Source organism: Malurus melanocephalus, unplaced genomic scaffold (genome assembly GCF_030028575.1).
Source record: "Malurus melanocephalus ecotype Western Australia unplaced genomic scaffold, MMel_1.1 scaffold_14, whole genome shotgun sequence".
NCBI lineage: Eukaryota > Metazoa > Chordata > Aves > Passeriformes > Maluridae > Malurus > Malurus melanocephalus.
In genome coordinates this window covers 207,449-329,958 of record NW_026623246.1, presented here as the reverse complement: position 1 = coordinate 329,958, position 122,510 = coordinate 207,449, and the positions used below count along the sequence as shown (strand labels likewise).

Here is a 122,510-nt window from a genome sequence, read left to right as displayed (position 1 = left end):
ATCCCGGGCCGCCTCCCGCCGCAGCGTGCGGGCGTGGGACGGCCCTGCCGCCCGGGCCGGAGCCCGCGCCCTTCTGCCSTGAAGGGACAGGCGGGAGGCCGGGCCCCGGCCCCAGGTGAGGGGGCGGTGGGGCTGGCACTTCCCCGCTGCATACCGGCCTTCAAATGGTACCGTAAAAGCGAGGGTAATTCCTGCCTTGTTGTTGGCGCTTTTAGGGTTTGGGGGCGTTTCTGGGTATTTTTGGCCGTCAGGAAGCCCCCGTAGCGGGGAGATGCCCCGGTGGTTCCGGGTGGTTCCAGCTGAGCGGCTCCCGCGGCAGCCCCGCGCACATCCACATCCACATCCACATCCACATCCACATCCACATCCACATCCACATCCACACCCACCGCCCGCTCCCTCCCGGCCGGGGTCCGGTCCGGCCATCGTCTGTGTCATCCTGTCCTGCTGACATTCCTCCTCGCCGTCACCCATTGTCCGCAAGGAGATGTTACCTCCAGAGCCACACGCCGTGGAGAGCAGAGCGCGTGTTTTAGCACGGCAGTAGCCGGGGCAGACGCTGTTGTCTGGTTGTAGTTCCTTCTCCGCTAATCTCGCGTCTCAGATCTTCCCACGCTGAGGATCAGGCGGTGTCTCCAGTTGCCTGGGGAGCTGATGGGAGAGGCAGCCAGCAGAGCAGCGGCCCCTGGCACCCGACCGGTGCTGGCGGTGTGTTCCGTCCGGGCACGAGGTGCCAAGGGTCTGGTTTGCTCGGCAGGCTTTTGGGGTAGGGGACTAGGAGGAATGTGTTTCAGAAGTCRGCTTCATTTAAATTTACTTTTTTTTTTTCTTTTTTTGAGGGGTTAGAAAACGTGATTGCAGAGAAGGCGCTTTGTTGTCGCAGCTAGGAGTGGCTGGAGTAACCTAAAATAGAACTAGGTTAATCTATACAGTGCTACACAAATATCTTCCTCGTGAATTTGTGATTGATCTGCTTGAGAGCCTTTGTGTAGGTGCTTGGTGTTTGAGGATGTACACTGTTGTCTCCTGCCCCTAGGATTTGCTTGGCAACAATCTTAAATGTGGCAAGAGAAATCYAAAAGACTTTGGAGGACTGACTTGTGTAAAAGGCAGGAAAGGAGAAAACTTTCATGCTTGCTTCTCTGTCATTGAGTTAATGGCATGCACACTAAAATAGTTGCATCAGAAATAATTACAGTAATATAAACCTGAGATATTAAAAGGGACAAAAAAAAGTGTTTTATTGCCTTGGGGCTTTTGTTACATGTGTTTCAGTGAATGTGTCACAGCTGGAGATTCCCAAATGCGTGAAAGTAAACGCTAAGAGCAGAGAGTTGTAACTGGTCTTCGCAGGAACCGACCTGGCATCSTATTCGGGATTGTTTGATAGCCAGGTCTGGAATTCATTTGGACTGTCCTCCTACTTCAGTTTCSTCTCCTGTTTGTTTGTGTGCATGCCCGGGCTGTAGCTGCCCTCACTGCAGCGTAGCTCTGCGTGTGGCTGTGCTCGGGCTGCTCTGACATCGAGCGTAGTGTATCAGAAGCAGCCAGGAAACAAAGAATTGCACTTTGGTGTGTTCTGAATCACAGCTTGCTGCTCTACTCCAGCATGGGTCTCGCTGCGCCCTGAAGGACACCCAGCTGTAGCCTGTCTGGTCTTCTCCCYAAACTTGTTTTTGGTGAATATTCTGAATGTATTTTAATGAGTATATTAAAAAAAAGAAAAGTTGCTTTATTCCTCTTTGAATAAGAAAGTGAATGCTTTCAAGTAATATGAAGTTTAGTTTAATTAGTGGTAGATCAGTAGAAAAAGCCTCTTAAGCATTAGTATCTGCTTCATGAAGTCTAATACTGATTTTTGAATTACTTTATTTTCCTGTAATCTTTAAAAAATCTTGTTTGCTACTCTTTGTCTGCAAGCGGGCTGAAATATTCAAACGAATTCCAGCAAATGAAAGGAAAAATCTCACAGTAGAGCATGCACAAATATCTACTCTTGATCTGGGAGATTAACCCATAGTAATAGGAGCCTGATTAATTATTCCGTTTTCTCCCTGTCATTGTATATTAATTCTTGAGATACCTTTAAAGTTTGCTTTGAGCTTTTAGATTAGGTTTTATATATTTAAGCAATTTATGAGCAGTCCAACTACTTGAGACTATGACTGTGTCAACTGACTTGCTAAATTCTGCGTGGTCTTTATTGCTGTCGATCAGTATTTAATCTCATGCTATTTTAACCCTAAGTTTTTTAGAAGGAGATAGAATATGCATTGTGTGTCAGTATCTATTGAATTGCCACGTAAATAAAGTTACTTTCAAGATGTTTCTTGACATTTGAAAATAGGTCCTTAGAATACTGCCCACAGGAAAACATCATTTTGATATATATATAACTTTTTTTTGTTGGATTTTTTTTTTTAGTTTGCAGCTTTTTATGTGCTTGAGCACTGAATGAGTGCAGCAGAAAATAACTGTTTTATAGCTCTCAACTGTGCAAATGTCTTTGTCCTCTGATTCTGCTCCTGTTTTTTGGATGCAGGATTATGTATGTTGTGTGACTCATTGCTATTTTCCTGTTCTGTAGTTTATTCCTACTGGATGCATTATGCTGTATTTGTTCTGTTTTTTAATAACGTGTGGTTTGCAAAATATCTTTGTTAATGTGTACATAGAAAAAATGTATTTATTGAACCTGGATCCACCCTCCTAAGCCCAGCCTTATAAGGTCTCTCAGTTGWTTCTAAATAGCTCCTTATGATCAATGCCAGAAAGGCCTTGGGCACAAAACATTTAGTAAACAGATGAGRAAAAGGTATGACCTTTAAACAACTCCCCCAGCCCTCACAAATGATTTGCTTTGAATGTTTTAGTAGATATCCCTATGATTGTTGTTTAAAAAGGCCAACTTTATAATGTCTACTACTTTAAGATTTAAAAAAGAAAGCAATATTTTTTAAGATAGTGGAAGCAGTGCTCAGATTTAGCAGGTAAGATTTACATCTTGGAGTACAAGACTTACAGACTTGAAGGGGGAGTCAGAGGAAGCTTGCAGAGCTTTGAGCAATAGCTCTTGGTTAGGGTTTAAGGTATTGCTGCTAGGTTTTCATGCTAAAAACCTTGCATTTTCAAGTATTGAAATGTATACAAATGAAATCTTTGTCCAGAGAGACTTTTTTCTTTTTGTCATGGTACCTTGTTAGCAAGTAGAATTTGAAGGGCATAGACCCTTCTGGTCAGGATCTTTCTATATTGTCTTGGAATGGTTTTGCACAGCAATGATAAAGCCCTTTGCACCTAAACCTCCATTTTCTTTATGAACCAAGGACAGCCCTCGTATAAATAATTCTGCTTTGAAAATTTTTGAAGTCTTGCCCATATACATGAGACCTGATTTTTGTGATCAAAAAGATCTGTGTGACATCTTTAGAAATGTAGCTTTGCAACCTCACTTACTCACAGAGAGAGAAGTACTGTGAAGGCAAGAACCCCACACAGGCCTTTGCAGTTTAAAAATAGATATCTGAAGTACATGTTTGGTTTTAAATTTGAGAAATTGCTAAGTTAAAATTACCATGTAACTCAAAACAGATGTTTGTATTACAAAAGGCTGTTTCTGCTAAAGCGTAATTTCATTTCAAAAAGGAAATTAAAATAATAGTGACAATTAGTGAGTGATAATCTCAAACTAAAGGAGCCAAAACAGTTTGACCACCTGAATAGGGTCATTGTCRTGCTCCTCTTGATTTTTCTATCTCAGCTTTTCATGGATATGCTCTGAGCCTCGTAAAGTAGGTTTCTCCACCTTTTCCACACTTMTCCCCAAATGCAGTAAGTATTCCTATTTTTCAGTTTAAAAAAAGCCAACCCAACCAAAACACCACCACATGCAGGGGGAAGCAAAGGGGTTTTTTTTCCACATCTATGCAAAACACCAGATGTGTGTACATAAGTGGAAAGGTATGTGGGTGGGATCATAGGCTTGCATGTGTGACTTGCAGACARAATCATAAAGCTGTAGGCCTAAGTRACTATCTYGGAGTCCTATCCACAGCCTGTTTCTGGGGCAAGGTTAAGTTTTTTTTGGGGCAGAATGTGGTCTTTTGACCCTTCTTTTACCTCAACTGAATTTTGATTTGTATGTCACTTGTGCTGRCTTCACCTTCTTCTTATTCATCAGACTGAMAAAATCGTCATTGTGAGTGCAGTTAAAAATAGACTGTGCCTGTGCTTAGATATAGCTGAACCTCAGTGTATAGACTTGCCCTCCTGTCAGTAAATTTCTCCTGGTACAAGCATGTCTGTACTAGACTGACACACTCAAATCTTCCCCAAGTCTAACATTGAATGGTTTTCTTGGTATAATCTGCTGTGTTCTATGTGATGGGCTGGACTGGGGCAGGTGTGTTGATCTGATGCATGAAAAGGTCGTGTTTCCTCACCTGCCAACTTGACATGGCAGTACCCTGAGTTCKGTATCATTTTCCTGCTTCCTGCATGGGACGTGTGCTCGGAGTTGTGTCACTTTACAGTAGCAAGGTAGTTTGGAAAAAGAGATTTCACGCTTAAAGATCAACTTTCATAGAAATGGAAAATATTTTCTCCCAACTTCTAAGTGCATGATATACTTCAGTGTGTCATCATACAGGTGTATCTGACCAGATAGAGGAGAACTCAGACCTTAACACACAAGAATGTCAGAGAAAAGCTTTTCATAAGAGCCTTTGGTTTTAATCTTGTTACCTTTGTATATCCTTTGTGCTGTCAAGTTCAACGTAATTACTGCAAGTTGAGCAACAAAGTTCCTCCTTTCTCAGCCATTCTCATTCCCAGATTTAGATCCTTTCAATTCTTTTCGAGGCAGAGCATGAAAAGGACAAAAAGTCCTGGGATATTTTAGTTTACTTCTTCCCCTAATTTGCTTGGTATCTCTGGTTGTAACTTGGGTTGGACAAACCTGTTTACTGAGTGGAAGTTTCTGTGTGCTGCCTCCTGCCAAATATCTGGGTTACAGGCATGCCTAAATAGTAGGATGAGTAGAACTCTATTTAAATCCTCTTTTTACATTGTGTGAACTGTAACGGTGAAAAATAAACCGACCCAAACAGGAGACTGTRCATAAATAACTGCTTGGAATGATCCCTGGATAACCTGTCAGACAAAGATAYCAGTATTTATTTTGCAACAGACAATGTGAAAGATTTAAATCTGAAGGTCATAAACTGAGGACTGGGATTTTGGAAGATTTTAAAAAAAAATTGAAAACTAGTAATTTTAAACGCCACATATATTTTTACAACAATTTACTTCTGTCTTCCTTATTTCCCAGCTGAAGAGTATACATTTCTATATGAAAAAACTTCTGAATGATCAAAGAACAAACTAAGATTTTCCTGGTAAAACTAAAGTTTGACTGGCGATAACATTAGTAAAGCTTGGCAAAGCAGATTTTTCTCCATAGCTACSGAACTTTGTTTTTAGTACAATTGTTCATTATTTCACCAAACTAAATAAAACATTGACCCTCAGGTAATCCTAGTGAGCAAAATTCCCCTGTGGTGTATGTGACGCTGGCTCCTCCTGAAAGACAAGAAGACAACTGAGCTGCACTGGTGCAGCTCAGGGCTTGGTGCCTACTGAGGGTTTCTGTTCAAGAACAGTGTCTGCTGAAACTCCAAAAAGCCTGATGTTCAACGCACAAGCCCTTGGGATCCAGCTCAGGGATGCAGTGGCATCATTTGTTTATTATAGGGGACATGTTAGAGGAAAGAAAAGTTTGTGGRCAGTTGCAGAAAGTAAAAAAACACCTAATTAAATGAATCTCAGCAAATGTGAAATCACTTTCCCTCGTATTTTTTTTCTTGGTTTTGCCAGATAGAGGTGGTCAAGTCCTAGGTCTTGTACACATGTGTGGGGTTTTACTGTTTTGTATTTATGACCTCTTGCCAGGCCTCTGGGTCTGTTCTGCATTTAAATTCTGTACAAAATGTCAGCTTGGTATACAGGCCTTCAGATAGATTTAAATTTTATTATTTTAAATGGAGAGTCAGCACTGTGCCCGTGTGGCCAAGAAAGCCAGTGGCATCCTGGCTTGATGAGACAATGTGGTTAACAGGACCATGATCCTACCCTTGTAGYTGGACTGGTGAAGCTACACCCTGAATCCCGGGTTCAGTTTTGAGCCCTTCATTGGCCTCAAAACCGGTGCTGGAGCATGTCCAGAGAAGGGCAGCAAAGCTGGTGAAGGGTCTGAAGAGTAAGTTTTGTGAGAAGTGGCTGAGCGAACTGGGAAATGTTTGACCTGGAGAAAAGGAGGTTCAGGTACAACCTTAATGCTCTCTACAGTTGTCTGAAAGAAGGTGATAGCTGAGTGAGGGTTGTCCTCTTCTYCCAGGTAACAAGCAATGAGACAAGAGAAAATGGCYTTAACTTGCACCAGATGAAATTTAGATTGGATATGGTGAAAAATCTCTTCACTGAAAGGGTTGTTGAGCATTGATAACGGCTCCACAGTGAAGTGGCTGAGTCACCATCCTTGGGGATATTGAAAAGACATGTAGGTGTGGCCCTGAGGGATATGGTTTAGTGTTAGACTTAGGTTAATGCTGGGTTCAGTGATCTTAAAGGTGTATCCAACCTGAGTGCTGTGATTCAATGAAATTGTGATTCACTGTGGATCATGTAGGTGATCTGGCAGTATTCTCATTCTGCAACCAAAGATTTTCTCCCTGCATCACYAATGCAAGTCCATCTTTTGTGTCTGCAGTCTTCTAGTAAATACTTCAAACTCTCTTACCTCTCCAGTGTGTTTGGTCTTCTCTACTGTTGTCTATTGAATAATGACTTAGTCCTTTTCCAGAGGCTGTGGCATTTACAACTCTTTCTAGGAGCACAACACAGTGAAAGCTTGAATGTTAAGGACTTCCTGAGTTTGATCTTTCACTACAGACTATTCTAAACTACTGTAATGATCTCACAAAAACCAGTCTTTGCTTTGTACTGTTGTTTGGTTAATTGCAGTCTTTGGGCCTCCCAACTGGAGGAAGGGTGTAGCTTTGACAGTATCAGGTCAGACAAGGTATAGATGCTAAGAGTGATCATCATAATCTTGAAAGTGACCATGTTACAGCAAATAACATGTCCCTTGCACATGAGTTGRTCTTAATAACTTTAGTTATGTTCTTCTGAGTTTTCTTGCTTTTTGTTTGTCAGTATGATACCCGAGTTTTTTTTCTCCCTCCAGGATTAAAATAAACAATTGTTTGTTGCACTGACTTTTTTCTTTTCCCATCCAAGCCCCCCAGACTCTATTATCTGTCTTCAGATCCATTATGTGCATATGGTTTTGCTGAGAGATTATAATGTCTCTTGAAGACAATTTACTGTTAACTGACTCATTGCCTCCTTATTTTCGTTCTGTCTGGGAGTTGCCAACACATCCCACACTTTGCAAATTCTGATCTGATCTTGATTCTGTATCTTGATTATTTGTTAAATTAAAATCTCCTTTAAGAATAAAGAACTTCTGTTATCAATAGTCAAAATATATCAGAATCTGCAACTGTGATGTTTACTTTRTTTTTGGAGCTTTTTAATTAAAGTGGATCCCATTGTGATTACTGTTAGTGGTTAGTTCTGAACTGGTTAGTTCTGTGTTGTCTCTTACTGGGATTTTAGCAAGACTTTCATTGCCTTTTAAGCTAGGAACAAATTTCCTGAAAACAGAATGTTTTCATCTGATTCTTCTCAAATTCAGATGTGCCTGATGGTTGAGCATGAAGGAGAAGAAGTATTGGGCTCTGATAGTTACTGAGTTTCCAAGAAGGTTAYTTTCCTCAGTTCCCACACTTTCCTGTGTTCTTCCGAACTGTTRAATTGGTCACTTTGTTTTTAACCTGGGTAACAGCTTTTAGAACAGCACTGGCTTCTATGTAGTGTCACAATTTGACACCACTATATCAAAATGCCTGGTTATGCTGGTGTCAGAGTATAAAACAAATTAGACAGCACTTGCAGGAATTTTTTCATCAATGCTTTTAGTKYCCTCCTTCCTTCCTTTCTTTCCACTGTCTTTTTGTTTTGCATTCAAACTGTTGTTAGATTTTTCATATCAAAATGCTGGGTTTTCCATATTTAACTTTTCTAAAATTTTAGGCTCAGTGGTATTGATTTTTCTCATTGCACATTCTTTGAATCTCTGGCAGAAGTCCTGGAGGGGATTTGGGAGCGAAGAAGAAGAAAAAGAAGCAGAAGAGAAAAAAGGAGAAACCAAATTCTGGAGGCACCAAATCAGATTCTGCATCTGACTCCCAGGAGATTAAAATTCAACAGCCTTCAAAAGTGAGAGCCTGGTTCTGTTTTAATTTGTGCTTGCTTTCTAATTTAATTTTAATTTGCGTGTCGCTTGTTGTGAAAGCGAGTCGGTAGTTCTGCCTTAGTGTGTGAAAATCAAGCAAATGGTTCCTGTCCTGAACAGACAGAAGCAAGGCAGGACCTGGTGTTTTCAGAGCTGTCATCATCACCAYGGTGGTGTACTGTGAGAAAGGCAGAGGAGGAGTTGTTTTGTCTTTCTCTTTGAGCAGTTAGAACTCAGGCTAGTGACTGCCTTGTTGCATGGAATCATAGTCTGCAGTGGTAATGCTTTTAAACAGATTTTGTATTTGATGAATTGCCTTTAGTTTTTAGCCACTGTCTAGTGTGGCTTAGTGCAGTTTTGGTCACTTGTGCAGCATAAAGCTCTCTCAACAGCAGCAGCAGGAGGGAAGGTGGGCCTGCTGTGCTAACCAGAGTTTCACTGGGGCAAGCAAGCAGCATGTCATTGTACATAAAATGCAGTAATCTCAAACATGGACATACAGCCTGAAGAAACTTTGCTGTCGGAAGGGCCTCCACTATAAGAATGCAAAATTACTTGAGGGAATGTGCAGTCCTTGTTGACTTTGTAATAAAATAGTGTTGTKTGTGTGCTTTTGTCTATCATGTTCTGAATGAGCAGTGAACAACATGYGATGAGTTACTAGCATACAGCTTTTATCTCAAGAGAAATCTGAGTCCAAGAGCTAAAGTTGTAAAACTAAGAAAGTTTATAGACCATTGAGCATATATTTGCTTTATCAGGTTGATCTGGAGAATTTTACACCATTGTACCAATAGTAATAATCTTCATAATGTAAGATTTGTCTTTGGGGCTACCAACTAATTTTAGGGGAAGAAAGTTGTGTTCTGGCTCATTAGTATAGTGGTAGATTTTTGTGTTGTTCCTTTAGATTTTTGTGTTGCCCTGATTGCTTTGAATGGTCACATCTGGCACAGGGGACTATGTATAATATGTAGAGAGATCTTAAGCAGTTCTTCGCCACATGTTTTGATTCTGCATTTCTGTAAAACACGYGTCATGAACTGGTAATACAGGAAGACTGTTTACAAATGATCACRAGTAATTTCACACTCTTACAGTAAATGTTCATGTTAACCTAAAGACATAGTTAATTGCTATTTTCTGCTGACCAAGCTTATTGTTCCATATGTTGCCTCTAATTGCGTTAAAAGGAAGCTGCTTCATGGTTTTTTTTGTTTTCGGCGGCAAGATTTCAGTCCACCACCTTGCAGTCTTGCACGCCATTTCTCTGATGTGATGTGTTTTGCAAAAGGAAGCCTATCCTTCTAAGCCTATCCTTCTAAGCCTATCCTTCTAAGCCTATCTAACTTCTAAGTTGTGTACTTAAAGTGGCACTGTTCATGATTATTTTAGTGACACAAGAAGTTTAGTCAGTTAGTTAGCAATGTTATGAAATTTTCTATTTTATTTGCATCAAAAAAGTTCTTATATAAGTCTTTCTTTCAAGCTCTAGGCAGCTAAAACCACTTTACTCGTATAAACTTTCCCCTTTTTCCAGTCACAAATGCATTAGCATTGACTGGGGGGGTATTTTGCTTTCTCTGCTGTGTTCCAGGTCTGTCTTAGACAACTATTCTGTTTYAGGGTTTGTGAAAGCATTTTAGACTGCTAATCTGGATCAGTATAGAAAAGTATATTTACTCTGCTACTCAAGTRATATTTAGGTTTTGTATTCCTTGTRCTATGTGAAATTTATTATAGAAAACAGGCTTCTAGAGTTTGCTTGCACTTGGTTGAAAAGAGCATATTTCAGAGGAATATGACTTTGTACACCCTACTGCTAAGAGAATATATGCAGGATTATCAGGTAGAACTTGCTGGGACTCCTCAACTCATTGAAAATTATTTTGAAATAGGATTTTAAGGTCACATGAGTTTATAAACAGATGTATCAGTCTGGAGATGAGTAAAGCTGGCTTCTCCCTTCCTTACACGTGATAGTAGACTTTTTGAACATTGGTGAGAGTATAATCGTAGCAAGAAGTGCTTGCTAGCATCTTATGCTTACAGTGACCYCCAGACACTTCACTGCCCATCTCACAAGACTTCTACCTCTCCTATTACAAGTGCCTGTGATGCAGGCTGTCCACACTCACACCAACAAAGCTTGCCATATCTGCAATATTATCAGTCATTATTGTAGACAGCAGTGGCCTACTCAACCTAGTCAAAGAGTAACAGATTGGAAGGGACATCTCAAGGCTTTTTGACCAACTTCTTGCTTAGAGCAGATATCCAGCTAGATCAGGTTGCTCAGGCCTAGATCAGGTTGTTTGGTTACCAAGGATGGAGACTCTACAATCTTTGTGGGCAACTTGTTCCAGCATTGGACTATGGTTTTGATTTAAAAAATAGTAATTTCTTCTATCTAAATGGATTTTGCTATTTTGCAACTTGTCTCCTTTGTTTCTTGTCCTATTGTTGTGCTCCTCTGAAAACATTTGGCTCAGCTTTCTTTATACCCTCCCATTAGGCAATAGTAAGATTCTTCCTACTCCCTCATCCTTCTCTTCTTAAGGCTGAACAAACCAAGGTCTCTTGTCTTCTTGTGTGTGATGTGCTTCAGCTCCCCATTTATCTTGGTAACCCTCCAGAGAGCTTGCAACACTGTTAATGTTCTTGTAATGGAGAATCCCAGACTGCAAGATGTGACCTCGGGGGTCCCAAATAAAGGGGAAGACTTCCTGGCCAGTCTTACTGGTACTATCCAGTATGCAGCTGTCCTTTGCTACCCTCTGCCCACCAGGACCTCCAAGTTSTTTTCTGCAAAGCTACTTCCTAGCCAGTCTATTCTGGCCTGGCTTTGCAGGGACTTTTTCTATCCCAGATGGAGGACTTTGCATTTGCCTTTGTCAAACTTGATTTTGTGTTTCCAGCATGTCAAAGTAGCTTTGAATAGCTGCTCTGTGGTTGATATGCTCAGCATATCAACCGTTCTTCCCAAGTAGGTATCATCTGTGCACTTGCAGAGAAAGCACTCTTTGTCAAGTCCAGATCATAAAAACAGTATTGATCCCTGAGTCCTCAAAATCCTCCTCCCTGCTTTCTTGAAAATGGGTATGACATTTCCTTTAATCCATTTATAGGAAACTTATACCAATTGCTATTTTAAACTTAATAGAAGTTAGTTGCACTTACATCAGCCAGYTCCCTCAGCACTTTCACATACATTTGGTCTGTTTTCAAGGACCTGTGCATGATTAGTTTGCTCAACAGCCCCTTACTTTCTCTCCTGCTGTGGTTAATGGGAGTCTCATACTGCTAAAATGCTCAGAGACATCAAAGGCCTGAGATTGTCAACAAAACTGGGGCAAAAAYACCATTGCTTACCTCAGCCCTATTGCATGACAGGGCCATCTTGTGCTGTGAAGAGATATTTGCCCTAAATGGAAATGAAACAAAAGAGCTGGGTTTTGTTTTCTAATTCATGAAGTTCTGTGTAGGTTTTCCTTGCTTTCTGTTAAAGGAAAACAAAAAGTATTGAAAGTAAACTTCTTAGGCCAATCTCTGAATGTTTTGGAATGAAAGGGGATTCCTCCTGATGTCCCCAGCCATGGTCTATTTAGTACCTGAACATTAACTTCTTACTTTACTATTATGCTAGTAAGATCTTTCCTAGGAACTTTTTTTTTTAAGATTTTATAATTTTTTAATGTAGAAAACATATTAAGAGACTTTAAATAAATGTATGAAATAAATGCAAATGTGTCAACATTTATGTATGATTTCAGAATTTGTATAGTGGCATTAGTAWTTTATGTCTAATAAATTATATTTATTATAAATGTATCTTACCRTGATCTAGAAAAAAGGTAGGCTTTTTAGGCTGGAACAGTGTTGCTCTAAAGTGTGTAAATATGTTAATTCACAGTTATTCAGCTGACAGGTGTTTAGGCATGCTTACAAGTGAAATTTGGAATACTTAAAMATTAGGCTTTTTCTTCCATTAATTTAGATAATAAAAGTGTCTATTGTAAATAGTAAATGATGGCTGATAAGCTCCAGGCATAGAATTTTACTTCTTTTGTTATTAAGGGTACCAGAGGCTGATGTCTGTTGAAATTAAGCTTTACTACCATTATTACATTTATTTTATGCTGGTTTTTCAATACATGAATCCTAGAAAGAAAGTGAAATATGGATCCATTACTATTCAGCAAAAAAAAAAAAAAAGTCTGGCTTGAAATTTCTGTGCAGAATTGCTTAAAATTTTCCAATGCATTTGAGACTATTCTTTCAGATGCATTATTGTACTGTAGTTTAGGGAAACTGTAGGACAAGCATGCTGTTGGTATGCCTCCGAATAGGACTTAGCACTTGGAAAATAACAAAACAAACAAACAGATTTAAAGASAAGGGGGAGAAATCCCTTAAGATTTTACCATTATTCCTCTGTACTTTCCTTTGCAGGAGAAATTCTCATTCCAGTAATTACTCAGGGTGATCAAAAGTGAGAGTTTAACAGCACATTTTAAAAACACTTAAGTCTTAGGTTTATGCTTTTCAAATAACTTTCSTATAAAGATTTTTTAACTTCTAAGTGGAAAGTGAGTTTATGTTTGTCTGTCTCAGTTAAAATTGTCTTTAGTTGTCCATATTGGCACGTCCATATTGACGTCAGCGGCAAGATGGTTAATTCCTACATAGACGATGCAGAAAGGTATTACCTGCTCTAATGATTGTAAACTAATACAAGGCAATACAACTAAGATTAAAAAACAGATAGTTGTAGCATATCAGTGTGCCTTCAGGTACTACTGAACCAGAGAGAATTTAAATATTATTTTATATTGTATGTGTAAAGTACAATTTCAGACAATTCCATTTATACCCATGGTACTTTAATTGTTAAACACATAAACTGACCTCTTTTTTGGTATTTTAATGTGTTTTGCTAGGAGAACAGGGAATATAAGAAGCATTTATTATTCCTCTACAGTATCCTGCCATAATGCTGCTGTATTTGTGTTAAAAAAGTTGATGTTTCTTGGTGAAATGAAAGTGCTACTCCAAACTATTAACTGTGTTGTGAAGTTTCTTGCTTGTTGCCCACCTGACTTTTTTTCCACCCTCCTGTCTTCAAACATTGTACCTAAACTAACCATGATGAGATGAGTACATATAAGAATAGGTAACAGTAAAAAAAACGAACATGTTTGTTCAACTATTCAGAAAGTGAATGTACTCAATAAGCTTCCTGTTCTGTTTGTCTATGTGTGCAGAATCCAGCCATTCCAATGCAGAAGCTTCAAGACATCCAGAGAGCAATGGAGCTGCTCTCTGCATGCCAAGGCCCAGCAAAGAATATTGATGAGGCTACCAAACGTAAATACCAGTTTTGGGATACRCAACCTGTACCTAAACTTAGTAAGTTTTATTGGGTCTTTGTGAAAGGTCTGTCTGATGATCACTAAAGAAATGTGTGCCARCTCTGTGGCATGTTCTCTAAAAAGGGTGTAAAACTGCACTGTGTGTGGTAGGGATCTCCCTTTGTCTTATTACGTGGAATTCTTGATGTTTTCTTGGGAAGTGCTTGTCTTGCCCCCAGATAATATGCAACAAGATACAGTGCTAATAAATCTCATTCTGATGTCCTCTGTAAAAATGGGAAATGCTGAAAGTATTGAAAAGAGATGTAGATATGATGCTTAGGAAAATGGTTTARTGGTGGGCTTGGCAGTGTARGGTTRGTGATTGGACTGATCTTAAAGGTCTTTTCCARCCTATGRTTCTGTGATTTAGTAGGTGCCGCTCCTTAGAAGAGGAACAGCTGYAGTTTTTAAGTGTATACTAGGACTGGAGCTGTAAAGTAAGGGAGGAGAGGAAGGCATGCCTTCATGTAGGATTTGAGGAACACATTTCACATACCATCAGTATGTCTTAAATGTCCTGGYTTTGCTATGTTACTGCTCCTGAATAATCCTGTTGAGTTCGGGTCTGTTCAAGTCAGTGATAAACAGGATCTGAGCCACAGCTTGTTAGCTGTGATTACATGTTTCTCATGGGGAGACTGTGGATCTCGTGGCTGGCTAAATGCTGTGCATGTGTTGAGAAGTTGCTGTCCTGTGTTATGAAATACAGGGTATCAGTTGAGATAGAGTGGTTCTGTGCATATCTATAAATATTATGATGAGACAGTCATTAGTCTGAATGTGGTCTGTGAGAAYACGTAGTGTAAACTATTAATACTGATTTTTTTCAGCATTTTTTAAAAGCTTCTTGTTCCATTCACATAGTTATAAGAAAATACATGATGTTAATTAAATGCAGTTTACAGAACTATCAGGAAAGCTAGCACTGTAACAATTTTTTTGGKTTTTTTTTCTTCCTCCTCCCTCAAAAGATGAAGTTATAACTTCACATGGTGCAATTGAACCAGATAAGGACAATGTCCGCCTAGAGCCATATTCTTTGCCACAAGGTTTTATGTGGGACACATTGGATCTTAGCAATGCTGAAGTTGTAAGTAGAACAATTTTTATATATATCTAAAATAATTCAAGTTAATTTTGATTGATATGTGGGTAAGTCTTTGGATTTTTTTGTGTGTGTTTTCAGCTGAAGGAGTTATACACACTGTTAAATGAAAATTACGTAGAAGATGATGATAATATGTTTAGGTTTGATTATTCACCTGAATTTCTTCTGTGGTGAGTAGCAAGTTCCACATTATGTTCTGGCTGGAGTGCAAAGAAGGGTGTTTTTATTACATCTTCTTAGGCAGTAATTTGTAATTATTTCTGTCATCAATTCTAGGGCTTTACGTCCTCCAGGCTGGTTACCCCAGTGGCACTGTGGGGTTAGAGTCTCTTCAAACAAAAAACTAGTAGGATTCATAAGTGCCATCCCTGCAAATATTCGTATTTATGACAGGTAAAATGCACCATTACTTTTGTGTTTGTAAAAGAATAATGCTACAGACCAAATCTTAAACTGGTATCCATTGCTGTAGAGAGTTTAAAAAGAGAGAAGGAGGTTCACTTGATAAAGAGTCAGAAGAATCCTGTGTATATAGCAGAGACTTTTTTTTTTTTTTTAAAAACTCTCCTCACCCCCCCCCCAACCGAAAAAAAAAAAGCTGGTGGTCTTCTTTCAGTGAAGAGCACTAATATTTATTTAAGGAGTTTTCTTAGTGATGGATGATACAGATAATGGCATACAATTTTYTGAGCCTGCTGGAAAGCATTTACAGGATAGTTGACCAGCTGGACTTCTTGGCCAGGTCTTCATACACTGACAAACATAAAGCCTTATCGAGACCACGTAGCATGTACTTGGATGCAGTTCTGCATCTTAAATTAAGGTAGATATTAGTTAAGTCTTGAAAGTGCTTTGGTAAAGGAATGTTGTAAACCCTTTAGGCATAACTTCCATATTGCACCATTTGCCCTTGCAGTCACAGTATCATAGATTAGTATTTGTTGCAGATGTACTTTCTCATAGGCCAGTTTATTTTACATCAAATTCTTCTGTCATTGTATGGAAAACCATAATTATACAAATGGAAACATGCAWTGTGTAACTCTCTTTAATTTTCCACTATTTAATGTCTTTTTAGTATGAAGAAAATGGTAGAAATCAATTTTTTGTGTGTCCATAAGAAACTCAGATCTAAACGGGTGGCACCTGTACTGATTCGGGAAATAACCAGAAGAGTAAACTTGGAAGGAATTTTTCAGGCTGTTTATACTGCTGGAGTGGTACTTCCCAAACCTGTGGCCACTTGCAGGTAACCTAGGTGATGTTCTTAATAATATTGGTTCCTATATCAGTTATTTTTAAGAAAATTTAATGTGATTGTCTAAAAATAGTAAAAGCATAAAATTCAWAGATACAAGCTGAAGGCCCAAGTGTTTGTCCCGGTTGGTTCTTTTGGTGGTTGTGTTTTTTTTCCCCTTCCCTCCCAGTGCCTTGGATAAAACAGCTTTTTGSACTACAATTTAATTTGTGGTTTAATAAGTTAAGCATACTTTAAATAGACTAACAGACGTTTCTGTTGAGCTTCTGGCAGAAGCCATTCTAGCAATGGCAACATTGTATACCTGTGTTTTTCAAGTGGCCTGTGTCCCTGCTGGGACACTTCCCTGTTAACCTGGTTGCTTGCCAGAGATGGCAGAGCATTTCTGGTAATTGTATGATTTGCTTTTATGAAATMCTTTCATTTTTTCCTGGAGATAGGAGAACTTTAGTGGCATTTGATAAATATAGGAAAACTACCATGTGGGAAGAGTTACAGTCTAATATAATTTCATTTGCTTGGAATGGATTTTATTTCTACTAGGAAAAGTTCWGTTCCTGCAGTTTTAGTCCAGCTGTTTAGACTTCTGGAGGACAGAGTACTTTTTGATTTGAAATTCTTTTGTACCTATCAACACCACAGATCCTGTAAGTTTTTGTAAGGAATGATGGGGGTGGCGAAAAAGCTATGCTGTGTTAGAATAACCAGGGATACTGTTGCATAATGACCTCCCAGGAAAGGGAGAGATCTTTCAACAAAATGCTTAGACATGAGCAGAGGGTCCAGATTGCAAAAGAAAATAAATATTATCATGAATGTATGATGAGTTTTTCAGGGCTGTGGCAAATACTAAAATATTCAGCCCTGTGCTTWCTCAATCTGTATCAAAAAGCATTARCTTAGATYGAAAATACTGTGTAGCAGGCTTGTTTAAAAAACTAGTGCCTGTATATAACTTCCCCTCAATTTTTGTTTTGGTAATCAGCCTTCTTATAGACATAGTAGGGGGTTTGCTTTGAAATAAATTTGGAGAGTAGAAAAGGAGCAAGCAAGAAAGCAGGGAAATGGATGCAAATGATGCTGACACTTAAAATAATGTTTAAATTCATTATTTATTTTATTTTCAGGTATTGGCATCGATCACTAAATCCCAGAAAATTGGTGGAGGTGAAATTTTCACATTTGAGTAGAAACATGACTCTACAAAGAACAATGAAGCTCTACAGACTTCCTGATGTAAGCAGTATGACTTCTAGAGAATCCCCACAGTTATTGTGAGGCCCAAAATAACCTTCCATCTGTCTCTGACAGCACAGGCTTTTCTCTGTAAAGGCAGTGCGTGCAGGACATTAAAAAAAATAATCTCTGGTTGATGAAAAAGACCTTAAGGGCTATACTAAACAGAAGAGACTGGAAATCTGGATCTCGATGGAGAAAATATAAATTTTGACCTAAAATCCTTAAACAAACAAAGGAAAAAAAAACCCCAAAACCCAGAAAGCTTGACTTCACAAACATGTGGGATTGAGTTGAAGATTCGTAAGACTATTCTCGGTATGTTTAATCTGATAAGAGATTACTGGAACAGAAAATCAACAGTTCATGTCTTAAAATTCTCAGCGAAGTCCGTCAGCGACTTGGCTCAGTACAATCTTATTGTTGATTCCACTCTAATTCACTTTTTTTTTCTGTTCTGTCAAAGAATGTTGTTCTTCTGCGTTGAGYAGGCTCAGCAAAAGCCACTTCAGTATGTTGTGCCCTGTTTGCTTGCATGGTRAAAAACAAGGGCTCTGGCATAGCTAGGTAGCTAAAAATATTTTTCYCATGTTTGGAGCTAATAGTTAGGCTTGCAAAAAACCTTAAGGTGCATTTCCAAGACAGGGTAAGTCACTGTAAATACTGCGTACTGTTAAAAAATCTCATTGCTGTAATTAATAGCCTKTAGAATTTAGTCTGAGCTTTATGGCTGAAAATCATTCATTTGCWTGTAAAACCTACCTCTTTTGAAGGGATTGCAGAGTATCCTTTACCTGTACCTTATCAGTGAACCCCTTTTTATTTAAACAAATAAACCTTCCTTTAAAGGTTAAAAACAACACATTTTTCCTCATTCATAGTACATCATAATGATTTCTCTGATTTTGGAGAAATGTGTCTGTTGCTCTGTTTAGCTTGATGCTGCAGATTCTCTTAGTGCTCAGTTATTTGAGTAGTAGGCTGAGCACCCTCAGAATAAAGCCCATGCCATGGCTTGATCCATCCTCCTGCTGCTGTCAGGGAGACTCGTTTCCTGCACYGCCTGCTGCCAACTGCCTGCTCATGCAGCTTCTCCCTTGCGTGCAGGACAGCAGTTTGCAGAGCTTAAGAATTAATAACCAAATTAATTAGGTTTTAATCTTGGACGGCTAAATATAGCTTCCATCAAATCTTGAAGACATTTTTAACAGTCTAAAGAGTTCAATATACTATTTCAAGTATAGGTTTTGGTGGCAACTCTAGTAACATTGCTTATGGAAACAACTCAGGAAGTGAATAAAGAATAAGGATCTTATAGTACCAAAAGTGTAATTACAGAGAATCATTAGAAATAGCAGTTGTACCCTGATCATTTCCTATGTTATAAAATCCAGTTTCAACAGGAAAGTGAATTATGGAAAACAAATAATATATCATATCTCATTCATAAAATATAGCTAAGACAAACATATACTGTACACAGAAGTGCAAATACAAAATAGATGCTTTCAAAATCAGGTTTTAGGACTAAGTGATGTAGGAGTCCATATACTTTGGGTTTTTTTTATTTTTAGGTTGGATTTGGGAGCTTCTYCCATGGAAAATGGAGATTTAATCTTTGTTCTGATATTTTCTCTTTAGGTCTTGTGCTTTGGGTTTATTTGGAAAGGCTTTTTTTTTTTTTTCCTCAGAAAGGAATTAAGTGCTGTTGAGGCTCTTTTTTCCTCAGTTCCAGGCTGTTATAAACACTGCTGTCGAACAAATGTGTCCATTCAAGCCATGCTATCCTGTCCCTCAGTACCAAACACTGGTWCTTGTATTTTAACCTCTTTTCTTAGTGTCCTTGGAATATCATTGCCACTAGGATCTCATCTCTCTTTAAGAGAATTAATCATTCCTAATCACTTGAACATCCTGAAYTAAAAAGGTTTTCAGCTATAATAAATACTGTAATTAATAAATACCACCCTCACTAAGGGCTGTGTATGTACCTATAGATACAAACAATAGTTTKTTTAAAACAAACAAGTTTTTTTCTTTCCTAATGTTTAATCTCTTGAGCAAGGAGTTTTCTGAAAGAAGTAAAATTGGTCTTCTTTTAGAGTCAGGACAGGAGCATGTTTATCCCTGTATGTCTTTTCCTGCCCAACTGAGMTCCTGATGCAGGACAGTCACATGAATACGTGCCCAGACCGGCAGAGAAACAAATTTTAGCACAGTTCTGTGCACTTTCCTTTACCTCTGGGATTGCAGATAATCACTTACTGGTGACCATTCTGAGCATTACTGCAGGGAAAAAGATGTTCCAGATGAGCTGCTTTTCCTCCATCCTTCCTGCTCATCAAGTGCACTCCCTTTTGAAATAAGGGCATTTAAAAATATAGGTGATGGGCTGGAGTCAGACCATAGTCCCAGGCTGCCTAGGAAAGCAGGAAGACTGAAATCTAATACACAGGCCAGAGCTGTGGAAAAATGTGCCCTGATTTCTCATMTGGCGGCTGACTCCCAGAGTGTGTGAATAAACACCTCCCCCAGAATCAAGCCTTTTGGGCAAAGCATAATCAGCTACACTAATTTCAGGCTTCCAGTAATCAAGTCTCTACCTGGCTCCTCTTGCAATTGACTTTGCTATGATTAATGTGGTACGTGCCCAAGTATGTAGCTCAGACAGATGAGGCAGGATAAACGAGCTCTGAAGAGAGCAAGCATTAGCTTTCCCAAAAGRAAATATCCAGGAAGGCTAGCAAAATCTGGGAAGAAAACCTCTATCACTTTTGCATATTTAAACAATAATTGCATAGTACTAGAAAGTAATATTTTCCTTTTCTGATGTTTAAAGTCAGTAGAATAACTTTATTTGTTGAAATAGGGTTTTCATTTCAGGCAGCTTTAAGTTACGAGAAGATCTCTTGTTAACAGAATAGCAGTTGTATCTGTATAGAAAGTTGAGTTAGCAAAGGAGTTTGTAAATGCTAAAAATAGGTGGAATCCCTTTTGTTAAAAAATTTCTAATTAAACTTTATCAACTGACATTGATGTCAGCTTGACTGTAATTTCCGTAAGTTTGAATTGCATGTGTTCTTGTCTTCAGGTAACTTCTGATATGCAAGTTTCTTTGTTTTTGTGTTTGGGCCCCTGGTAGTTTAGAAGATAAGAAATTGCCCTTAAAAAAAAATACAAACTGCACAAAGTCTAGGCGGTTGGTATGTCTTTCTCTGGAGAAATGAAGCTGTTTCAATAATGAAATAAAAAGATTGAAGTGCCCCAGACTGTCTCATAATTAGAAGAGAGGGAATTCTGATTGAAAGCCGTTTGTAAAATAGCATAATGAATTAGGTGGCTGGGATGAAGTAGGCTAATAATGAATGCATTATAGCAAGTGGAGTGACTCTGCAACCTACTTTCAGCCTTTGCTGTGTTTGCAGTTTTCCTTCAACATCTTAACATTTATTTTTCTTTTCTTACAATAAGGCTACAAAGACTTCAGGTTTGAGACCAATGGAACAAAAAGATACTAAAGCAGTACAGGAATTAATCAATACTTACTTGAAACARTTTAACCTTGCTCCAGTGATGGATGAAGAAGAGGTGGCCCACTGGTTCCTGCCTCGGGATCATATTATTGACACTTACGTGGTAGAGGTAAAAGATGCCCTCACATATGAATGTGTTTATGAATGCCACTTACAGTAGTTCACATTGGCATCAAGTTTGTAATGTGCAGGTAGTATGAAATATATGTGTTACAGGTAGAATTTGATACCATGAGTCCAAGCTATGTTCTTTGTRTTACAGTTTGTTAATGAGAAAATGTTTGGCTGTGATAAACTGCAGTGCTCTTATAATAGRATATCTTAAAGAAGAATTCTGAAATATCAAGGTATCACTATCTTGGGAAAATTACAATAAAGAATCTTACATATTTTAAGATCAGCTCTTCCACCTGCATTTCTTGATTCTTTTTTTCACAAGGATATGACATGATATTAAGCAGTAGTCTTCAAGCCTCCTTGTCTAGAAAAAAAAAAAGAAAAATAATGCAGTGACTGAGATAAGGATTTGGTTTGAACTGACTATCATTCTCCCAGTTAGGCACATTTCTGCCATACAGAATTACAAAATTCTTATTTTTTAAACCAATTTTAGAGGCACCTGCTGGGGGAATTACATTTTTTGATTGTTTGCTTCAGTAAAACCTGTCTTTTCCAGTAAAATAATGTGTGTATATGTTTRTGAATTTGTATATATGTATACACACACACCTACCATCCCCAACCTCCAAACAGCTGGTTATAATGCTTCTCTCAAAATAATGAGTACAGGAATAGATCAGAATTTGGATTGGAAATCTCCCAGACATGTTTGGAATAGGTGTAGTAAAGCTAGTGGAAAGATACACCCTTCCCTTTGAGTCCTTATAAAATCAGTTATAGGCATCATATTTAGATACTGTATGACTTTGCTTAAAGTGATAAGTTTATTTTAAAATTACAGCACTAACATCTCTAAACTTTCTCCTCATAAAGCCCTAGGTTGTGAAGCTCAGTGTTCCCACACTGGAACCTGAATTTGTGCAGGAGTCTCAGCTGAATTAGAAAATCTAGTGCTGCTGGAGATGAGAAGTCCTACTCATCCATTTTCATTGCCCAAGCTTAGCTTTCCACTTAGTTTGTAGTGGGTCTAGTGCACATTGGACTTCTCCATGGTCTAATTTAGAGCCCACCTTCTTTCTCTACTCCCTCTTCTCCCTGCCCTCTGCGCTGCTCCTTAGGTTGGTTTTTGGCTTTCTTTGTGAGTTGAAGCCTACAGGAGAGTTCACAAGCACCAGGATCAGCATGAATGTGACCTTAACAGTGCCATATTAATTAAACTGCACTGTCTTCATTTACGTGTCTTATACTGTCTCTTGGACTAGTTTTTTACTATACAAAATGTAGGGTTTTTTGTGCATAAGATCTTTTTAAGATCTATGTGAGCTGGAGAAGTTAGTGTCAGACTTTTAAGTCATCTTTGTAATGTGTAAATCTAAAACCTTAGAATATTGTATATAATTTCTGAGTTAATATTTTCATCATCATTACTGAATTTAATGAGCAAATTATTTAATTAATGAATTACTGAATTATTTAATTCAATAACTTTTATGTTGCTTGTAGTTAGTAGAGTACAACTATAGCAGCTGTACCTGATCTAAGACAAAAGCTTTTTTGCACGTGATATGTTCAACTGTTTTACTTTTTACTGTAGAAATACTACTAATTTAAGGATCCATTGTGAAATCCTTCATTGAACTCTAATTAGTGGGCACTAGTTATTCAAAAATAAAGCAGACAAGCAAGAAAAAGTATTTGTGTGTCTCCTTTGCCTTATCTTCTTGGAGATACCAGGAGAGAAAATCTGGGGAGTTKTTTTTTGTGCTCAGCATGTTAGTCATAACCCTTGTAATAATTATTTTCTATTTCCTACTAATCTGCCCAGTTRAAGATGGTTAAACTTCCTTAGATGTGTGAAATTAAGAAGTTTTATGTAGTATACTTTAGATTACTCTATAAGCACTTTTTTGATGACTGTTGGTTTTATTGGAATTTCAATGTGATTTAGTACTGTTGTCCAACAAATAGGTTGTGCTTGTTGATTAATATTTAAATATTGCTTTGTATAACAGCACAGTATATAATTTCAGAAAGATGAGAAAATAATTTCTTTAAGTGAATGCCATCAGATTTTTAAAATATCCATAATATTTTAAGAATATTTTATTAAAAATAAGTTCAGTCAGAAAAAACTTCTATACTTTTAGTGTAAGTGTGCTTTGTTAAGTTTGTCTATAGCAAACTAAACTTGGGAAATGGACTGAAYTGCTTTGACCGTTACTTGTCAAAATGTTAGTGCTGTTTAGTCTGTTGACTAAAAATATCTAAATATTTGTTTCCTTAAATCTTACCTAAGACTAGCTGTTATACCATAGTACTTACAGTGCACAAACCTTACTTCATTTATTACTTACTTTCTGTAGAACTGCCACATTAGCCTAAGCAATAACTGATTACTTCTTATTAATTAAGTTTTTTGTTTTCTTTTGGTTTTTTAGGGCTCAAATGGTGTTTTAACAGACTTCCTCAGTTTCTACACGTTACCTTCAACAGTGATGCATCATCCTGTTCATAAAAGCCTCAAAGCTGCCTATTCCTTTTACAATATTCATACAGAGACTCCCCTCTTGGACTTAATGAATGATGCACTCATTATAGCTAAATTGGTAAGTTGTAGGTTAGGTTTTTCCTGCTTCATTCACRAAAGTATTCTTAGGAGTGGTGCCAAGGTAAGAACTGGAGTAATTTATTCATGCCAATGCATTYAGTTCTCCTGTCTACAGCACAGAATGCAATTGAATGAGACATACACAATATATACATCAAAATATAAAGCACCATTCTTGTTTTTCCTTTTTACTTTGAGTGATGCCAGGGAATGACAAATGCATAAAGTATTTGCCATAGCCTGAACTGTGGAAACACCCAAGAGCACAGTGATGACCACAGTCACTAAGTATCAGAAGAATGAAAAGTATCACKAAAATAATTTCTCTTGGAGATTAATTAATAAGCTCAAATACATCAAATACATTTTGCTTTTTTAAACAATTTTTGCTTCTAAAAAATGTAGACATTTATTTATGTGAGCTTTTTTTTATCATACCAATCATATTCACAGCCTTCTGTTTACAAACTTGTAAAGCTCTGTAGATGATGCAATGTTGTAGCTTTTGTGCATACCTTTATGTATGGAAGATGTTTGGTTGAATKGAAAGGAAAAGACTATAAATAAGTTCTTAAACTGAAGAATTTTGAGAGTTTAGAACTTAGAACTATCTGATGATAAACCATCACTCAGCTCTTAGTCACCAGGGTTTTGTGGGAGTGCAGTGCTAGCACCGGTGGCACATGCCAGCACTCTGAATGAATTCTCTGAGACCTCTTCAGCCTGGSTAGTTCACAGCACTGCACAGGCTTGATCCAGTCTGTGGCATTCACTCTACAGCCATTCCCAGCATGCTGCAGAGCACAGGTATGTTCTCTGCTCCTCAGTGCAGCTCAAGCGTTGCTGCTGCACTGCTGATGCTGTTATAGCTGCTGGGGAGTGCTCAGCCAGCCATGCTCGGAACTGCCTGCACGTGCCACAGGGATTTCTCTGTTGGTTCTGGATGAAGCTAGTGATGGTCTGCAAAGGCTGTGTCTGTTCAGACTTCAGACTGCATGAAAGCAGCCACACAGTTCAACCTGTCTGTTCCAGCCATGTTCATGCAGCATTGCAGCTGAGCTGCCATCTGTGACCGGAACTGCTTGCTGAGGCTTGTTGGCCTATAAGCAGTTCAGTAACTTTTTGTCAGGGAAAACTCCTAGATAGTCACAGGGAATACAGAACCTTGTTATTCAGGCTCCAGAATGATCCAAAAGAGACAGACTTTGAGAGGCTAGTGTAATTTTCAGAAGTAGCTAAAAATACTGGTAATTCTTAAAAGTCATGGTGGGAAAGGGAGTGACAGTTGGTCTCCATTAGAAGTGTGGGGCAGGGAGCTGTATCTGGGCTTTCATTCATGGATGGCATGGGTGAGGAGGCAGTTCCATGGTCTGACTTTGCACCATCCCCTGCATATGTTTCACTCTCAGCGTAACATGTGATTCTTTCCTTTTGAGTGGATCATCGTATATCACTTACAATAAGSGGATTTAGACACCTGTGGATTTCTAAGTACCTGCTGGGCCTGTAATGCATCATTAGATGTCTAATTATAGTTGCAGACCTGGCAGTTGAATTTTACATGAGGAGAAGTAAGGCAACAGAAGAGAGATGATAAATGCAATCCTATCCAYAGCCTGCTGTTTACAAACATACTGAATCTGGCTGGGATGGAGTTAACTTTGTTCCTAGCAGCCCATATGGTGCTGCACTTTGTCACTGAAGCAGGGCTGATAACACACCAGTGTTTTGGCTGTTGCTGAACAGTGCTTGCACAGCCTCAAGGCTTTCTCTCTTTTGCCCACAGTGAGGAGGCTGAGGGTGGGTAAGRAGGGGACATAGCCAGGACAGGTGACCACAACTGACCAAAGGGGTWTTCCACACCATRTGATGTTCTGCTCCACAATAAAGGCTGAAGGAAAGRAGGAGRAAGGGGGGATGCTTCCGGTGGTAGCATTTATGTTCCCTAGCAACCATTATGCATGCTGAGATCTTGCTTCCCAGAAAGTGACTTGATGTTTGTCTGGCAATGGGAAGTAGGGGATGAATTCTTTTTGTTTCCTTTGTGTCTTCAGCTGTTGCTTTCTCTATTCTCTATTCTCTATTCTCTATTCTCTATTCTCTATTCTCTATTCTCTATTCTCTATTCTCTATTCTCTATTCTCTATTCTCTATTAAAATGTGATTATTTCAGTTAAGACATCTTGCCCTCCTTCTATTTCCTCCCCATTCTGTAGGAGAGTAGTAAACCAAAGGGCGTGTGGATGTTTGGCTCTTTTCTGGGGACAGCCCACCACAGTCCTTTCTGTACTTTTACCTCCAAAGCGTGGGGTTTGGATATTGAAATTCAGTTCAGCACATTGCTTTCAGGGTTTGCATGTCAGCTGAYGTTTATTTTTATCTTCATATTACACTATATAAAATTAGTTTAGAACTAAGACTACTAAAATCTTAGCAGTTACAGGACAAAACACCTGACCTTCAAAGTAAAACCCAAAATTTGGCGTTATTCATTAGGTTCTATGCATTCTGCATGGAGAGAGTGAGATTTTGTATCAGGAAAATCCCTCTAAAACGCTGCATGTTTTATTGTTGAAGCTGACACTAAGTTTCTAAATCTAATACACATGGAAGAAATTCTCTTAAGAGTCTGCTTCAGTGGTCTATTAGGGCTGTGGAGAAAGTACCTTTGAACAGAAACCTTTTTATACCTCTCAGAAGATACTAACCTGAAATTAATCTTCTGATGTTTGGATACTGAATTAAAACTAATTGCACATCTTGGTGTGTTTGTGTCTAGTGTGTCTCTGTTCTCCCCTACTTSCTGCCTTCTGAGATTTCTGTTACTTACTAACCTGGAATATTTAAAAATTTACTTTCARTGCCAAATGTCAAATACTGTTTGACAAGACCTTATTTGTCTTGCTTCTGTGTGTTTTTCACAGMACATTTAACTTTGCATAGCTTCATCTGCACACAGAAAGATCTTTGTGTAAGGTAGTGGGAAGCCTTAGTAAACTCACTGTCTGTGCTTTGTAACATTCTTTTAAATAGTCCTGATGTAGAGTTTAAAATGCGTTGTTTTGTTCAAACCTTTTTTTTTCCTAATATGGGATGTTCATTTAAAAGAAAAAAGAAATCTAATTTTTTTACTGAGTAAAGCAAGTACCTTAGCCCATCTTCTTATGCTTAAGTAATTGAGCACTGTTGTTTTGTTCCTAACTTTTGTCTRAAGAGTGTATCGTGTCCTGCCAAGCACTACCTTTGTGCTGCTAAGACTTCAGGATCTTARCTCAGGCTCCCTTGTAGTTAATTGCAAATAAATGGACTTTTATATCCACCCCCCAAGCAAATTCAGCTCTCTGTACAAGATGATTATCGCTGCAATGGCTTAACTGACCTTGGGTTTATGGTGTTTGTTAAGAGTTCACAGTGAGTTAGGGTTTGAGTATGTTTGTGCTGATGCACAAAACTCTGAGACTGATTTGGCCATGTGGCTCTTCTGAGACAAGAAATGTTTCTTAGAGCAGTGAATCTGGGAGGTTCGTGAAAAGAGGAGTTGGGGGAATCACATGAAAGATTTGAGTTCTAAAGATATTGGCATTTCAGAMAAGGACTAAATCACAAAAATATGTTTATCGGTAACGGAGTGATAAATTGCTAAAAACCACTGTAAGATGTTATTTATGCAGCTGTAACTAGAATAGGCCATATGTGTYAAAATGCTCTATCTGATTGTAAAAAAATGGCTATCTGTAAGGATAAAATAATGGAAAATGTTTTAGGACGCTTAAGAACTTAGGCCCTGAAAGTGGCTTTAAAATTTATACCCTTTTGGACATAATCTTCAAGCAAAGTTGTGCATTTTGCTTGAGTTTTTATTGGGAAAATTTYTTTGCGTGTGTAACTGATTAAAAGGCAAGATTTATTCCATTGCCTTTTTTCCTTTTAATTAGCCTTAGTCTCTTGGATACTGTATGATTTCTTTATCGTTTGAAACTTTAAAAAGTAAAATTTTAAAAATGTTTTGCTGTTGCCAGAAAGGATTTGATGTGTTCAATGCACTAGACTTAATGGAAAACAAAACATTCCTGGAAAAACTCAAGTTTGGGATTGGAGATGGAAATTTGCAGTATTACTTGTACAACTGGAGGTGTCCGGGCATGGAATCTGAAAAGGTAAGACAGAAAAATGAGTTCCTGAATTCCATTAGGTATAATGATACATTAATCTACACTGGCCAAAAATGGGCAGAAGTTTTAAAAATAACTTAATTTGCCCTATTTATGATCCATAATTGAGATGCAGAAGACTATTGATGTTTRGATTTACTGCCGTACTTGAACTAAAATACTCTATTTTTCTTCTTCCTTTAGGTTGGTCTTGTATTGCAATGAGAACATTTATGTTTCTAGAACTCTGAGGTCATCGTTTGAGTTAATTTGATCTCCATAACTCTTGAAATGGTGTTGTTCAAGAGGAGTAAAAGCACAACGTCAGTGATACTGAAATAGTCCATTAAATCTGATCAATGAAGACATCCACATGTGACCAAATTTACGCATTTTCAGATAGATCAGACAGTCCATGAAATTCTTCTATTGTCCATGAAAAGAATAAAAAGCACATTCATTTAAGTTTCAAAGCTTAGCTTGCACCTTGATGAGAAGAAGGTATTTTTTCCACTCTGTAGAAAAGACTGTTTTGTACAAACTGAACTTCAGTGGAGGATTAGGTTACAAAAATATTTGCTATTATGTGGATGAACTGCTGCATTTCTATTTATTAAGTGGTGATGTATGTCTGTCAGTGTAACAGAATGAAGGATACAAACTGGAGTATCTTTGCTTATTTACTTAACATGGATATCATCGTTTGGGGGAAAATCATGAAGTATGATACGATTGTAGCKCTATGAAAGTTCTGGATGTTTTTGTAACTGGAGCAGTATGACAATGTACTGGTTTAACTAGTGCATTTGTTTCTCCATAAGCAACGCTGCCAAATCAATAAAAAATACARATTTGTACTTTGATCTTCAATAGATCAGTGGATTGATTTAACAGTATCGCACTGTTCAGTGCACGTGTTATCTATGTTGCCAGAATGATAATACATTACTGTACTTAATTTACAGTTGTGGCACAAAACCTTAGTTTTTCCTCGGTAGAATAACATCAGCCTGTGTGTAAAACTAAGAATTTTAGTAGTGCTATCAGGATATTTATAGTTTGAATGTTTTCAACGCTTCTGCGAAATTGCACATATTCCTTTGTCTACTTTGATTTCCTATGAAGTCTGTAATTCTAATGAAAAGTACCTTGTGTAAATATGTATTCATAAATTGTTCCTGGTAGTGTTTTTATCCTGACTTTGGAACAAGAAGTTTTGCTATATATGTGGCTGGTAAACAGAAGAGAAATGCTCTGCCCTCAGTCCTTGGAAGTCTCTGTACTGCGATTCCTGAAATGTAGGAGGGCTGATCTTTGTTGTTGGGTGGAGCTGTTTTACTTCCCTCATGAATGCTCGACAATGGGAGTGGCTTCTGAAGCACTTTATATGCATTCCAGCATAGCGTCATAGCTAGAGATGATAGCAGTTCTTTCAGTTCATGGATGCTGCAGAATCGTGAGCACGGAGAAAATCTGCATTAAGAAACTGTTCTAGCTGAAAGTGCCAAATTGTGGTAGTGAAGCCTCTGTGCTGTGAGCATCTTTTGAATGTGACTTGAATATCCCATGAAATGCAAGTGTCTGACTTTCCTTTTAAACATGCCTGTAATTCTGACAGCAGATTTGCTGAAAGTTTAATTCTGTACATGAAGATAAATTTGTCTGTTCTTCATAMCTGTTAGCCCGACCCACTTCCTTGTAGCAGTGGGGTTTTTCTTTCTTCCCTCTCGTTTTCCAATGTGTGAATGGTTTGTGGTTTGGTTTCTTTTTCTTGTTGAATTGTGGTGAGAGGATTCTGCCCTAGAAACARTGATAAATACTTTCCCTTACTGCATTATAGCTGATTAAAGCATTCAACCTCCTTCAAACAAAGGAAGGGACTGAACGTGGTTTGTTTGACCCCTGGTTGTGCACCAGCTCGGGACCTCACGAATTTAAAAGGACTTCAAAGGAGATCTATTGGTGCAGTTGGGCATTGTATCTCTGGCCACTCTAATACCTCTCTGCTAGTAGCAATCCAAACAGGTGGTGCAGAGAGAGCTTGGACTCTGTGTTTGGCCTGAGCAGAATTAAGTGCCTGAAAATGTAATTGATGGTAGTGATACCTGATGTAACAAGAAGAGTTTAATCTCAATTCAATCAAAGACTCAAGTTTTTAATTCCTAAAAGGCAAGAAGGTGTCTCCCTTGACAGGGCATTCTCATTGAAGCCCTCTGGGATGAGGAGGAGCTTCACCAAAGGGCTCAATGTGTGCTGCTTCAGCTCTTAAAGGCAGAGCCTCGGCAATCCTCGCTCAGGGCTGCCTAAGGTAAGGTGGGACAGCAGGGCATAGCTCTGTCCTCATGGCTGAGGTACTTCTGTGCTGAGACGTCATCACAGCCCAGGTGGAAGATGCRTTCATATTCTCTGCCTTCCTTCCCCTCAAAAACAAGCAAGTGGAAGAAATGTTAGGCAGATGATTTCTCCTCTCTTCTSTGAAATCAGAAGGCAAATTCTGCCTTTGTATTGTCCTTTGTAAAATTGGGGCCATGGGACCAAATATGTCCAGGTAGAAGACAGACTTGAACCTCAGTTTCCTGCAGCTTGACTTTTGCCCAAATCTTCAGGTTAGGGCAGATGAAGAAAGGAGCATGGCCWGTCKTGTTCTCTTCTAGTAAAATAGTGTTATTTGCTTCTGAATCCAAGGGATAAACTGTCTCGTTTTCTGGCRCTGCATGTTAACTGAGGGGAAGGARGGCAGAGACATGCTCCTGTAGAAGCTGTGCAGCACTGTAGCTGAGAGAGAAAATTTATCAGCCTGAGAGCATGAGGGAAGCAGTCATCTGAGCCTGAGTGTTGGGACAGCTCTTGGAGAGTTCTGTTCATGAACTTGTACGTGYTAAGCATGGCCCCTTCTGTCCCTGCTGAGTGTTCTTCATCTGTAGTGCTTCGCTGAAGTATCACAGTGTCAAGAGGCCCTGAATCTTGAATATGTCCCAGCCTGCACTCACATAGTAAGAAAGTTACTCTGATGGTGAAAATTGTGGGAACTCACTTTGACTTCCTAAGCAGACGCTAAACAAAAGGTAAATGAATATCTGTGTGGAGCCGCTGTCAGGAGCTCAATAGGAAAGGCCCTTGTYGTTTCCAAGGTTGAACCTGTGTGCATTAGGCCTGCCATGAAGGTAAGACTCCTCAGAACCTAATCGGTGTGTGCAAAGGATTGGCAAATGTAACGCTTGCTTCACCACCTTTCCCACTTGGATTTTTAAACATCTGTAATTTCTTTCCTAAAATAATTTCCTATCTGCAGAAGGAGCACAAATCCCTGAAGACAGAGATAGACCTGGGCAGGCAGTGAAGTGCTTGAAAGATGATTGCTGTGCTTATGTTCTTTACCAAAGCTAATCCTTMTGCTCTGTGTAAATGCTAAGACTCTTAAGCTATGGTTAGCCAGCCTGGGAATGTAATACACTAGTGCTAGCATGCATTCCAAGTTTCCTGCATCCAGAAAGCCAGAACAAAGGACATGTATGAAAGACTATGAAGCAAGGCAAGGAAATCTCACCTCTTCTTGCACCCTCAGACAAGGACAAAACTTTTAGCATTAAATGCTTTGTTCAAATTTCAAGGACCAGCACGACTACACAATCCCTTCTCATTGCTACTGCCYGCCTTCGTAGTTGGTATCATGAACTAAAGTAATTTCTAAATAAATGCAAAATATAGATGAGCTATTGAATGGCAGTGGAACTCTGGAATAACAAATCTCTGAAAAATAGATGTAAATTTTACATTTTAAGGAACAACCAAGAAACTCAAAGTATTTTATGCTTTCTTCTACAAGTAAATTCCTAGGCTGTTGATTACCTGAACTGCAGCACTATTTCCTTTCCTTCCTGCAACCCAACTCCCTCATTAGGAMACTGTTCATAGTCCCCAGTAAAATTTAAGGAAATTCAGAACTTACATGGTATGTTTTCAGTCTTGTAGCAGTTAACAGTTCTCATCTACTCTATATAAAGCAGTATATGGCTTATGTCAGTTTCCTGGGAAATAATTTTAGACTTCATTTAGAACTAATGGAGTTTAGGTTTACATTTTCTCACAGGATGTGTTAATAGTTTGCATATGGAAATGGATTATTTTTTTCATACTTCAGCAGTAATAATTTGGTTGTGTTTTGTATTTGAAAATAGCTTTTCCTCCAGCATACCATCAGGTATCAGGTGGAACCCAAGTCTGCATATGTTCGTGACCAAAACAAGCTGCTGTTCAGCAGAACAAACCATAATAGAGTTCAGAAGGGAAGGCCGCCTGTACTATTACAGCTGTTTACTTGAACCCAGCTTTAAAAGAGTTATACTGGCATGGACCTTTGTTTAAATAAACTTTCACTTTTGGTATTGATTTGTTTGAGTAATTATACTTAGATCTGTTTTGCTTAAAGCATGTTCATCTGTGTAAAAATACAAAGTTCACCTAATGTTTTGCATTAATTCCGAAGAAGTATTATGTCTTAAAATTATTTCGACATGTTCATTAYACGCTTTAAGTCTGTGATCTCCAGCTGCAAATGAAATACTTWTCCCCAAGTAAAGACTAACACTCAAGTCTGAGCAATATTCTTTATTAAAGCAGAAAGTACTTCAACCAAATGCAACATAAAGTTCACCTTGTATTCAAGAACTTTACACTGTAAAGCCTTTAAGATTTGCTCAGTTAAAACTGTATTCCATTCAGCATTTAAAAAATCAGTTTACTAGAAAGAACTAAACTCAGTTATGCTGAAAAAGCCTTTTTCTTTTTGCGAGGTGGTTTCTTTATCTTATTGGGATTTGGGACAAGTTTCTTGATTTTCAAAGGCTGCAAAATTACATTTGAAAGATCAGGCTGATTGCTTTCCATATGCTTCCGCTTCTGAYTTGTGAGCTCATCCTCCAGCACCTCTGCAAGCTCTTCGGGTTCCAGATTTTCTGAAGAATCTGTATCTGCGTAAGCCATGGATTCTTCAGTTCCATACTGAAACCACGGCACATCCAAAGCTGGTATCTTTGGAATKATCGCTTCTATTGCTTCAGTGAATTGGTCGGACTGCTTTTTGAAGCCAAGTGCCAAGATGGATGTTAAGCCCAGAAGGGGCGCGACCGTCTCGCTGAGCCGTGGCACCTGCCCTGCCGGCGTGGCGCGGCTGGCGCTCAGCTCKATCAGGTGCGACGTGATCATGGCAGGTTTGGCAGACTTGCACACCAGCAAGAGAAGAAGTTCATTTTTTTCCAATGCTTTGGTAACTTCATTAACTCCAATAGCAAGCTGTCTTCTGATACTWATGTCAGTCCATCCTGCTTTTTGTTGATTGTTTTCTGTTTCCCCTTCTTTAGRGACTTCATTGGTGCCAACGTCACCCTTTTTTTCCATTTGTTTTTTTGTAAGGGAACGTTTTTTCTTTCTTGGACTCTCAATYTTTTTAAGTCCAATATGTTTAATCCTTTCTTCTAAGGTCTCCAGTATAAAATGCATATCTTCTCCATCTATGGTTTTCCATTGGAAAACAAAGGGGTTATCTAGACATGTTTTTACAGTGGTTTTCTTTGCTTTCCGAAGTGTTGCTGTCCCTTGCGGAATTACAGACATCCTGCGGTGGTTCTGTGTTTTATCACCCTAAGAAAGAAAGACGTAGACATTAGTTCAAATACTGCACTGTGCACTGTGGACGTTGTCAAAAAAAAAGCTTCTTTTGGGAATGCAGAAGAGAAACATGTCARTGACATTGGCATCTGTCAACCTCCTCACATTGGCACCCATCCTTCACACATCTTCCACAGGGCAGGTGCAGGGCTGCTCTTTTCATGTAAATTTTGAAAAAAACTGGACAGGATAGTAAGGCAACAGCAGTGACAACAGACCCTTCTGAAGCTCAGCAGAAGCAGCTGAAGGTATTACAGATGTAAAAAAAACAAAACCAAACCCAACCAAACAATAACCCCCCCCACAGAATCACAGGTTGAAGGACCACTTCCACTGTTGCACAGCTGCATTGACCTCCATGGCATGGGAACAAAACAAAAAAACAAGCAAACAAAAAACAACAAAAAGACAAAAAAAAAATCCAACAAAAAAGCTGAATCACAACATGAAACAAGCTTCAAGTTCCTGAATTTATTTAGGATTGAAATTTGTCTTGTCAGTCTAGTCCATGCCTTTGTGTTTTTCTGCATCTGGAAGGTATGATAGAAACTTACAGACTCTTAATAATTTCTGCTTTCAGGGATGGAATGCAATTCCCTGCAAGCCTCCCAAAGTTCAGAAGAGGTCTTTTGTGTCACCTAGACCATGCCTCCTAGTTACCCAAGCACGCATATGGATTGCATTTATGTACAGCTCTCAAAAATATGAAGGCTGCCACCTAAGATACCATTTTGCAAGTCATACCAGCTCTCTGTGTACTGGTAGTGAGCTACCTTGGTATAAAAAGAAAACAAACATCACTAACTGTACTGTCATCAAGCATCATCTATCTGGACTGATTTTCACTCACTTAAACTCTTGTCTGGAGGACAGCAGGAGAAGCACATGGTGATTCTGTGGGCAATTCTGTGCAGGGCCAGGAGTTAGATTTGATGATCCTTGTGAGATCTGTCCAATTCAGGATAGTCTATATTCTGTGATTCTTTCTTAAACATACCTGTATCAATGCCAGTGAACTGTTACCCAAAATGAGAGTCAAAACCACTGAAGTAGTTTTCAGAGAACAGTAAAACTGAGGATTCCAAAATACAAGAAAGCACCGTGGCACTCTTGAGTACTCTCAGAACAATGTACGAAATGCCCTGGGCCACTCCAGCATTAGTCCATCTAACCCAGCTGTCTGCCTCCAGCAGTAAATTGGAGAAATTATCTGGGGAACATAGGGCTGGCATTCCCCTCAGCTYGCAAGCACTCTGTGTTGCATCTGGGATACAAGAACAAAAATGTCCCAACTATTAGTCTTTTATGGAGTTATCATTCATGCAGTTGTCTAATCCCTCTCGCTTATCATCACAGTGKCAACAATCGAAAAGTGAACACAACTAAGAATGGAAATGACCACAAGAATTCTTACTTGTGACTGAGTTAGCATGGAAACTTACAATAATTTAAAAAAAAAAATGAGCTCAGGGTTATTGCTTTTAAAAGCTTTCAATGAGGGATGCTCTGATGACCTTTGAGAAGCAAAGTTAGCAATAGAMTTGTGTATGAGAAAAAGACCATGAAACACGATCACAGCTGAAAGATTACATTTTTCTTTTCAAAATGGTCACTCCTGAGAAAAACGAGTGTGCAGGAAAAAGGAAACAGAGCAAGGAGTGAAAAATCAAACACTAAGCTCCTCCACCTCGCACCGCTGTCACGACCCCCTCGCTTCCTGCGGGAGATCGATCGGGGGAACACCGCCCACGTTCACCTCCACCAGGAACCCTCTCCAGCCGCTTCCGCTCCAGAGCGCTCCGTGGGCTCCTCCTGCTCCTGGAAACGCGGGTTGAGCACGGCTCCAGCACGACACGGGGCCCCTGAGGTGGGGGCTCCCCCGGGGCCGCAGCACCCGCTCCCCGCGCCCCGCAACCCGGGCCGCACTTCCACCGCCGAGCAGCGCCGGGCCGGGCCCAGACGGCCACGGGAGCGGAACGGCCTCGGGCTGCCCGACCGCAGGGCCCAGGCCGCAGCTGCCCCCCGCCCACCGGCACAGAGCGGGCCTTACCTCGGCCGCCCGCGCTCCGGAAACACGCCAAGGGCCGCAGCACGGCCCCGCTCCGCCCCGCGGCCCGGCCCTCCGCCTCCGCTCCGGCCCTGCTCCGCCTCCGCTCCGGCCCCGCTCCGCCTCCGCTCCGGCCCCGCTCCGCCTCCGCTCCGGCCCTGCTCCGCCTCCGCTCCGGCCCCGCTTCGCCTCCGCTCCGGCCCCGCTCCGCCTCCGCTCCGGCCCTGCTCCGCCCCCCGAGGCCGCTCCGCCTCCGCTTCGGCCCCGTTTCATCCACCGGCCCCGCCCCGCCCCGCCCCCGGCCCGGCCCAGTTATTCCCCCCGGTCTGGTCCCGGTACGCCGCACGGCCCGGGGCGGGTGGATTTTTGTGCGACGGGGCTGTGTCCGTGGCCGGCGGGGCGGTGTCCGTGGCCGGCGGGGCGGTGCGGGGCCGGAGGCGGCGCTGGGCTGTTCGGCGGGTCCCGCTGCGGCGCTCGGCGGGCGGCTCCGGGCTGCGCCCCGTAGCGCTGGTCCCAAGCAGCGTTGAAGCGCTGGTGCCGGGTCCGCCCCTGGCGGTCTCACCGTAGGCTCGCCACTGGCATTCCCAGGCCTCGAGCGCTCCCGAAAGTTGGCGCACAGGCGATGGCRGACCTGCTCTGTCGCATGTCAGCTAACGCACTCAGGGCCGGGTCACCGGGTGCTTCATAGGGACTTCACAGCACCGGGGCGTCACTCGCTGAGGTGCAGTGCGCGTGTTTTGCGCGTACGTTGGGTTCGGTAACTAAAGTAGCGGGTAAGGATTGGATCCGTTCAGTGTTTCGCTCAATCTGCCGGAGCCTTTGACAAATCTCCACAAGCACATTCAGTTTCCGCGTTTAACACAGTGCACAGCATGGTTAAGCGCAGTTTCTTGGTTCTGAAAGAGCAGAACTTCTTCAGCAGGACACCGGTGCTTCGGAGTTGGTTGTTTTTTGGTTTTTTTTTCAAATCTCCTATTCATGGAAATTAACTTGTTTTGTTTTCTCGTGAATCCCTGGCTTAATTCAACGTGGACTTGTTTCCCCTCAAATTACTTTTTTTGCCTGGTTTTATGGAAGTTAGTTGGTTTAAAAATGCAGAAGTACCTAGTAGTGTGATCAAACGATGCTCAGGGAATGATGAGCATAAAGGTATCGAGGCATGAATATAAATCATTTATTCATTGATACAATAGGGATGGATTTTTTTTTTTCTTCAATGGTTACATTTGTACGCTAGTTTATCAATTCATTTAATATCCTTTTTATTCTGTCTTAAATAGACCAAATGAAAAACCAGCATTCACTGTGTATTTTATGTGTGTAGCCACTTGTGTGAGGTATCCTTGGGATGACCCACGTTTTTCAGAGCTGCAGCTGAAGGATGCGAGGTCCCACATTGGCGGGGCAGGGACATGGGCTAGGCCTGAGACAGAGGGAACAAACAGTACCAATAACTGTTCTGCTTGCTGTTCAAATATCTCAAAAATACTTTTTTCAAACCAACGGCTTGGCACTCTTTCTGTRCCGCTGCTCGCAGCCTGGTGGCCTAATCCTCAGTGGAATGGAAGCGAGCTCAGGCTTTCTGCGGAAACGGCTGTGGGCTTAAAGCTCCCTGCCCCCACCGCCCCTCGCCCGCTTTGTCGCCGCTCAGTTGTCGCGGCGGTCCCCAGGGGCGCAGCGGGAGCGGGTCCTTTAGTGCTTCCCGGCGCGGCTCCGCTGCGGCTGCCGAGCTCAGGTCACTGTGACATCCCAGCGCCACCGCTCCGCGCCCCCGGAGCCGCCCGGCAGCAGCGCCGCGTCCCCGCCGCAGAAGGAACGAGGCCGTCCGGGCATCCTCGCAGCATCATGACTCTGCAGGTAAGGAGCTCTGCATCTGGCGAGACGGAGACGAGAGGAGAGCGATGCACTGAACGTCCGTGTAATGCCGTGCTGGAGACTGCGGTATTTCTTCAGCATAAAGAATTTTACTGCAAAATCAAGATTACTTTGCAGTAAGGGAAATTTGCCCAAACCCTTGGAAATAATGCATTACTTCTAACAAGTATAGGGTGAGAAACGTGCTGGTTAATTTGAACTATTTCATAGGTAATGTAGTATTTTGGAACCTTACCTGTTCAAGGCATGCATAAATTATTTTTCTTTAGATGCGCATCTGAGTTTGCCATAACTGAGAAAGGCAGGTACATACTTACGTTTTTAGAATCTAGCTGGTTGCTTTGAGCTATTAAAGGAGAAGGGAAACTTCTAGCACTGAGACAATGTTATATGTGTGTTTGGAAAGCATAAATAATTTTTAAGGAAGTTGTGAGTCTTTTTAAGGTGTGTGCATTTTGAACTGGTACATTTTGATGGACTTGTGTTATAGTAGGACACCTTTTACTCCTACCTTCTTGCTAGGGAGAGATCTTCCTTTTACCTTCTCTCTGACTATAGCTTTCAATAGCTCTTGAGGAAATTATCTTCATTGCTGSCTTTTAGCCTCCCACCTTTGTGGGAAACTATGAATACTTCCCTTGTCTTGGCCATGCCCTGATGGATTAGGCTGTTTTTCTTCTGCAGGCTTTCCTATTATCCCTTTCACTTCAAGATTTGCAAGCTCTTTTATCCCTGTCTCATTATGTCTGGCTCAGCTTAGTTAGTGTGCATTTTGCAAAAAGAGAACAACACAATGCTCTGACCTAGATGCAGGGAGTGCACTGCCAGCAGCTTAGCAATTTTCTTCTGAGCTGCAATTATTTTGAATAGCACAGAGGTTTCGTTGTGCTGTGTTACACTTAMAGCTAAGAAGAAGAAACCTATTTCTTCAGCAGTTCAAAATCGCCAAATCTCAAGCATAAGGCCACCTTTGCTTAATTAACAATCACTGAAATTATAGTTTGTTTTCTTCTGCCTTTAATTCACCTTAGAAAGGGAATTTATTAGCTGGATGATTAAGCAATGAGCCATAAATAATGGTAAGAAAGAGGCAAGTGCAGTATGATATGTTGTTCCATTGCTGTATACAGTTACATTTTCACATAAAGATCAGTGGTTGAAATTTTAAGCTCACTGTACACATTCTGCATTAGATATTATAGAGCTTTTTTGTCCACATTGGTTTGGTTTAAAGGTTACATTTTTTTTTTCAATATCCATAAATTTATTGAATCTGGCTGTATGGGAATGAGAACAAATGAATAAAATAATGTTCTCATCAATGAGGCTGTAAAATAGTTGCAAGTTTTGCAAACTGGTAAAATATTCTGCTCTAAATTAAGAACTCATTCAAGCTTTTTTCTTTGCCAAAAGGCAGTATCTGWTGATAGTCTGATAATTTGTGCATTTATCTTTAATGCATATGTGTATGTTTATGTCTGCATATATTTTTATGCTGTTTATTTGAGGAATTAAAGGCACATGAGTTTTATTGGCACAAGATTAAAGGGAAATTATATTTTTACAGGCTGCTCATAAGTATGTTGTGTAAGCAGGCAAGTCCTAAGCAATAGTCTGTGCACAATGATCAGCTAGAGGGGGAYGAAGAAAGAAATATTTAGTATTTAGATTTCAGTTCTGCACTGCATTTGCAAATTTTTTAAGTATCTTGYGATATTTGCCTATAGATGAATAGGCAAATATGAATAGAATAAAATTACATGAATAGACTAAAATATGAATAGAACAAAATGAGATGAAGATAAGGTTATTAACTTGATGGTTTCTTTAATTATTTTTTWAAATATTTTGTTCTGTACAATCTAACACAGCTTCTGGTTCATTCTTACTGTGAAGTTGTCATGGTTTAACACCAGCCAGCAAATAAATACCATGCAGCCAGTTGCTTACATCCCTGTCCCCTACAGTGGCATGGGGAGGAGAACTGGGGAGGGGGCTGGGCAGAAGGAGGTTGAGATAAGAAGTTTAATGATTTTTTTAAAAGTAAATATAACACTGTGATAACAGTAATGAGAGAGAGAGAGAGAGAGGGAATATGCAATAAAACCCAGGAGAAACAAGTGATGCACAATGCAATTGCTCTCCACCCGCTGACCAAGGCCAGGCCCATCCCTGAGCAGCAATCAGCCCCTCCTGGCCAGCTGCTCCCAGTTCCTGTACTGGCCATGGTGTTCTGTGGTGTGGGATATCCCTTTGGCCAGTTTGGTCAGCTGTCCCAGATGTGTCCCCCCCACTTCCCCAGCTTCTTGTGCAGCTCCTCACTTTCAGAGCATGAGACTCTGAAAAGTCYTTGGCTCAGTGCGAGCACTGCTCAGCAGCAACCAGAACATCTTTGTGTTATCAACATTGTTTTCATACTGAATCCAAAACACTGCACTGTTCCAGGTACGAGGGAGAAATGAGCTCTATCCKAGGACAGAAGTTTAGATCAGAAAATAATTCCAAACACGTGAAGGATTTCYGCAGATTTGAATGGTCTTTGTACACSAGTGCTGGCAGAGGCTCACRTGCAGTAGTAACTTATTTAAACAATGTGACAACCCAGTTATGTTTTATTATTAATACTACTTCTAAAGCTTACAGTTAACAGAGCATGACTGCTGCTTTTTTTTGCTTATATTAATGGATAATATTAAGAGGTTGTGATGGAGCCAATGATARGTGTAGTCAAGAATGTCACATTACTGATACTTGGATTAATAATGAAATATTTATTTTAATAAAATTGTAAAAATTTTATTTTTGCAACCTACTCAAATGCTAGGTCATCACATTTATTTTTGTAAGCAAATGTATGTCCCTTTTATATCTGTACCAATAGTGCGACCTTAAATGCTTTGCTTTTAGGAGTGTCAAAGATGTAAAGTTCCAGTTTCTTTCGACCACTATTTTTCAGTGGTAAGGTAGTTTGCACTGCTRATTTTCTTTCCCCTCATTAAATGCTTCCCCATTATAAATGCTGTACATCTATTAAAAATACTGTTGTTAATGCAGAGGTGGTTTTGTGTAATTAGGTTTCAGCAACTCAGTCTTGCTGCCTGAGTACAAAACTCCCTCCCATCCTACTGCTGCAGTGTGTGCSTGGCACGGCTGGAGTGACTCAGGGGTAGGCTGGGATGTAAATTCAGAGCATGTGAGCTTCTCTGCAATCCCCATGTCCTTGCCTCTTCCCCAAGGTGAGCAYTAAGGGGAACAGGCCTATTTTCATGGAAGGATAAAGCCACCTGACTACCAAGACATATAGTGAGGTAAAAAGTCCTATGAGCAATGTCACCCATACTGTGAGCTCAGACTCCTTTCCTGCGTATGGCAATGTGTCTGTCCCCTCCCTGCTCCCAGGCTGAAGGCATCCRTGCTGTGCAGGGTAAAGTGCATCTGCCCCAAACCTCAAATTCTCTGYCTGTGCTGTTGTGACTTGGCCAAAACATGTGAATTCACCATTCTGGGTTTGCTACTGAAAGGAAGGATAGTGTTCTTTACTTACTTTCTATGGCCCTTGGCAATTTTTGGTGAAAAATTAAAAATGAGCTTAACATCTGAACTTGCTGAAGCATTTCAGGTGCTTGTAGGAAATCCAGGTACAGTTGTGCAGAAAGAGAACAAAAGACAGTACAGCGTAAGAAGAAAAATAAAGATTCCAAGGCTTTCACGAAAGTAAGTATTAATATTACAAAAAAAAAAAGCTGAGAAGGGATGCTGTAAGGCTATTTCAACATTGTTGATTCAGCTTTATAGAGCCTAGAGCAYACAATTTTGGTTTATCTAAATTAAATGCAACATATACACATAGCATATGAACATATTCTGAGCCTTATGGGGTTTTTATTCTAGAAAAATCCTGCATTTGTTTTTCACCRCTCTCAAATACTTGGTTGGTTAAAAAAAATTTACAGTGTTTAGTTCTTAAAAGAAATCAGATACATCAGATACAATACATTGGACTTAAAGCTTCATGTTTTTCTATGATTCTATGGTATAGTTGCATTTTAGTAATATATMAAGAATTATTATTAAAGCAGGAACAAACTACATAAGTAGTTGCATGTTTCACTATATAAAATTTTAGACTTGAGAATATAGTTTGGAAGTAATTTAATTTAGAATTTATGCCAAATCATATACCTGATCAAATGACCGAATGTCAGAGCTTTATGAAGACAAATGGCACTTGGAATCTGTCTAATTCTCAGAAGGATTGTTATATTCAAAATAGAACAGCAGCATTTCTCAAACTTAAAACAGTCTTTATCAATTTTAGCACACCAATTCTTGTCTGTGCTCCTGCAGCCCCTACTGGGCATTTGGTTCAGGGAAGCCTTGATGGGAATCTCTCAGAAACTTCTGCTAGTCAATTATGCAAACACTGAGGTTCTCACTGAGTTGGAAGATTATTTGTTAAAAAGCATTGCATTGCTGCAGGATTTTTGTCTCTTCTTTCCATTGCACTTTAAGGATGCTATGAACAGAGAGACCTAGAGATGTGTATTGTCATCATGAACCCCTTTCCATCTAACATTCTGTGAATTTACAGCTGCAGTTAAAGAACATTCAAGATTTATTTTTAATTGCTGTTTTGCAGGGAGCTAGAACATCCTTTTAATCACACATCATGATTTTTAAAAAACATTCCTTTTAAATGCACCTCTCTACCTGTTGCTCCTTGTTGCAATTCTGGTGTTACAGATGTATATCTTCCTGTGGTGAGCACTTTTGTTCTTATTAGACATGTGCTTTCCCTTTGTGTGTTTCATGTAGCAATGGAAAATTTTTCAAAAAATTTAGAAATTCCTCAGAAGTTTATATCTGGGTAATCTCATTAGAAAACTAAATTTCCAGACAAAAATAAAAAAAACCCATGAATTCTATCTCGGGGAGCTGAGGTGACTCATTTGGGGGGAGAGTGGCCAAGTTTCCTTGCAGGAAGCTGCAGTGCACTCAACTACCTGTCCTTACCTTGTTTTGCCTGCTCCTCCTGCCTTAATGCGGGCACCAGCTGATATGTCCTTACATCAGTGAATATGTAGTTTCATGATTCCAGGAAGGGGCCTTTCTGTGAAGAAAGGTGCTTGAGCATCACTCTCAAATTATTACTCGTTTTCCCTTCTTAAATTTAAAAACAGAAATAACCTTTCTCTTGTACTTTGTTAAAATACATTATGCTATAGTGAACCCTCATTCATACTTCATACTCTCATTCATACTTGCTTATTTCTATCACCTGGTTCACCTGGCACAGTCACTTGCAAAGGAGAAAGACATCAATTAAGGAGACAAATGTGCTTGAGGTTTTCTTAAAAAAAAATAAAATTAACTTTTTCCTGTAACTAAAGGGAAAGGTCTTACAAAGAAGCACAGTACAGATTTCTGAGGTAATGCCAGGATCTCAGTGATTTAAACAGTGCCACAGTACTCATGCTGAAATCATTGTTGATTTTTATGCAGACTTTAAAGCTGGAATGGGTTGACCTGGGCCAATGCCAGGCACCCACCAAAGCCACTCCTTCACTCTGCTCTGCAGCTGAGCCAAGAGAAGAAAATTTAATGAAAGGCTCATGAGTTGAGATAAGGACAGGAAGAGTTCACTCATCAAATACCATCAAGGGCGAAAGCGGCTCAGCTTAGACATATCAAATGAATTTATTGCTAACAAAATCAGAGCAGGATAATGAGAAGTAAAATAAGCCCTTAAAAACATCTTCCCCTCACCCCTCCCACCTTCCAGCTCTACCTCCTACCCCAGCAGCACAAGGAGACAGGGAATGGGGTTATGGTCAGTTCATCACCTGAGGCTTCTCTCACTGCTCAGGGAGAGGAGTCTTTCTCTTGCTGCACTGTGAGGTCCCTCCCACAGGAAACAGTTCTCCTTGAACTTCTCCAGTGTGAGTTCATCTCATGAGAAACAATTCCCTGTGATCTGCTGCAACGTGATTTCATCCCATGGGGTACAGCACCCCTCAAACTGCTGCAACGTGGGTCACTTGTCCACAGGGTGCAGTCCTCCAAGGACAGGCTGACTGGAGCAGGGCCACTCTCTCCATGGGTCTCTGTCGTGGAGCACCTCCTTCCCTTCCTTTTTCACTGACCTTGGTATCTGCAGAGTTGTTCTTCTCACATGTTCTCTCTAGTCATGCTCTTCTCTAGTCATGATTAAAACTGCAACACAACTTTTGTTTATCTTTCTTCTTAAATCTGTTATCACAGAGGTGTTACCACCATTTCTGACTGGCTGTCGTGGTTTAAACTTGGCCGAAAGCCAAAGCACCCATGACATTCCCCCCACCACCACTGTAGAAGTAGAGAGGAGAGCAGAAGTCCAATTAACACTAAAATTTATGGCTTTTAGATAAGATAACATAATTGAGAGAAGGATACATATATGCTCCAGAAATGGCCAGACAGGCTCAAAAAAACCTTAAGTTGCAAAATAGATTCATTACTAAGGACTACAGAGATAGGGAAAAATTTACTAGGAGAAGGAAAAAAACGGACATTTTAAGACACCTGTTATTCTCTCTGCGAACCTGTCTCTCCCAGGCGCCCCTCCCCACCCCTCTATGCCTTCCCGCACACACAGGGGGCAGGGGTGAAAGTTTAACATAGATCAGACTACTCATTATGGTTGTCATCCAGCACCATAGGAGAAGAGCTCTTAGAGCTCCAAGCTGTGGAAGATTTTTTTCCCAAGGAACAGTCAGTGTATAACTGCTGGTGGCATGGGATTCTTTTTCTTTACCTCGTGGGAGAAAGGAAAACAGTCCTCCAAGGCCGGTTKCTTCATTCCGGGGCAAGGCCACTCTCTCAAATCTCCTGGCAGAACACAGTTTTGTCTAAGCATCAACTCGCTTTGGACGTGGCGGGGGGCCAAGCCTCTTCCCCCTTTCCGGCTTATGATCAGTCCAGTCCTTCAAGGCCAGGTTTTTTTTTTTTTTTATCTCGGGTGCAGGGCTTCTATTTTCTATACAGGTCTCCCATTGAAGAAATAGTCCTTTTGAGAACAGCTTGTTTTCTCCATGTTTGAGCACCACAGCAACAGCACCTGTCTTCTTCTTACTGTGATCTTGTGTCTCCATTTTTTCTCTTACATCTCCTCACCCTCCTCCTCTGTCCTCCCCCGGTGCAGGGGATGATATTAACAACCTAAAAACTAATGGCAACCGCACTGTATCTTGTTTTGAATTCTTCTTAAGTACAAGACCATACATCATCACAGAGGTGTAACCAACATGTGCAATTGGCCCAGGCCTGACCAGCAGCCTGTCCATCAACCTCAGAGCCATAATGGGTTGGTTCTAAAACACAGGAGGCAAGACTCCTTTTGCTGGAGAAGATGGAGAAAGCTTCTAGAACTTTCTCACAGGAGCCATCTTTGTGGTTTCTTGGTCCCATCCCCCCACCACCAAAAACATGGACCAAGCAAAACCAGGASACTGGCCCAGCCATGGCCAGTCATGTCCATCTTCGGAGCCATCAGGGATTGACTCTGCTGGACATGGAAGAAGCTTCTGGAAGCTTCTCACGGAAGCCACCCCTGCAGCGCCCCCCCAGTACTAAAACCCAGGCCACACAAAATCAATATAGCTGGTTTTGTACATATTAAGTTTGTGTGCAGGATATACTGTGCTTCTGCAAATGCAGATCCAACTTAAAAGCTAAAATAATTGTTGAAACCAACATGTAGCATATTAAAAGTGCTTGAATCTTCCCGCATTAGAGTAATGCAGTGACCTGATGGGCCTGCATTGTCACTGTACAAAATCTGTCTCTCTCTGAAASATCCTAGGCATGAAACAGAACTTGAAACTTTAGCCTGAGAGTTAGCCTGTGAGAATGGCCACATCCTGAGGTTGATGTGAATGTGTGATGTACAATGACGAACACAGTAAACTGACACTTCACTCTGGTGCTCCCCTGTGTTTCAGCTGGCTGTGGAAGGTGGTCCTGGCAGTAGCTCATCTCCATGAGGTACCTGTGTGCCAGCTGTTKTCACCTACTTCCCTGTCAGCAGAGCAGTGGAAATGGAGGGTGAAGCAGGAAGTACCCCTTGGGGGGGATTTAAGCTCCACCACTCAAGCAAACACAGTGCAGGCAGGGCCAAAAGGATTGAGAGATTACTGTGGAGTGTAAAGTTCAATGAATCCCTTCACACCTGCAGTGTGAAGGACATACACACCGCATAAGTTGTGGAGGCTGCTTACCCCTGCCAGCCACATAAACCTATATCCCTTTCTAACAACATACAGGTTTATGAAACTTCTTTCATGGGMAAATGCCTTGCCTGATTGCTAAACCCAAGTGAGTCATTGAGAATATCTAAAGATACTACTGTGTGTTCTACACCTCATGTTTTAAATACACCCCTTGAGAGGAGAGCTAACACTTTCTGTTCTTTCATCAGGCTGAYTTTGATGGTGCTGCAGAAGATGTAAAAAAATTAAAAACAAGACCAACTGATGAAGARCTGAAGGAGCTATATGGACTCTACAAACAGGCTACTGTTGGAGACATTAATATTGGTATTCCTATATATATTTCACATTTACTCATATGTCTTGATAAAATCAAGTTAATGCTATGTAAATCTGCATGATAATCAAAGCTACACATTTATTTTGGCAGAATGTCCAGGAATGCTAGATTTGAAAGGCAAAGCCAAATGGGAGGCATGGAACCTGAAAAAAGGTGCTACACCAGTTAAATTTACATCTTATAGTCAAGTTTATAGAATGACAAATGAGGAAATATAATGACTTCTACTTTTCTTTGCAGGTTTATCAAAGGAGGATGCCATGAATGCCTATATCTCTAAAGCAAAAGCAATGGTAGAAAAATATGGGATCTAGAGTATTCAAAATAATTCCCATTAATAACTAACTCTTCAGTAGCTAATGTACTAACTCTTGAGAAAAATGCAATACTAACTCCTTATTTGGTAGTCTGACACTAATATATTTTTAAAGCATAAGATGTTTCACTGTAAAGGATATTTACATATAGAATATATTTTTAGCTTGTAACTTATTCTAAATAAATTTGAACCTAATAAATTAAGTTTTCTGTAAGAATTGTGTATTTTTTGTGTGTATTAAATTAGATTTAGCATTTTGACTGGAGCAGGCAAACAGAGAAGCTCTAACAGTAAAGTAGCGTAGATGTGATTTTTTTGCAAACAAGGTTGGGGAGTAAAGTGAAGAGTTTGAGCACATACAGGAGAAGAGGGAAAAGATGAATGCATTTGTTTCCAAAAATATCAGCCTCTCCCCCCCCTCCCCCCTCCCCCTTTAAAGGATTACAGAGGAGGAACAGAACAACTCTTAGGCACAATTGCATGCAGAGAAAGGATGACTTATTACAAATTGCTGTGGACTAACCATTACACATTCTGCTATCAATTTTGAGGGAAATACTTATAGACCAGCATTTTCTATGCATCTTGTTATGTGTTTTCTCARGAAAATTTCATTAGCAGGTTCCAGCAGATAGAAGTGACCTCCAGGAAGTTCATAAAAGGAAGTATCTCCACTTGTTATTTCTTGCCAACCTACAAAACATATTTAAAGTGTCAGAGAAATGTCAGCTATTGTGATCATTTTGCATAACTATTTCAAAGTTATTATTTAATAATTATTTTAAATCTCATATCAGCTTTTTAGTTATTACATTGAGACTACTCTGTTGGTTTATTTCCTTTAAGAAGGAGATAGACTCTAGTAAATTCTAATTAACTGATGCAATACAACATGAAAAAGTAAGTGTAAGAGGAAAACCATTTAAGCAAAGTACCTTGTGAATCATGTGGTTCATCATCAGACCCATTAAAGCATGTAATGTCACAAGAGAAGGGAATATCCATTTCTGCCTTCTCAAATCTGTGAACATAAAAAGTAGTCATAGAATGTTCCATAAGATATTTGGAATATGCTTCCACATGCAAAATAGGTTTTATTTGTTCTTCTACAAAACTTAAAAAATTTTAGGAGTTAGATTATGCAGGGCATAAGGAAAAGAAAATACTGCTTCTTGAAGTTTCTTAGCTCCTTACGCTACTTCTATTAGGTCTAAAATTATAAGGAAAGAATGACCCAATAGTTAGGAAAATAAATGACCTTCAACCTGCAATCAAAATTCTCACAATAAATCATTTTATTGCCTACTTATATACAAGTTCTAATGTTTCAGCATCTTTTGGTGTCATGTTCCTAAGACCAAAACGTGTCCCATATCAAAGAGTGCCCTTGTTTTTGTCAAGGTAAGAAGCCTTAACCACTCAACTGCATGAGCTGTTGTGTAACATCCAGAGGGGACAGCAGTTTGGACAGAGGAAGCCARTTACTCTCTGGGTGCCCAGAACAAAGGGATTGTTTTCTTCTGGTTAGGCTAGAGGACCTTGGGTCAGGAGGCTGAATGCAGTGTTCCTGAAGCATGATCAGCTRTGATTGTTAGCCACAGAAAATAATAAAGATGCAAGAATATTCCCTTTTAGAAGCTGCTAACTTTGGATCCTAGGTAGAAATGTAATTCTACCATGACAGGTTCACTACTGCAGTAACAGTCGTGGTTGCTACAGTATGCCGTACTTCATCTAGGGTGAAGTAGAAAACAAATAGAAAAGCACACAAAGGAAAAAAAAAAAAACTGTTTACTGTTTCTTATTCTTTTTATAACAGAAATGAGAACAAATAACAAAAAAACAAAGAAAAAATAAAACCTGACATGATCAGACTGAAGTAAAAACGCAAAATAAAAATACAAAAGTAATACAAAGTTGCAAAACTTACGAAAATGTCTGAAGAACTCTAAAGTCTTCTCTGAAAGTATGCAGCAGACGTTTCCTAACATCTTCAAACTGCAGAAGATGAGAGGGAATTCCTCCTAAATTCTTTAGACCTGCAGTAAGTTCTTCATCTGTGGCATTAGATATGGGTAGGTTTTTGAGGGGAAGCACTGCTTCAGACTGTCAGTATCAAAACAGATCAGGTGTTAGGTATAATACACTTTAAATAATCTTCTCATTAGGAATTATTTTAGTAATATGTACAATAATTTTCTGTCTCCAAAATACAATGGCTGATTAGTTTAACATTCACAGAGAACAATTCATGGAAAGRGTTGGTAGACTGTGTTTTCTGAAATTACAAATTATCAGTGAGCCAAATACTCTCTATTTCTGAAAATTCCATAGACATATAACCATTGATTTAATTTTTTTCAAGCTTGACTCTTACTATTGAAATGCAACTAGTAAAACAATCTAAGAGAAAKAAAAATCTAGCACTGGACATAAACCTGACTAATGCATGACTGAAGAGACCAACTGATTATTGAAATTTTCAGGAATAACAATTGCTTCCATGAACCACTAGCTTGCACTCAGGACTGCTAAGAAGSCTCAGAAACTGAAGAAAAGAAATAGCAAATGCTGCCTGAGGACAGGAGGACTGGAAAAGTGGCACTTCACTGCTGTTTTTCTCAGAAAGACTAGCAGAACTAGCAGAACCTCAGAAGAAACTGATTTAAAATCCTACAAAGAATGATGAGAGAGAAAAAATTGGACAAAACTAGTGATGGCTGATGCAGGAGGTTTATGAAAGACTAGGTCAAGGCAGTTACTTCACACATTACAGAGTAAGGAGGATCACTTATTTTGGTTAAATTACTTTGGAGTTTTAAGCCAAAGGCCATAATAAATAACAAAATATTAAAAGAAAAAAACTAAGGATTAGTTAGTTTAAGCATTTATTYGTTCAAGCATTAGTTTAAGGAGATTGTTGTCCCAAGGCTAAGGTTAGCAGCAGTATTATGTATTCTGCATCTACCTCAGAATGATACTTTTCTCTCCATAGATTTGGAAGCAATGCTTTTTTTGTATTAAAACAACTCTGCATACCATACGGTAAAATAGTATTTTTACTCTTGGTAACTAATTTATAGTTCTGTTTCATAATGTTAATGATTCCATAACTTACGTGTGGGGCATGTGCCCCTGATATGAACAGCTGGACTGGCTCCAGTCCGTACTTTTTTTTCAAATTAAGTGCAACTGCAAAACATACGTAAGATCCAAAACTGCAGCGAAAAGAGAAATTAAAGCAAAGTAAGCAAAAACATAAATAAAACCTGGAAAATAGAAACATAATTTTAATTTCAGTGCTAACTGGCTATCTTGAACAGTTGCTGAAACCATATGTGACATGCAGATTATAGTGACATTAGTTAATTTATATGAAGTACATTCCTACACAGTATAACTTTTCAAGTAAGATCATTTCTTAGTTTCTCTTTCTCTTAATAGCCTCTTTAATTTGCAGTAAGAACAATTATTTTGAATACTTCAGACTAAACAATCGTCAAAATCTGTGTTTCATGAATGATTCACCCGCTGAATTCATATAGATCAAGCACTGACACAAATATTAACAATGAACACAATTACAATTTATCAGAAACACATGTTCAGATGTTGTGCCTGAAGGTATAAATAAATAAATAAATAAATAAATAAATAAATAAATAAACAGAGTCTTTGAGAGCAACTGCATGTTTTAGCATGACTTGACAGAAGATCCTTGCAGAAGCATATTTTCCTAAAGTTTTTGCAAATAAAAACAAGTAACTACCTACTCCTAGAGCTCAGAAATAGAAGCTCCTTCACCAGGGTATCTAAAAATGTATAAATTTTTACCTGTGACCAAAAAATGCAAATGGCTTTTCTTTCAATTCTTTTAAYAAAACACTTGTAATTTCATTAACTATGCTTGTCATGTCTTCTGCAAAAGGCTCATCAAGACGATTTTCTCTTCCAGGAAACCTTATACAGGACACTGCAGAAGAGGTGAAGGAAGGGAGGGAAAAGAATTATAGTTATTTCAATAGATACAGTAAAATAATTTTGATTATGTTTTTAAATTATTCTGTGGAATATATATACTATTTGAATTAATCTTTTCTTACAGTTGATACCATGCACTTGCTATTGTTACTACTGTGATTTAATCCTGCAAGAGATTAGGTTTCCATCCCTTCCTTTAGTCACAATGCTGCTCCTCCAGCTGATTTGACTGATAAATGCCCTGGGTCARAATCTGTAAGATCCCGATTTTAGCTGAGGTTTGAAATAAACTTTATTGCCATAAGTTTTAATAASAACCAAAAATGCATTAATTTCAATAATAATAACTTTGAGGGTTGTGTGAAACATAGCCTTTCAAGGACAGCATTAGTGACTGAAACTATATTAGAATTGTGCAATCCCCATTTTCTTCTTTCACAGCTCTTCAGTGCTGCACACTGGAAAATGTGGAATCATAGTGCGAATTGGTGGATATTTGCATTAATAATTATTTATATTTATATAGAAGGAAATTTTACATGCTTTTACTATTTTCCTTTCAAAACTGAGGATTTTCCTCTCACTCTTTAGCAAAAGAAATGAATGAATAGAAATGAATGCCAATTTTCTCAAATCTCCTTGACATCATGCATACTGCCAGTTATGTAGATGTAATGGGTAAGACACAAAATATTTTAGGAGAYAAAATAAGCCACAATCTAATACCATAGATAGCAGTACAGAAAAGTTTGCATCTTCTAGACTTCCTGCAGWAACTATCTCTAAAAGAGCATGCTGTGCTTTGATTTTATTCATCTGTGTCTGCCATTGGTCCTAGGCTATTTCCTTTGTAACTTTCTTGGAAGTAGTTCCAGTGAACAAAAACATTTTTCTTTCTTCTTTTTTGTTTTTTCCCCTAATTTCAAGGAAAATTCAATGTGCAACTGGCTTACCAGAAAGTATACRTGCATTGAGAGGACTGGTAAAACTGCAACGGCAATACTCATTAGTATGGAATTGTTTTTCCTTTGTGGGAGGTCTGGGAAATGGCCTTGGATCCTCTTCAAATAGGTCAAGCAATGGATCTTTTTAAGTGCTTATATATCTTGTGAGCAATGAGAATTTCTTSCTAGTGTAACTAAATATCATGTCACTGTTACAAAATTCATAGATTAAATTTCAGTTTTGATACAAGAAGTGCAAACAGTGGATAACAGACACTCTGTGCAGCTTCTCAGCATTAAAAATAGTTCTCATATCTTCACTGCTAACCTTGATGAAGACTGGCTTATCAACAGTATGCGCAGTATGATAGCTTCTGAATCATACCAATAGTTGCTGAAGCAGTCAAGCATATACTATAGTCTGAAATGTAGCTCTGAGAATGTAATTCTTTCMCACAATTGAACATAATTTGATTTAAGTAGTACAGAAAATGTACCCTAATGRAAATGCAAGTTCCCAATGAATGCTAGTTCCTTCCTTTCTGGAGAAGACCCTTTGGATATAGATAGCAGCRGTCTCAAGACTATTATATTCCATTAAAAATAGCTGGCTATTATGTATTTCAGAATTGCTCAACCTCTACCTTAACTACAAAAATTACTAACCTTCAATTGAGTCGCTGAAGTGTTGGCCCCATTGAGCAAGTTGAGAAGTTCCACTTCCAGCCCATGGAAAGCAAATCAATCTACAGACAGCATCTGGCCTTTTGTGTGCACAAGCAATCAGCTTTTCCATTTCTTAGAAAAACTGAAAAACAAGAAAATAACACATCATTCTAGAACAAGACTCTTCAGACACAGCAAAATAAGAGTGAATTAAGTCTAAATTGAAACAGCACAGTGCAATATGTTCTGTCATCAGAACTGTTTGTGCTACAACAACTGTTAGATATGATCTTCCTGCAACACTGTAAACCAGTTCTGCTTTTACAAATGATAGCAGAATAGTATTGGACAATACCCGTAGTTAATATTTGCTCAGTCACTGACGACAACAAACATTATAAGTAGCAAAATAAATTGATAAGGGATTTTAGGAAGACCATTTAAAAACATAGAGTTTTAGAATAGACATAAAAATACAAGGTCCATCTAAAGACCTAGAAAACATAAGGACCACCTAGTTCAATATTCTCTCTACCACAGCAGTAAAATATATGTCTAAGGAACAATAGGATGTAGTTTCTTTATATATATGTTTAYGAATTACTCTTTCATGTATTTTTCCAGTCTCCTTGAACAGTTAGCAGCCATGATATCCTCTGGCAATAAGTTGCACAGCTCCACTATGTGATGCATGAAGAATGATGCCCTTTTTTGGTTTTAATCTGACTTGTACAAATTCATTTGATGGAAACAGGGTAGTACAGTAAAGAGAGTGAATAGTGCASCTCTCAGGTTTGCCACTGAGCATTTCTGAGCTGTTCTGTCATATTGTCTCAGCCCTCAAACATTTCTTTTCCTGAATGAAAAGGTCTGGCTGTGTTAGGTATTCTTCATACCCATCATCACTGCCCATCTCTGGACTTGTAATTTTGTTATATTCTTTTGTGGTGGTGGAGTAACCAGAGCCACATTCGACTTTATCACAGCAGCTTTAGTAGTTTTGCTTAGTGACTGATAGAAGTAACAGCTGAAGCAAGATTTATAACTACTTCTTCCTTCTTGCTGAGAAGGAAAAATAGCATTGAAGATGCCAAGTGCATTGTCTCTAGCATCAGATACTGTTTTTACAAGAAAAAAGCAATTCTCAATCATWTTTATTCTTCTTTCCCAAATTTCTGGTCCTTTATTCTTGCTGATTAGATTTGTGGATGTAGTGGCAAAGTAGCACTGATAGCCTATCAGACTGTGTTCTGTCAAAAGAACCCGGGAACACCATGTACTTGGTGAAGATAAATTAATTAGAAACCTAGCAATATGAAATTTTTATAAAATGTTTTCTGCAACCGTTAGAATAAACTCTCATGTTCTTGTTTCAAAGACTGAAAAAAACCCCACTGATTAGGGAATAGCAAGCAGCAAAATTCCATTTCCAAAATGCTGCAAATAATTAAGGCTATTATTTCTTGCCTTGAATATAGCTCAGTATATGCAAGGGCTGATTCACCAAAAAATACACCTGCATGCCTACAGGCAATCTTTTTTACCTGCACAAAAAGTTTGAGAAAAACAACCAGATCGGAATAGGCAGCAATTCAGACCTATTGCAAAACTACATAACACAAACAAGACACAAGAAAACCGTCCCAAATGTTGCTGTGGTGGTGGCTCGATTTWCATGTATGTTTGAACTGGAGAGTTYRTTATTTGTGAATATTTGTTAAGAATGTGAATATTTGTTAAGAATCATTTCAGACACAGTAAGGGCAAGACACAAAAAATAAGTGTCTCAAAAATCACTGGCTATGTGAGCCTAAAGTAGCTAAAGAATAGTGGAACCAATGCCACAGAAGACCTAACTCCTCTGGTGGATTTTTCCATGCAATTAGTTTCAGTACAGTTTTAGTTCCATTTACAGTCACTTCTTCCACAAAAATACAAAAAAAAGCTCAAGCATTTCTGAAGCCATTGTTTTAACTTGCAGTCAAATAGAGAAAGAAAAACCTCAAAATAGCAAAGGAAAAATCTCAAACTATTCCAAAGGTGACACACAATTTCAAGCATGATACACAAGTACATTTAATCAAAGTCCTTAAATTTAAAGATATGTTAACAGTTACTGAAATCTTTCCCACTTTAAACTCATACAGGTTTATTCCATCACCATCCAGCTTACTTTAAGTACAAATACCTGAACAGTCAGAAAGACCACTAGTGCCAGGCAATGACAGCCCAAGGGTGGATCCACTTCTCAGTGCTGCACATCAAGAAGCTGCACAGACACTTGCTTTTTTTCCCCGAGGCTTAAGGAAAGGAGCYTCATCACAATAACAAACAAATGAAAAAGGCAGTACTGAGGAATGCAGCATCCAAAAAGGGAGGCAGAAAMCTCATCTGTTAGATGTGACACACAGCATTTGGCAGAAACAGAAAAAAGGAACTAATGCACTAATCCCAGTGAATGAAAAAGCACAGGTTAGCATGCCCACGACACTCCACAAGTTGCAGCAGTTTTCATAGGAGGAGGCCCACAACCTCACTGACAAAAAAGCCCGTATAAATAGAAAAGCCAGCCTTTTTAAAGAACTATCTCTAGAAGTACACTGCTCACACCTCAGCTGGAGAGTTTTGTAGGGCTCTGAAAATGCTGATGTAGAAGACTGTCACCTGATTTGATTACAACACTGCATTCGATTAGTAGGCCAGCTCTAATTTCTGCAAGCTGAAAGACATAACACTGTGTGAACTACACACTGTGGTGATATATGATGATTTCATATTACCTATCCTTTATGCTCCTGGCAATCAGATGCTGTAAGTAACCAAAAAACACAAGGGTATTTTGCAACTGCATTTGCAATACTAGGAAGACTGGAATTCCACCCCCTGGCTTTTTCTTTGTAGTGTTACTCTACCAAKAGTATTTGTAACAAWAAWRATAAAMTAAAAATATTCAAMAGCATTGATTAAAACTYAGGAAYCTGAGTGCCAAAAGGGGTTTTAATGCTTAAATTGGACATGTCCTCTGGAGTACTTTGTTGTTTTCACACTATTCTTCCTTCTTATACATTTCTCTTCATCATTTCCAGGAAATGAAAATATCTGTGRTGTTAGAAAAGCCTACCTGTTGACTGGCCAGTCGTTAAGCACTGCTCCKTTCCCAAATGAGGTCTGCAATCTTCTATTCCTTTCTGATTTCTGTTTTCCTGGGGAACCTTAAGTCAACCCTCCGGGCTGCAGACTCTGCAGTGATGGTTGKTCCCAGGCCCTGCAACTGCCACTTCCAAACAGCAAAAGTGGAAAATCACRGAACTTTTATGTTGTAATTGCTATGAAGCACAATGAGGCACACCTATGTTTTGAAGGTGCAGGATTTSGAGCATCTTTTATTGGCTAGTCCTGACTTGTGTTGTTGTGCTCAATATCGCTTCACGTGATGTATCTGGTCACAGAAGTATTTGTAATGAAGCACCCCATACACTTTATTTATTCCTACCTTACATTTTTTCAGCAGTAAAATTTGACACCCAATGTTTATGTTACAAAAGCCAACTGCTATAAAYGTGAGGCCCAATAAGAATATTCTTTAAAGTAATAAAATACTACTGGAAACAATTATTTTCTAACTAAGGGTGAGAACAAAAGAGGTTAARAATAAGATTTTGAAAGTATAGCATTAATCAAATAGCAGGTTATATGCTATTTCTTTAAAAATAATGTAATTATAAATTGTACATGGTACTTGTTTTTGTTTGCCTTCTATTTTTTTCATTTTATTTATTGKTTTTCATATAAAAATCAAAGTTTTCACAAATTAAGTAGTTCCAGGAGATGCCACTCTCATCCAAAATTGTGTTTGCTTTTTCCAGGACTGAAGACAGAAACCTTCACAGAACTGATTTGTCTCTGCAGTCCCAGCATACAGACTAGACTGGACTATTTCAGTTGGAAGGGACTTACAGTGATCACCTTGTCCAACTGCCAGACCAGTTTGGGTTAAAGCATGTTACTAGGAATTGTCCAAGTGTCTCTTAGACACTGACAGACTGGGGACATCAACCACCTCTCTAGGAAGCCTGCACAATCTGACCCTCCCCTGGCACAACTTTGAACCATTTTCACATGTCCTGCCGCTGGGTATCAGAGCTCAGCACGTTCCTCCTCACTTCCCCTCCTCAGGAAGCCATAGAGAACAGAGGCCCCCCAGCCTCCTTTTCTCTAAAYTAGACAAGCCCCAAGTCCTTAGTCACTCCTCACAAGACATGACCTCCAGCACTTTCACCAGCTTTRTWGTCTTCCTCTGGATTCATTCAAGGACTTTTACATTCTTAAATTGTGGGGCCCAGACTACACACACAACTCCAGCTGAGACCACACCATCACTGAATACAGTGGGATAACCACCTCYTCTGGCCAGCTGGTGATGTTGTGCTTGATGCACAAATCCCTGGATGTGGTTTGCCCTCYTGGCTGCCCGGGCACATGGCTGACYCACACTGAGCCTGCTGGCAGCCARCAGCCCCAGGTCCCTTTCTGCAGGACTGATCTCCAGCCACTCCTCTCTCAGTTTTCACTTGTGCCCTGCTACTGGTGCATTCCACTCCTGMATCCAGATCATTGATTAATGTATTGAACTGAACCAGAACTAGAACTGAACCCTGAGAAACAACACTGGTGGTTTCCTGCAGCCAGATAAGTACAGATGTTCAGTACAACTATTTGAGCTCTGCCCTTCAGCCAGTTCTTCACCCAGGGCATCATGAACCTGCTCCTCCAACTGCTGGACAACTTGTTTAAAAGGACGCTGCAAGGGACATATCAAAAGCCTTATTATAATCCAGTAAAAATACATTGACTGCCTTCCCTTAATCCACTAGGTAGGTGATGTGCCTCATGACTGCAGTATTCTTTAAATGCCTTTCAATAGCATACAGTATAAKCTTCTCCATAATTTTTCTGAGAACTGATGTTACACTGACATCAACAAACAACAAAACATAGGTTTGTAGTTCCCCAGATTTTTTTTTCAGGCCCTTTTGGTAGAAAATAACATTGGCTAGGTTCCAGACAAGCTCCCCAGACTCTCAAGACTTTTAGCAGACTGTAATGGTTTTAAAGAAAAAAGAACTTCAGTGGGGAAACTGTTAAGACTGATTGAGTTCCTCCCACTCCTCTCCTTCAGAACAGCTGAAGAAAAAAATAAAGAAAAACAAAACTACAAGAAGTCAAAAAACATTAAAGTCACAATTTACTAAAGAGAATAGCAATAAACATAACAATATTTTATTCTTATTCTATACCATACTCATACCTTTTATACCATACTCAAATCAATACCTTTTAAACTATATATATATATATATATATATATATATACATGTGCAATGATCACAATTACACAGGTATTATTTTGGTACTCACTGATTATCCCCCAAGATGTGGATTGAGTTAATTTAATCCATGATTGGTGTTTATAGTATACAGCAGCAGTATCATTCAACATGCAGTATTAAATAAACAATCCAGCATTACAGAGGATTCTCACCCAAAATCAAATCCCCCTGAAGGTACACATTGTACACATCATGTTTCCCTATCTCTCTCCATTACCCATCAAGTGCACACTGGTCCTTGAGCAAAACAATCCCACAGATGGRTTTGGTTTTTGCTTGAGGCAGGACTAATCCAAACTGTCTTTCCTAACATATCATGTGCAACATAGGTACTTAATCTCTTTCTACAGTACATTAGGATTCTTACTAAGCCGGATCAGCTTGATTAGTAGAACCTCTAGTGTGAACAAATCAGGTAGCCTTTGCTAAATGCAGAGCCAAATGTTTGAAGGTCCCACCATCCATTGCTTCCAATGTGGTTTTTAGCAGTCTTGCACCATTTGACTTTCCCAGTGGCTGGTGCATAAGGAATACTGTACACCCACTCAGAACTGTATTCTCCAGCCCAGGTGTTTATAAGTCTATTTCTGAAATGAGTCCCATTGATGGACTCAGTTATCTCAGGGGTACCATCCCTCCAAAGGACCTGTGTTTCAAGGCCCAGGATTGTGCCCCGGGCAGTGGTGTGAGGCACAGGGTAGGTCTCCAACCATCCAGTGGTGGCTTCTACCATTTTAGCACATAGCACTTGCCGTGACAGGTCTGGGGCAGGATGATGTAATCAACCTTACAGGTCTCCCCATACTTAGACCCAGACCACCTTCCCCACACCACAGGGGCTTCACCCACTTGGCCTGCTTGACAGCAGCACACACCATGGATAACCTGGGAGATGCTCTCCATGGTTAAAGCCACCCCTCAATCACAAAGCCCCTTTTCCCTTATGATCTGAGGTTTCATGGGCCCATCAAGACAGAAACAACTCACTCTTTTGTTGCCAATGCATATCAACCTGAGATACATTAATCTTGGCAGCTTGATCTACCTGTCTGTTGTTGAGATGCTCCTTGGGTTGTATGTATGTACTTTTACAGTCAACTTCTCTACCTAGGCAGTGATATCTTGCCACACTTTGGCAGTCCAGAGAGGTTCCCGTCTGCTGCCAGTTGGTCTTCTTCCATTGGTCCAGTCTCTCCTGCAGAGCATTTGCTACCATCCACGAATCAGTGCAGAGGTAGAGTGTAGGCCATCTCTCTCTTTCAGTGATATCTAAAGCTATCTGAATGGCTTTCAGCTCTGCAACCTGCCTTGATCCACCTTGAACCTTAGTAGTGTCTGTGACTTAGCACGTGGGACTACATAGAGCAGCTTCCCATTTTTTATTTGTCTCTTCAATATGGCAGGATCCATCAGTAAAGACAGTGTGTTGCTTTTCATTTTCTGGTGGCTAGTTATATAGTGGAGCCTCCTCAGCACGTCACCTTCTACGCCTCTTCTGATGGTAGTCCAAAATTTTCACCTTTGAGCCAATTCATGATGATCTCCAAGACCCCTGGGCAACTGGGGTTTCCTATCCGAGATCACTGTGTGATCAGAGTGATCCACTTACTCCACATAGCATCAGTGGCATGATGTTCCCTTTGAACATCCAGCCCAGCACTGGCAGTCAGGGTGCCAGAAGAGGCTGTGCTTCAGTACCAATCACTTTTGAAGTCCCTCATAAGGTGCTAGGATCTCTTTTGCAGTTGGGGTGTAGCTAGCCTCAGATCCTCTGCATCCCTAAACCCAGAACCCCACGGGTCATCCTGGAGTCTCCCCAGGTACTTACTGCCAGAGGCTCCAGGAAAGACCGTTCTCCCTGGCTGGGTTGTAGAGCACATTTTTTACATCCTGTCCTGTCCTGTCCTAAGCGGCCCAAAGGCTACTGCATGAGCACTTATTKTTTAATCTGTTCAAAAGCTTGCTGTTGTTCAATGCCCCACTTAAAATTGTTTTTCTTCTGCATCACAAGGTCAGAAGGGCTTCCAATCTGGCCGTACTCTGGAATACGCATCTTCCAAAAACCCAGTACCTAGGAAARTCTGYGTTTCCTTCTTGCTGGTCAGTGGGGACATAGCTGTYATTTGTTATCACATCCACTGGAACCTGACAATATCCATCTTGCCATTTTGGTCCTATGAACTGAATTCCCTGGGCAGATTCTTTGACCTTACTTTGTTTTATGCCAAAACCAGCTTTCAGGAGGATTTGGATTATCTTTYCTCCTTTCTCAAAAACTTCCATTGCTGTGCTCCCCCATACGATAATGTCATTGATGTACTGCAGATGTTCAGGAGCCTCACCCTTTTCCAGTGCAGCCTGGATCATGGCAGATGGTGGGACTCTGCTTCCACCTCTGGAGTAGACAATTCCAAGTACACTGCGCATCCCTCCAGGTGAAGGCAAACTGTTGCCTGCTGCCAAAGGAAGGGAACCTTCCTCCATCWCTCCTTTATCCCTTGTAACTATCCTTTCTTCTGGTACAAAGCAGATCCAGGACCTGCGTCCCTAGTGGCCATGYTGAGTTGGCTTCCACGTGTCACAGATGGCAGACTGTGGCTCCACTGATCAGGCTCCTGCTCAGACTGTTAAATGCTCCTTAGAGGTTCCTYCTTAAAGATTTCTTAGCTGCTGTTTTATGGCAATTTTCAGTCTCCCTTGGCCTCACTAACAARTGGATGCAATGGTAAGTCAGGAAAGTATGATTCTTTCAGAAGTATGATTCCTTCAGAAATTATGCATAAACAGTGCAAGATTTGTATCCAGTAGTTATTAATACTGAAAACTTAGATGTAATTATTTTTCAAGAACAGAAACAATGCTTAGACTGTTGCAATTCACTAATTTGATTCATTTCAAGTAGTAAAATGAGTACAGATCCCTGAAGTAGAGAAACAAAGATGTGTTTCTCAGTTGCACACTGAAGATTTAAAGAATCATGTTGTGCATGTTGCTTCATAAAGGTTGACATTTATTACTGACAGTTGTGAAATATATTGGATTATGTCGTGTGAGCAGTGTAATTTGTTTTCTTCTCTGCACTTTAACTGCAATTATACTTCATTTCCTAGTCACTCAACTTTAAAGGATAAAAATAAGGATACACTTAAAACTTTTTCTTAAAAATCACCATTAGCTGCTTATATGAAGAGACATGCAATTAAGCAGCTCTTATGCCATCTAAAAGAAAGCAGGAATAACCCTCCTCTGTAAGACAGTGTTAATACAGAGACAGTCTTAAATGAATCCAAATCTATTATTATTTTTAAGTATAGCCTCAGAAGACTATACACAAGTAATAAAAGAGGATACATGAAGGTGAAGCAAGAAGGGGAAAGTGGATTTTGCAAAAGGGAGGACTTTAGAGATGCATTAGCAGGATCTCCTGACAGATTTAGAAAGGTGAGTGATGCCAGACAGGGTATTGAAGAGATCTCACATGGAATTCTGCCTATAGCTTTGGTCAGCTTCTTCAAGAAAGGTGAGCTCAAACCAGATCTGATTCAGGGCATGGCTAGAAAAGAGAACTTAAGAAAGAGAATACATTACCTTCTACAAGTACACTGGAAGATGAAGGTGGGAGAAATAACATTCCAGGAAATGGTTAGAGATTGTTCATGAATTAACCATGGCTAGAAATGAGATTTTTAACCACTGGACCCATCAAATTCTGGAACAGCTCTCCAGAAAAGCTACCATTAAGCTAGCTTAGACATTCAGGTTATTAAAGTGGTTCTAGAACAGGTATCGTGGCCTGGTGAATAYTTTCAGTGCCATGCACCTATTGGCTTGACACTGGAATGAGTCTCTATRTGTGTGAAGAAAGTCAGCTAGTTACAGTGCTGTAAAATAGTCTTGCTAACAGAGAACCAGCTTAGATTAACAGTCCTTTTTATTATTGTACTTAATACCTAGGTCATGCACTGAGGTCAGTTTGCTAAGGTCTGCTGAGCAAGAAAGAAAATAAAATTCAAAAATACTCAGAGAAAAGAGRAAGCCTGGAGGAACAATACAGTAGAAAAACTGACTTTCCAGTCTTGCAAAGAGAAATRAAGTGTGGAAGTTAAATAAAAATAGTCAATCTACATAGAAGGCTGGCCATGGAAAATAAAACAGAATGAACACTTTTGCTTCCATCTCAGGAGAAAACAAACATGCTTACCTATCATTTGTATGAAGCATCATAGAACTGCTTCACTGGTACAACCAAAAAAAGTACTTCTGAGGAGGAATAAAACTTTACCAAGACAAACTTCCCCCTGTTCCTGCTCTGTGATCAGCTGCAGACACATAGATGTACCATGGTGAGATCTCAGCTGCCTAGAAAAGYCCTGCCTAGACTTTCTCCTTACAGCAAACTCTGAAATGAGGAAAATGCTGTCTGAGTTCCAAAAGACAGATTTTGTAAGAATCAAAATGAGAACAATGTACCTTCAAATAAAGAAATTCRGAAGGAAACAGACTCTCTCACACCCTTAGCTGCTCAGCCCACCTTTCAGTCTTCAAACTYCTACCTTTCAATCTGAAAGTTCTGCATTCATTACTGGCTATCCGGCATGCTATGGATCAGTTTGAGCTCAATTCCTATGTCCACACCTATTGGCCATCAGAAGAGAAAATTCAGTAGCAACAACTCCAGGAAAACCATTCCAAGTGCTGTTTTCCTCACATAAGCTGAAATATGCTAATAAGGTATGGAAACAAATATCAGATTTCTCTAAAAAAATCAGTAATAGGGTCGTATTTCTTAGTCACAGGATGACCTACAGAAGTATTTGATGATGAGAACAGGAGTAAAACCATATTCACAATTACTGTTGTCTTTGTTGTGAAGAAAATTGCTGTGGGGAAGGCAAAATTGGGGCACAGAGGAACTGAGAGGCTCAGAGAGTAACCTGTCAAAAGTAACTGAGATGCAGAGTCGTCACTAGATGCAGTTTTGTCTGACCATGCTGCTGATAAGAAAACCTGTCCCATCCCACCTTCTTGGAGCACAACATTCTAACTCAATCTTTTAGTCAGCACTAGCAACCACATAGCTACGTAGTAAGACCACATCGTTCATCAAGCTGAAAACTAACTCTGCAGTTTAGTTTTCACCTACATTAGTCACATCATTCTCCTGATGAAAAGGAAAGGAGCCTTTTATGACCTTTTTGGAAGTGTTCACAYACTTCATCCACCTAGACAGGTGCATGTTGATATTACATATACAGTCCCAAGGTTTGGATGTAATTACACATCTGTGCTAACCTAATGGAGTAATTTGCCCTTAAGTCATTTTACAACTCCTCCTGAAACAAAAGAACCTGCGGAGTCTGTCTTACTGGTTTGAAAGATACATTCAGCCAATCTAATTTTCATTCAGAAAAAAAAAAGGGCCACAAACAAGAAAAGAACTATTACATGAATAAATAATCTTCTTTGGAGTACGTTCAGAATCTGGATGTATTTGAAATATCTGGTTAGGAAAATGTCTTTCTTTTTTCTCATTTTTTGCGAGACAAAACAGCAGTTAAAAAAATGGATTATTATTTCAAATTGTCTTTTCCTCTATTTCTGCCTATTGGCCTTACACCTGAGATCTAACTTATTAGAACAAAGAGAGGATAAATAAGAATTTTTCTGCATAATCACGATTTTCTGGGATGGTAAACTTTTCAAAAGAAACTTCTATTCCCTATAAATTTTAATTTTGGTGCATGATCTGATGAATTAATGACAGAAGAATCTACTTTAGAGTGTTTGCAGTCAAAAAGAATGTTTCTTTCTTGAACTAYTGGCAAAGAAATGGCTCAGTGAGTGAAAAAAAACCCTGAATTTTAAGAAGGCATTTCCTGGCTTTCAGTCTCTTCACATTTAGAATAAGCTGAAAATAAAATTCTACTTTGATAAAGAGCTGTATAAAAGAATAAATGAGCCATAATTTAAATCACAGAAYAACTTAGTTTGAAGGGGACTTCTAGAGATCATATAGTCCAAATCTTGTCTGGTTAGGTATTGAGTATCTCCAAGGATGGTGACTCTCCCTTGGTAACCACATTCCAGTGTTCAATCACAGCTCATAGTGAGGATATTTTTCTATCTATTTCCTTGCTGTCCCTTGTATCCAYAAATCTTTTGTCTTTTTGTTGAGTACATCCAAGAAGAGTCTGGCTCTGTCCATCCTCTGCATATCCTTCTATTAGGTAGGTGAAGAYATCTTCTTTTGGCACTCCCCTCTTAAGACAAATCCAATTATCTCAGACTCTCCTTGTATACCACCCACTCCAATCACAATTGCAGGGGACCTTGCTATGCTTACTTCAGTATTTCACCATCCTTCTAATACAGCAGAATTAAATATGGGCACAGAGGCGGTACACCAAAGAAATTTTGGATTATTTTTCAAACATGTTTTTGAGACAGGTTTTCAGTGCACGATAAACTTTAATATTAACCTTATTCATTGTCATGGCATTATCTTATAGGAGGGGAACATGTATTATTTGAAAAGCACAGTTGACACAAGTGACAACAAAACTGCTTTTGCACTGACCAGCTGGGAGGACCAATGGACCAACAGCCCCACCCTGCAGGGAACAGAAAGCCAAAGGTAAAGAAACACCAAGTTTTTCAGCACAAGGCTGAAAGATATTTTCCCAAGGAAAATATATTCTATAGCACACAGTCTAGAGATCCATGGAATGAGTCTTCCGTAACTACAGGAGTGTGGTATTTGGAAGTGGGGCAGTCCAGGACCAAAGAGGTTTCTCAGGTATCTGGGCACTTGCAAATCCTACATAGTAGACCCATCTCATTTGCATATATGTGAGTTAACYCCTGGTCTGCAGATTCAGGAAGCCAGGGTAAAAGCAGCCCTGTCCCCATATGGCAAGTAGACCCAAGTCTACTTACAAAACTTTGATTTAAAATAATCCATTCACCTCCCACCAATAGGCACAGAACTGGAACAGTGGAACAGTACGCCTGGGAGTCAAATAATCCACTTTGTGGTAGGTAGGGAGTCTGTTGTAAAAGCTSTTGGATTGCTTACAGCTAGGCATGTGTCTGAGACACTTGGCAGGGAACATGGGAACTTTAACAAGTCAGGGCATTGACAACTGGGTATCTGCAATTCTGCAATAACACAGCTGTCAGGCTGTAGGACAGTTAGGCAATGTAATCCTCTACTGATTTTATCTCCACAAGAGAAATGCAGTTTGCATAACTGATAGACATCAGCATGTCTCAGTGTCCCAAACACTGCGATACAGGTGAATTTTTTTCTTTCTGCAGCTGTATCAGTACCTTACATATTACTGTATCACACATTTGGTTACATTCACTATTTAAAWAATCCTTTTAAAAAGCTTAAAAATATGTATTTTCCAGGACTTCCTGCAAATATACAGGTTTATGAAAAGATGTATCCAGTTAGAGAGAAAACACATCTGTTACATGCACTGCAATATTTATTACAGATTTTTAAGGATTACGGATTTATATCCCTAAAAGCTTTCTTAGTCAGCAAAAAGCAGTGGTGAGATCTTCCATTTAGGAGACAGCAAAATGCATAAACCACAGGAAAAAAATCTATGGGGAAGCTATATCTCAGTAGCTCCTGAGTTCAGGAAAATACTGGTCTTTGCTTCTTGAAAAATAAAGACTAAGGCAATCCTTCATCATTATACCTAGACACTATAAATTAATGGAAAAAAAAGTATGGAGCATACTCATCTTATCAGTCATATTTTTCCAAGTAACATATCTTGTAGTTACTTCAAAAGGAAACACAACAAGAAACAATATAATCTCCCCTCCTTTCCTACTCTTTCTGCTGTCAGCCTAGTTCTGCTATGGTACAACCACATAATCTATGCTCAGATTTTTGAGGAAATCTTTAAGAGATGGATCTCTAAAGAAATCCATGGAGCTGAGTTGTGAAAGGTTAAGATGGGAGATAAAAGCCACAGAGATGGCACCAGGCAAGTAGCTCAATGACCAACAGAGGARAGACATCAGTGTGGAAAGGTAATTAACATGTCAAGGGAAAAAATTAATTTGAAGAGTGCAACCTCCTGTTTAATATCCTTAGTGATAATCTGGATAAGGCGATTGAGTGCACCCTTGGTAAATTCACTGACAATACCAAGTTAGGCGGGAGTGTTGATCTGCTGGAGGTCRSGAAGGCTCTGCAGAAGGATCTGGACAGGGTGGATTGATGGTCCAAGGCCAATTGGATGAGATTCAACAAAGCCAAGTACTGAGTCTTGCCCTTGGGTGAAAACAACGCCATGCAGAGTTACAGGCTTCAGGAAGAGCTCAAAATATACAGTTGAGGGAAGAAGGTGGAATGGGGACACATTTTGAGTGATGGTGTTTGTCTTCCCATGCAACTGCTTTCCTGGGGATGGATGGGAAACAGCAAAAGAATTCCTTGTTTTGGTTTGCTTTTCTGTGCGGCTTTTACTTTTCCTATCCACAAAATTTCTAACTTTTACTCATCGGATCCTCTSCYTGATCCCACTGGTGGGGGAGTGAGTGGCTTGATTGCTGGCTGAAGTAAAAGCACAACAGCAGGTAAAAGGAAACCATTCTGGCAGCAAAGGCATGTAGTAACAAAGAAGCAAACAGAAGGTGCCACTGATGCAGATGCAGAGAGGAATAAAGTCATGGAAAATGTTGGCATTTTGTTCTGAGTACAGCAAATTACGTCACAGATTTTTTTTTTTAAATGACTCTGGGCTGAGCCATAGCTCTTCAACACACACCACACAGGCACATATGCAGGTGTCAGAAACCCCTTCAGTGTGACAAATAGCAGTACTGGCAGGTGTSTCTGAAAGTAGAGACCTCATTAACCATGGCAAGTAGGGCTGGGTGAGCCTCACATGACCTCCCCAGTACAAGTGGTGAAATATTTGCTCTGGCATGTGAAGACTGCTCCAAATCCTACCCAATTACACTGGTTACTGCTTACTCCTACTCCTGTGAAGCTCCAAGTCACACCCGACAAGCATCTCTCCCACACACCATTTTAAGAGGTGGCACAGAAACCCACCAGTCTGGCCCACATATGCTCCACAGAAACGCCCTTGCAGATTCCAGGGCTATTGCCCACCCACAAAGCAGTTGGGACACTATCGTGGGTGACAAATCCCCTGGGCCAGCCAGGGCTTGCATTTGGTCTCAGCCCTGCTAAGGACACCACTGGAGTTAAGAGCACACCCCAAGAGGGACAGTGACTGTGAAGCGCCCCTGCCTCCAGTGCAGCCCTAGCAGTGCTCTCTCCCTATATCACAGATCCTAAGTTCTACAGACTACTGAAGTCCAACTCCTAGCCCTGTGCAGGACATCCCAAGAATCACACCATGTGCCCAAAAGCATTTTTCAACTGCTTCTTGAATTCTACCAGGCTGGGTGCTGTGGCCATTTTGCTGGGGAACCAGTTCCAGTGCCCATCTACCCTTTGGGCAGAAGAATCGTTTCCAATATATCCAACCTAAACCTTTCCTGACACAACCTGAGGCCATTCCCGTGTTTCCCGTCACTGTGCACCACAGAGAAAAGATCATCGTCTGTCCCTCTGCTCCCCCTCAAGAGGAAATTGTAGGCCCTGCAACGAGGGGCCCTCAGTCTCCTCCAGGCTGAACAGATCAAGTGACCTCAACTGCTCCTCAYGTCGCTTCCCCTCCATGCCCTTCACTATTTTCATAGCTCTCCTTTGGAAGCTCTCAAATAGCTTAATATCTTTTTAATATTGTGGCACCCAAACCTGCACACAATATTCGAGGGGCGGTCACCCCAGAGCAGAGCAGAGCAGAGCAGAGCAGAGCGGGACAATGCCCTCTCTCGCCCGGCGGGTGATGCTGTGCCTGATGCCCCCCAGCCCCTCCTGGCCACCAGGGCTGACTCACGATCAACTTGCCATGGACCAGGACCCCCAGGTCTCCAGCCTCTCATGCCCCACTCTGTACCTACGTCCAGGTGCAGGTCTGTACCCTCTCCCAGGTGCAGAATCCGGCACTCGCCCTTATTAAACTTCACACAGTTGGCGACTGTCCAGCCCTCCGATTTGTCCAGGTCTCTCTGCGGGGCCCGTCTGCCTTCGAGGGAGTCAASAACTCCTCCCATTTCAAATTCTCCTTTTATTAACACCCCACTGCAGGCTCTCTTAGCGCAGGGGATGGCGAGGCCGCTCGGCTCCCGCCCCCGCGGCCGCTCCGCCCCGCGCCGCTTCCGGAGCCGCTGGGAAGTGGGACAGAGGCGAAGGCGGCGGCCGGGGCGGTGGGCAGGAGGCCAGCGGTGCGAGACGGCGGGGCCGGGGTGAGCGGTGCCCCCCGCCGGCCTCATCGCTCGGGGACGGGCGGCGGTGGGGCAGAGGGGTGGGCTCGGTTTTGCTGTCTCCTTAGCCCAGGCCCCATCCGCCCGAGGCTCTCCGGGACTGCTCTCGCCGTKGGCCCTGAGCCACTGTAAACAGCGCTGTGGTGCCGCGGGCCCCGCGCCCTCATCGGCCCGGCAGAACCCGGCAGAGCCCGGGGAGCACGGGGGTCGGGGCACGGGCGGGGCTCGGGCGGGGGCCGCGGGGAGGGGCGGCATTGGGGGCAGCATTGGGGGCCGCCAGCCGGGCTGGGGGGTGATTCCCCCTACCCCAGGTGTCCTCWGGGCTCGGGCGGGTGTCCCAGGGCTGACTGGTTTCTCCTTGGGAAAGAAAGCGACAGTCCTCGAGCTGGTTAATCGAGACATGTCGGAGAAAACATCAATAGCGCCTGGTCATCCTTACCCCCTGTTGTGTGTGTGCCCCTTCTGGCTGCAAGCCAACAAGAAACTCTCGGTTCAGGCTTTGTCGGGGGTCCTTTCCTGGTTTCTGTCTTTTACCGTGTGAATGGCGAGAGGCCGGAGGGGGAGAGRGAACAGTGTGGGGAGATTGGTCATCTAACGTGGGAGTCGTGAATAGTCTGTTTGGTTGTGCTGCAGATCTGCAACATGGAAAAACAAGTGCTTGAATCCGCAGAGGAGCGAACGTTTCAGTACCAAGATTCTCTGCCTTCCCTGCCAGTACCTCCTCTTGATGAATCTTTGAGTAAATATCTYGATGCAGGTAATGTTGTAATGGTAGCATGGCTTGTGCTGTTGTAACCAGGCTGATCTGAAGATGTTTGCTAAGTGATTGTAAAGACAGCTTGTACTGTAATTGGGGCGTGAGWTACAGACAAGCTTAGAGTGCCAAAGGTCTTTTTCAGCTTCAAAACTGGAAAGTTTCCATTTTATCCCTGATTACCTTTCTTCAAGGGAATTTGCCTTGTGGGAAGGTTAACTTTTTGGATTGAGAGTGGATTTTTTTTTTTAAACCCCGCCCCCGAAATCTGGTCTGATAAAAGATACTTCACCTACAAATTCTGTTTTGCATAACTGCTTGTTTATATTTGTGCAGGATCTTTTAAAAAAACCAGTTATTTAAAACTTTTCATACTTTATATTTGTGCAAAAGAACATTTTTAAACTATATAGTCATAGGAAAAATCAGTGGTGATCATTTTCACATAATTTAGCTTGGGTAATTTCTGCCTTGACATGTTGGCTAGTCTAGAGAAGATCACAGAAAGGTTTTGAAAACAACATCAGTACATGTGTATCTAGCTTAGCTTATAAAGCAAAAATGACGGGTTAGTTCTTCATTGTATATTTGGAATGACAAAAATACATTATGAAGTATTGAGATTACTTTTTTGTATTTCTTCAATAATTTTCAAAACTCTGAGACATGGAGTTTTTTTCTGGAAYATCTGCTTTGTGTCTCACCATCTTRCAAGTGTTACACAGATGCTAACAAAGTAAGACTTGGAGTTCTCTCCTTAGCTGAAACATACTACACCAAATTTTCCCTTTCCCAAAATAGAATYCCTTAAGTTTACTCTGAGTTTCCATTTATTTTGAGTGTACTGGAAATGGCTTTAGTGTTCCTTACATCATTGCTTTTTGATGCAGAATGTTGAAGTGGTGGGTTTAGAGCAAAAATGTTGCATGTGTATATGTGTCTAAAATAATACATTTTCTTTTTGCTGTGATGCAGATTAAAGTGGTGCTGCAAAAGTAGAACTTGTGATAACAAAATTGCTGTTTAGTTTTGTAAACCCATCTATCTCTCCAGGTTAATAAATAACTCTCTCACGGAGTGAGAAGATCTGACAGTGAATTTGTTTGCTCTTGTTTTCTGATTCTGATCTGTTTTCATAAATGCCTTATCACATGTCCCTTTCTTTTCCATGCTGAAGTTTGTTGCTGCTTACTGTTCCGTATATATTATTATATATATATAATTTTGATCACTGTTGCTCTTCTTTAATCTCACTGGTGGTGGAGAAGAGTTAGCCCAGCATTCACCACAGTCTTCTCTTGTACAAATAATTTAATGTCAAAGTGTGCAGGGTACAGTTCAAGACATAGCTTGTGAATTTCATTGCTTAAGCTTGTCATTTTAGTCTGTAAATGTGGGTGAAAGGAAAGGAGGTGCTTCTGAAGAACAATTCAGAACCTCCAAATGATTCTTCATGGAGGCTTTAAATCAGTCCTGAGAAACTGTCTTTGACTGATTTGAGGAGGACTCCAGGCACTTGACATTAGTCAGGACGCCTGCTGGTTAAGCAATTGTCTGTTTAAAGCCAGCCAATGAGAAAAGCTGGACAAAGTATGTGTCAGAATATGCCTCATTTAAGGCTTTACAGTAGCTCCTTCTTTRAGGAGTAACCCTGTTTTGAAARKAAGCYTTGAGCAGAGGAGGTGGCCATAGCYATAYTATTTAGCCTTCCARTTCACCYCAGAGGTTGAGATTCAGAAACTTGGAGTCAACATGAAAGTCTGAAAACGCAAAATTCCAGCCATCCAGAGGGTTCCTTAACTGCAACTGAAAGTGACTTTCATGGGATACTTCTTGTTCATGGGCAGAGCTGATCTTCTAATCAGAAAGGAAGACAAGATCTGTGGGCTGGACAAGTGCAAGAGCAGTTTCATTGAACTCTGGTGAGAAAGGGGYCAAGTTCTGCTCCTTCTTAACAGTGCTGCTTCTACATCAATTAAATAATTTTTAAATGGAAAGAGGCCTGTCATCATAGAACCATGTAGGTTGGTTAGAGTTCATCTGGACCAGACTTCTGCTCAAACTGGTCCTACTACAGCGTGTTGCTCAGGCCATGATTAGCCAGGTTTTGTTTATTTGCAAGCTCTGTTCCATTGTAACCTATTCTGGTGTTTGATCACCCCCATAATTGTGAGAGGGGGAACAAAAAACAAGCCAAACAAACCAAAAAAACCAGCAATTGCTATAACCCCCCAAAACTTCACATTTTCCATATCAAAGATTTTCTGTATTCCATCTTTATTCCATGTTATCTTACCCTATTTTGTTGCATCTCTGAGAGGAACWATGCTTCATCTTTGGCAGGGCTTTCCCTTCAGTTGGAGAGGGCAGCAAGGTCTTGCTYTTGCATTGTCTTCGTAAGCTCAGCAAACGCAATTCTCAACCTCATCTCATCATGCATTCCAGTCCCCTTGCAATCTTAGTGACCCCTTGAATKGTTCGAGTAAATTAATGACAAGTTTTTGCAACCTAAATGATTCTATGAATTGAGACTAGAAACAAATAATTTTGCTTGTTTTTTTATTTTCTATGTGAATATTGCTCTGTAATGACTTTGTAACCTGAATAACAGAGGGTAATCATTCTCTTTTTCAATACTATGTGATAATAAGGTTATTTTCTGGGAAACATGAGTGTTGGACTACCCTCAGTCAGGGAAGGCTTTCAACTTTGTAGTGAAAACTGTAATCTGCAAAAGGGTAAAGGTGAATGGCTCTACCTCTGTTTTTCTTTTTTCATTCGTGTTCACAAGTGGTGGTGTGCAATTCAAGCTGCATCTAGATGAGGTCACWGCCTGAATGTCCGTAGCTGATCATCTGTGGTGGAGGTGCAAGGGGCGTGCTGGTACCTTTCCAGTTATGATGGTATTGCCAGTGGAATTTATGGTCCCTATGCAATTTAAACACAACCATTGTATGCTAATATTTGAAAGCAGATATTCTGTTTTGTTGCCTAAGGTTGTCAGGATGTGTTTAAAACCACATCTGTAGGTAATGTTTGGCCCTCACTCTCCATGTTTGTCCTATGGAATAGAAAAAATACCACTAGGACTTGCATTATACTGTTGTGGAGTACCATTAGGAGGCCAGGATGTATCTGAAAATGGATCCTTATCTTTCACCTTAGGACAGGTAGCGCAAAATACTGAAATGCCTTATATAATTAGGATTAAAATGGAATTATTTTGAAGAAGAGTGAGGGTGACTTACTGTTGATAGAGGAGGATCAGCACTGAACAGATTGGATGTGAGAAACTCTGTGGGTCCTGATAGGGACCCTATCCTGTCTTCAGGAAGGATAAGAAGGAAGATTTGGTAATTATGGGCTCATCAACCATGCTTTCATTCCTGGGAATCCCTGCCAAATAATTATGCCAACCATTTCTGAGCATATGAAGGATRAGAAGGTGATTGGAAATGGGCAGCGTGGGTTTCTGAAGAGGAAATTTTGCTTGACCAACATGGTAGCCTTTTATGATGAGGTGACTATCTTGCTGGATGAAGGAAAAAGAGTGGATATTGTTTATATTGRCTTTAGCAAGGCTTTTGACACATCAAAAGCTTTTTTAAAAGATCTTCATAGATGAACTGATAAAGTGTGGGCTAGGTGGTAGACAGTCAGATGGGCTGGAAACTGTATCATCTGCTGGGCTCAAAGGTTTGTGATCAGCAACACATACGCCAGATGTAGGCCAGTCTCTGATGGTACACCAGGGGTTCAGTAATTTTTGATAGGCTCATCAGTGAGCTGCATGATGGGACAGAGTGTACTCTRAGTTTGGGAGCTTCCAAAGCTGGAMGGAGTAGCTGATRCACCAGATTGTTGYTATGCCRTCAGAGAGAGCTTGATAGGCTGGAGGAACAGGCTGACAGGAGCCTTGTGACGCTCAGTAACACAGGGAAATGCCAAGTCATTCACCCAGGGGAGAATAACATGCCACAGCAGCACAAACTGGGCCCTAGTGCCTGGATGCAGAAGAGTGCTTGGGATATGAAACTGAGCATGAGCCAGCCAGCGTGTGGCCTTGCAGCAGAGCATGTCAGCAGTCTTCAGAGCTCCTTTAGAAGTAATACTGCCAGCAGGTGCAGAGAAAGGATCCTTTTCCWTGGTTCAGTGCTGGGCAAAACACATCTGCAGTTCTGTGTCTGTTTCTGGGCTCACCTTACAAGCGACGCGTGGACATACTGGAGTGAGCCCAGAGAGGAGCCATGAAGTGATTAAGATCTTGGATTATCTGACATATGAGAAGAGACAGAGAAAGCTGGGATTGTTCAGATCTTTGCAATATGCGTGATTACTTCTTGTGGCAAAGTAAAGAAGGTGGAGCCAGAYATCAGTGACAGAATAAGAGATCATGGGCACAAATTGAAATACCAGAAATTCCTTTGAAACATAGAAAAACTCTTATTGCAAGAGTGRTCAGGCAGTGGAACAAKYTGCTGCCAARTTGGTTGTAGAGTCTTCATGCTTGGAGATACTTAAAACCCAACATAGTCCTAAGCAACRTGCTGCAACTGACCCTGCGGAGATGAAGTGTTGGACAAGATGATCTCTAGATTTATGAAGAAGAGAAAAATAGTGGTTGCAGGCAAGTAGTTGTGATTGCAGCAATACAGAATTAAGATTTATACTTTGGTTAAGTATTTAAGACCTTGCCCAGTTGAAAYTCAGTTGTTACTTGCAAAAGATAGAGATTTATGCAGATCCTTGTTGAAATTTTAGTAATTCTTTATCTTTCTTAAGGGCTACAAGTTGATTACAGCCACTACCACTAGCCAGGTAGACAAGAAATTCAGTGATGGTGGTGTCCAGCAGCCTCAAAAATTAATTTGACCTCATTGTGTAGGCATTGAATCACCAGAAATGCATCTCACACACACAACCCTCTATTTGGTTTCCCACTGACTTTGCAATCTAAGTATAAACGTAACAGAAAATGCAATATATGCCAGGTGAGTATAGGAAAAAATGGGATGTGCCTGTATGGAAAATGACATCAACAGTGCCTGTTACTGACAACAGATTTAATTTAAGGGGTGTTTAGATTAACATAATGACTAGTTTTGCAGATGTTTATGGTGGACTTTGGCCTATAATGCACATGCTCTGACAGAAATCCAGAAAAACTGGCTAGCAGTAACTACATTTGCTATCAGAGGTGGATATTGCACAGAGGTGGATATTGCACAGAGACAGTGAATGAAAATTGATGGGCAAGTTGCTTGTTGACCGTGAATGAAATTGAAAATAAAGGCTAGTAGCTTGTAGTTGCTGCAGTAGTGTGGCAGACATGTATGGCTCAATGTRTTAATTTACAAACAAAGTTCCTGTAAATTTAATTACTTGGTAGAACTCCATAGTATTTACAGCTACARATGTAAATATGTTTGATTTAGTTATCTGTTAGGTATTTCATGTTTTCACCAATTACTTTAGTCTGCTAGCATCTGTATTTATATTAAAGTGTGTATTTATGTTTTATTAGAACATACTGAATTGTTTACAGATTTTTGACAGGTGTTTAAAACATATTTTCCCTTCAAATACTTGTTTCGGAAAAATTAATTCTCATTCACTCCCTTGCCTGTGGATATCTGAATTTTGGAATAARTCTTAGYATACAGTTGTCTTTAAAATWAAAACATTTTCTTTTCACAGTGAARCCATTTTTAAATCAAGAAGAATATCAAAGAACCGAGGATATAGTTAAAAAATTTGAAAATGGCATTGGGAAACAGTTGCATCAGAAATTACTGGAAAGAGCTAAAATGAGAAGGAATTGGGTAYGTATGTAGATATGTAAGAAATCATAATTCAATGTAAGAAATCTTAATTCAGCTTGTGGATAGTTGGTTATTCAGGATATTACTCAGAGTCATTTCACTTTTTTAAATCTTAGGATCTTCCTTGTATCTGCCATGTGGCCTGTGAATATGAAGTCATTCACTTATATGCATGTCATTTGTTTTTTTCAAGATTGAGTGGCTAAGAGAGCTCAATAACTGAAGCTTAAAGTTATCTACAGCTTTTGAATGCTTTGTCTGTCAGTCTCTCCTTCGATGACATCTATTCCTTCTCTCTCCACCCTGGCAAAAAAAACCAAAATCCAAAACAAACCAAAACAAAAAAAACCCAACACCCCTAAAAACCAAAACCAAACAAAAAAGCCAACAAAATACAAAAACCCACAAAACACAAAACCCCAAACCAAAACGAACACCCCCCACCCCCCAAAAAACCAAACCAAACCTAACAACCAAAAAAACCACCAACAACCAAAAAACCCCAACAAACCCAGCAAGTTTGGTTTTTCTCTTTTTCTTCCCAGCAGGAAGCTAAGTGGTAGTATTTTACAGTTGCCTTTCAACAGAGAAAGAGATACAAGGAAGGTCATTACCAAGTGCAATTCATGAGAGCTTTCTAACTCCTAACATACACACCCCAGAGTGGGATTTTCAGATGTGGCAGAAAATGTAGATTATGAACTGTCTTAGATCCCTTYCTAACAGAAGTCTACTTTCCTTCTGTTCTTCATGGAGTAATCTGTGATATTTGCAGCAATGACAACTGACACCTGCAAGAGTTTAAGATGATGAATATCAGGGAAGAAGTATCATAATTTACAGTTTAATATTCTTAAGCAGCATTTAATTTTATTTCAAGGTCGAAAATAGAAGAGCTAACTGTATCATTATCTTCAGCAGTTAGTTTTGAACCAGTGTCCTGCTTTGTGTTATATAGCAGCTACTATTAGGAGTATTAAAATGTAAAAAGTGTGGACAGTTGAACAGTCAGGTGATTATTAAAGAAGTAACGAGTAACGATAAGTTCTGATGTTAAACATTTTTCATTTCAGCTGGAGGACTGGTGGCTGAATGTGGCTTATCTTGATCTTCGCATCGCAACACAAATACACTGTAATATGGGAGGGCCTGGTCCCTATATTGAGCACTGCTGGCCACCAAAAGAGGGCACTCAGATTGACAGAGCATGTGTAAATATATGGCACACTCTGAAATACTGGGATCTATTGCGAGCGTAAGACTTTAAGAAAAGATAATATTTATATAATAGATATTTAAAATAATTTATATATAAAAATGTGAATAGTCTGTGTATCCCTTAGTTGCATATGTATGTTTATGTTCATTAGCATGCATTCTTTGCAGTAAAAGGCAGGTTTGTCTTGCCTTGATTAAATTCCAGCATTGTAATTTGTCTTGCTTAATGTTRCTGTATTTGTTTCTACAGAGAGAAGGTGGCCATAGAGAGATCTGGGAATGCTGTTCTGGACATGAACCAATTTCGAATGCTCTTCTGCACTTGCAAAATTCCTGGAGTTACCAGAGACTCGATTGGCAGTTATTTTAAAACTGGTAAACAATTGAAAATTGGAGGTCGATACAAACAATTTTTTTTTTAATGTGTTAATGGGATGGTCAGTTGAACCATAAAATACTTGCTTTCTTGAGCACTAAATCGGATACTGGTTGTTGAGTGTTTATATAATGAAGCAAAGAAGGTATCTCATCTTATTCCCTGTTTGGTCCAATGTTTAGTCCTTACCAAATAAGARTAATAGAAAGCTCTGCTTCAAATTGTGTGGTACCAGCCTGATGCCTATAATAAACAGGCCATCATTAAGAATTGATGAAAGACAAATTCTGTAATTTTGTGAGTTACAAGTGTGTGTGGATTCAGCAAGGAACACTCATTTTAGCAGAGGGGGTTCTTGCCTACAAGAGACACAAATAAATGAAATTTGCTACTAGATAATGACAATGACTTGAAGTAGTTTATAACAGTGAAAGTTAYGTGTGACTTCTGTTGGCTTTTAGAATGTCTTCCAGTTTTGCAGAATTGAACAACAAAGGGTCTGTAGGACTTGCTGAGTTTTTCCTGTATCTGTCACTTTATCCACAAGGCTGGATTTTCATTTATTCCTGGTTTTCATTTCAGAGGCTGAAGGTGAATGCCCATCTCACTTGATAGTCCTGTGTCGAGGTCGAGTGTTTGCATTTGATGCTATGCATGAAGGCAGCATGCTGACTCCTCCAGAGATTTTCAGGTTTTCAAAATGCTTATTTTAAATAAGCTGTCCTATTTAAGCTACATGCAAAAGAGGCTTTTTTTTTTTCCATTCCATTCACCCCAAAGRTTTAGGTGTGAGAGAGCCTTGAGCTTCTCCTTTAGTTGAAGGTTCAGATTTGAGTAAATTCTTGTTCAGTGGATGGCAACTGCTTTCCATATACTATWGTAATACTAATGTAGGGCATCATACAAAAGGGCTGAAAGAAGATACTTCAGTAGGAAACAAAATTTATACATGAGGTTTCTGTGCATGAAATTAGTAGGATTCAAACTGTCATCATTCCTTTGAGGTCCAATCCGCATTGAAAAATGTCTCATTGCTACTTAATCATTATCAAASGTGAAGCCCTCTCATGTGTTGAACTCTCTTGTCACATACAGAAGTAGTTTCAGCATAAGTCTCTTGTGACTGATTTGGGATCTATATTCATCTCCTTACTAAGGAGGATTGTTAATTTTGCTGGGGAATAATTTACTAYGTTTGACAGAGTGCTACTTTTAGAGCTCAACAGAAGACTTGTAATTAAAACTGGCAAAAAGTGGATGGCCAMATTCTTCAGGCAAGGCAAAACTGATTAGAGAAGCTAAAAATCACTTTTTTTAAATAGTCTGGTACTTTAGTACTTAATGTTTTAACATAYACATTTCTAAGTTGTACCCGTTAAGGCCAGTAACAAAGAAATGAACACTTGGAATACAGACAAACACCCCTAAATCTATTATCTGTAGGAAGGGCAGGTTGGATTTGGTTTGGTGGGTATTTTTTTTKKTTTKRWTTTWTTTTTTTGAACTAATTACTGKTGTCTTATATTTTTGATACTGTGTAACTARTGTTCAGTAGTGGCATTTAATAGTCAAGAGTGCCATGACAAAGAACAAGCCAGATTAAGTGCCTGTAATTTGTGGAGTTTCTTTAACATCTAGAATAGCATGTGAAAAACCGAATTTGCAAATTAAAGATTACTCCTCTGTTAACAGTTCTAATGAAAAATGCAAGGAAAAGGTAGGAAGAGAATTGCTCTTGTGTAGTTCAGGCTCTGTATTCAGGCTGTACTGTAGCTAGTGTTCTGCTTTAACTTTCAGGGTTTATCTTGAGGGGAAGGCTTGTCCTCTATGTGATTAGTTGCTATAAAAGCTGTAAAGCTKCAGTGTACAGTAAAAAGTACAGTAAAGCTGCAGATGTCTGCTGCTCTGAAGAGTCTCAACCTGCACCATTGAAGTCTTAAATCTAGTTTTTAAGTAAGTCTGTAATAATGCTTTAGCACTAYGATTGTTTAATGTGTGAATTTGTACTGGGCTCGTGCAAGCTGAGTGACTGAAAACTGAGCAGATCTTCAATTGTCCTTATCTGGGGATTCATGCTTCCTGAAAATTCACATYGGCTTGTGAATGTCAAATTAGAATTCCAAAATTCTTTGCAAGAAGAGAGAGAAACAAAGTGACTTTTACCTTCTCTCCACCTGTTCTTTGTTAACTTCAGTTTTTGAAATCTTCTTAAAGGCAGCTTATGTATATACAGAAGAAATGCCATAGTGAACCAGATGGACCAGGACTGGCAGCCCTAACAAGCAATGAAAGGACCAAATGGGCAGAGGTGGGAACACTTCAACAGCTGGAAGTTCCTGGGAAAAGTATTGTGATCACTGGAAAAACATTATTTCACTTAGCTTTGTCTTTTATGCCTTCTAGTTACGGGAATATTTGATTCATCTTGATCCAAAGAACTTAACTCTTCTGGAAAAAATTCAGAGAAGTTTGTTTGTGGTTGGCCTTGATGATTCTAGTCCCCATGCAACTCCTGAAGATTACACTGAGGTAGCTGAGAATTTTTAATAATTCAAATCTGTTCATCTTTACATAAATTTTTCTGCATATATGCAGAAGTAGCAGTTCTCCTCTTTCAGAGCAGTAAAAATGAAGGAGATAAATATGCAAAAAAAATGTGCTTTTTTGATCCATAGGAAAACTTAAATAGTTTTAATTGTTAGGACTTTGAAAGTGAGAATGGCTGAAATCTACCTKCATAATCTTTTAGCCCTCTATCCTTCAGGGTCTTCAAAAACATCGACATGAAATTTTTATCACACATCTATTTAATAACTTGACCTTATAATCATGTATCATCTTGAACTGGATATAAAATGTCATCTGTTGCCATCTTAATGTAGACTAGATTTAGCTGACAAAGGTTGGCAGTGTTCTTGGTGTTTTGAGAGTTCACAATGTGTTTCTTTTGCTTTAGCTTACAAGACTGGGGCTAACAGGTGATCCAACTGTGCGCTGGGGAGATAAATCCTACAATAGTATATTCTTTTCYAATGGAACCTGTAGTGCATTCTGTGATGTAAGTTTTTTTCCCCTCCTCTTTTGAGTATTTATTTACTGAATTTTCCCTTTCAGARTTTTGTTTTAAGTGCTTAATGTGGTACTCTTTAGTATAGCCTTGTTTACCTGCCACGTGATTTGGTAAGTTTCCAAAAACAGTCTGCTTTCTCAGTGTTTGATATTATACCATGCTTGAATTAATGATGGGATCTGMGGCCATAGTCATATTTCTGAAAGCATTTATGAGGAGCTCTCACTAAAGAAAAAAACCACAATGCATGGCCAGAAGGGCTTACGTTTTTCCTGAAATCTGCTTTTTCATGGGAGTAGGACATTGTGCCTCCCTGTCCAGCTGCAGAGCAGTCAAAACAGTGGGTGGACTTAAAGTAGTTCTATATTTATTATAGAACTATAAAACAAATCCAGCACTGTGCAGTAAAGCTGTTGGTCTGCAGGAAAAAGAGTGGGATAGGAGAAAAAGCAGAGCAGTTTGATCTTCTTGCTGTTATGCAAAATAATCTAATATCTTCTCTTATCTGATTTTAGCATGCTCCTTTTGATGCYATGGCTTTAATTACCATGTTGTCTTATGCCGAAAAGAAGATTATTGAAAATGAGGGAAAATGGAAGGTATCTGCTGTTTATAAACTTTCAAGCTTATCAGTTAGCATGTCTTTCCTTATGGGTAACATTTTCTGGTTTTGTGTCTTTCTTTCTGTCTTCATCTTCTTAGGGATCAGATCATGTGAGGGATATTCCATGGCCAGAGGAACTTGTATTCACAGTGGATCAAAAAATTGTAAATGAAATTGGACGTACTAAAGAATTGTATTACAACAAGGTGAAATTTGTTCCTGGTTCTCTTAATGAGATACTATTGGTTGATACTAATTTTTTTTTTTTTGCATTCTATTTACATGTTTTTATTTGGTCTTTCTTCATGCTGGAAAACTAGAATTTTTATGTTACTGATTAATTGATGAATTTATTRTAATGGTTAAATTTGTTACATTGTTGGTTTATGTTGAGTGTGTCTTATTTGAAGTGGACCAAATTGTGATATTACTTGACTTCTGTTGCTTTTCCTCCTTTGGTGTGACAGGTATCTGACTTGCAGCTGGTGTCTTACGCCTTCACATCGTTTGGCAAGGCACTGATTAGAAAGAGAAAACTTCATCCCGATACATTTGTGCAGCTTGCTCTTCAGCTTGCTTATTACAAATGCCATGGACGGTAAGAAAAGATTAGGAATATCACATTAGGAATAAAAAATGAGTTTATTGAGTAGAGGGGTGCAGTGGCTTTGCAACATTAGTATGGAATTTGCTGTGGAGGTGTCAGAATGAAGAAATAAGGGTTTTTTACAGGACCAGTTGCATAGGTCCATGCTTGCTTCAGGAGAATGTGTTCTTGTGCCCATAGGGATGATGCATGTGCATATTGTGGAATGGATGGCAGAACACAGTCTATGAAAACTTGAATTAGGGCTGTGCAAAGGAAACATTTGGGCAGACACCAAATGCACAGTGGGTCAGGATTCTCTAATGTGAAATAGTTGCTCAAATGTAGAAGAGAGTTTTATCTGTAGCAACAGCCMTGAGTAAAATGTTTAGTCTTCCAAACCTGTAAAAGGCTTCACGTGCTTCAGTGTCTCACTTCAATATTGGATGTGAAGGTTTGGGCAGAATAATAGAGATAGAGATAGTGACCCTTCGAATGCCTGCCTCTGATTTTTGGATGTGGTGTTTAATTTTGTATTGTTGATTAAAAGGTGTCATTCTTCCTGTTTTTGTGGAAGGTGTCATTCTTCCCAAATTTCTGTTTGCTAACTAGCACTCATTATGGCCTGTGTAAGTCATTACTGACCAGTGGASTATTGCTTGCTTCAGAAGGAGCAGGGTGATGTTAGTCATTGGTGAGACATGTCTCATCACAACAAAGACTGGTAAATCTTGGTTTGCTGAACATCAGGACAAATTAATTGTCTGACTGAAATAGCCTTAGTCTGTTTCAAACAGTCAAGAATCTTTCCTGTAGGTAGTATATTAAGTGGTAGACTGTCACAGAGCTRTAGCTGCTCCATCTAAATGTTGGATGGCTGTCAGTGTTCATCAGAGAATACCATCTAAATGCTTTGGAACACATTTCTTATTTCAAATGTGTCTCTTAATTTTTGGGGGTTTGGATGSTGTAGGTTGGAGTATATAGAGAAAYGGAAGCTTGTRTAATTTGAGCTATTTTTGCTAGAGGTTGGTAGATGTGTAGYCTGCAAAAAATACACATGGCAATGCAGTCTTTTCAAGGTATGATTATAGTACTGGCACTTCTTTTCAGTCATCTGTCCCATAAAAGCACATAGAGTTGCTTTATTACTCTTTTTCAGACACATAATCTAAAAGCAAATTAATGGGTTTCTGGTACTTGTAACTGAGCTACATATGCAAGATCCTTCTTTTAGTCCTTTAGTGAGCAAATAGTTTTGTTAAGTTAATGAGACGCTCTTCCCTAATTTTTGTTCTTAGTCCGGGCTGCTGTTACGAAACTGCCATGACCAGGCGTTTCTATCATGGCCGCACAGAGACCATAAGACCATGTACTGTGGAAGCAGTGGAATGGTGCAAGTCCATGCTGGATCCTTCTGACGGTGTAAATACAGAAATCCTACTTTAATCATTGTAATTTAGAAGGCCTGTCATTTGAACTGCTTCRAAGTCGTTTTTCTTTGTCTCATTGACAGAAGTTGGCATCTTTCCAGTGAGGCAAATTTCAAGTGTTGGGTTGCTTGAACTCTGGTTCTGGTCATTGTGACTGAGATGTGCTGTCATGTGTGGGCTTGTTTGGTTCTCTGTGCTATTTACCTTTCAGTTCAAGAATGTGAGTTACATTCACACTGATTTATTACACACTTCAAAAAGTTACTGGCTTGGAACCAAAGCATTCTGCTGTGTAGTGGTTCTGTTGTTTTAATTTTTCAAGTGAAATTAGGAAATGTTTATCTAGTAGTTGCATCTGAGAGCAGGATTRAAATCTCTTTGTGTCCTAGTGGTAATGGGGATATATTCCAGAGTTTGTCTCTGAATAGCTGAACCAGACACCTTTTCTTTTCCCAGCACCTACCCTCTGGTGCCTGGCTGGCAAAGCAGGTCATACCTTTCTTGCTAAGCAAGAGCTCTACTAAAGTTCTTTCTGTTGYCCTCACTACACATTTCTCAGAGCCYGAGAAATWAAACAAGAAGATTTTTGAGACAAAGGGCAACATATCTTTAGCAAAATCAAAAGTTCTATATTATTAATCCGATTCYAAAACAGGAAGACAACTGTCAGAAATCATGTGTGATTGATAATTCTAGCCTTTAAGAGCACATTTTCCTTGTCTTCACTGGCTTCTTTTGGCATGTAGTGCAGTTTTAAAACTAATTTTTTGGCCATTTTCCAAATCTACTTTCCTATTCCAAATATGCGTTCCTATAATTTCCCTGCTCGCTCAGTTACCTTCTAACCAATCATCAGGCTGCTGTAGTTACTGCTACTACTACTAGTGTTTAACTTCTAACACTAACTGTAACCTTTTTCTCTTTGTAATGTTAAATAGCATCTCCAAGTATCTTCCTATTATTCTTTTGGGTTGTTTTTTTTTTTAATACTAACTCCCGGAGCTTAAAAAATCTGGTCAGTAGTATTGAAATTAACATGCTTAGAAGTCTGTCTTTATATACTTTTTAGTACCTTAAAGTTAGATGGTTTGAAAGAAATCCTTTAATCTCTAATTTTGTTTACCCCTTGTCAGCTTGATAGCTTGGTTTTTATCCAAATAGAGTGGCTGCTGTCCTTGTTTCACATTCTTTTCTGCAGCTTCCTGTGTGATGAATAAAAGGATAAAAAATGCTTCTTAAGTAGTCAAAGAGCTACCCAGATCTAAGATCTTGGAAGTCAAGATCTTGAGCACTCAACATCTAGGACTGTTTCTCAAGGCCTTCTTTACAAAAACTATGTTATTTGTATTCTCCTCTCTCTGATCTTTATATATGAGTTTTATTATAAAGGTGAAAGAAAACAAAGAACAGTTGGGCAGAACTGGCAATCAGCAGAGAGAATTTGGGAATGTATCTAATAGGAGCTAGTCCTTCTGAATTAATGGTATTTTAGAATAGAATCAACAATATTTTTGTTTTTGATCACTCTAGTTCACAGTGGTTCCTTTCCGTTGCTTCAGGTTATTTGGGAAAGAGCATGGGGCTTTGGATATTGTTCAGTTTAAAAGCCATCTGAGTAAGAGAGTAGAGATACAGGAAACAAAGAAGCATAATCTCCTGAAAAGGGAATTTGGACTTGGRAGAAAGGGTTTAAGAGAGGTTCTAATGTACCTTTCAAGTTCCTCCATTTTCTTCTGTCTAAAATTGTTAGAAACTATGAAAGGGAAAAACTTGCWGATCTGTGATTCTGATGTGTTGTTCATTTAGACTGGGTTTTCTTTTCTTGTTTTTTAAACCTGTCTCCCCCTCCTTTACAGACTTACCAACAGCTACAACTGATGCATAAGGCATTTGCAAAGCACAATAAAATGAGGAAAGAATGTGAGAATGGAAAAGGTACTCTGGAATAAATTTTTCTTTCTTGTGGGTGAAAAGAGCATATCATTGTATGCTAGTAAATTTTTTCTGTCTCCTTATTTTCAACCTGAATAAAAACTATCCCTTAACATTTTATACTTGAATTTTGGGGAGAAGAACTATAACCTAGTCCTTGCACCCATGCTTGTACCCCAAAAATAYGTTCACTTGKAATATTAATTAATTTTTYCTGCCCAACTAAACATTACTTCAGWATACCTTCCAGTCAARTATGTGCTTGSCTGAAMAGTGAAAAAGATGGTCTTTTRGGGCAGARGAGAGATTTGGGTGAGATTCTAACCTAGCTGTGTTAGTGCTGAACACTATTCTATGAAAAAGTAGCTGGGAAATGAACCTGATGAACTTCATACTCTCTCCACCCTATGTGTGTGTCATCACAATTCAGGGCAGTTGTGGCTGTGAAAGCCTTTTTGCTGTGTTGACATAATTGCCCATGGGCCACTTCCACTGTGTGGAACTTTTCTTCCTTGACTGAAGTGGGAGTTCTCTTGGGTTTTGTTTTCCATGGGAACTGCGCTGGGTCTCTGTTACCTTAATTCATTTGCTTTTGAGCTCAGTGCTGCAATCTGAAAGTGTTGAAGACTTCTTATATCAAATATGTGGGAGATGTTTTTGGATACTATAATATGATGCTGTTGTTTATCTGTTGTTCATCAGCTGCTATTGAGCTCCTAGCTATCTAGACCAGAAGAAGCAGAAAAACTGGGAATGCTGCTGTTAATGATTCAGTATTTGCATTTATTTGACAGGCTTTGATCGTCATCTTCTGGGTCTCTTGCTTATTGCACAGGAGCAAGGACTGCCAGTGCCAGAGCTGTATGGGGATAAGGCCTTCACAGCCAGGTAATTCATATTCTTGTCCTGTGGGGAGTTGTATCCCTTAATACCAAGGCATTTGTTACACTGGCCTTATGCGTGCTGATTTGCTGATCTCTGCAACAAAATAAGTCTTTTACAAAACTCTGTTTTCCATTATCTTTAAAAATGCTGCTTTTGTTCTGTGTTCTTTCACAGTGGAGGAGGTGGGAATTTTGTCCTTTCAACCAGTCTGACTGGCTACACGAGGTTTAGTGGATCTGCACTCCCTATGGTACAACATGGCTATGGCTTTTTTTATTCAATTAGAGATGACAGGTAAGGATATAATTTCGCTTYGGGTATGGCTCAGCCTYTGTCACAGAGGGAAAGGTGGCTAACAGCTACAGTGAGGAAAGGAAATACCAAAGAAATACAGCTGAATGTGTCAGAAGTTGAGAAGTGAGGTACATGAGAATGGAGGCATTGACATTCTGGGAAGGCATGTGTGGGAGGAAGGATGAGTGGTGGAGGGAGGGCAAGTGAGCACCAAGAGACTGACAATAAGCAGAAATAAAGAGTAGGGAAGGTGAAAGAAGGGAGCAACAAAAGGAGTTAATTTAAGRAGAGGCTGTCATTTTAGAGACTGTAACATGTAAAGGTGTTTTTTGGCTGAGCTAGGGCAGGTAGGAGGACAGGAGAGCACACTGCCCATTGTTGTTGGCAGTGACACACATCTCAACTCAAACCAGACCTTTTTGACAAGGAGAAKCTAAAACTTCTCCAAAAATCAGACAGTCTGAAAAGTTCCAACTTTGGCTTCTTGGTCTTATGGACAAAAATTACTGCTTTTTTATGAGATCTAAAACTGATTAGAACGTGTAGAGATAAAATGCTGCTTTAGGTGTATTTCAAAAGACTTCTTTCAAAACCTAAACATGGGTTGTGTATCCATTCAAATCAGTTTGAGAATACAAGCCATTAATACTTTGATCTATGGCTCTCTTAAAAGAAATAGAGCTAGATTAAGATACACCTTTTATTAGATAAATGGAAAAGAAGTATCTAAAACCTTAAACTAGTTGCAGAAAAAGAAGAAATACAATTTACAGCATTTTCAAATGTAAGCAGAAAAGTTGTGTCAACTGCATATGTAGTAGTGGGTATTTAAATCAAAGTATCTGGTTTCAAGATCTGTCAGCATTACTGCTTACTGAAGGCAGTAAGGATATGAGTCCTTTTCTAATGTTGAGACAATATGTTTATGTGACAATTTTAACTTCAGAATTTACTAATAATTCCACATTTCTGGACAATTTRTGTGATTTTATGCTAGACCTTGACAATTAAGAGTTGTGACTGCAMTGTTTTCTATATTAATAGGATCGTTGCTACTTGTTCTTCTTGGAAATCCTGTCCAGAGACTGATGCAGAAGTGCTGTGCAGAACTCTGTTCCAGTGTTTCCATGACATGCTGCAGTTAACAGTTACAGCTCAGCTGTAAGCTTGATAATAATGTAAGAGGCTTTGCAAGCTCACAAGTTATATGTAGTACTTAAAAATGAAACGCTACTCAAGAGTACTGTTATATTCAAGACATTTAATGATCTATGTGACTTGTACCTATTTTTATGAGATTTACTGKGGTAACAGTATCCATTTAAGAATAATGTAGCCATTTGCAACAGCAATGCAAGCAGTAGTACCTTACCTATGTAGAACTATGCAATATTAAAATATGCCACAACAATGCAAACGTACTTAGGGATGGGATGTTGGAGTGGAGAATCAATGGGAGACTTATATTTATGGCCTTAGCAGTCAAATGTAGAATAGTTTGTAGTCTACTAATAGTGTTTATGCCAGTGGAGCACTTAACTTTGTACTTAAAAGTAATCACACTATTCTCTTATGTGATCGTTCWTCCTATTCATAATGGTTTATGAAACAGAAGGGCTGCCTCCATCAGGTTATGTGGTATTTTATAAATTATCTTTCATCTTTGCTATCAGGATTATACCAAATAAATGTTGTATCCATGAACGGGGATGTTCCCACTACATTTGTAGTATGAGAGCACTACAGTCTGAAGTCTTTTGAAAAAGAATCACTCAATAATAAAGACAGAAAGCAGCATGAGTTTCAAATTTCTCGGTGTTCATTCTCTAGTGAACTGTGAATATCTGCTGCTTTACACTAATAATGCACAACAAAAGTAAGCACTGAATACAGTTTGATATGGTTCTCAGGATTTTAATACTTGATTCTTCTGAGCAACTTTGTATTTTACTGTTATAGAAATAAAATTCTTCTAAAAATCAACTTGTTATAAATTGATTTATGGCTGGATGTTTTAATGTGTAGCAACATTGTGAGAGATGATCTTGGAGACCAGTGAACTTGAAATAGAGGTTCTGAAGTACCCTTTGTTTTTTCTCTAGCTTTTAGAGTTTCAGAGAGATCAAATGCTATTATTTATTTTACAGAAACAACTCCCTTTTCAGCTAACATGGAACATCTTTGTCCTCTGGAAACTCTGTTGCATATTTTTTGTGGCCAGTAGCAAGAATAGTTCCCATTTTGATTTCCTCCCTCTAAGCTTGACACTTTACTCTACAGTTCAGGATGTGTTACACTRTGTCTTTTTGCCTTAAAAATAGTCTCTTTATTTCAACCTTTGTTTTTCTCACCTTTACTGAGCTACCTGCAGGTCTTAATTACATCTGACAACCATTCAATGTTTAATAGTTTGAGATCTTCCAAAACTCAGAGAAAGAATCCATCCTTGTTCTGCAGTGCTTATAAGCGTATAACCTATCCTCTTTCTCAGAGGTRAATGACTTTCTGAAATCTCATGGCRTGTGTCTTTATGATGCTGTGATTTCTGTGAGCTAGATAAGGATTTTGGATCAAGCTATGCCTGCTGATTTTTATTCTTTATTTTAATAAGTTCTGTCTGATAGTTACAGCCTTTCACCCCTTAACTGGGTTAGTAAACCTGGTTGCAGTTGTGATAAGGACAGTTGGCTTTGAACATTCATTCAAAACTGCCTAAAATCTGATGAAGGTTGTAATTTTGCATTTATTTGGATTTATTTTTCATACACCTACTTCTGCCTTTCTGGGAATTTCTGGGAACATAGAAATCCTAACAGAAATACAGGAAAAGGACAACATTTTCTGAAAGTGAATCATTGAGAAAATGACATTTAATCACCAGCATAAGCAGAATTTCCTCTTCTGCTGAGACAGTCTGAGCYTTGCCTAGAGAAACTGAAGACATAAGTGTATCCAGGGAGAGCAAATTTAAATTCTGTGAGTTGTTAGAGCTACTYGTTATGTGCTGTGAATGCATGAATTCATAAATGTGGTATTAATTTCCTTGTTGTGCAAAGCATTTAGTCTCCAGTGCCTCTGCCCTCAAAGTGTCTCCCTGTTTTTGTGCCCTTCTCCATGAGCACCGACATTCTTGGCTGCAGAGCTGATCTCAGTGCCTTGAGCTCTTCACCCAGTCCTTTGCTTTGCTGTTTGGCAAGTCAGTCAGGCTTTTCCAGGACTGCTGTGTGCTCTTTAATTTGAGCAACTGTGAATTTTGTGCTGCTAGTAGAGGGTTGGGTTCTAAAAGCAAATGTACTTCAGTTATTTATTAGTTACAGGTTTTAAGGAAATTATAGAATTGTACCAAAACCACCTGTAGTGAAATATCCTTATCCAGTCTCATCTAAAAGACTGAACCTGCTGCACAGCTGTACTTCAGCAGCTGGTACTGCCCCCTCTCAGGCATTTCATGTCCCACTTCAAACACTGACCAGAGAATAGCAGATGCCTTTTTCAGCCCCTAGCCCTGTTTAAACATCTGGGATGGGGGCAGGAGACAGTGCTCACTCTATWTTGAGCTTGCCCCAGAAGTCAGGTCAAGCAGACTTTTCCAGAGTCACAGCCTGGCTCTTCTTTACTGCTGCAAGCAAGTCTTAGTTGGTCTGTTTTAGAAATTGTCCCAGACAAATTGGCCTGGCTCATTTGACAAGCCATGCGCTTTTCTGACTCACTTTCAGCAACATGGAAAGCTGTTCCAAGTTCACTCCTACTCTTAAAGTGGGAACTACAGCCTAATCCCTCAAAGAGTTCCTTTATAAAATCATGTTATAATCAAATAACATGCTGGATAACTTTGTATTTTCAGTTTTTAAGCACTAAGAGCATGTACTTGGTATACACACTTAACACCCACTCAGGACTTCAGGTGATTGATGTTTATGTTCATTTAAAAAAAGAATATTTCAATATATTTTTAAGAAGCGTTCTTTAACTTCTATAATGTTTACAAACTTAGTCCATATATAAGCTCAAATTTTTTTTTCCTGATTCAAACTAACAGCAACACAAATACTTTCTATGGCTGCTGAAGTGATCTGTGTCTGGGACCAGATATTCATCAGCAGAAAAAAAATTATATGGATATTTTTAGACATAATCCAGTGGATAACTGCAGCAGAAGTGCATCTATGTCCTGTTGAAAGCATAGTCACAATCTTTGTGGATATGCTGCTATTAAATATATCCCATTAGACTGATTATAGCAGTGAAGTGGAGACAGCACWCATTTTAGCACAGACTGGCAATGAGAGTTTAAAATTTTCCATTGGTCTTGTGTAAGCTGTGRSAAGGATAATGCCATGGAGCTGTCAYGGCTGCAGGAGYCCAGTCAGGATTCAGTGAACAAGCCCCCATCACCTGCAAAAGCATTGGGAACTGCAGGGTAAACATGTCCACATTGCCAAAAGCAGCCAGAGATTTGGAGCTTGCCCATAAGGATATTACCTTTCACTGGGTRTATTCTCAGCCTTTTTTAAAAATCATGAGTTTTTCTCCTAATTTCTCCTAAAGGAGAAATTCCAAACCATTTAAATGCCATTCCATGCCATTTAAAACTCCTAAARGAGAAACACTGGCCATTCCTAAAAATGTGGAGACACCATTTCCTGGCTTATACAGCAATTTGGCATCTACTYCCCATTAATTTTATATCTTTGAAAATCTTCCTGTTTTGCACAGAAGAAAAATAGGAGAAGTTCCCAAACATTATTAATTCAGCTAGGTATCGAAATTTGATTGAAAACTAGGGGTAGCTCATGCTTTAATTTTCTTAATGCTCCAAATATTAAGAGAATCGACTTCTAATTAATATCAACAGAAAGACTTTTAAGAGCAGCAGTTGATTTAGCCTTGGTCAGGAATCTGGCAAACCAAAACTCAATATGTAAAGCATCTTGGAAATCAATTTTGTAAAGTATATTCATTAAACACTAAATTCACTACAGCTCATAATTTAGTTTTAAAGTGTTCATTTTGTGGGAGAAGAAAATAAAAAATTATCCACTAGATATGTGAATTTATCATTAAATATGTCTAGAAAAGCAGCCCATATACAAGACTGAATTAAACTCTTTCTCCTTTCTGTCACCTATGTCAGATTTGTACACTGAGGAATCCCACTACATTCACAGAAGCTCCCCATAGAGTTTGTACCATTCTGAATCRTTGCTCATGGATTGTACCAGGAGCTACTTGATTCATTAGATAAGTATGTGACAAGTTTTGCTGCTCATAGGGAAGGCATGAAATACATTTAGTCTCTTTTAGCTATGTCATTTCTGCACTGCCTTTCAATGAGAGTAATTTATTTTTACCTCTGGCATATGAAGATGGCATTTCTCTGTAGGCAGTATTCCAGGAAGAACCTCACTTTAAAAAAAATAGATTTCTACCTGCAGTTAAAAACAGGTGTTTGAGACTTGTTTTCCTTCAAGTTTTGATGTACTGAGAGTAAAACATTTTGCTGAATTGCTATAGGAAGACATGTTTTAAATATTGCCAGAAAGTGATGATCTGCAAAAAATTGTTTTGATTAATGTAGTCTGCCAAAACCATATATTCAGGTCATCTTTTAACAGTCATGTAACTCTTCTTACAAATAGTTTCCAAGGAAGGTGGCATGAGATGGTAATCAGCTCTAAACAATGTGGCTGTGAAATAACTTTGAAATATTTCAGTGCATTAGAAWGCACTCAACAAGGTTACTAATTTGRTAAAACTTTGTGAGTAATTAGAGACAGTGTTATGAAATCTTTTTCTTGGTTACCCTGTCATGTAAAGAAAAATGTGGTCATTTTTCAACACATATATTCTTTTAAAAATAAACTTTTATAACTTAATTTGATGTGTAACAGAACACATCTTGGCTTGTGAAACATCAACCCTTACTGTAAATGTAGGAAACAGCTTGGAAGTAAGCATGATTCAACCTCCAGYTCAGAAGAAGGAAAAGCCTGGAAGCTCTAAAAACAAGAGCTAACCTCCAAAAACTTTACCTATGCAATTAGTAAATCCTTCTCTCACATTGTTACGTCTACATAAGAAGTAGAATTAATGCCTAGACAATCTACAAATAAGAAACACAACAGACTAAGTGCCACAGAATTACAGAATAATTAAGGTTGGAAAGGACCTCTAAGATCATTGAGTTCAACCATGTAATAATCAGCACTGTAATTTTCAGCACTAAACCATGTCTCAGTGTCACACCTACATGTTTATTTGAACACTTTCAGGGTTGGTGACTCAACCACTCCCCTTCGAAGCCTGTTCCAATGCTCAAAAACCCTCTCAGTGAAGAAATCTTTCCTAATCGCCCATCTAGTGGCCTTCTAGGACACGATGACTGTATCAGTGGACAAAGGAAGGGTTACAGATGTCATTTACTTGGACTTCTGTAAAGCCTTTGACACAGCCCCCCAGAACATCCTTCTCTCTCAGTTGGAAAGATACGGATTTGATGAGTGGACTGCTAAATGGATAAGAAATTGGTTGGATAGAGGCATCCAAGAGGGTGTTGGTTAAGGGCTCAGTCTTGATGGACACTGGTGACAAGTGATGTCCCTCAGCAGTGCCTATTTGGACCGGTGTTACTTAATATCTTCATTAATGACAGACAGAGGGATCGAATGCACCCTCAGCAAGTTTGCAGTTGACACCAAGCTGAGAGGTGCAGTTGTCATACCTGAAGGACAGGATGCCATCCATAGGGACCTGGGCAAGCTTAAGAAGTGGCCCATGAGAATCTCGTGAGGTTCAGCAAGACCAAGTGCAAGGTGCTGCTCCTGGGTTGGGGCAACCCCCAGTATCAACACAGGCTGGGGGATGATGAAGAGCAGCTCTGCCCAGATGGACTTTGAGGTGCTGGTGGATGAGAGCCTGGACATGACCTGGCTATGTGCACTCACAGCCCAGAAAGACAAACGTGTCCTGGGCTGCATGAAAAGAAGTGCAGGCAGCAGGAAAGGGAGGGGTTTTGCCCCTCTATGTTGTTCTGGTGAGAGAGACCCTGCCTGGAGCATCCAGCTTGGAGTCCCAGCACAGGAAGGANAAATATGTCTAGAAAAGCAGCCCATATACAAGACTGAATTAAACTCTTTCTCCTTTCTGTCACCTATGTCAGATTTGTACACTGAGGAATCCCACTACATTCACAGAAGCTCCCCATAGAGTTTGTACCATTCTGAATCATTGCTCATGGATTGTACCAGGAGCTACTTGATTCATTAGATAAGTATGTGACAAGTTTTGCTGCTCATAGGGAAGGCATGAAATACATTTAGTCTMTTTTAGCTATGTCATTTCTGCACTGCCTTTCAATGAGAGTAGTGTATTTTTACCTCTGGCATGTGAAGATGGCATTTCTCTGTAGGCAGTATTCCAGGAAGAACCTCACTTTAAAAAAAATAGATTTCTACCTGCAGTTAAAAACAGGTGTTTGAGACTTGTTTTCCTTCAAGTTTTGATGTACTGAGAGTAAAACATTTTGCTGAATTGCTATAGGAAGACATGTTTTAAATATTGCCAGAAAGTGATGATCTGCAAAAAATTGTTTTGATTAATGTAGTCTGCCAAAACCATATATTCAGGTCATCTTTTAACAGTCATGTAACTCTTCTTACAAATAGTTTCCAAGGAAGGTGGCATGAGATGGTAATCAGCTCTAAACAATGTGGCTGTGAAATAACTTTGAAATATTTCAGTGCATTAGAAWGCACTCAACAAGGTTACTAATTTGRTAAAACTTTGTGAGTAATTAGAGACAGTGTTATGAAATCTTTTTCTTGGTTACCCTGTCATGTAAAGAAAAATGTGGTCATTTTTCAACACATATATTCTTTTAAAAATAAACTTTTATAACTTAATTTGATGTGTAACAGAACACATCTTGGCTTGTGAAACATCAACCCTTACTGTAAATGTAGGAAACAGCTTGGAAGTAAGCATGATTCAACCTCCAGTTCAGAAGAAGGAAAAGCCTGGAAGCTCTAAAAACAAGAGCTAACCTCCAAAAACTTCACCTATGCAGTTAGTAAATCCTTCTCTCACATCGTTACGTCTACATAAGAAGTAGAATTAATGCCTAGACAATCTACAAATAAGAAACACAACAGACTAAGTGCCACAGRATTACAGAATAATTAAGGTTGGAAAGGACCTCTAAGATCATTGAGTTCAACCATGTAATAATCAGCACTGTAATTTTCAGCACTAAACCATGTCTCAGTGTCACACCTACATGTTTATTTGAACACTTTCAGGGTTGGTGACTCAACCACTCCCCTTCGAAGCCTGTTCCAATGCTCAAAAACCCTCTCAGTGAAGAAATCTTTCCTAATCGCCCATCTGGTGGCCTTCTAGGACAGGATGACTATATCAGTGGACAAAGGAAGGGTTACAGATGTCATTTACTTGGACTTCTGTAAAGCCTTTGACACAGCCCCCCAGAACATCCTTCTCTCTCAGTTGGAAAGATACGGATTTGATGAGTGGACTGCTAAATGGATAAGAAATTGGTTGGATRGAGGCATCCAAGAGGGTGTTGGTTAAGGGCTCAGTCTTGATGGACACTGGTGACAAGTGATGTCCCTCAGCAGTGCCTATTTGGACCGGTGTTACTTAATATCTTCATTAATGACAGACAGAGGGATCGAATGCACCCTCAGCAAGTTTGCAGTTGACACCAAGCTGAGAGGTGCAGTTGTCATACCTGAAGGACAGGATGCCATCCATAGGGACCTGGGCAAGCTTAAGAAGTGGCCCATGAGAATCTTGTGAGGTTCAGCAAGACCAAGTGCAAGGTGCTGCTCCTGGGTTGCAGCAACCCCCTCTATCAACACAGGCTGGGGGATGATGTAGAGCAGCTCTGCCCAGAAGAACTTGGGGTGCTGGTGGATGAGAGCCGGGACATGACTTGGCCATGTGCACTCACAGCCCAGAAAGACAAACGTGTCCTGGGCTGCATGAAAAGAAGTGCAGGCAGCAGGAAAGGGAGGGGTTTTGCCCCTCTATGTTGTTCTGGTGAGAGAGACCCTGCCTGGAGCATCCAGCTTGGAGTCCCAGCACAGGAAGGAYATGGACCTGTTKGAATGAGTCCAGAGAAAGGATCAGAGGGCTGGTGCACCTCTCCTGTGAGAAAAGGCTGAAAGAATTGGGTTTGTKCAGCCTGGAAGAGATGGCTTGGGAGTGACCTAACTACAGCCTTCCAGTAGGGAGCCTTCAAGAAAGATAGAGAGGGACTTTTTACAAGAGCATGCAGTGGCAGGACAAGGGGGAATGGCTTCAGACTGAAAGAGGGTAGGTATAGTTTGGATATTGGGAAAAGATACTTTGCTGTGAGGGTCGTGAGGCACTGGGACAGGTTGCCCAGGGAAGTYGTGGATGCCCCATCCCTGGAGGTGGTCAAGGACAGGTTGATGGGACTATGAGCAATTTGGTCAATGAAAGGTGTCCCTGCTCATGTCAGAGGGGTTGGAACTAGATCTTTAACATCCCTTCCAGCCCAAACCAGTCCATGATTTTATAATTCTGATTCTATACCTCTCCTGCAGCAACTGGAGGTCTTTTTTTTCTTGTCCTTTTTTTCTTGTTACCTGRGAGAAAAGGCTGATTCCCACCTCACTACAAACTCCTTTCAGGATTTTCCTTTGAAACAGGTTCCAAGGCTCCTTCCTCCTTCTCTTCCCGGCTGTGAGGGAAGGAATGAAAATCCTTGAGGCAAGAGGCAAGAAATTGCAGGGCACGGTCAGCTACATTGTCACATTTTCACCCCTCCTTGCTACTGATGGTTTCTACACCGTGTTTCTCTTTTCTTAGGCCCAGACAACTGCAAGGTGAAAGAAAGACAGAAGTGTGGGGCTCTGACAGGAAACAAACTGGAAAAAAAAAAAATTAAAACAGTGCTGGGAAAGACTAGGCAATCCAAATGCAGGTTTGGGACAGGCATAAGGGACCCAGTACTTTTTAAATGCTTAATATGCTCTGAATGCTACAAACACTTTGAGAACACAAATAATTAACGCATTCTTTCAATTTTCAGCTTCATATTTGCTGTATCACCATTTTGTCAGAATAGTAGAACAAGGTAGACTGACTTCTTTGAGGAGAATATTCTTGATCCATCACCAATGTCCCTATTAAGCAACACAGTTTAGTACAACATAAAAACACAAAAATGTCACAGAACCTACTTTTCCTGTGATTTACAGTTCCTTCTTATCTTTTTTCCATGTCYAGCAAGCATCTTCATTCGACTCATTCCTGTTACAGCAATAATTGGCACAATGGCTAAAAGCAGAGGAATCAGCTGCCGGCCACAGATCAACAACAAAATATCCCAGGCCCAACAATAGCTACATTTTGGGCAATTAGTRCCAATCTGGAACCTGTGGCCTGGAAATGAATGAAACCATTGTAAATTACTCTGGTTTATTTGAAAACTAGGCAGGAAATATTTGTTACCTAGACAACTGAGATTTATTCACCAGAGGCCGTCTGAAAGTGCTCAGTTTGGTCTGAATATTGTRCAGAATTGGATGCTTTGTCATTTTTCAGTTTTACAGAGGTTTCCCTCAAGCCTTCTGTATCTTATCAAGCATTCCTCCTCTGCTTCCATGTATTCAGTCTTACAATCCTTGTTCTTAGGTTTTGCCCAAGAAAACACAATGGCATTTCATAAATCTCATTTTTTATATGTAGAAACATGGCTTTAAATTTGCCAGATCCCAAAACATGACATTTCCTAACTTGGAGTGTGAGAGGACTATTTTTAATCTCTAACCACTTTTATCTTTAAACATGTGAGAAGAAACAGTGCTGCAAAGAGAGAAATTCCCATTTTGAGGCATACAATTAAGCATTTTGTTGATATTTTTAATATTTGCAATATTTAGCATGAAAACACAATGCTGTCTAGACATCTAAGCAGATTTGATATGTAACTTAAGATCAACAGACTCCTTGGGTGACTTGTTTATACTAGTCATAACTGGATTGAACATTAATATGAACTAGAAGGAAATTAKATATAAAATACTTCTTTTTGACACTGAAATAAATATTATTTAATAAATGAATTTTTAAAATTAGTTAATACAAAAACTTCAGTCTTCACATCACCTAATTAAGCTACATAAAATAACTTAATCCCTTCAGATTGCAACAGGATGACACACATAAGAGGGTTTTCATTGCATGTAATAATAAATCCAACAATCTATAAATTTAATAAAGATATGCATTGCAAAACTCCTTTTTGCAATAGCATGAACACCACCAAATTATTAAATATTAAATGTAGCTGTACAAGGTCCTTTTCTTGTTAATTTAAAATGGTTTTGGCAATCAGATGCTCAATAAATAGAGCCATGGAAACTGCCAGTCAGGGACAATTACTTGGATGTAAAACATGCATCTACAAAGATTGCTAAACAGGATACTTTCTCCTGTTATAAAACTAGAAATAAATCTTGGTTGCCTGTCAGTTACAAGTACTGTGGGAGCTGTAACTCTGGGAGCTGTAACTCTGCTGTAACTCTGAAGTGTTTCTGAGTGTGAAGTCTCTGTGGTGTCTGAGAACACGTACATGAAATTGTGTGCAGTGCTGGGAGATTGCTCAACACCACCTCTTCCTCATCTGGAAGATACTATTCTTAGGGGAAAATTATTTTATCAATGATGTACTTTTYTATCTCAKTAAAAATTCAAATTAATTGGTCAGWGGGACGAGTGACTTTAAAACAYGCCTTTGGAAACTAAAATGTCTGAATTAAATGCAAGACATCTGTCTTAAACCTAGGAAGCAAAAATAAAACATTCATTCTATCTTTCYTCCAGATTTGCCAAATATCAAGACTAAAATATCACCACCGTGAAATAATCTAATTTTTTGTATTACTTTATACATACATAATTTGTTTCAAAGTATGGTGTTTTTGTATAGAAACTGTTTGTTAATGTATTGTAAGAGATTTTATGTTTCTTACCATGAGTGTATAAATTCAGGACCTTTAGGCATCAACAAACTTATTACATTGATTTCTTGGGGTTTTATTGAGGGTAGGGTATTGTTTCTAAGTGCAGTAATAAACTGTATTCTTAAATGTGGTAAGAAAAAAATAWGTAAAACAAAGAGTTTTGATTTGGCTGTAGGCTAACACAGCCAGAGGGATGCTTGGGTGTTACATGATGGCAGAACACGCCACATCTGCTGGTGCCAATACACAAAACCCTCCCAGGCCTCACCGTGTCAGTGCCTGATTCCTGAACAGGTTGCCAGGCAGACACTTCACACCTGAGTGAGAAAAGTGGCATTGCTTGAATCCTCAGACCATAAAGACTGTTCTGTTTTCTTTAGGGTCTTTTCAAGCCCTTCCTCCAGGGATCTGTTGATATTCAGCATGGTCTAAGAGACCTCACTTTCCTCCTGGGCTACTCAAAGAAGTCTCATGGGACTTCATTTCCAAGGAGSTGACCTATAATCACTTCCCATATAAACCAGAGAGAAGGAGCATCTGGGTCCCCAGGGAAAGGGGTGAACAAGTGGAATAAGTGAAGCTGATGTGACTCAGGTTGGCTCTGGGAACTTCTCAGGGAGGAAGTGACCCTCTCTGGCAGCCAGGAAAACTTCTGTCAGCTGCATGGGCTCAGTAAATGGGGGGGTTGTGGACATATGAGACTGGCRTGGCTGGAATAAACCACTGTCTGCAGTGAGAGAATGACAAGCGAAGGATGTGTCTGGTCTGGTCTCAARTTGCTCTGCTTTCTGTTGTTCAGGTTTCACAAGCATGCCTACAGCTGGGTCAGGTGAGAGTAAAATGTAATAGAAATTCAGAGAAGGATTGAAGTTATGCTGTGGATTATAATAAAATGCTGAAAAACATTTCTAGAAAATACATGATGAATTGTAAAAAATACTTGTGAGGATATCAACTGGTAAGAGTAGGAGTGGCAACAACAGAGGGACAAAAAATTGGATTAGTTCTAGCTGTGCTAAAATGTAAATTGGAAACACTGTAAAGCCCTCRGGGCAGATACCAGTGCAGGCTGTACCCTCCCAGGTGGGGTTTAGCAGGTTGCACTGGTATCTTACCCACACGACAGCAGAGCAGGGGTGCTGAGCAGCTCTGGAATGCAGCCAATGCCATCCCTCCAAAGCTGTGATAAGGCTGGTTACACACACACTTGGCAGCCTCACTGTCCCACTCGCTGATTAGCAACTGGAGACAGCCCTGCTTGGATTGCAGGCTGATCACTTTTAAAAGATTTGACTTTGTTGCTGAATGTGCTTCTGCTGACAGCAGAGCCCTGCTCTGAGTCCTGATCTCTGCTCTGACTGTCCTTGGCTCTGTTCCTGCTACAGAGGAGCAGCCACCAGTTCAATGTGTGCAGTTTGACAGATACCTGGGTCCTATAACCTTCACTACGATTTTTTGTGGATCCTATTCTATACATGGAGTTTGCTGTCCATGCAGGCTCATCTGAATTTCAGATTCAGTCTCTTAGAATACAGTCTGCTTCCTCTGGTCCTCAGTCAAAGTTGCTCTGATTTTATTAGAACAGCTAAATAAACATCATMATTACCTTTGAGCTTTTCTACATTTGACTTACAGTTACATTTTAAAATCATTCAAAATATCTACCTGGACATGTTAGAAGGTTTAGCACAGTTGGTTTCTAAACTGAGCTAAAGAAATCAGCTAAAGAAATCACATCTTTATGGATAGGATGACAGCATGAATGCTTAAATAAATGTAAAGACAATTTATGTCATGTAAACAACAAGCATTTCTAAAGCTCCAGAAAACTAAATATCTAATGCTTTTACGTGTCTCAAAATTGCTTTAAATTCTGCAGATCAAAGTCTCATTGCAAGMATTTCTCCAGCTTTGCCTGACATGAAATTCTGTCTGAGAAAAAAAAAAAAAAGCTTTTTTATTACTTGATCACACTTTTTGTCTTCTTCAGAAGAAATTACTATCTGCATACAATTTTAAAGTAATATTGCCATGTAAAATATATTTGGCCTGTAACTGAGTTAATCCAAGTATTTAAAACCTAAGTTTAGTGCTGATAAAGTAAAAGAAAAATGAGACATAATTTTTTTAAGAAACAAATATATGTCAAGCGGCAGTCTTCAGGCCTGACCAGATCCTATGCTCATTTCAGGCACTGTACAAACACCAAGGATTTCCCCGCTCTCTAGGAACTTACAATCAAAAGCTGTAGTGCTGCTGGTTATTTTCTAGAGGCAGACTCTGAGCCTGTGCAGATTCTCACTGCAACACAACTCAGGGTGCACCGAGACATGTTGGGGGATTTCTCAGTCCTGGGGCAGGGCCATGCAGAGCCAGACTGCAGACACGAGAGGAAATGAGATGAGGGAAACAGGCAGACACATGAGGCTGAGAAATATCCATAGCAGCTATACCAACATCTTCTTTTCCTTCCCAAGGGCATCACAAAAGTGGGATTTTTTAAGTTGTTTCTACCAGAAGAGAGGGCACGGGCTGGATGTCTTTTCAGAAAAGGCACCATTTTCTCAGGTATCAGGCAGAAGGAAGCAAGGTGTCATTCAGAATCTACAGGCTGGGCAAGAACAACCAATAAATAAAGCAATTTGCACATGTAAATGAGATATACTGAAAGTCACTTACCCTTCATGGAGCTATCCAGAGGCAGAAGTTGAAAATTTAAGCCACTTTTTGCATTTGATGGTATTGAAGGTTAAGAGAATTATTTCTTTCTTGTTGCTGAATATGATCTCTAGCAAGTTTAGGTCCTTAGAGAGTTTGATAATTGTATCTTCATTTTCAGGAATCTATTTAATAACAGAGACATTTTAGACAGCAGATATCAAAACATTTATGCAAAAATCGTAATTTTTCTCTATTCAGGGTGACTTATTTCAGTTGTGTGACTAATTACATGGTCTTGGTTTTGTTCTATAATTAAATGAATTAACTTGCTACTTAGGTTCCCAAAGGAAAGTAATTTTGTTTCATAATATTACTCAAACTATTGTAAGTATCACAACAAACAATTTTCTCCTCCAAGGAAAAGGCATTTCCACAGAACTTTTTAGGGTGTTGTCGATTTATGAGCCCTTATCCAGACACGTAGGATGCCTTCACACGTTTTGTTTAGAAGTTACTCCCTCTCAGGTGGGGTTCTATTCCTTTTTAATCCTGTTAGTTATGGAAAACACAGGCAGGTGTGAGAGACACGAGCTTTCAGATCAAGTTCATGATGGCGCTTTCTGAACCTTTTTATGCTTTTCTGAGTGGATGGTGTTTTTTGTCCTGTCAGTATTGATCCTGTTGTACTTCCTCTGAGACAGCTGATGCACTGCCTTCTCTCTGTAACTGATCCTCGGTTCCTGGTCTGAAACAAAACACTGTATGGTGCTAAAAGTTGTTTGCAGCCATCCAGAGGGACCTTGGTGGGCCCATGCCCACTTCATGACGTTCACCAAGGCCAAGTGCAAGATCCTGCACTTGTACTGAGATAAAAAAAAACATGGATAAGGGCTGGGCAGAGAATGGATTGAGAGCAGCCCTGCAGAGAAGRACTTGGAGGAGTTGGTTCATGAGAAGCTTGGTATGACCCAGCAATGTGCCCTCACAGCTCAGAAAGCCACCCCACCCTGGGCTGCACCAAGAGCAGCGTGGGCAGYGGGGMGAGGGAGGGGATTCTGCCCCTYTGCTCTCCTCTGACCCCACCCAGAGCTCTGCATCCGGCTCTGGGGGCTCAACATAAGGACACGGACCTGCTGGATAAATCCAAAGRAGGCCACGAACATGATCAGAGGGTTGGAACACCTCTCTCATGAAAAAAGGCTGAGAGAATTGAGTTTGTTCAGCCTGGAGAAGGCTCCAGAAAGACCTTATGAGAGCCTTCCATTACCTAAAGGKGGCTACAGGAAAGCTGGAGAGGACTTATTATCAGGGAGTAGTGATGGGATGAGCAGCAASAGTTTTAAAATGAATGAAAGTAGCCTTATATTAGATATTAGGAAGAATATTTGTGCAGATGGTGAGGCACTRGAATAGGTTGCTCAGAGAAGATGTGGATGCCTCGTCCCTGGAAGTGTCCAAGGCCAGGCTGGATGGGGCTCTGAGCAACCTGGTCCAGKGGAAGGTGTCCCTGCCAGGGCAGAGGGGTTGGAACTGGATGGGCTTTGTKGTCCCTTCCAACCCAAACCATTCTGTGAGTCTATGACTCTTAGCTCATCCTATACATTTGAATCAATTTGATCAATTCTGAATAAAAACTACAATTYCTATCAAGTAGAAGAAAGATTGATAAGCATTGAGAATATTTGCAAAGCCCAATCAAGTATTGAGTTTCATTAAGTCTTCTCTACATTCAGTGAAAAACTTGACATTACACTACCAGGCATAAGGGGGATTGTGTGTATGTGTGTGTGTGTTTCAGTCACAGATTTTTTTTCATTATTTTATTACGTTAAACTGTTCTGAAAATATGCAGAACTAAGTTAACTGAAGAGACCTGCCAGAAAGTCTCTTTAAAATGCAAAAATTATATAAAAGGGCCTTAAATTAAAAGACAATCAGAAAATCAGTGAGAGGCACTTTCAGTGAGAGGAGGGAGCCAAGAAGAATAGGTAGCAAAACTTATAGCTATTTCAAAGTTTAGGACTGAGAGAAACTGCTTGAGAAGTTCAGGAGGCAGCTTGGGAGATAATTAAAATATTCAAAATGAACCGTGTCTGAATRAAAGGACTTCAGGAGTCTGAGTCACTAAGATGCTGCTGATTTGAAAAGGTACTTGCATAAAAGATTCACAGTTTTCACAATGAGGGTGGGAGGCCCTGGAACAGATGGCTTGAGGAGGGTGTGGAGTCTCCATCTTTGGAAGTATTCCAAATGCAACAGGACACAGCCCTGAGCACCCTGCCCTGACCTCAGAGTGCACCCTGCCTTCAGCAGGGGTTACACTAGATGGTCATCTCCAACCTGAGTGATTTTATAATCCTATGATTTGGAAAAGTAATCTGAGAAACAATCAGCTCCACAACTTCATTTTTGCCAAAATCTTAACTATTACTTTCACATATACATTATTTTTAATGTCACACTTCTGAAAAAAAAGTTTATATTCCTGTAATTTGAATTAATAAGCTTTGAATTAAACTTGCACATTTTTCTTAATATGAATTTTTCTTTATCTGAAGTTAAGCACTCTTCAGGGAGTGCTGGAGTTTCCCCTGGAGTTTCTTCACTGAGAAATACTGCAAAGCTGGAAGTACCTTTGGGAATAATTCAATCCAGTCAGGTCGATAGTACACAGCATGATAAAATCTATAAGCAAAGCTACCTGTAGGTTAACAAGCTTTTAGTAAACTCCATTCTGTTCCATTAATTCATTATGAACTTGTTCTGTGATGGCACCATTTTCATGTGCAGCTGTAAGATCTGCAATTTGAGCCCTTGAGCTTTGTGTAACATCCTGTCCTGCCCTGGAAACAATGGAATCACAGCTTCAGATGAACATTTTCAGGTACACATAACATTTCCTCTCTTCATATTAGGATTGAACAGAATGTTTTCAAATGGTGTTCTAGTAAAAATCAAAAGGGTCAGCTGACAAATTTTCAACTTCACAATATTTTTAGACTCCTTCAAGATAAACTAAAGAAAAAATGTAACTTTAATTAGATGCACCAAAATATAGTTTCAATGAAAATGTATGTTAAAATACTCTGGTTTCTCATGTCCTGTTACTTTCTAAACACAAATATTTAAAGGTTATACTTTTAAGATTTTCCCTTCAATATCCTCCCCAATTAAGTGTCCAGTTTTCAATGGAAAAAAGACAATCTACCATTAAGTATGTCAGTGATAATTCCATTACAGAACACAAGTATAAGAAAAGATCACTTAACAATTTTCCTTGCCCTAAATGAATAATTTGAATTAGTTGAAAATACTTATCTAAAATTGTACTTAAAATCATACTTCWATTGCTCCGATTGTTTTTCCATCTTTTAAATTACTAAAAAAATACAAAATAAATCCTAGAAATAAGTCATTTGACACAATAAAGACATATTTACAAGTACATTGTGACAGTGTCTGCTGGAATAACTTTGTATTAATATCTAATGATCCAAGAAATTAATACAAACTTTATATAAGTCARTTTAAAAATCTTCACTGATCATTTTGAACTGCTAGAATATAAGTGGCTAAGTAAGTGTTTTACAATTAGGAAATAAAAGATAAAATTGAAATGCMTGGGATGTTCTCCATGAATTTCCAGATAAATTTGATATCTTTATATTGTAACATGATTTTAAGAACTGGAAATGACAGCCATTCAAACCATTCTGTAAAAAAGATGTGATTTTTCTTGGTAGTCTGAAAGCTTCATTATGTCCAAGGTGATACGAAAAAGTTAAAATCACAATGTAGAAGTAAATCAAGTTAAGGTCCTTCATTATAAAAAGCAGAAAGTCCCACAGACACAAGAGTAAACAGAGATTCATCAGAAGTTAGATAAAGCCTCCAGGGAAAACCGTCTAATCTAATCATTGGATATAAATCTTCTTATGGATTTGCATCCAATATATGAGGGCACAGYGAGGAAGAGTAAAATTAGGCAAGAAGAGAATGAATGAATGCTTGGCACACAACAGCTTAGCTTTGTCTTGCTCAACATCAGCAATCAGAGCTACTCTAGTCTGAGCAAGTCCTTCTGGCATGCTCTGCCAGAAAYGTCAATAGGAAGATGTATTGCAAAGCTGTGTGGGGGAGGTGAGAGGCTAAGTATCCTGTTTAAACAAGCTCTGTAAGTTTWATGTTGCAGCACTTGTTGGGAATCCCACCTCTATCAGCAGTTTTCTGCCCTCCTGTCCCTCGGATTCACTCTACGGGTCATGGGTTGGGAGAAAGATCCTTGCATGTGCCAGCAATACCTTACAAAGCAGTGTGAATTATCAGGGATTGGAACTACAGGACAAAGAGTCCAACTGCTGTTGAAATKAGTGGCAATTAAGTGTCCAAGTAAACATTAGGGACAAAAAGATCTTTGACAATGAGAAGGTAGATTAGGTAATCGTCCTGTGACAGAGTATGGTGGAAAAATATTCTCTGAACAGACTGTCTGTGGAGAAACTGATCATTGCTGAAAATGTTTATGCAGTGATGAATATTTGTCTTCAATCAAAGCATAAGCATGGATGCAGAGTAAGGTAGAGAAACAGAGGAGGGAAAAAATCAGCAAACATGATTGATTCAGACCGGGGAATAGGTAGATTTTTTTGTAAATGGTTCATAGACATGCTTAGAGCAGGCAGCCAGAAATACAGGATTGGCTGATACTTTGAATTGTCTGTGTGGTTTACGAGTTATGTCTAGACAGCAGCCAACATGTAGCAGCTGATCCAGAAGACACCTCTGAGTTGTTTTTTAATTACTTTTGTGAGTGTTAATAAAAGCGTAGACAACATGGATCCCCAAAACTGCTTGGGAATATTTATGTCTCAYACATTGAGCTCTCCAGTGCTCTGAAGAGTAAAGCTTGTTTGGGGACCCTGCTGCTGCTCAGTCCTACCCTTAACATCATTCACTGAGTTCCATGGGCATTGACAAAAGCACTTCAGCACTGACCAATACTGACCTGCTCCGGTGCTGCCTTCGCTGCTGATTCACTCTCAGCATCCAAAGCTGATGATATCTCATCAAGAAGAATTTTAGGATTGTGAACTGTATAAAAATTGGAAAGTATTACAGTGATTCCATACCAGAAGGCCAAGGCATATGATATATAAATATCAAAAAGAAAGCAATATCCATTGAAATGTTGGCTGAAATAACCTGTTTGATAGCAATGTGTTTGGYATATTCTGTTTTTTTGGTATCTGAAAGGGAAAAAAACCCAGCAACGCCCCAGAACATACAGGAAATTACCTTTTCCTTCATTGTGCACATGCATAAATTTCCCATGAAATACATTGAAGATGTGTATTTTTGTACACAGTAATCCAAGCCCAAGAAAGATCTTACTAAGAGCAGAAGAAAATTTATTGACTATCTTTCTGCTTGAGATATACTGATCAATTTTATCTTACTGTAATTACAGATGAACCCACAGAGAAAAAGTCTGTAGCAATGGTTTTCAATTTTCAATTTCATGTGTCTTAGAAATGAAAAAGCACGGAGATAATAATTGCACCAGGGATGGCCTTGAAACTGTAGTTCAGCCTCAACTTTCAGAAAAAAAAAATCCACAAGTGCAAAAAAAAGCAGGGTGCCAAAAGCAGGGTGACAAACGTGAATAGGGATCTCTCAATTACCACATCTGGCCTGAAACAGAAAAATGGTAAAGAAGGAATGCACTTCTCATGGTGATCATGAACATTTTATTGCAGAGTACTGAATAAAATACTGGTTTTATTATTTAATATAATACTGGTTCAGTAGCAAAGGCTTTTACGGTTATTTTCAGATTGTGGATAGAACCACAAGGCTGAAGAGTTGCAACAGAAACAGTAACCTGAGAAACTGCAAAATTTTATCTTGAAAAAACTAGCACAGGAAGCTTGCAAACAAATGCTGAAGAAAATAAAAAAGTCTGAAATAGAAGGCAATAAATTATGCCATGAGTTATGGTAGCAAAGAATTAACCCAATTACTTTTCTTTAGTACTGTTTTTTCTAGAGAGGCTGGACCCAGTAAAACTAATCCATTGGGACTTCATTAATGCCTACTAATGCAAATTTATCCTAAAGCCATGAGATAAATTATTAAGGATTAGTAGTGAAGTAATAAAAGAACAGTAAGGTAAAAAACAGTTTGAAGGAAGACAGAGGTGTGCAGCGTGGAGATGTAATACCCAAGAGAGCTGGCAATATTAATTCTTTACTCAGTTTTGGGATTTATTGCTCTTAGTTAAATTAATGACTTGGGCATGCAAACAATATTCATTATAAAGAAATTTTCTGTTCGTACAAAACTGAGATAACCAGTACAGAAAACTAGTGAGAAGACCAGGACAAAAAATACCAGAATATCTTACAGAATTAGGTAAATTATATTGGAAGGTAGTAATAAGAGAAGTAGATGAAATTGAAATACAATATGAAAAAATTAAAGAAAAACATGACCAATGAAAACCTATACTATCTGGGAAAACAAAAATAACTTAATTTGGTTAGCCTAGCAAAATKTCATCTGAGAGAGTATAAGATTTATTTCTATAAATAGAACAGGAAAGTAAACCCACAGTAGGGAACTCCTAAAGCAAAGGCTCCATGCTGGTCCAGGAACAAATTAATGTATGAGAACTGTGCATTTATTTTGTTGGAAAGAGATGTTTAATCTTCAGAAAAGTAGAATACCCTTCCTGCAGCAGTAGAGTGAAAAAGCTCGCCTGGTTTTAGGACAGAGCAGGGGTATTAGGCCACACATTTGTTTTCTACAAAAACAAGACCCGGTCTCAGTAACTTCTAAGCTATGAGGAAAGACCATTTTGTGCCCTCATGCCAGGAAGTGGCTGGCAAACAGTGCCTTGAAGATGAGCAGGAAAAAGGGATAATAAAAATTATGAAGGCAGTGGACAACACTGGGTGACCAAAGAGAGATGCTGTGTTGAGCTGGGAAGCCAGGTGAAACTACCCAAAGATCTTCCTCAGCCACCCGAGCCAGGTAACTGCATCAGCTGGAGCAGAAAGTGCTCTGCTGGCCAAGGGATGGATGGCACAGGTGTTAYTGAATTCTGAGTTTCAAAACTTGCTGGGTCTTGTGGTCATGCTGTTTGTGTTTAGATAAAAGATCAAGAAGATGGCAAAACTGGTATTTCATACCAAAATAAATACATGACTATAAAATACAAAATAAATACATAAAACAAATAAATACATGACTTTGGCTCGTAACCTTAGCATTGTACTTGGGGATTTTTTGCTGTGTGTCTGTCTCTTTGGTTTGCCACTCTCACTGGGTTTATGAGGCCTGTAAGACCATATTATGTTCAAGAAAGGGACTGCATATCTGCATGTTTCGTGATGCTTTCTTAAACTACTAAAAAGAAGACAAGAGAAAAAAATCATCAGCAAAAATGCATTAAAAAAATTAAAAMCCTCTTTAACCACTGTTATAAATACAGCCAACAAATGGAAATTTTGCAGCATTATATCCGAGTCCATGGTGGAGGCACTGCTCTTCGTCAGTATCATCATGCAGCTGTTCACACCTTTCTGTATGTGGACAAGGCCTAAGTTCACTAAGAGACAGATTGTATTTTTAAATCTTACAGACACCAAATGGGATTATAAAAGGTATAGATCAYGTGTTTATTGAAAGCTCATATGTTTCTCATATCTTTGCACAGAGAGCTGATTTCCAGAACAGGACTGAAGGCCAAAATCACAAGTGTTAATTTCCAGCCTTTTGTAAAAACAGCTCTAAATGCAATGAAAAAGGTAGCCACTGCCTGAATAACCACTGCATTTTTCCCCTTTTTGCGTGGCAGCGATTCATGCGCTGGACTTTGCCTTCCCCTCCTGTGGTCACACTGATAGAGGAGGGAGAGCGTCAGAGAAAAGGAAAAAGGATGAACACCAAAGTTGTGGCAGGAAGAAAAGAARCCAGATTGCAATCAGGCAGGGCTGSTGAAAAAAGGGGAACTGGGAACTGCAAGGGGACAATGAGGAGCGAAAGATAGGGGGATTGGAGGATGAGTAAAAGTAGGAGCACACACAAGCCCTTTGTCACAGACTGGAATTAGAGTGGGAAAATGAAAGGTGCTCCCTCATTCATGAAACAATATTAGCTCAAACACATAACAAAAATCGAATTCCTATGGTTCCATTAAATATTTATAATAAGGTTGACCTTGGGCTAAATATTAGAATAATCTTTAGAGAATATTCACTTGAAATCTCTATTAAAAGGAAAGAACAGCCATTACTTGAATGAAAATTTTCCTGTTACCTGGTCATTTCTTCCTCCAATTTTCCATCTAAGTGTAAGAAAAATTTCTGTAGAAAAATCTGTTGGTGTACTAATAAAGAAAAATTTACTGGAGAGAGTTTTACAGTAAGGTTTAAACCATGCTATATTTTATCTCCTGAATTAGTTTTATGTATGGCTGTATTTATATCTAGAAAATCAGTGTTGTCTTTTCAGACTTTGACAGTGTTAGTTGGAGGAATTTAAAGCTTAAAAATTAAACCAAAGAAACTTTGAACAGTCAGAATGAGGTTTGGAGAGCTCTTAGAAACCTGGAAGTACTCAGTGTTTTCCTTGCATTATGAGTTCTCAGGGTAGCCTTTGTGGGTCTTACAGCAATGCAGTGGCAGGAGGAGGGGGCAGAGGGGAAGGGGAAATCTGCTTGTGGAAGAGCAGAGAGAAGCAACCACAGCAGTACCTGAACATCCCCTTCTCCATCTGTCCACGGCTGTCCCGTAATTAACGATCTGCAATTTCTGACAACAAAGCTTTGCCAGCCCCTGGCTTTCACCGAGTAAATTCATGGCTTACTGTCATGATGTCAAAACAATGTTCTGGTAGAAATGACAGCTTGTTGGTAAGAGTGAAACAATCATCTTTCTCCTTTGGGAGACACAGCCCAAGTCAGATTCTTTGCCTCAGGCTGTCAGCAGAGGTCAGAAAACATTTCTATAACATTCCTTTTTTTGTGTTATAGTCATCTTTGAGGCATGGGAGACTTTTACATACTCTGTACAAAAGTCTATGAAGTTAAATTCAAGCATTTTAAAATAACTATTTACTTTTTAATGCAGCTTGTGATGAGTTGAATGTTTTTGACATACTGAAAGCCACCATATGGAGTGGGTATGTTTAACTGGTTGGATCCACATGGCTGACCATGGTTTTACCTGCACAGAAAATCATATTGGCTGAAGTTGACAGGCACCTCTAGAGACTGTCTAGTCCAAAGCCTCGCTAAAGCAGGGTCAAATAGAACAAATTGATTGGGGCTGTGGCTAGTTTAGTTTTAGATATCTGAATGCAAACTCCACAAGCTCTCTAAGCAACCTGTTCCAGTGTTCAGCCACCCTCACAATAATAAACTGTGTCCTTGTGTTCGGATGGAATTGGACCCTTCACTTCTTCTGTCACTGGACACAACAAGCAGCAGTCTTTGTGCACATATTCACCCCCAATGAGAAGTTCATTAGTGTGTTAGTGGGTATTTTCTTCTTCTTCTTGTGAAGCAATCTCGTCCTAGAAATAGAATTTTCTCAGTGCAAAGCAATAAACCATCTCTGCGTCCTCACTGCAGTCAATTTAACCAATTAGACAGTTAAATTATTTAAGAATTATTATTTTCATTTAGGCAATATGAAAGTGCATTGTATATCTGTTTAAAAGCCTGTGGTATATTAAATTGAACCAAACACTGAATTTCCTGTCCACAGCTGCAAAATCAAGCAACTATATAATGCTGTTATCTTCCATTAACAGAAAATACTAAATACTAAATATTGACATTGGTGGTAAGATGCCTGTTGTCTCACAGGTGAACAGTTTCACTTCCATATAAATATAGGATTTAACTACCCAATTTTGTAAATTTCTGTATCTGTTTTTTAAAACTTAGAGATCATGTGAAATTCAATGTACAATGATAGTGGTGTTGAATGCAATATCTCTTAAAGAAGAAATTCACTCAGAAAAATGGCCCTCAAACTCTGTATCTGGAATCAMATTACCCAGACTAAATGAAAATCTCTTTCTTGTAATACTCTAAGGCATCTTTAATACATGGGAAGGTTCTTCTTTATCCTTCTCCTTTATCTTAATAGATTTTGTGACAGATTAAATTAGAGAGAAAGAAATAAAAGGCCTTTGATTTGAATGCAGAGATAATAAACATTATCTACCATCCTGGATTGCCTCCAGTAGGTCTGCTTGACACAGTAGAAGCTGGGAAGAGCAGTTGGTCTCTATTGCCTTGGTCAGGTCTTAGGAATTCTGACTTTAGAAGACCTGGTAGCAAAGCTGTCAGGACTGTAAATTGGTTGCTAATCCCTTAGGAGACTTCTGACCAAATATTGCTGTTTGGGTTCAACAGAATACGGCATATATTGAATTGAACAAGACATACATGAAGAAGTAAAAAGAAAAAAAGSAACAATGCAGATCAGTGTAGCCATTTTCTGAACAAATGAGGCCATCATGTGGCAAATTAAAGACATGGCCATAGGAAGAAAAATTGTTGATTTACAGTATGGAGTAATAAAGAAGAAAACACACACCCTTTGTTGTGAACTCAAACAAAACTGGTGTTAAAGTTTAAACATAGAAATTACTTCTAGCTTTTCAATTTTTCATGAGTACTTATAGAGAAATTTTTAACATTTTGAGATTTTAGAAATTAATTTTCATTGAAAAGTTCTTACATGGAAATACTGTATTTTCTTCTACCTCTGAAGTCTCTTAGGCAAATGGGAAACATGGGAAAATGAGAATTAGGAGGAATAATCAGGTCGTCAGAGGAAATGTTTCAAAGGTCTACAAATGAGTGCCAAATGAGCAACCAAGCTTCTGATTATTTATCAAGCTCTTCAGGAAATTGCAGGAAACATAATTATAAAGATCTGCAAAACTAGATTGCTATGTGCTTCAGTGAATGTACCATTAACAAGCCTTWCAGGGAAATATTAGTATCCTGATCTGTAATTCACAACACTAATATGCTTGAGAAATAATGTCTGAGTTGGTTTTGATTCAGCAGATATGTAAATAACTCTGATCTTTAATAATTCATTTTCTTTTACAGTGAAGAATAGACAGATACATGGAGCTGAATCTTTTGTAGAGCTATTCAAAAGAAAATCTTAGGAAAACTTAATTTAGATTAGGAATTCATTTTATGGATGGAGAAACATGTCATAATTCCATCCTAGCTTTTCCCATTCATTCCTTGGAATGTAAACATTTTGGGGCTTTTTTTTTTGTTGAAGAACTGGTTTACAGCACTATTAAATATGTGCATCTCAAGGAATGACTGAAGAGTTTCTACAACAAGCAAGCGCATTGAATAATCCAAAATGAAAGCCGTACAAAATGTGATGTACATGAAAGGGAAAGAAAGAAGTTCATCTTGGGGAAAGGCAAAAGTGCCTACAAAGAAAAAAGTGTGGTGCCAGYGTTAACCAAACAGCTTGTCATTGTCCCAGCAGTAAAGAGAGTAGATAATGTTGGTCACTATGTACTGACACTACTTAAAAGGGAATGTTGGGACAGAGAAAGGGGAAATGGCTTCAAACTGAAAGAGAGCAGCTTAGATTAGCTACTAGGAACAAATTCCTTACTCTGAGTGTGGTGAGACACTGGAACAGGTTGCCCAGAGAAGTTGTGGATGCCCCATCCCTGGAATTGCTCAAGGCACAGTAGAATCTGGCTCTGAACAGCCTGGTCCGGTGGAAGGTCTCCCTGCCCACAACAGAGGGCTTTGAACTCGATGTTCTTTAAGTTGCCTTTCAACCCAAGTAATTCTATGATTCTAYAGTAGTTTCATTCTTTCTAAGTTCTGCCCTGGCTTTTTTTGTGTATTTCTGTTATGAAAGCTGTCCTAATTATGGACATTTGAAAYGTAAGTGGGAACTTACAGTTTCTGTGTAATATTGATATGCATCCCTTCTTCCTCAACATTGCTTCAATTTAACATCTTGGATATAAGGAACCGAGACTTTTTCTTCAATTAATGAAGTTATTCACTTAGCCCTCCCTCATCTGTGATTGGAGAACCAAATCAGAACTAACACAGAAATGAAACTATTCCTGTTTATTAGATGAGTAAGGACCATGSTTTTTGATCATAGAGCAATTGTTTGCTGTATTAAAAAAAAATCTAAACATGTTTGTCTCCTTTACTAAGCAAATAATACCATTTCTACCCATAGACACTTCAGTTGAATCTATTATGACAGTTAATATATGTAGACACAATATTTACATTTAAGTTATCTACAAYATCAATAATTTTAAATGTTGGGGCATTTTAAAACAGCCCTATGCAATGCCTAGTATTTCCATTAAAAATATCTCTGTCTTCATGAATGTAAGGCTGCAGCCAGTGTTTATAAAACAGTACATAATGTAGGATATAAGATGCTTGTTTTAGTAAAGAAGTCATGCAAGGTGTGATTAGTTTTCTCTACACCCAGGCCTTAACAATGTAGGTATTTATGATAATCAKGCCACATCCTCTTATAAAGAGATAYGGTACAAGGTTGTTGCTAATCTGACCTGCTAGTGACAGCAGCTCTGGAACAGGATGAGCTGCTCCTCAGTCTTCATTGGCCAGGCCTTTGCTAACTCGGCAGAAAATGGACTTGCTTAGAGAAATGACTTAGGCTGTCAGTTATGCACAGTCCTGCCCTACATCTCTACAGCAACAGCATTGCGATGCTGATCTCCCTCCTCAATGGAGCACACCCAGAATGAAGTGTATGCAGCAATAAGCACACATAACAAAACAAAATRTTCTCACCTTTCAATAACAGGGATMGCTAAAGATAGCTGTCCTYGTGTGTTCTTCTCTTTTCCTTCCTGTTCTCTATTTTTGWTAGATTATGAAGTTCATGAAGTTCACAGCAAAGGATTTGAASCTGCTGCTGGTCCTGTTTACTTTCTGCTTTCAATTTACTGCATTAAAATAACAAGAATAATGACACTGTCCTCTCTTGGAAATACAGAATGCCTTCATGACTAAACTACACTGTTCAAGACAATGTGTCTGGAAGATTGGGTACTTAACAATAACAATTATTTAGACTGTCCACATTCACAATGTGCCTTTCTCTGCACTAGAATTGCTAATTGAATGTTTTTGCATGTATTTGTAACTGTATCATGTTCTTTCTTTCCTCCAAGTTGTCTTCTTTCCTTTCAATGACCAAATCTACAAGTTAGACTGGGTTTTGAGGTAGAGGAATAGGAGGAAGAGTCATAAAGTTACAAATAGACTATATACATTGAGGAAGAGGTTAACTTTAGGCCTATTTATGCTATGAATGATTATAAAGATAACTCATCAACAAATGTTTAAAGGAGATTTTTAGGGTCTTACAGAAATTAATGCTCCTAGGAAGCTTGTTTTTACAGACAAGTATAGCAACAATAAAGACACAGCAGATTGAAAGGATCTACACGTAAGAAAGGAGAACAGGTTCCACTAAAGCCAGGTTGATGGGGAGACAGTGTTAGGGAGGAAAACCATTGAGCTTCTTCCAAATGTGGGATAGATAGGAAGAACTTTGAAGGAATGTGTGAAGAGATTAGTGGAGATCCAGAACTGATGTACAGTCTTCCCTTGGACACAGCACATGRTCTGTGGTAATGGTGACAAATATTCCTTCAGAAACCCTTGAGAAAAGGGACATGGAGTTGGGATGGACTCCATGGGATGGATTTAACTCATGCTCTCACTCTGTGTCAGAAATTATAGAAGGATTTAGTAGTGAGATATACTTGTTGCACAAGGAACAACAAATAATCCTTGTAGGGATATATGCTGGAGAATACTGGGCAATAGAACACATGGCATTTAACAAATCTGCAATAAGAGAGACTTTCCTGATCTAAACCCTCCTTTTCTTCTGAGAACCCTATTTGGATTAGTTGCCTCAGCAGGAGGGTTATCAGRCTGTTGAACTGAAGTCCTTGCTTTCAGTTTCCCCACAGTCAGTAACATTTTCTTGCAAAGTGGTTAGGATTGCTGGGGTGGTATCAGTGCTGACATCTCTCTAAAGATTTGTTTCAGAGATAATGTGTCAAGAGGCGCAAGAAATGCATGAAAAAACATTAGATTACCTTCCCTCARAACAGTGAGTTCTTCTTGAAACTGCTGCAGGCTCTCAAAAGTACAAAACAGAGGAAAAAAAGCCTTTTACTGCAGAATAACACTGCATACATGTTTTCCTGAGTTATGGGCAAAGACAAGAGCTGACTACTCCAAAAAAGAGGATTTAGAGCTCAAACATGTATCTTGTGACATCAAGGGGAACCAAAATGTACCAGAGCCTAACTGAGAAGGCCAGGCTAAGGAGTGCAACCTCATATGACCCTTGGAAAGGTATGGTAGAATAATGGTCCTTAAAGCACAATTGTCCTAGTTCAGTCAACACTTCCTTTGGGTAAATCATTGCAATTCAAAGTGTATGAATAGAATATGAAGGAGAGCACTTTTGTGGAAGTGTCTTTGTCTGTCCTTTTGGCCTTATGCCTATAAATTACATGATGARGTATTGAATGGTAGCTCAATTGTAWTAATACRGCTGTYGTGGTCTTCTGAAAGAAAATTCTGAAAAAGATGTAATTGTGAGCAGCAGCACAGCTCTTGAAGCTTTTATAGTGGCTTTGGAATTATTATGCAGACTTTTGCATAAGTCTCAAATACTTCTTAGAAATSTAGAAGAAAAGAATAGAGTAAAACRGATTRGTTTGGAAAATTTCTACCTATGATGAGAATTTTGGAAATATATTTTGAACTATATGCCAAAATTTAAAACACTGACTTTCAGATGTTTGTGGTAATATACTTACAGTGCTTAACTTGATTTTTGCAAAGAGCTAAACTGACCTGCYAAATCAAACATCTTTGAAATGAGTTGGGGAAACAATGCAATCATTACTAATCTAATCATTAGAAACTATAATCATCAATAATGAAAAAATCTAGTTTAAAAGAAAAAAACTAACATCCAGAATTTAGTTATAAAATCCATTTAAGTAYGTTCTTACTTGAATCTTCAGACTATATTGTTGAAGAGTTTCTTTCTTGCAGTTGCAACGATAACTTATTTATGTTATTATGCAGAGTAATGTCCTTATTGATGGATAAGAACCTTATTGTATCAAGTAATGTATAAATAGGAAACAAACAAATTTGCTAGTCAGATTGGTTTTCCATCTAAGACAGAATAAAAAGAAAATAGATTCAACAGGAATACCATGAGACTGCATCGACAAACGTTCTGAAAACTGTTATTAGTCCATAGTTAAGTCTAATTAATGAGCCTGACTGCCTATCAGATTGGATCTGCATGTATAAGTATCTAGATGTAGGTCAGACATATGTATGATCTCAAGGAATCAGAAATTGCTCTAATGGAAGTGGGGATGATTGATTAATCAAGACAGTGTTAAACTTAAAAACAAAACTTTACTGCATAAATATTCACTAACAAAATACATTATTCATGTTTAGTTATTAATAATTATTAATCAATATTACTCCACATTCAAAGCAGTTAGCCCTTAACAGCCATCCTATATTAGCAAATAATATACAATATTCCAGAGCTGATAATAATTCAGGCAATAATTCAGCACCAATGGTTACAGTCCTCGAGTCTCAGTCATGGCAGTGATCAGGTTCAAGTGCTCTTCAACCACGGATGCTAACACTGAAAAGGATGCCTTCCTTCCCCCTTCTCCAAGTCCAAATCCAGGATTTTCACCTTGCATAAAATACTTCAGTCTTTATAGAGTTCTCATTCCTTGACCTCTGGCACCTAGGACTTTGAGAGACTTGCAGACAGTACTTTCCCAGGCTGCAGCAGGYGCCTTGTCTTCCCCATCAGTTGTGATCTTGGGTTTTTTCCTTATCTGCTGTTTCATTGCTGTTTCATTTCAAGCAGTCTTTTTCCRTCTCTTAAGGTTGCTCTTCAATGACCAGTTATTAACTATCAGTAAGGCGCTTACAGTTCTGGGACCTGTGTTTTCAGCCTGTGTCCATATTTGCAGGGTCTTTGCTGACATCCCAGGCTAAAATTCCACATCATAACAAGACATCTGGCATCAAGCGTCAGCTGACCTGCAAGTTCTCAAAACAATTCACAACGAGCCTAATGGGTCAGGACTGACAGCGTCTTACAAGGCACAGTGAGGATAAGGCTTGAGGTTTATTTCTGACAACAGCAAAACTATTCTTATTGAGCATGAAAATATTTCCAGGTTGCTTACCAGATACACCTGATTAATGTGATTTTTGAAAGAGTTCAAAGCAAGCTAATATTAATTACATTTGGCTTAGCGTGCTTCTACTTTCGTGAGTGCAATGGGCCTCTGCTTTGGCCAGATAGAAAAGCAGTTTGAATAATGAAAACTAGTTGTAAGRAATTGGTACACACTAACTTGGTATTTCTTGGGTTTGTATGATTTATGAAAGGAAGGAAGAAAACCAAAAGTATCAAGACTGACTTGATACTGAACTAATTGCAATGATAAAAGTAGTGACAATTGAGAGACAAATACTGCCTTTAACTGAGATATTGCATTTAACTGAGATGTTGCATTACGCAATGTTTTGAACATTGACCAGGGAATAGTAGATGCCTTTTTCAGCCAGAAGYTGCTGATGTGTKCCCTGCTCTACAACSACRCCATTCTGGACSACGGCGATCTTGTCAGCGTTCTGGATGGTGGAGAGGCGGTGAGCTATCACGATGCACGTGCGACCTTCTCGGGCTTTATCCAGCGCCTCCTGGACAATCTGCACAACGAACAAACCAAAARGTGAACTATTCTGGCAGCTCTTGTGAGACATTACCTCTGTTGCCATTTCTAAACTGTAATATGACTGTGAGGGAAAGGCAGTATCTGTTGCTCAAGCTTCCTGATTTAGAATTAGTCTGTGCTGGCAAGGAGTACAGACTGTTAGAATGGATGATGCTGTGGTAGTTAAGGGGATTAGATGGAGCCAGGCTCATTACTGAGATGCGTGGCAGGGAAACAAGAGAAAATGGTCTTAAATTGTAACAGGAGATGTTCTGACTGGATAGAAAAAAAAAAAAAGATTCACTGCAAGGATGATTAAGCATTGSAACAGGGACAAAAACATCTCTGCTGAATCTTGAGATTTTCAAGCACCCTACCAGACACAGCATAAAGCAATCTAAGTTTGAGTTCAGTATTATCCTTTGAGTGAAGAGGAGGTTTAATTGGGGACCTCTACAGCTTCTTTCCATGACTGATCAGTTATAAATGGGATATAACTCAATATTCTTGGGCCAAATGCTATCATACTAGTTCTCATGATTTCACAGGGAGTCTCATGAAACACATTTTTCTCATAGCTAGCACTGCCAGAAAAATACTGAAATGAATCCCTGCTTTCTTGTATTTATTCCTTATGTTTATTAATGCAGAATAAAATAAGAGATTAAATTTCAATACCTAACTGGCACATAAGAAAGAAAACAATAAATCATGGGATTATTTAACAGCATTTCCCCCTTAAATCTCTTTTTTTCATGCCTACAGTTGATCAAAACTTAGTAGGAAGATTTTAACTTTCCAGATTGTATGATATGATATTTGCTTCATGAATAGTATTTTTGTAGAATCTCTGTTAATTTTCTACAGCTAGATTGTACTCCTGTTGTGCAGAAGAGTACAGTTTTAGACTTAAAAAGGAAGTAAATGTTTTAGCTGTTTTCACTGGAACTTTTTGATTTCACCATAAACACAAAGTGAGGACCAGAGARCATKGGGAGARGGAAGAAAACTTATGAAAGCCAGATTTCACAGTTTCACAGAAAAAAACAAAAGTTCTCTGGCAGCATCCTCAATCTTTTTAGCTTCTGCCGTTTGTGCATCCTGATTCAATTTTGATAGCACTTTCTCAGTTGAATACTGAAGACTTCTAGACCAAGGAATGCATCCTTCATAGCAACTTCAACCTGCCTACTGCCATACAGATGTAAAAAATACTTTTTTTTTTTTCCCAAGAAGTGGTAAGACATTTATATTTGTCTGTTATTAGCCTTAATATGTAATTTGCACAAGACACCATGTTTCCAGCTTTTGGCTTAAACCTGTGGGAGTAAAACCAATAATCATAATACAAAAAAAAAAATTAAATTCCAGTTTCCTGATTCAGGCTTAATTTACCTTCTCACTTTCTGTGTCTAAGGCAGAAGTAGCTTCATCCAGGAGCAGAATTTGAGGCCTACGTACAAGAGCTCGGGCAATAGCAATCCGTTGTTTCTGGCCACCAGAAAGCTGGGTTCCCTTGTCTCCCACACGGGTATTGTATTTCTGGAAACAATATATGAAGTTCAGGCTATGAATGAAAATCAGTCCTGATGTATATTGAAGCATATCAACTCTGACACCAGCCACTCATAATCTGCATATTCCATRCCATAGGTCTCTGAAAACAACTGACCTGAATTTCTATCTTTCACAGATCTACAGATCTTTTACTAGGACACTTCCTTATAACAACGAACATTTGATAAATTCAAAGCTAAAGCCCCTCTAAGATTGAATGGCTTATGTTAAGATGTTATTCTTAATCAGAAGACACAACATCAAAGGTTAGTGATTACRATACTGGGCTTCAAACTCTGACAAATCATGCAAAGTAAGATAAGAAATCAGAGGAAATGGGATTAAATCTTTAGCCTTTCTGAATACTTACTTGTAACTATGTCTTCCTGGTCACTGCATGGGACAAGATTCTGGGCATAGCAGATCTTTCATCTGACCCAGAATGCTCAGGCTTACATATTATGTGCTTGTCATATAGTATATATGCGTGAAAAGAATTCTTAGTAAGACCATAGGAATACTAGAAATTTAAATTCTGACTAGGTACAACTGGAAGAAATGTGTAAACTCACCAGTCTAGCAAAATCTTCTACATATACTTGAGACAGACGGGAGCTTAAAAGAAATGTTCAACTTTAAAACCCCCACCCCTTACTGCCAGCTCTCAGTTAGTTATAACTGTGTGTTTTCTTCCCCAGGATCTTAAATGTTACAATCTCCACCTGACAATGGAATMTCTCAGAGTGAAAAGAAGTACAGTAAATGCAATCAAGTAAGGAAAATATTAAAAGAGTAGTTTCAGATCTATTTTCATCTCAGGGAATTATTGTACTCCAAGTAATTATAAGCAGATACAATTTTTCACTGCCCCTGACTTTAGGTCATATCCAGTTCTGAGAAGGAGAGAAAGGGAATAACTTACATCTGGCAGAGACTCAATAAAGGAATGAATATTGGCTTCTTTTGCTGCACTAACAATTTCCTCAAASGACACCTGCCGACTGTTATCTCCATAGGCGATGTTTTCAGCAATAGTGAAGTCAAACAGGATTGGTTCTTGTGAAACAATACCAATCTGAGCTCTCAGCCACTGGATATTCAGTGCCTTTGCATCTTTGCCATCAAAAAGCTGAGAAAGCAAGCATTTTAAGTTTTAGTCACATGGATATCCATGAATTTGAGACCTACTGTAAACCCATACGCAGAAGCTGCGCAACTGCAGCTCTAATCCCTCCCCCTCCTTTGTCCTCTATGTTCCAAAAATTTCCAAGGTCTATTTTATAAAAGTGAGAACAGTCCCTTATGCTGCCTCAGTCCTTTACTTCAGTATTTAATCAGGATTTTGAAGACAGTGAAAGATAAGATGTGCTGAGGCAACTTCAAAGAACTTTGGGGTRAGTTTTTTCATTGCTTTCTTCAGCAGGAAAATTCTCCTCTATTTCTTATATATATATGAAATTTACTTCTGCATTCCTTAACATGCCATTTGCAGCCAGTTTTCTTTATTGGTAACTCTCTCATAYATTGGCTAAATTTACCTACTGAATTGTTGTCATTGTCTTAGATATATGAAAATAGGATTTTAAGTTATTTTTTTAATGTATCAGTTTCATGATAATACAGGTTGCCTTAACTTAGACACAAATATACCAGGACATTATAAGGGCTGTTACAGCTCCACTAGACTGACCCCGTGCAGTGCTCAGGCTCTGTGTTGGGTGACATGTTCAGCTGGGCAGTTGAAGAATAGCCCCTTCACAGCAAGGCTATTGGAGGAGATTAATCTACTAACTCCACAGTTTGTACTAGAAAAGTCAATTTGCAGCCAATATAACTTTGTTTTCAAAGGAAAATGTGTTTTAATATACCTGATTCAAAATCCACTGAAATAATCTCTAGATACTAAGAGGGAACTTTTGTGAACAGCTATTCTGACAGTTACTGCTTTAACCTAAATGCCTTTCACTCAGTTCACAGCACAACGCAGCTTGAGAATTACTCCAACACTTCTGTGGCTCCTATGCCACAGGACTGTGGTTTACTCTTCAGTAAACTGCTGTTGGTTATTTATGGACACAAGGTCAAAAACATCGGTAAGGAAGTTGCCCTTAGTTAAACACACTTTTGGGGCACCTATGCTGCATCTTTCTACACATCATTTTGCTATGCTGGACCTTTTGGGGGACTACGAATCTCAAAAAAAATATTTTCCATTGCATCTATGCTTTATTTAAGTATTTCTTCATCTTTTATGAGTATCTCTGCAGAGACAAATTCTAAAATACTTCTTATTTTCATTCAGGCCAAAATGTGTGTTCATTTTCAGATAAAACCTGTGTATAAGTTTACATCAAAGAGCAATATCAATAAACAATACTATTGTGTGAAAAAAAAATGTGAAGTTGATGAATAAGTAATGTAGGAAACCCTACATGTATTTTAAACCAAAATTACTGGAAGTATTTACAATCTATCACTTGATAAGCCGGCATACTCATAAAGATGTTTCTGACAAGTAAAAATTCTGAAAAAGCTTATGTTCATCAGTGTTCACCATTTTTTTTTGGAAAGAGCATAGATGGCAAGCTCTACTACTACATTATGCAGAAGTAGATACATATATTTATCAGCTTTTAAACCCTTCTTATTATAAAAACCTCARGAAATTTGCCCTGAATTCAAAGTCATCATGAGACTGTGGATYGGGCATATTTTTATCACAGATCTTTGTTAATTCATCGTAATGGGGAAAACTGGTACTTACATACATCTCATTCAATTAAGGAGACCCAATGATCTTTAACATTAAAAATACATACAAAATAAAATTAGAAATATCTATCGTACTTCTCACATTACATAAAACCCAATAAGAACATCCTCACTTGACCTGTTGACAGGTTCTTGCRATAATACTTACCATTTCTCCATCAAGTGGGTCATAGAATCTCTCAAGCAGCTGAACAACAGTGCTCTTTCCACAGCCACTGCTACCAACAAGGGCCAGAGTTTGTCCCTTTTCTACTTTTAGATTCAAACCTTGGAGRATTTTGACCTCCGGTCGATTTGGATAGTTAAATGCCACATCTTTGATTGTTATGTTTCCCTCAAATGTTTCCTGTAATTAAAATAGTATCACTGTCACATCTTTAAGACAATTTCACAGATGCTTAWAATAGAAATGCAGAAGTATCCCTGTTCCCCCAGAAATCAATAGAGATTTTCTAAACAAATAACCTTTTGGSTCTATGTGCAAAAGCCGGACTCACAATAGAGAACTTGGTGCACGTTGTGTTCAGACAGTGTCAAGAATGCATTGACATAAGGATGTAATCAGGAGAGGAAGAATGAGCTTGAAGTGAGGAGAGTGCTGTCCATACCACCAATAAATAACACCACCCATTGCACATGGCTTACTCACAGGCTTGTCTCCTTCCTCACTGTAACTGTCTATTGCGGGCACTCGTTCAAACAGCAGAAACAAGTGGGCTGCTGATATCTTGGCTTTGGCATAGTCTGGGGCAAATGAACTGGTTTGTCCTAATGCCATTGCMCCAAACACAACAGCTGAAAACACTCTGTAAAGGAAATCAGGAAAAAAACCCAACAGGCAATGAAGAAAAGGACAATGGAAATGTGGCTGCAGTCAACTTTTACTCAGAGAAAAAAGAGGGATAAATTCAGAAAAAAATATACTAGCAATCAACTATTATTGCTTTAATTATTCATTTAGCTCCATAAATTTCTTTTTACCCTCTTTTAATGATTTGAGATCAACATGCCTGCATTCCAAATTCAGTGTTTTCATTACTTATTAGCACTAATTTCTTTAGTTATTAATTCTGGTAGGTATATTAAGTYTCAGCTAGGGTTATGAGGAAAGGAGTCAATGGATGGCAAAATTATTAATATAATCCTGTTCTATTATCACTGTGGTTTCTTCTCTACGGTTCAATAACCGTTGGGAGTTAGTGATCAATTTGTAGGRCATCAATGAAAATAAGAAATTAAGCCTGTAACAAGGTGACAATAAAGATTTAATTTTCTATTACATCTCTAGTAAAAAACATTTCAGGGTTTACAATATTGAAAAAGATTGAAAACTATGCTGCTATTGGTTTATGGTGATTTTATGTCATTTTATGGAATTTTATGTAATTTTACATGTTACATTAGAATAGTTGAAGAACCTGCTGTCTTTAGATATTACTTACTGCCACACACCATATAAACAAATCATCACTGAGAAATGGTGTTTGACATATGACACYTCTTAGCCTATTTTAAGGCAAAGTAAAATAGATCCATTTTAATTAATTTTGTCTTTTCTCTTCAGACTTACATAAAGTGATCTATTTAATTCTACATTTGAACAGCCTAGCAGGACTCACACAGTTTTTGCTCAAACACTCCCTTTCAAATCTAACTGGAATTTCACTCAGCTGGCTAGAGATGTTCAGCTAGCAGACAGGATGCAGACAGTTTCCAGCATCTTCTGGTCAAAATCATCTGTACTAACTATCTTTAATGAGGCTAACAACAAAAAATCGATATGGCTGACCTCCTTGGGGATTGAGGTCACTGATATTCACACTAGTAGGATCTCAGTCTTTCATAGTGTTTATTGTTTCCATAGCCCTATATGGTTTAACCACAAACCTCTTAAATGATAAATGATTTTTCTGGACAGACAGAAAAAGGATTGCAAAAGAGATACTTACAAAAATACACTTTTATATTCCATGTGTCCATTTACCACTAGATAGGCACCAAACCGGAAACAGGCAGCATAGGTGAAGAACATCATTGCTTGTGAAAGGGCA

General features: G+C 39.2%; 6 protein-coding genes across 14 annotated transcripts in view; 3 read left to right on the top strand and 3 right to left on the bottom strand.

Moving 5' to 3' along the window:
* Nucleotides 1–8,196: 8,196 nt before the first annotated feature.
* Nucleotides 8,197–32,385, top strand: NMT2 (N-myristoyltransferase 2; the record flags this gene model as incomplete). Its single annotated transcript, XM_057384316.1, has 11 exons — nt 8,197–8,340; nt 13,621–13,765; nt 14,742–14,860; nt 14,957–15,048; nt 15,155–15,271; nt 15,957–16,127; nt 17,264–17,372; nt 20,844–21,014; nt 23,464–23,631; nt 27,653–27,790; nt 27,989–32,385. Coding segments are annotated over 11 exons (1,395 nt in total), but the record flags the coding sequence as incomplete, so codon positions are not given.
* Nucleotides 32,386–32,412: 27 nt separating this feature from the next.
* On the bottom strand, nt 32,413–35,552 carry RPP38 (ribonuclease P/MRP subunit p38). 4 transcript variants are annotated; one of them, XM_057383215.1, is made up of 2 exons: nt 35,502–35,552; nt 32,413–33,424 (listed from the first exon to the last, which is right to left on the bottom strand). In XM_057383215.1, exon 2 carries the CDS (start codon nt 33,395–33,397, stop codon nt 32,546–32,548), a length of 852 nt encoding a protein of 283 aa, XP_057239198.1. In that variant the 5' UTR covers nt 33,398–33,424; nt 35,502–35,552; the 3' UTR covers nt 32,413–32,545. The 4 variants fall into 4 exon arrangements, with proteins under 4 accessions (XP_057239198.1, XP_057239189.1, XP_057239215.1 ...); XM_057383206.1 differs by lacking the exon at nt 35,502–35,552 and adding an exon at nt 35,139–35,177; XM_057383232.1 differs by lacking the exon at nt 35,502–35,552 and adding an exon at nt 35,146–35,167.
* A 1,041-nt stretch (nt 35,553–36,593) lies between these two features.
* ACBD7 (acyl-CoA binding domain containing 7) lies at nt 36,594–46,273 on the top strand. Its single transcript, XM_057383139.1, has 4 exons — nt 36,594–37,355; nt 45,829–45,946; nt 46,050–46,112; nt 46,200–46,273. The coding sequence occupies exons 1-4, from the start codon at nt 36,813–36,815 to the stop codon at nt 46,271–46,273; spliced, it is 798 nt and encodes a 265-aa protein (XP_057239122.1). The 5' UTR covers nt 36,594–36,812.
* Nucleotides 43,846–67,468, bottom strand: OLAH (oleoyl-ACP hydrolase). Of its 5 annotated transcripts, none has more exons than XM_057383166.1 (7): nt 67,258–67,468; nt 51,870–52,011; nt 50,113–50,251; nt 49,397–49,496; nt 48,209–48,384; nt 47,214–47,299; nt 43,846–46,971 (listed from the first exon to the last, which is right to left on the bottom strand). In XM_057383166.1, exons 2-7 carry the CDS (start codon nt 51,997–51,999, stop codon nt 46,838–46,840), a joined length of 765 nt encoding a protein of 254 aa, XP_057239149.1. In that variant the 5' UTR covers nt 52,000–52,011; nt 67,258–67,468; the 3' UTR covers nt 43,846–46,837. The 5 variants fall into 5 exon arrangements, with proteins under 5 accessions (XP_057239149.1, XP_057239165.1, XP_057239132.1 ...); XM_057383182.1 differs by having other exon boundaries at nt 67,262–67,468; XM_057383149.1 differs by lacking the exon at nt 67,258–67,468 and adding an exon at nt 54,991–55,146.
* A 10-nt stretch (nt 67,469–67,478) lies between these two features.
* Nucleotides 67,479–86,581, top strand: CROT (carnitine O-octanoyltransferase). Its single transcript, XM_057383194.1, has 17 exons — nt 67,479–67,606; nt 68,258–68,381; nt 74,076–74,200; nt 75,274–75,455; nt 75,669–75,793; nt 76,377–76,485; nt 78,009–78,102; nt 78,198–78,323; nt 78,751–78,852; nt 79,380–79,463; nt 79,567–79,674; nt 79,936–80,066; nt 81,356–81,479; nt 83,344–83,422; nt 84,214–84,307; nt 84,479–84,598; nt 85,643–86,581. The coding sequence occupies exons 2-17, from the start codon at nt 68,267–68,269 to the stop codon at nt 85,761–85,763; spliced, it is 1,839 nt and encodes a 612-aa protein (XP_057239177.1). The 5' UTR covers nt 67,479–67,606; nt 68,258–68,266; the 3' UTR covers nt 85,764–86,581.
* A 28,192-nt stretch (nt 86,582–114,773) lies between these two features.
* The window catches only part of ABCB1 (ATP binding cassette subfamily B member 1), a 45,542-nt gene continuing 37,805 nt past the window's right edge, over nt 114,774–122,510 (bottom strand). For both annotated transcript variants that reach the window (XM_057383118.1, XM_057383127.1), the window contains 6 exons: nt 122,409–122,510; nt 121,109–121,265; nt 120,608–120,805; nt 118,610–118,816; nt 117,526–117,672; nt 114,774–116,125 (listed from right to left, as the gene is read on the bottom strand). The exon at nt 122,409–122,510 is cut by the window's right edge and continues 39 nt beyond it. In XM_057383118.1, the coding sequence (XP_057239101.1) occupies nt 115,928–116,125; nt 117,526–117,672; nt 118,610–118,816; nt 120,608–120,805; nt 121,109–121,265; nt 122,409–122,510 (1,009 nt within the window). In that variant the 3' untranslated portion in view covers nt 114,774–115,927. The remainder of the gene's footprint in view (nt 116,126–117,525; nt 117,673–118,609; nt 118,817–120,607; nt 120,806–121,108; nt 121,266–122,408) is intronic.